Source organism: Schistocerca serialis, chromosome 1 (genome assembly GCF_023864345.2).
Source record: "Schistocerca serialis cubense isolate TAMUIC-IGC-003099 chromosome 1, iqSchSeri2.2, whole genome shotgun sequence".
Lineage (NCBI taxonomy): Eukaryota > Metazoa > Arthropoda > Insecta > Orthoptera > Acrididae > Schistocerca > Schistocerca serialis.
In genome coordinates this window covers 1,064,320,117-1,064,464,295 of record NC_064638.1, presented here as the reverse complement: position 1 = coordinate 1,064,464,295, position 144,179 = coordinate 1,064,320,117, and the positions used below count along the sequence as shown (strand labels likewise).

Genomic DNA, 144,179 nt, shown 5'->3' with positions numbered 1-144,179 from the left:
ATACCGACTGTGTAATAGAAACGGATTTATAATGCCTCTGTATTTCGCACTGCGTTGGTTTCCTGCTTTCCTGAGTACACTGGTCAATTGTATTATTTCACCATACGTCTCCAGACCTTCAGGTGAAAATGTTACTGTTGTTGAGGGTTTTAGGAAAATGGTGTTCAGTAGATCTGGTGTTCTTTGAAATTCCCTATCGACTGTCTATATTGGTTTTTCTTTTAAACTTACAGGCTGCATGCCCAACACGTATTTTTTTCATCACTGGCACCAAATGTTTTGTCTATCCTAGCGTCACTGTAATTGTTGATGAACCCGGAAATAGCACTACCGTCCTCGTTTGCGCAAGTTTGCTGAAAGTTCATCGAGAGATTCTGTAACTAGTCTAACGATTTATTTCAGTGTCTTCCCTTGATCCACATGTCCTCACCTCAGCAGTCATAACTTCTGTCAAACAGCCTTCCATGCAGTGATGACCTTATGCTTAGCCAACATCGTGTTATATACTATGCGGAGTCCTTCACGGGCTGCACTTTATACACATTTCACTCAACCTTTAAGGATAAGTCGTGTACTTTCTTTTCAGTTCATCAACCTTTACAGCATAGTTGTGTACTTTCTTTCTGAGAATGCTCCAGATGTACATCTCTAGTTCCTTAACCCTAGCATTTAATTCGTTGATCAGGCTCAGAAGGGTCTGGGCATCTGTCTCTAGCTCCTTAACTTCACTTCTGAGAGACTGAAATATTCTATCTATGAACACCTGTCTCTCGGGCTGAATGCCTGACATACATGCGACCTTGTCCACAGTGCAATGAATAATAACATACTCATCACTTTTTTCGTAGATATACGTAAAGAAACTCTTGGAAGTTTCATCTGTACCTCTCGTCATTCAGTTTTCTTGATTTATTAATAACGAGAACCCCATACTGTTTGTGATTACAGCAATCGGTGCATATCTTTACAAAATCACTGAATAACATTCAGATCCTACATGCACCTGGCAAATGTGTTTAAAATTCAAATTGTCTTATTTGAAAGTTACAAAGAGATTTGCATTATCCCTCAACTGTTTTGAGATTCTGGAATACGTCTGACTCAAATAAAATACAAAACCCATATCTTGACCAAAACAAAAATATAGTAGAATTTGATTCTGGTTATCCACAGCAACATTGTAAAATATGAACACTGTGTTTGGCTTTACTTTTTGATGAGGATTTGACTATTTTGACTGACTGTCGCATATGTTACACCATCTACAGCTTGCAGTTTCTTTTGCATTAGCTGGTACTTGGGTTGAAAAAGCGTTTTTGAAAAAAACATGTACACACTCAAAGCGGACTCCATCTAGGTGTGTTAGTAGTGACATGAGGACATTTGTCTTGCCACAGTTGGATGGACCTACAATGATTGCACATATATTGTGGGTAGGAGTATCCCATTCTTCTTCTTCTTCCGGTCATCTTCTGCATCATCACAGGACCAAACTCGTACAACAAAGTTCGGATACTTCACCCACCCTGCAATGAAACCGATTACATCAGGTTTTGGGGTGCAACGGACTTTAATAGAGAAATGAACACTTGTAATAAAAATAATAATAGATGTAGCCACTATAGCGCAATAATCTTACTGACTGAGCTACCATGGCTATGTAATAATGAGAGGGTCATGAAGTCAAAAATAACACACAGAATTTACAATGATGTATGTATTTTACCTACATTTCAACAATGATACATAGGCTGTATTACACGAACTACAGAAATCACTGGTTCATTTTTTACAGTATTTCCCGAATAACCGTTTCTTGTACATACTGAACTATGTTTGTATCTCTCTCAAACTGCGGTTTTCCTTTAGTTTCTTCTTTTGACATCGTATTGATACACTGTCCTAAATCGTCTGTATGCACACTATACGTAAAGAGATAGTTCACAATATCTTTACACGTAGTTTGAACACATGGCAGCCCAATGTTCAGTCTTTCCAAGACACTGGATTGCACCATCCATAGGCCGAACAAGTTTGTCATGGTGGACTGCTGCAGCCATTTAGCTGCAGCAGTCCACCATGACAAACTTGTTCGGCCTATGGATGGTGCAATCCAGTGTCTTGGAAAGACTGAACATTGGGCTGCCATGTGTTCAAACTACGTGTAAAGATATTGTGAACTATCTCTTTACGTATAGTGTGCATACAGACGATTTAGGACAGTGTATCAATACGATGTCAAAAGAAGAAACTAAAGGAAAACCGCAGTTTGAGAGAGATACAAACATAGTTCAGTATGTACAAGAAACGGTTATTCGGGAAATACTGTAAAAAATGAACCAGTGATACACTGTCCTAAATCGTCTGTATGCACACTATACGTAAAGAGATAGTTCACAATATCTTTACACGTAGTTTGAACACATGGCAGCCCAATGTTCAGTCTTTCCAAGACACTGGATTGCACCATCCATAGGCCGAACAAGTTTGTCATGGTGGACTGCTGCAGCTAAATGGATCGACTCTAACAATGAGTGTCACACCGTCATACAGTGATTTATAGTTAGTGTCTGGCCAAATGTCAGGAGATGGAGGATACTCGGTGGTCATCTGTTGCTTGATGTTGGATTCTGCATGACACAGTTCATCCCATTCCATCTCTGTAAATTGAACTTTAATACTCCATTATGCATCTTCAATCTCTAACACAACACGCCAGTCAGTGTCCACTGATGCTTCTGTACCAATATTTAAGTGCTTTGAACCGCTAGCTGTTAAATTAAAAGCTGAAGTGAAAAGCAGCAGAGCACTGGGTGATATCGTGAGCGCCTCATCCACCATATCAACACTCCACCCTTTCAGCAACACTGGAATGGTCTGGGATGGTGCATATTTTGGAGACGAGTACTGACCTGTACCATGTGGTATAGGGCCTCCAGCACAGTTCTTCTGAGAGTCAGGGATTCGCTATATGTCTTCATTACACAAATCAATGAGTGAGATGGATAACAGCAGCTCGTTGTCCTGCTCCAACATGCTGGTTAGGTGCACTACAGGATCCCATGGCGCTGGTGCCACTGCTGGCCCCCACACGCCAGAGGTTGCTGCGGGTCTCGACGAGCCGATGGTGGCTGCTGCTGGTCCAGACACCCTGGAGGTTTCTACCAGTCCAGACACGCAGAAAGCCGCTGAACAAAGGATAAGAAACAAGAAGCATCCACAGACAAAGACATGGAGCTGAACAAAGAAATGGAACTTGTCAGAGAACGACATACATTAATGAGTACCTATTTTTATGATTCTGCAACACACAGGCAGATGAGGATCATGGCTGCTGTTACGCTTCATGGTTATTTCACTGACTGACTGCGACTGAGAGCACATGACTGGATGTAGTGTTCCTACATTCCTGTTGGCTCCCACCAATTTTCATGTGAGTATTGTGGTTCTATTTGTTCCTGAGGGAAGTGATGAGGGAGGAAAAAACCCGTTTCAAATGCCCTCTGTGGCAGATTTATGAATGAGCTCAGTCGAGGCCCATACATCGAGATGAGCATCTGTGGTTATTCTATATGGGGTAGTGTAATAGGACGAAGCTGTCTCCTGCACTGTGGATCAGCTCTGTACACGGGCCTCTCTCCTGACCTGCACGTGTAAGAATACGTGAAGTAGCTGGTGCGGCTGTAGCTCCCAGGATCTGTGCCCCGTGGTCGGTGTGAAGACGTGACTGGGAAGTTTTTAACAGTGTAATTATGTGTGGTGAGTTATTTTGACGTCGATTTATGACAGTATTCCTTATTCGATTGGAAAAATGCGATCTATTTATGCATTTAATTACTTCTTTTCGTTGCATTATACAACGTCTGTATCTTCCAAACCAGCAACGAGTGGTGAGCTTTTCCCACCAAGTAAAGAGATCCAAGCCCCGCAAAATGAATTTTAAAAATCGGCACTATATTCTTATGCCCTCCGTATTGTAGTTAAATTTCCTGTTGTGGAATCCTTCCACTCTACCAGCTCAACGATTTTTTCCGCCAATTTTTCTCTGGGAAGGGGGGTGGTGGCATTGTGTACTAGCTCTGTCGATCCCTGTATGTCAAGGAGAGCACACACACGAAAATTTTTCAACAAGACAACACCTCCAATCTGCACCAGTGTAATTATGTAATTAGCATATGTAGTTGCTGGGCAATGTAGTACTTGCACCTTCCAATCCAATAGTCCAGCAAAGACTGAGCATTTCCTGCAAATTTCCAGGTGAGGGACGGGAGGGGGTGGGGGAAGGGAGGGGCTGAGATTTTCCCTCTTCCAATGGCGTAGCACCCAAAATAAAGAAAGTAAACTACCCTATGTCCTTCTTTTCCAGCAGCTCAGCACAGACCGAGTCCTTTTGCCACCAGTTTCCAAATGTGGAGGGGAGGGGTGTGGTGGAAAGAAGGTGTGAGGGGGAGTGTAGAGGCGAGATTTCCCAGAGGGGAGGGAGTAATTAATTGAACAATTAAATTAATTAGTCAATTAATTTGGAATCAAAAGTGTGCTTATATTGGTGAGGGGGAGGGGGAGGGTTGGGGATTTCCTAGAGGGGTAGGGGGAGAAGGGGAAGGGGGAGGGGAGAATCATCACTCAGAAGGATGGATTACCCCGAGGGGCTCATAAATCCACTCCCAGGGGTCATAAATCTATTAGCATAACAATCGGTTTGCCCCTGCATGTATACTTGCCCCTGAATATATGCAACTTGTACTAACGAAACGCCTTAGAACAAAATTTTTACCCTTAGTTTTGACCAGCTTCATTTCTTTGTAATGGTTCTTCTTCTACTTTGTTTAACAGCTGAGGTGACCTCCAGCTTGTCAGGACCTGTAGCAATCTCCAGCTTGTTGGGAACTATAGCAGCAGCTGGCACATGGGATCCTGTAGCACACCTGGTCGGTATACTGGAGCAGAACAATGAGGCGCTGTTGTCTGTGGTACTCATCGTTGAAGACACCCAGCCTGTCCTCAACTTGCTCCTGCAGCATGGCGCAGGTCAGTACTGGACTCTGACGTGTGCACCATCCACCGAATCATGGAACATTCCAGTGATACTGAAAGGACAGAGTGTGGGTGTGGTGGATGAGAAATACCAGTTGCTCCCTGTGCACTACTGCTATTCACCTCCACATATAATTTTACTGATAAAGGATCAACGCATTTCAATATAGGCATAGAAGCAACAGACAGTAAATGGTGTGTGTGGTCATGGAGATCGAAAATGAAACGAACAGTGTTAAAGTGCAGTTCACTGAGATCGAATGAGAAGAACTATGTCATATAATACCCTACATCAATGCTCGGATGACTATGGGGTACTACTCATCTCTGTCTACCCCAGACATTTGCTGTGCTGGCCTAACGCTCTCTATTACATCAATGTATGACGACAAAGCCCTCAGTGTGAAATCTGGAGACTGATCAATTTATTTACAGTATTCCACTGTGGGAACTAAGGCTTGTGATATCTCTTGTGTTAGAGAGTTTGGAGCCATGGCTACCGTGTATTTGAGTGTATATAATGATACTGTGTACATGTAGATGATCTAGAACAGTGCCTTAGTTCATATATCAATAAAGAGCCAAAGTCAACTCCAATAGTTATGGAGTCCATCCATGCTAAATTTACAGACGTGATACCAAAGTTTTGTGATGTTCCTATCGTTTCAGGGGAAATACATGCAGAATTCAGTGCATACAAGAAACAGTAAACCGGGAAATACTTTGAAAAATGAATCAATGTATTTTTTCCTTGATGTAATGCGTCCTAAGTACCACTCCTGAAGTGCAAATTTTATATACATAAAAGAATTACAAATAATCTCAAGCTTTGAGCTCAGCTGATAAGGTGATCTCACTATAATGGCTACATATATTATTCTTATCACAAATGTTTTTTCTATAAAAACCCCACACATGCCAATTCCTAATATAATCGTTTTCATAGCTGGACAGGTGGTGCATCCTCATCATCACAGGGATTTTTTGCAGGTGACTAGTATCGTGACAGTGGAAAAGAGGACGAAGAAGAATGGGATACTGCATGGGGGCTTGATTAATGTGCAATAATTTTAGTAGCTGTGTGTCTGGTTTGGCCCTGACTAGTATTAGTACGCAATCTGACTGCATAAAAGAACAAAAAAGAATGAAAGGAAATTTCCGTTAACACAATTGATTAATTAAGTCCCCTGCAACTATAAAAGCTACGGAACAACAAAGCACAAGTGTAACTGTTCTGTGTGTGGAAGTGTGATTCAACGTACATGTATCTGGCACGGTTCTTCCTCAATACTACAAGATACACTCCTGGAAATGGAAAAAAGAACACATTGACACCGGTGTGTCAGACCCACCATACTTGCTCCGGACACTGCGAGAGGGCTGTACAAGCAATGATCACACGCACGGCACAGCGGACACACCAGGAACCGCGGTGTTGGCCGTCGAATGGCGCTAGCTGCGCAGCATTTGTGCACCGCCGCTGTCAGTGTCAGCCAGTTTGCCGGGCATACGGAGCTCCATCGCAGTCTTTAACACTGGTAGCATGCCGCGACAGTGTGGACGTGAACCGTATGTGCAGTTGACGGACTTTGAGCGAGGGCGTATAGTGGGCATGCGGGAGGCCGGGTGGACGTACCGCCGAATTGCTCAACACGTGGGGCGTGAGGTCTCCACAGTACATCGATGTTGTCGCCAGTGGTCGGCGGAAGGTGCACGTGCCCGTCGACCTGGGACCGGACCGCAGCGACGCACGGATGCACGCCAAGACCGTAGGATCCTACACAGTGCCATAGGGGACCGCACCGCCACTTCCCAGCAAATTAGGGACACTGTTGCTCCTGGGGTATCGGCGAGGACCATTCGCAACCGTCTCCATGAAGCTGGGCTACGGTCCCGCACACCGTTAGGCCGTCTTCCGCTCACGCCCCAACATCGTGCAGCCCGCCTCCAGTGGTGTCGCGACAGGCGTGAATGGAGGGACGAATGGAGACGTGTCGTCTTCAGCGATGAGAGTCGCTTCTGCCTTGGTGCCAATGATGGTCGTATGGGTGTTTGGCGCCGTCCAGGTGAGCGCCACAATCAGGACTGCATACGACCGAGGCACACAGGGCCAACACCCGGCATCATGGTGTGGGGAGCGATCTCCTACACTGGCCGTACACCACTGGTGATCGTCGAGGGGACACTGAATAGTGCACGGTACATCCAAACCGTCATCGAACCCATCGTTCTACCATTCCTAGACCGGCAAGGGAACTTGCTGTTCCAACAGGACAATGCACGTCCGCATGTATCCCGTGCCACCCAACGTGCTCTAGAAGGTGTAAGTCAACTACCCTGGCCAGCAAGATCTCCGGATCTGTCCCCCACTGAGCATGTTTGGGACTGGATGAAGCGTCGTCTCACGCGGTCTGCACGTCCAGCACGAACGCTGGTCCAACTGAGGCGCCAGGTGGAAATGGCATGGCAAGCCGTTCCACAGGACTACATCCAGCATCTCTACGATCGTCTCCATGGGAGAATAGCAGCCTGCATTGCTGCGAAAGGTGGATATACACTGTACTAGTGCCGACATTGTGCATGCTCTGTTGTCTGTGTCTATGTGCCTGTGGTTCTGTCAGTGTGATCATGTGATGTATCTGACCCCAGGAATGTGTCAATAAAGTTTCCCCTTCCTGGGACAATGAATTCACGGTGTTCTTATTTCAATTTCCAGGAGTGTATTTTAAACACCATTTACAATGAACTAATTGAAAAACCAGAAATACTATAATTGCACATAGAAACAAGAATTACAAGTCTAATACATGAACACGAGCCAGATGCTTTGTTGACTGAACCTGTGACCAAGAGGCATTGTCATTAACGAAAGTGAAATAATTTTTTTTTTTGTTACCTCCATATATATTGACGAAAAATACACTGTGATCATTGCAACATCTTCCATCTATACATTACACCAACCGAACAGCATCTATTCTCTCGCCCAACAGAACAACAACTGCACACGACATCCTCTGAACTAGTACTGCTCTCGACATCCTCTCAACAAGCACTGCCCATGGCAACCTCTGAACTACTACTGCACCAGTGGAGGCGGCGGTATAATAATCTTTGGCGCAATCTCTGGCTCTGTGACTCAGTGTAGCCACCTTTCAATACTTCGTCCCGATAATACACAAGCAGGTATGTGTGTTCTTAAAGACACCATTTCAACCCAAGTGCCAACTATTACAGGAGACATTGCTAGGTGTCGATGGTGTGATGTACATAACATTCACTGAAAGCAGTGATATCCCCTCACCAGAAAAGCCAAACATCATGTTCATATTTGATGATGTTGCTGTAAAAAATTACAATCAAATTCGAAAATATATATTTCTGTTTCGGTCGTCATAGGGGGTGTTGTATTTTATCTGAGTCAAATATATACTAGAATCTCAAAACAGTTGGTGAGGGATAATAGAAACCTCATTACAGCCTTCAAATAAGACAATTTGAATTTACAACATATTTACCAAGCATATGTAGAAACTGATATGTCATTCACTGAATTTGTAAGGATATGTGAAGATTGCTGGAATCACAGAAATAGCGCTAATTGGCTGAATAAGTGCGTAAGAGCTAGATTCAAATGGTTTTTAATCAACATACATCATCATTCCTTGAAGGGTGCCTGTTAGTTGGCTCATTCACTTCCTCAGAATATATTTTACTTTCTTCGTGTTTTGAAATATTTATTTTAGTTCTACCTTTGGGACCTTGCACTGATCAGTTGTCATTTATATCGATTCGGGTACTTCAGCAAACTCTTTGATAAACCACTGCGTTGGTGGTGTCTTTGATAAGACGGATGGTCATCACCCATGGTGCTGGAAGGTTTCTTGGGGAATGTCAGTCCATTCTTCACAGAGTCCTGCACTGAGGAGAGTATCGATGTCAGTTGGTGAGGCCTGGCACAAAGACATCATTCCAAAAATCCCAAAGGTATTCTATAGGATTCAGGTCAGGACTCTGTGCAGGCCATTCCATTACAGGGACGTTATTGTCGTGTAACCACTCCGCCACAGGCTGTGCATTATGATCAGGTGCTCGATCGTGTTGAAAGATGCAATCGCCATCCCGGAATTGCTCTTCAACAGTGGGAAGCAAGAAGGTGCTTAATCGATATAGACCTGTGCTATGATAGTGCCAAGCAAAATAACAAGGGATGCAAGCCGCCTCCATGCAAAACACAACCACTACTGCCTCCGAATTTTACTGTTGGTACTACACACACTGGCAGATGATGTTCACCGGGAATTCGCCATGCCCACACCCTGCCATCGGATCGCCACATTGTGTACCATGATTCGTCACTCCACACAACGTTTTTCCACTGTTGAATCGTCAAATGTTTATGCTTTTTACACCAAGCGAGGCGTCGTTTGGCATTTACCAGTGTGATGTGTGGCATATGAGCAACCGCTCAACTGTGAAATCCAAGTACTCTCACCTCCCACCTAACGGCCATAGTACTTGCAGTGAATCCTGATTCAGTTTTGGAATTCCTGTATGATGGTCTGGATAGATGTCTGCCTATTACACATTATGACCCTCTTCAACTGTCAGCAGTCTCTGTCAGTCAACATACGAGGTCGGCCTGTACGTTTTGTGCTGTACGTATTCCTTCACGTTTTCACTTCATGTACGACCCAAGTGACACCCAATCACCTGACCACATTCGAAGTCCATGAGTTCCACAGAGCGCCCCATTCTGTTCTCTCATGATGTCTAATGACTACTGAGGTCACTGATATGGATTACCTGGCTATAGGTGGCAACACAATGCACCTAATATGAAAAACGTATATTTTTGATCACATAGTGTATCTAACCCCGATAAAACGTTCAGGCGTCACCCCAACCTACTACAAAAGAAAAAAATTAAATATAGACGAAATAACTTGTTAATGATTCGTGAGGAGGCGCAACACATCTCGATGTAACGTCTCAGAAGATAAAAGGTTCTTGAAAACACTGTATGAACAATTCAGAAAACAATCAGCACTCGCGTACCTGATCGAAATGGCAAGTAAACTTTCCAACAATATAATATTATAACAATCCCACAGATCTTTTTGAGTTAAGCTCATAAATAATTGTAGAGATCAACAACATAGCACAAACATGAGTGCCATAAAAATATTGACACCACATAACTTGTTACCCAGATAATAACAATGTTGTAATTGATTTTAAATTATTTAGTTAATTAATCCTTCTTCACAATTACAGCAATTACATATTCCAAAATGTGTAAAACGTTCTGCAGTTAATTAGTTTTGTAAAGAAGTTGTCGACTATGGCCAAAGATGTATTGATTACTAAGGAAATAAACAACATTTATGTTCATCTTCTTACTAGCAATACCTCTACTAACAAAGTTTAAATATAGTATCTTGCACTAGATCAGAGTTCTTTCATAAGTAAATCTTTGGTTTGTAATTGTCAGTATTTTTTAACTCTAACTCCAGTGTTACCTTTCGACACATTACATAAATAGTAAACTTTGATGAAATACTTCTCTGCTTTCTGTTTAAAGACTTGTCATTCATTTATTTATATTATATCGCTGACTTGAGTGTGCTTGCACTTGTTATACATCAGATCATTAAAATTTCAACCTTTAATTATTTTTTTCTTTTCAAAGTTCGAAATTGGATTTCACTTTAGAGTAGTGGGTAAAATGATAATATGAGGACTTGGTCCTAATTTTAGCGAATTAGAGTTTATTTAAAATGAATCAGATCCTTATATCGGCAAATGTTGATGTGAATGAGTGACCACAAATCTAATTATTTAATCCCCACACTGAACGAGACAGATTTTTTTTAACAAAAGCACAATGTAAAACCTACACGCCACCACCACTTCTTAAGCTCATTTTAAAATCAGATTTTCAGAAGTCAACCACTTCAGTTATTGGCTTCTCACATACCCACTACAAATCTAATTGAATGTCACTCGTTACTCATTACTAGCATATGGTAGCAGTTGGGTTTTCTGTCTTCAAATGGGTTAGCCCGTACAATGCATATGGGCTAAATAGTCTGGTAATCACAATTCACTTTCGATCCGTTTGTCCTTGTATGTGATCCTACGATCAAGAAAAACTTGAGAACGACGCTCCATTATTAAATAATTCCACAGTATACAACTAGTTACTACCTTGTAGTAACACTGTCCTCCACAAATCTGCACAAATAGATAACACTTAACTTAGAACATGCTTATCCCAAAATCTTCAAACTATATGCAACATCCAAATCCTTTGGCATGTGGAACCAACTCTTACAGGCAACAAAACTGGACCTCATTATACACAATGGCGGGCATTAAAACTTTCATTTACAGTCGTATTTACGGCACACAAGTAGCAGTCTTCAACCTAACACAGCATCAGCATACCAACGACGCTACACTAAGCCCCTCACTCAAAGATCACTTGACCACAGGTCAAGTACAAAACAAAAATACGAGGAGGTACATTCCAATAAAATTCATCAAACAGTTCCGCTGACTGTGCCCTAGTATCATTACTGCATCACCTAACCTTGTATTTAAAAATCTAAATCCACTCATTACAAGCTTACGAAATCTTTCCAACATAATTAAGGGAAAATCTCCAACTGTCTTGATGGTCTATTCGGAATTCTCTTAGCAAAGTATCAATAGCGATATACCGGATGATCGAAAAGTCAGTATAAATTTGAAAACTGAATAAATCACAGAATAATGTAGATAGAGAGGTACAAATTGACACACATGCTTGGAATGCCATGGGGTTTTATTAGAACCAAAAAATACAAACGTTCAAAAAATGCTCGACAAATGGCGCTTCATCTTATCAGAATAGCAATAATTAGCATAACAAAGTAAGACAAAGCAAACATGATGTTCTTTACAGGAAATGCTGAACATGTCCATCATCGTTCCTCAACAATAGCTGTAGTCGAGGAATAACGGTGTGAACAGCACTGTAAAGCATGTCGAGAGTTATGGTGAGGCATTGGCGTCGGATGTTGTCTTTCAGCATCCCTAGAGATGTCGGTCGATCATGATACACTTGCAACTTCAGGTAACCTCAAAGCCAATAATCGCAAAGACTGAGGTCTGGGGACCTTGGAGGCCAAGCATGACGAAAGTGGCGGCTGAGTACATGATCATCACCAAACGACGCGCTCAAGAGATCTTTCACGCGTCTAATAAAACCCCATGTCATTCCAAGCATGTGTGTCAATTTTTACCTCTCTCTCTACATTATTCCGTGGTTTATTGAGTTTTCAAATTTATACTGACTTTTTGATCACCTGACACATAATTGTCTCTCGACCCACATGCAGTAACAAAACAGTAGTCTATTTATTTTTTTATTTTTTAATTATCAGTCCTGTAGATCATACAATTTGTACAGCAAAGCACATCATGATATAGGAAAAGTCATTTTGAAAATACTGATAAGATGGGGTATGATGAGACATGACGGTAGTGGTGGATAGCTTACATAGCAGGATATATATAGGATATATCGATAAAATATAAAAAATGTGGTGACAGATGACAGTGGTGGTACATACTGCACTTAGCAGAATACATACAAAAGATACAGACAGAATATGAATAACATACAATAATTAAATTATCTTACTAAGTAGAAATACCTACAAGTGAATAGACAGCTTCTTACAAGTAATTAAAATTTTATAGTACATACTTCACATAGCAGAATACATATATGTGATACAGACAGAATATAAATAAGACACAATAATTAAACTTTCTTACTAAGTAGAAATATCTACAAATGAATAAACAGCTAATTATAAGTAATTAAAATTTTGTTTCAAGAAATTCCTTTAACTTAATTCTCATTATTTTTGGGTTTTTGCTTGTTTTTATGTCTGTTGGGAGGTGGTTGTATATTTTAACACCCATGCACTTAACCCCATTCACATATAATTTTGTGTTGTGAGCTATAATTTGTAATTGCGTTTTGTTTCTGGTGTCATGTGTGTGACAGTCTGCATTTCTGTGTAGGGATTCCAAGTGCTGTACAGTAAAACAAGCTAGTTCCATTACGTAGAGGCATAGCAGTGACAGGATTTTTAACTGTTGAAACAGTGGTTTACAGTGTGCAGTTTTCTTTTCACATTTCATTATTCTTACCACTTGTTTTTGTAACTGGAAAATTATGAGAGAATCAGAGCTATTTCCCCAGAAGATTAGGCAGCAGCTCAAGACAGACTCAAACAGGGCATGGTACACTAACTTCAAGGTATCTACACTGGCTGTGTCTTCTAATGATCTTAATAGATAACAGGTTTTATTAAGCTTTTGTGGCAGTGCCTCAATATGTGGTTTCCAATTTAGAGTGTTACTGATGGTAAGTCCAAGAAATATGGTGTCCTGCCTATTTGTAATGTCATATTTGCCAATAACTACAACTAAATTGAAGGGGGTAAGATTTTGTCTAGTGTGGATGTTTATACTTACAGTTTTTGAGTATTTATGAGTAGTTTATTTGCTTCAAACCAAGATTGTAATTCACAAGTAGTTTCAATTGACTGCATCGTGCAATGTGTCACCTCTACTGGTTATCGAGATATTTGAGTCGCTGGTATACAGAATGGAGTTAGCATTTGGTATGTGTTCTGGGAGATCATTTATGAAAAATATGAAAATAACAGGGCCTAGAACAGATCCCCGAGGGACGTCATTTGTTGTATGTATTGTATCTCACCTGCAGTGCTTGGATGTCTTTGATTTTCTTATTTCTACACATTGCTTTCTTTCACTAAGGTAGCTACAGAACCAATTGTGGGCTACACTTCTAATCCTATACTTCTGGGGTTTCATAAGCAGCAGCTTGTGGTAAAACATGTCAGATGTCTTGGACTAATCAAGAAATATACCAACAGCTAGTTTTTATGGTCAACGAAACTTGAGCTCTTTTCTAGAAATGCATACAAAGCGTGTGTGGTGGACCTATTTTTCCGAAATCTATATTGGGAAGATGTGATTATGTTGTTAGAATTTAAAAATATTTCTAACCTAATTGACATACAGTATTCAAATATTTTTGAGAAGGCAGATAGTATAGCAATCGAACTATAGTTTGCTATGTCCGTTTTCTTTCCCTTCTTGTAGATTTTCTCTGCCTCGTGATGACTGGGTGTTGTGTGATATCCTTACGTTAGTTGGTTTAAGTAGTTCTAAGTTCTAGGGGACTAATGACCATAGATGTTAAGTCCCATAGTGCTCAGAGCCATTTGAACCTTCTTGTAAAGGTATAATTTTAGCAAGTTTTAGCTGGTTTGGATATGTTCCCTCTAGAAATGAGATATTTATGATATTTGACAGGGGTCCACTGATGTAATTTGAACACTTATAAAGTAAGAAGCAGGGTATCATATCATGCCCTGCAGAATATTGTAACTCTTTTTTAACAATATCTTCAATTTCATACGGCGTTGTAGGAGACAGGAAAAAGGAGTTCTGATGAGTATTGTTTTTGAGACGAGTGTGTACAGTGTTTGGAGAATTAGTCATGAGATTTGTGGGAAGAGTGTACAGTATTTGAAGAGTTGGTTAGGAGATTTGTGGAAATTTCTGAAAAATAGCTGTAGAATTTATTGGAAATTTTATGTGCATTTTCAGTCTTTTATCCTTCTATATTTAGTGCGATTTTATTCTCTATCCTTAACTTTCTCCCAGTCTGTTCATTTACATTTGTTGGAAGAGCACCTAATTGTTTTATCATTCTGACCTTTTTTAGCCCATTTGATAAGTCTCCTGTATGTGGTTTTGTAATATTTATTGTATGCCTTAAACTCTTTGGATTTGCCACTGTCCAGTTCGCTAAGTCTGTGCAGCAGCCTCATCTTTTCTGATGAAGTTTTAATACCTTTTGTGACCCAAGCATTCGGTTTTTGGTTAGTGATAGGCTTTGTTTTCTCTGGGAAATGGCTATTAAAGTAATATTCAAATATCTACAGAAAATTCTCATATTTTTTATTTGTAGTTGAACAAGTAAATGTACTTTGCCAGTCTTCTTTCTTTAAGCTAAGTACAAAGTTATTTATATTACTGTCACTATAACTTCTACGCTTAATAGCTGTTTTTCCTGTTGTGAGTACATTGAGTGGTGGATCAAAATGTATTGTTAGTGCACTGTGATCTGAAAAACAAACATCTGTAATTTTTACAGTGCAATCAGTGTTAGTAGCAACTTGATCAAGACAGCTGGTTTATCTCTTTGGACATATAACTTTCACATTTAAGTTAAATGAAACCATTAAATTTACTAATTGCGACTTTCGAGCTGATTCTTCAAGGAAATCAATGTTGAGATCACCATATATTATTATATATTTTGAGTTATAGTGCAAAGTTTCTGAGGAAGACAGAAACGTTACCACTAGATGATCTATATACACACATTAAATACATATTCAGGTTGTGAAGTACTACCCCAGATATTTCAATGTCTTTGTCTAAGCAATGCACTTCACAGGGATGGAAAGGTTCACAGCTAATGCTATTTGTTATGTAGCTACAAGTTCCACCACCTTTGTAATTTTTTCTAGAATAGTGGTGAACTAATCTGAAGTTTTGAATATATTGGTAAGGTAATTCTGACTCTTTTAGCCAGTGTTCACTAATACACAGTAAGTGCATGTTTGACAAAACATTAGTATCACTCGTAAGAACTTAAAGTTCAATTACCTTTATTCCTCAATCCTTGTACATTGTGACAGTATATGTTAAGGTTGTCACCTTCTTCTATGTGAGGAAAATTTATGTCTGCTGTGTCCTCTTGCGAAAGAGGTGACTTTACCATAAAAAATCTTCGTTATTAGCTGACACTTTTTTTATTTTTCTTGACGATCTTTTCAGAGATATTGAGATCTCGCTGCTTGAAACTGTACTCCCAACTGTACTCTACAAAGATGAATTTGATGCAGTAGAAATATGTTATGATCACGTAGACTTTTCTTGTTGAGCTGTTGTTTGAATAGCGGTATCCAAATATTGCATGTGTAATAATTCCTCACAATTTTCTTGTGTTTTTATAGGTGAAGTTTTCCTATCTGCTTCTTCACTAATTGCAAGTGCTTTTTTTTTACACAGTTTTTTCTTTTTCTTCTAATACCGGTAGTACAGTTTCATTAGGCACAGGTGCTTATAGTGCGATTGATGGCATGGTGTTTATGAATAGTTTGTACATTTCTGTTAATAATGCGTTAGCAAGTATATGTTTTCTTCGGCGGTTTCTGTGCATTCCATGGCGAGTAAAGTAGCTTCTTTCTTCGGAGCTAACGTCTAAGAACTCGATATGTTTGAATGCTTTACAGATTTTTCCAAACCTTCATGTGTGTGCAACTTATTACGGGATTTACACATGAACTTTTTATTAAGTCTTGTCTGTATGGAATGCTAATGACGATCTTTTTTGTTGCGAAATTCTTTCCAACGTTTGTTGCAATGACCTGACTGAATTTTTGACTCATTTTTATATACATCATTAGCTCCAGAAATAACTACATAGACATCATTTGGGTGTGGGTTGCAGTCTTCAACGATTTCCTGGAGGGGAGCCCCGGGTCTTACAGTTCCTGTAACTAAAAATTCCGATTGCTTATTCATATAAGAATAGTGGCCAAATCTCGACCATGGCTATCAGAGAAAATGCAAATTTTTGGTTTAGTTGCCTCTTCTCTCAGTAACTTGTTTTATCTTTCTAGCCGTAAATCGAGTTTTAAGCCATTTATTTCTAACTCCTTTAGAGTTGCTCTGTATACTATTTGTTTGCTTATGTTTTGAATCTTTCGGTGGACGCCAACATCACTAAAAATACTTGACTTGTTTGCGATTTGTCTTCTTTTGTGCATGTTTCTCGTGTGCAAGGAGTTGAAATGTGTTTCTCGTATTTGTAGCATATATTGAAGCACTTTGTCTAGCTGAAACCGTTTCCGTACAGGTTGTAAATAGCACTTCGTTCGTTTCTCATACACAAGGAACTTATGTCGACACTCAGTGTATTCATTAGTGATTCAATACCTTTAATATACCTTTTACCCATTAAGAGTTCTTCTTGCAGTGCATCTGAGACGAATTGTTGAGTACTGGCGCTATACTGCTTGATTGCACTAACTCGTCCATTACACTGAACAAAGTCACATTCAAAACGCAGGTTTACCACTTGTAAATTCTTCATGCATAATTTGTGGATTCATAGATGTGTGAAAGGGCATTTGACAGTTTATGCACGTTAAATTGTATACAACTGGCTTTTCTACAGAACACTTTACTGTTATTTGCGTACACGACACCATCTTGTCCCATGTCCTACGACTCAAGCTCACGTACTGCTTCTTTTCACAGACATAAATCTAGACAAACATAGGGCGCTACCATTATTCTTTAACAATCAATCTATAATTTCTTGTGGTTGTCGTTTTGTTGTATAGCTGATAGCTCGCCCAGGATCTTCGCTGCTTCTGAGTGAATTCTTGTATAGATGGTTACACTACTTGCTTTTCTAGAAAATTTAGAAATACACACTGACTTTAGTCACATGAAATAAAACATTTTTGCTTTACGACATTTTGCTGCCGTCAAAATAGACTGAAACGACCACGTTATTTACGTAACGACACGAAACTGTTTAAAATTAAATTTTGAGACGTTACAGGGGAAGTGCCAATTAGTGCAGAACCACATTCTTCCTCGACACTGTCATTACGAGCTCTGGTCCGTGGACGAGTCACTTGAATTACCGAAGGATATAATTGTACTTTCAATATTACTCACTACATTCACCTACCTTTTCCATGCTTGTTTAACTTCGTGATGTACAACATTACTGCACTTCCGTGGCGCTATTTGTGCCACTGCTTACTCTAACCGATTTTGAATTTCTGGCACAGTGCAGCTTTTGTTATTTGTTGCCGCTTAATGTTTAATATGCACCCAAACCATTTCGATGGCTCTTAAAGTTTTAGAGGTATGCTGGAAGCCTAAGAATCCTATGCCCACATTCTTTAGTTACCTCGTCCACACATGCTCTTGAAACTGCGATTTATTGTTTTCACTATTTCTATGAGTTCCGCCTTCCAGAATTTTCACATTATGGCGTTTCAACCATTCAACAATGTCGGGTGTTTTCGTTGCCATTGTTGGAGCTTTAACATTAATAACTGAAGCGTACAGAGCATTATCCATTACGGTGACATACGGCCGATATAAGTTTTCCAATAGTAGCCCCTTGAACCACTTCAGAAAACTATCGCGGTCCATCTCCTTGTGGTAGTCACTTGTTTTCCTCGATTTGTAAACGAGAAGACAATTATGTACGAAACCAGATGCAATTCCAGCATACAAGGCAATTATTCTTGCGCCCTTTCACACGGGAACAGCAGAACTTCCACGTATAGTATCATCTGTTCAGTCTTTTCTGACGGAATGACCGATATTTATACAGGTTTCGACGAGCCGCATAATGTCTTCAAACGGGGCTTTAACGATATTTCTTAGGAATCGGCTACGCTACCCTGCTATATCACCTCTCTTCCAATATAATTTTCTGTCCCTTAATTTTTTTGTGCCAAAAACCGAGGACTCTGACATCAATTGGCTGCCACTGAATAACTCTGCTTCGAGAAGAGTAACACACAGCTTTTTTTATCGCTGGATGTCCTTTTCCCTAGTAACATCCATGTATGTGGCGATAAATAGCATCTTGTTGAAAAAGAATCCAAGTTTGTTACACTTGGTGCTGTCCCTCTTTTTATACAGGGTGTCCGCAATTTGGATTAACCTGGCTCTTCCCCTTCAGCACAGTATTTCTTATTACAGATTTTGACGACAATATTTTCTTGTATCTTCGAAGCTGCAGTTTTTTCGACTATCTTCGTTAGAGGCGACAGAGCTGCACCATTCTCAAAATATTCCCGCACTTAGGACAAAAACTCACGTGTCTAACCAGGCGAAACATGGACAGATCGCCGAATTTTCTGTTTAGGAGGAGGATATTAGTGTTTAACGTCCCGTCGACAACGAGGTCATTAGAGACGGAGCGCAAGCTCGTGTTAGGGAAGGATGGGGAAGGAAATCGGCCGTGCCCTTTCAAAGGAACCATCCCGGCATTTGCCTGAAGCGATTTAGGAAAATCACGGAAAACCTAAATCAGGATGCCCGGACACGGGATTGAACCGTCGTCCTCCCGAATGCGAGTCCAGTGTGCTAACCACTGCGCCACCTCGCTCGGTTTTTCTGTTTAGCAGCCACGCTTTTATGCACACTTTCAGTACAAGCTTCAGACATTCTGTAGCGCAAAATAAACTCGCCACACAAAGAAACAAAACACAACAACGAAACGGACCACAACGATAACTGCTTACGTTATCGACCATGAGCGTCGTCTGCAACTGGCTACAGTAGCCGCCACCCGCAGTGGCAAAAAGATTTGACAACTAAACGGAAGAGGAAGCGCGGCCAAGAGCGTTCTCTGATTGGCTGTTGCTGTGGTAGCAGCCTTAAACAGCTAGACGTTAATCACTTTGTTATTTAGATGTGGGTATGGGATTTGCTGGTAGTCAGCAAGCCATGTGGGTTCTTTGTTTGAAGATGGTCAGCCATTACATTTCTTGATCAGTTACATTCCTGTGCAGTATTTTGGAGTATTAAGAAGTGTTTGATTTGGGGCCTATATTTGAGGATGCATGCTGTTTTAAGGAAATCATTTTTGTCTGATGTAGAGCCATCTTGCTGAACAGTCTGGAAAATGTCTCGTAAGAATATTCTACTTCATACTCTGTCTTGAAGTAGAATTTACAATGTGGGGTTAGCAGATTTTTTATTAGTACTGCTCTGCACACTGGTATCCTTCCACATGCTTAAGTGCAGTGGAAGAGGTTTGTAGAAATTGGAGTTTATCAAGTCCTTAGGGCTTAGACGCTGGTTACTGCATTATTTATAACTTTATTTCACTCCAGAGTGAAAGGTTTCTTTCGCTTGGATATTTCTGGATTGTCTTGGTGTGTTAGGAGAAGAGTGTGCTGGATTATCACCATAAAGTTGTGAACTGTGTGATTTGTTCTTAATGGATAACGCATTAGTATTGAAATAAAGCGTCGCAAATTGATTTGCCAGAAACACATTTTTGTGCACATCCTGTATTTAAATGTGCTACAGTAGCAATCCATTTCCTTTGTTACAGTGATATTCAATTATGTCATTCTTATTCAGCTTCAACAACCAATATTCAAATGCACAGTGGGTGCTGATTGCATTGGTCCTGAGGTTTGACAATTAAGTGATGTTCTTTATTAATTTATCACCCCTGAACATGAAAATACCAATTTTCCCATCACCCTCAGTTTTTTCTACCCCTCCCAATCAATGGCAGTCTATTTACTACTTGCTGCAAAATCTATGATATGTAGTGTAATTTACAAAAATGTGCAACACTTCTTGTTTGCAGGATGTTGAAGTACAGGGGGATGATGATGATGATGATGACGATGATGATTGGTTTGTGGGGCGCTCAATTACGAGGTTATCAGCGCCCGTACTAAGACCCAATTTTTACACAGTCCAATTTTGTCCACAGTCCAATCTAGACACTGTCACGAATGATGATGATGATGATGTTGAAATGATAGGGACAACACAAACATCCAGTCCCTGGGCAAAGGAAATCCCCAACCCGACCGGGAATCAAACACGGACCCGATAATCCAGAGGCAGCAACACTAGCCTGTAAGACCACGAGCTGTGGACAAGTACAGGGGGAGAACGAACTTCAAAGTTGATGTTCCATTATCGCCACAGAAATTAACAGTTCAGTGAGTGCAAGAGCTAGAAGGAGGTACTTAAATATGCTGTTGTGAGTGGTGTTACTTCATTGAAGCTGTGTTCAAAATGCCACAAAGGCTGTGTGTGAATAGTGCAGAGACACTTTGTGACGTATGCGGAATGTATGTGATAATTAAAAGAGATCAATATATAACAAAATTTGTGCAGAAAACATATTTTGCTTATTTTGGCATGAAGCTTGGAGGTCATAGCAAGTCATTTGCTCCATACACTGCATATTATACATGCGTGGACCAATTAAGAAAGTGGTGTGAAAATAAAATGAAGTTTTTGAACTTGGCTGTTCCCACGGATGGCGGAAACAGTAAGATCATGTCAATGATTGTTACTTCTGTATGATTAAAGTAGCAGGATACAACAAAAGAAACATGAAAAAAGGTCTATCTGTTCTTAGATTTGGTGATTAGACCTGTCCGTCATGGTCTAGGGCTGCTGATCCCCTTTCCACCAATATCAATGAATGCATTTGACTTTTCTGAACTGAATGTAAGTCATGAAGGTAGTGATATCATTAGTCCGAGTGTAGTGCTGACAGTAACCCAAATCCTCTTACTCAAACACAACTTCCCAACTTGATGAAAGATTTGGGGCTCTCAAAAGATACGGCACAACTTCGGAAATTATGTCTCAGTGAAAACAGTTTACTTGCATACGGTACAACATATTCAATGTAAAGAAATCGTCTTATGGCTTTAGGAATTCTTTGTTGAACACTGGTTAATGATATTCTGCAAAAAAATCATCAGATTAGTGATTGAAGTTGAAAAGTATGACAGAGAGCAATTGGAGCTATTTATCGATTCCTCAAAGCAAAGTTTAAAAGCAGTATTGCTACATACTGGAAATGAACAAGCACCAATTCCAGTGTACTTAAAAGAGACATATAGAACCATGAAAGTACGTCTTTAAAAATGTGAAATATGAAGAACACCAATGGCTCGTATATGGTGACTTCAAAGTGATTGACATTCTTCTCGGCCAGCAAGAAGGATACACCAAGATGCCTTGCTATGTGTGTGAATGAGACAGTAGAACATAGCCCTTCATGAGCACTGTGGCCTATAAGGAAAAACCTGTGATTGAAGAACTTCATGGATGAGCATTTGGTTAATCCAAGGCACATTTTGCCTCCACTGTACATCATATTGGTGTTGAGGTTGAGAGAGAATTAAGATAGGCTGTTTTGGCCATGAGCCCAGATCATGAAAATATCGTCAATGAACCTTAACCAGACTAAGGGTTTGGCATTTTGGGAGGCTAGGAAGGTCTCCTCTAAATGGCTCATAAACAGGTTGACGTAGGAGGGGTGCCATGTGGGTGCCCATAGCTGTGCTGCAGATTTGTTTGTATACCTTCCCTTCAAAGGAGAAGTAGTTGTGGCTTAGGATAACATTAGTAATGCCTCTGAGGAATGAATTAGTGGGTTAGGAGGGTGAAGAATGTTGGGAAGGTTAGTGTTCAGTAGCGGTAAGACCATGGTCATTAGGGGTGTTGGTGCATAGGTAGATGGTGTCAACAGTGATAAGTAATCCAGGAGGTGAAGGGGTCCCTACTCATCACTGTTGATGCCAGCTACCTATACACCAATATCCATATCTGATGCTCTTACCACTATTGAACACTACCTTACCCATTCAGACTCCAAACCCACTACTTCATTCCTTATATGCCTTACTAACCTTATACTAACCTACAACTACTTCTCCTTTGAAGATAAGATATACAAACAAATCTGCAGCACAGCCATGGGCACCGACATGGCACGCTGCTATGCCAACCAGTTTATAGGACATCTACGGGAGACCTTCCTAGCCTCCCAAAATGCCAAACCCTTAGTCTGGTTAAGATCCATTGATGATATCTTTATGATCTGGACTCAGGGCCAAAGCAGCATACCTTCATTCCTTAACAATCTCAACATTTTCTGTCCCATCCCCTTCATGCCTCCTTCCTAGAAGTTGACCTCCTCCTCTCTGATGGCTCCATCCACACCTTTGACCACTATAAACCCACCAAACACTTATCTACATTTCGAGAGCTGTCATCCCTTCACACCCAAAAAATCCCCCCCAGACAGCCTGGCCACAAAGTGACAAGATCTCTCTTGCTCCGTGTGCTTAGGGTCTCACCACAGCCTTCACAGACAGGCACTATCCTCCATACCTAGCCTGCAAACAGATCTCCCATGCCATTTCCCCTCACACCCCGAATCCCCCCACCAGCCACATGGGAGTGTCCCCTTCGTCACCCAGAACCAGCCCAGACTAGAACAACTGAATCACATCCTTTGCCAGGGCTTTGATTATCTATCATCATGCCCTCAAATGAGGGCCATTATACCGAAGATACCCACCCCTCTCAAAAGCGGTGTTCTGTCGCCCACCCAACCTCCACAACATCCTAGTCCATTCCTATGCCAATCCCAATCCCTTGCCACAAGGATCATATCCCTTTGGAAGACCCAGGTGCAAGAACTACCCAATCCACTCATCCAGCACTTCCTGTTCCATTCCTGTCACAGGTTTATCCTACCTCATCAGGGGTCAGGCCAACTGTGAAAGCAACCATGTCATTTACCAACTCTGCTGCAATCATTGCACAGCTTTTCATATTGGTATGACTACCAACCAACTGTTCACCAAGATGAATGGCCACTGCCAAACTGTGGCCAAGAGCAAAGTAGACCACCCAGTGACACAACATGCAGCTGAGCACAATGTGCTTGATTTCAATGGCTGCTTTAGTACCCAAGTCATCTGGGCCTTACCAGATGGGAGTTGCCCTTACAATACATTTTCCACTCCCATAATTATTCTGCCCTCCATCTATCACACACTGTCACCACCCCCTTCGTCCAACAGTTTCCACACCCTCTGTCCTATCATCTCTTAATCATGTGTTCCAGACTATTCTTTCACTGGCCTCTGCCAATGCAACAGCCCATTTTTCCCTGTTTCTCTCTTTTCTGCTCCTTTTTTCCCCACCTCCCTGCCCCATAACCTTCTGAGACTGTGCCTGTCAGCAATCTAGTCCCTGCACACTCCACCAGACAGCATTTCTCTGCCCTTCACCCATAAACTACTATCCTTTCCCCGTCCCCCAAACTCCCCTCCCCTCCCTCCCAGTTTGCTGCTACCATTGCATGTGATGGTTTAGTTGCATTCCAGCCTTTGCTTCTGGAGTTGGTGATCATGTGTGCGTGAGGTGTGCTTGCTTGCCTGCATGCACGCATGCCTCTGTGTGTGTGTGTGTGTGTGTTTCTCTTTTGCAGTGAGGGCTATGGCCGAAAGCTTTGTGTAACTGTCTTAATTGCGCCTGGCTGCAACTTAACGTGTCTTCTTTATGGTAAGTATCAGTCCACCTTTTCCTACATTGTTAAAAACTAAAACTTCTATCTCTAAATTTGAGCGAGTTATGACATGTTGAATACAGGGCTATTACAAATGATTGAAGCGATTTCATAAATTCACTGTAGCTCCATTCATTGATATATGGTCACGACACACTACAGATACGTAGAAAACCTCATAAAGTTTTGTTCGGCTGAAGCCGCACTTCAGGTTTCTGCCGCCAGAGCCCTCGAGAGCGCAGTGAGACAAAATGGCGACAGGAGCCGAGAAAGCGTATGTCGTGCTTGCAATGCACTCATGTCAGTCAGTCATAACAGTGCAACGACACTTCAGGACGAAGTTCAACAAAGATCCACCAACTGCTAACTCCATTCGGCGATGGTATGCGCAGTTTAAAGCTTCTGGATGCCTCTGTAAGGGGAAATCAACGGGTCGGCCTGCAGTGAGCGAAGAAACGGTTGAACGCGTGCGGGCAAGTTTCACGCATAGTGATGTGAAAGATTCAGTGTTTAAACCTCCTCTACCAAGAAACGTGCCAGAACTGCGAGCTCGCGTCAACAATGCTTTCGAACTCATTGATGGGGACATGCTGCGCCGAGTGTGGGAGGAACTTAATTATCGGCTTGATGTCTGCCGAATCACTAAAGTGGCACATATCGAACATTTGTGAATGCCTAAAAAAACTAAAAGTTTTTGTATGTGTGTGCAAAGCATTGTGAAAATATCTCAAATAATAAAGTTATTGTAGAGCTGTGAAATCGCTTCAATCATTTGTAATGACCCTGTATTTGAGATGGGAAAGAGGTGTTTTTCTCAAAACTTCTTTCATGATTCTTAAACCAATTGCTAGTGCCGATTGTCGTTATGCTACCCATAGCAGCTCACCCACTGTGCTTTTTTCTTATTTATTATTATACCTACTCCTGCTTTACCTCAATCTGATTTTGTATTTTTAACCCTTTACTCACCTGACCAGGAGCCTTGTTCCTCCATGCTCCTACCAACTATGATATGTAGTGTAATATACAAACTACCAACCGCCAGCAATACCTCCACTTCGATAGCTGCTACCAATTCCATACCAAAAAGTCCTTTCCATACACACAGACCCGTGACCATCGCATCTGTAGTGATGAGCAGTTCCTCTCGAAATATACCGAGGGCCTCACTGAGGCCTTCACAGAGTGTAATTACACTCCTAGTCTTGTACAAAAACAGATCTTTCATGCCTTATCTTTCCAGTCACCCACCATCTCCCAAAGTCCCACCATCTCCCAAAGTCCCACCATCCGGCCACAGAGGAGCACCCCTCATGACTCAGTGCCACTCAGAACTAGAGCAACTGAATCACATTCTCCGCCAGAGTTTCAGCTATCTCTCGTCATGCCCTGAAACGAGGAATGTCTTACCCACTATCCTTCCTACCCCTCCCACAGTGGTATTCTGCTGCCCACCAAACCTACTTAATTTCTTTGCCCATTTCGACACAAACATTGCTCCCAACCCCTTTCCTCATGGCTCATACCCCTGTAATAGATGTATGTGCAAGACCTGTTCCATACACCCTCCCATCAGCACCATCTACTCCAGTCCGGTCATAAGTATCACCTATCCTGTCAAAGGCAGGGCTACACGTGAAACCAGTCATGTGATCTACAAGCTAAACTGCAACCACTGCACTGCTTTCAATGTGGGCATGACAATCAACAAACTGTCTGCCCACATGAGTGGACAAGAAAACTATGATCACAAAACACCTGGACCACCCTGTTACTCACCATGCTGCCCAACACAACATTCTTCATTTCAATGACTGTGTCACAGCCTGTGCCACTAGGATCCTTCCCACCAATAGGCGTCCATTTCTGATGAAGGCCTTGTTGGACAAAAGCTCACTTTCTGAGTAGCAACTATTCTTTTCAAAATATTGTCGCATTCTATCCTAGATTTTCCATAGAGGGATGAAGATTAGTAATGCTTCATTTAAACCATTAACTTATGAGTACAAGTGTGTGGAACAATGAATTAATGGTTAGATGTCTTGTTGAAAGGACAGAGACTGAGTCACATACAGGAACAATGAAAAAGAATATTAGAAATATTCCAGCTTTCGGACAACTCCTTCACAAGTACAGAACACAGACATTCACCCAAGCACAGCTCACAAAAACATGGACACTGTCTCTGGGTGCTAAGGCCCTATGTAGTGGTAGCAATCTATCCCTTCCATATTACTGTTAGTCCATGCTGGGCTTACCCCCATTGGATGCGTTGCTATCTACTGAGTACCATCTAAATGTAAGGTAGAAATAACTTCTGATACAGACACATTACAGTTAATAAAGAATTTAAGAAAGAGACTGGAGATTAGTATGACTGGAATGATACAGAAAATCTGGTGTGGAATAATTTAGATGAAGTAGCCTAATTGTACAATTTTTTACTAATCAAATTTATTTTAACAGACTGATGCTGGAGCACAGAAACATACAACAGGAAAACAACATTCACACTAGCTTTCAAGTCCTAGCTTTTTTTTTTTTTTTTTATTCCAAAAGTATACATTCACTTACAAAACCACACAGACACCGCAATTTACACTCCTGTGGCCATGTCAATACGGGTTATTAATTATTAAAAGCAGTTGCCTGAGCTCATGGAGTTGGGGAAGGGGGGGGGGGGGGGAGGGGGTGTAGGGAGGACACACAGATGGGGTAGAAGGAAAGAGGCAGGGCTTTAGACAGGTAACTCCACAACCACACAAGCTTCTCCTTCCCTTCATTTACACTTTCTTCCATTTCCCTCTTCCTGTATCTCTTTCTGACCTACGCTCTAATCCATCTTGTGAGGGGTATAGTCATCTGTTCAAAGACCTGTGTCCTACCCTGCCCCCCTTCCCACCGCCATCAATTCAGGCAATTGTTTTCAATTATCAATCTTCCCATGGTGACAGGAGTGTTCGTTTGGATGTCCATGTATTTTTGCTAGAGAAAGCAAGAGCCTAAAAGCTAGTGTGAATGCTGCTTCCTGTTGTGCATTTCTGTGCTCTGTGCATCAGTCTAACAAAGGTGAGTGGTTGCCTTTCCCTTATTTTACACATTGCTCCATCCAGGAATATCCATTATTGTTATTCAACATTATTTTAACACATTCATGCTGACACTGAGAATTCTCTCTCAAACTGTGGGAAGGTACAGGAATTCATGATTCCGTTCATCTGGCAGTGATGTTTTTCCTGTTTCTCACAGTGGTCATATTCAAAGGCTCTAGGCTGCTATTTCAATACAATGATCTTTTGTTTTGAAAATGGTGTAAGTCCATTCTTTTAAAACAATAACGGATAACAAAAATAATTTTTCTACTAAATGAACTACAAATTGTGATTTTTTTCCTCAGAAAACTGTCTTGTTGAAAGGTCACACAATTGTATCCACAACTGTTCGTTGCACCTGGTTGTTAAGTAATACCTCATAAGTTAGTGTTATGCTGGTAGCATAATTGGTACATTCAAGTGAGAGGCACACTGCACCTGATGGAAGGGTCTAGCATCAGCCACTGGTGGTACACACTAGTGTGAATCAGTTAACACATGTATTTTGAGGCCATGTTTCAGAGTTTGTTGCCTTTTGATTTCATCTTCTGAAGATTTTTTTGTTGGACACCCTCAAAAACTAGGACCAATCTGGGGAAATCAAGACATATTCCAGCCCTAGTTGTGGGTGCAAAGGTGAGCGCAAGGATATATGAATAAGAAAGAAACCTTGCCTCATTTTAGCGACAGTTTGTATCCCATCATACAGGCAATGTGCGATGATGTCCACAAATGAAAAATCATTAGAATATTCAGCCATTTATTTGTGTGGAAAGTAAGTATTTTGTACAGAAAACTACATCACCAGTTACATTCATACGTAGTGTCATAGCTACTAAAAATTCACAAGCACAAATTTCCAGGACTATCAGTATGGCATTAGAAATCTGTTTGTTGCTACAAGGTATTAATTTTTATCAGTTTGTTTTAAAACCGTGTAAATTTTTTCTGTTTAAATTGTTATTTTCTGTGTTAGTATTGTGTGTGTGAATTTTTTCAGTTGATTTCAAACATCTTTATGATGTTACAGCAGGATATGTAACAAACTTCAGGCTTATTTCAATTTCTCTTCAGATGAGTCAACCAATATATTGCTTCCTCATAGGCATATCTCGCAAGAAGACCGTGAATGTAGAAATTAGAGAGAATATATCTGACAGGGGAGCTTAGCAGCAATTGTTCTTAAGTGCACAACATTCATGACTGCAACAAGGAAACAGGGTCACACACCAGACAAGAAAGCGAGTTGATATTGCATTGTCATCCAGTTCTGAGTTAAGTTTAAAGTTTCAAGTCTCCAGTTTATCAGGAAATTAGTTACAAATCAGTTTCAAAATTTGTACAAAAAACCAACCGAATAAAAATGCATTAAAAACTGATTGTTCATTTACATATACACACATTTACAGTGTGGCACAAGCTATTAAAATTTAAAACCAATCAAAAATTGATATTTACTGCCACAAGTATGAAAATTCATCTCAGTAAGTATATACATTTTGAATGTGGATTATTTTTAAAAATATACTTTATACATGTCTGCTTGAAATAAGATACCGTACATTGTCTCCAAGAAAGTTGTCAACCCTAGCCATGTTTCGTGTATAACCGAAAAGGCTGAGTATGTAAATAAAATCACGCAAACCCACTGAGGAAGTGAAAACATTCATAAATGGTGAGAGAGTGAAAACATTAATATAGTGACATGGCTGCTGATACTAGTTTCATTTGAACAAAGTAATAGTCAACTGACCCATCACTAGGCATGAGTACCCCCAGTGAACTGTGATAGGACCACTATTATTTTGTGTGTACATCAGTGATCTAGTGGACTGGATGGGCAGTAAACCACAGTTGTTTCCAAAAGTTGAGTGACTGTGGGACGACACAAGGTGACTTGGACAACATTTCTCGGTCTGATGTATGGCAGTGACTCTAGATAATGAAAAATTTAAGTTAATGCAGATGAGAAAGGTAAATAATAAAAAAAAAAAAAAAAAAATCACATGATGTACGAATAGAGCATTAGTAATTTACTGACACAGTCACATCAATTAAATATGTAGGCACAACACTGCAAAGTTATATGAAATGGAACAAGCATGTAAGAACAGTAGTACAGAAGGCGAATGCTCTACATCGATTTATTGGGAGAATTTTAGGAAAGTATGGTTCATCTGTAAAGGAGACCATTTACGGAATGCCAGTGCAATCCATTCTTGAGTATGGCTAGTGTTTGGGATCCTCACCACAATGGATTAAAGAAATACAACAAAGTGGGCTGCTAGATATGTTACCAGTAGGTTCCATTGACAAGTGAGTATTACCGAGATGGTTCGTGAACTCAAGTAAGAATCCTCTTGGGTAGATGTTCTTTTCATGGAAAACTGCTGAGAAAACATAGAACCAGCATTTCAATCTGACTGCAGAATGACTGTCAATGCCAATGTACGTATCACTTAAGGACCACAAAGATCAGAGAAACTAGGCTCGTAAAGATGCATATACACAGTTTCTTTTCCCCCACTATGTCTGCAGGTGGGACAGGAAAGAAAATGACAGCAGTACAATGTACCCTCCACCACACACACCATATGGTGCCTTGCAGAGTATATAGGTGGATATAAATAGCAATACCGAGGGTGCAACCACAATGGAGAGGTATTGTGGAGAGGACAGACAAGCAACAGTCTTGTCTGGACGATTGATCTGGCCTTGCAACATCTGCCGACAAGGACTTACTGTGCTCGTATTGTGAACAGGTAAAAGCAAGGGGGAAACTACAACAGATAATTTTTTTCTCCGAGGGTATGCAGCCCGGCTCTGATTTAATGATGGGGCATCCTCATGAGCAAAATATTCTGGAGATAAGATAGTCCCATTCAGCTCTCTACACAGGGACTATTTAGTAGGCCATCAGGAAAAACCAAAATGTGTTATGCATCTACACTCTGCAAACCACTGAAATGCATGGCAGACTATGTGCCACTGTACCAGTTATGTCTTTCCCTGTATCAGTTGCCTTTTTCCCCGTTTCACTGAAGTTTGGAGCATGGCACAAACGATTGCTTAAATGTGTCTGTGTGCACTGTAATTAATCTTGTCATTATCCCTGCGGAAATGATATCTAGGGGGTTGTAATAACGGCTTAGATTCAACACGAAGATGGTAGTACCAGTGTTCACAGTAGGTTTGAGGGGTAGTTTGGGTTTATCTGCAAGTGTGCCAGTTCAGTTCTTTCAGCACCTTCACGAGACTCTCCCTTGGGTCAAACCTGTTGTCGATTTCTGCTGCCCTCTGTATCCATTCAATATCCCAGTAGTACTATTCAGTACAGGTTCTGCTCACTTGAGCAATATTATAGCATGGAAAACAGTTTTGTATGCAGTCTTTTAGACTGCTCGCATTTCCCTAGTGTTCTACTGATGAACCCCTGTCCAAAACCTGCTTTACCTATGCCAGCCTACAAACTTATGAGAAAAAAGGTTGCTACTCACCATGTAGTGGAGATGCTGGGTCGCAGATAGACACAACAAAAAGACTCACTCACGCGGACGCACACAGCAAGCGTATTACTGAAGGCCTTAATGGCCGAAACCTTTAACTGTGAGAGTCTTCTGTTGTGTCTATCTGCAACTCAGCATCTCCGCCATACGGTGAGTAGCAACTGTCTATCATAATACTGTTACATTCCATCCCGGATTTTCCATTGTTTGACTCCAGCCTACAAACTGTCACACAAAGGTACTGTATTTGTACAGATCAGTGTGGAATGTCTTATCCCTTAATAGGGTAAATAAGTGAGTTTGAGCAACAAAATAATATACTTTCCTTTTACTTTGGCCATCAGCAGAGTTTTAACATCCTATTGGCAATGCAGTCATTAGCACAAGCTCTTATTACAAAAGGATGGGGAAGGAAATCAGTTGTGCCCTTTTCAAAAGGAGCTTCCTTGCATTTGCCTGGAGTGAATCAGGGCAATCAAACCAAAATCTGGATGGCAGAAAGGAATAAGAATCTTAGTCATGCTGGACATGGGTCCAGTGTACCACTGCCGAAGTAGAGGCGATGTAAAATGCAAACCAGCAATAGCATGAACAGCATTTCTAAAAGAGGAATTTGTTAACATCTAATATCAATTTAAGTGTAAAGAAGTCTGCTGAAGAGTATAGGCTTGTATTTACATGACTCTTTGACAATAAGCAGTTTAGACAGAAAACAGAGGCTACACTGATGAAACAGCCATAATAAGTCATACACAACATTCCTAAAATACATGTATCACTCATCAGATGCAAGCCTCTTCAGAAATGTAGTCGCCAAAGGCCAAACTTTAAATATATCTGGCTGTGGATAGCACAACTGTCAGATGTATTTGAGGCGCCAGGAACAAATATTTCCCCTTTGTTTTGAGGAACAAAAAAGAAATTTTTAGACCCATGATTTCTTCATCACTGATAACAATACGAACGACAAGTATTATTTAATTGGATAGATAAAAATCTATTCACCAGGTTGAAGGGGAAGGAAGAAGGGTGAAGGAAAAGAACTGGAGAGGCCTAGGAAAAGGGGTAGATTTTGGGGAAAGTCACCCAACTGCGGGGTACAGGATGAGAAGGAAAGATAGATTGTTGGGGACCCCTTCGGACAAGATCTGAAAACCTGAGAGCTTAAAGGTTGAAGACAAGGTAATATGCAAGACAGATTACTACTTAAACATCGTGCACAACTTAATAAGAGTGAGAAGTTGAGTGTGTTGTACATAACAGAGGTGGGAGGGAGTGCTGAAAAATAGAAGCAAAAGGCCATGAAAGATGTAGAAAACTAAAATGGAGTGAAGCAAAGAGTAGTTACAGTGAAGAAAAGCTGAGACTGAAGATATTGATGTAAATTAAGGCCAGATGGATGGCGAGAACCTAGGGCATGTTTTTAGTGCTGGTTCCCACCTGTGGAGTTCTGAGGAACATGTCTGGGGGAAGAATCCAGATGGTGCGTGTGATGGAACAGGCACTGAAGTGAACAAATGTCATGTTGTAGAGCATGTTCTGTAACAGGATATTGCGAGTTGCCAGTATATACCCTCTGCCTATGCCCATTCATCCTAATTGATAATTTGATGGTAGTCATACTGATGTAGAAGGCTAAACAGTGTTTATATAAGTTACGCAGAGGACAGGTTAGGGTCATGTTACAGGGACCTGAGGAAGGGTTGTGACAAAATGCTGGACGTGAGGAATTATGTGAAGGCTTGTAAGGCATGATTTTCAGGCAGTGGTGGTTTATCAAGTTCCAGTTGTGATCTGAACTGTTCAAGGCAGGGTTCAATGTCAGGTTTGTTGTTGGAAAGGTTTTGGGGTTGGGTTACAAAGTGATACTTCCGACAGATATTAAACGTGAAGGAAATTAGGTCCTTCATCAAAGCACCATGATCAAACACAGGTTTAGAGCTGAAAGCGAGGTCCTCAGATAATACAGGAGAGCAGAGTGCTTTAGATGAGATGTTAAGGACACTACAGTTGTGACTGGTTCTTGTGATTATCAGTCATTCTTGGTCTGGGAGGCAGTGGTGAAGGCAGTGGAATGTTGAGGTTGTCCAAGCTCTGTAGGACAGGAGTGGTGGTTGATGGTGTCGCTGTTTTGGGAGCTGCAGGGGGACAGGAAGGGAAATACCACTGTTCAGGTAGTTCAGGGGAAGGTGGGATAGCTTTTTGAGGTGAAGTCTGGCACGTTGTTGCAGTTTGAAGTCACTTTGGCAGGGGTAGATAAGTCTGGTGGAGTGGAAATTTGCTGATGAGGCATATAAGTCACAGATTAGCCAGGTGGAAGCAAGAGATTGCTGTATTTGCAACTGTAAAAGAGCCTGGTGTAGGGTAGAATTGCATCCAGAAACAGGGACTTTCAATGTTAGGCCTTTTGGAGTAACTCCAAGACACAAGCAGGTTTCAAGAAACAAGAAATTGGACTTTAGTTTTGACAGTGCAAAGGCACGTTTTCAAAAGGAAAGGATGTAATATGAGATGGGATTCATCATGGCAACAGGGGCCAATTTGCAGAGTTAAAAACTGTGCGAGGGGGGGGGGGGGGGGGAGCAGACCATGGGGAAGAGAGAAATGGAAGGAAAGCACAAAAAGAGTTGTAAAAATTAGATAAATTCATACCAAAATCTTTAATAATCTATATTGATATGAAAAATGGTGAAAGGAAAAATCAATCGGGGAAAGTCGTCAAAAAAGACAATTTTAGAACTAGGTAAACAGAAAGTGAAAGTTATGGGAGAAAATGTAAACTACTTAGCTTGGCAATTAAAAGTGATGTAAGAGACAGCAATTGATCCGAATGATTTGCCAAAAAATAAACGCACAAAAACATGAAAGAATTATGTATAAACAAGAGAAGTGGATGGTGGGGAAAAAACCAGCTGTCCAATTTGTGAAAAAATTGGCAATAGACAATCAGAAAAATGCAATGCAGTGTAATGAATTATTTATGCAAATTGGTAAACAATGGAATTATTATAATCTAATAAAAATGAAAGTGGAACTGTCTACGAGCAGAGAAATCAGTACACAAAGTGTTGATTGACATAAATAAACGAATGGATTAGCACATAAGGTAAGAAACCTATGACAGTTTGAACAAGACCGATGACAACAAAGAATGACGAGAGGGTTAAATAAGAAGAAATGATGGCCACATGGGCTAATAAAACAACGAAACCATCAACAACTGATAAAATTATTTAGTTTGATCTACTCGCTAAGCGGCAGCAGAACACACACATAACAGACTGTTATGATTGGCAAGCTTACAGAGCTAGTGGTTCCTCCTTTAGGCACAAGGGTTGAAGGGGAAGGAAGAAGGGTGAAGGAAAAAGACTTTAGAGGTCTAGGAAAAGGGGTGGATTTTGGAACAATCTCACAGAACTGTGGGTCAGGGGAGACTTACCGTACGGACTGAGAAGGCAAGTGCTTGTTGGGGAAAGCATCGGATGAGACTTAAAAACTTGAGAGCTTAAAGGTGTTGTATAGCATAACCTCTAACATGGCATTTGTTACCTCGGCACCTGTTTCACCACACGTGCCATCTGGATTCTTCCCCAGACACCAGTTTCTCAGAACTCCGCAGGTGGGAACTAGCACTGCAACACGTGCTTGGTTCTCGCCACCCACCTGGCCTTAATATACATTAATATCTCCTTTCTCAGCTTTTCTTCACTGTAACTACTCTTTGCTTCGTTTCAGTTTTCTGCATCTTTCATGCCCCTCCACCTCTGTTACATACAATGCACTTAATATGAGTGGGAAGCTAAGTCATGCACGATGTTTTAGTAGTAATCTCTGTCTTGCATATTACCCTGTCTTCCACCTTTAAGACCTTAGGTTTTCGAATCTCTTCCGATGCAGCCTCCAACAATCAGCCTTTCCTTCTCATCCCGTACGGTAAGCCTCCCCTGACCCGCGGTTCTGGGTGACTTTCCCAAAATCTAGGAAAAGGTGTTTTTCTAGACCTCTAGTCCTTTTCCTTCCGCTTCAACTCTTGCCTGAAGGAGCCACTGGCTCCAAAAGCTTGCCAATCACAACAGTCTTATGTGTGTGTTCTGCTGCTGCTGCTGCTTGGTGAGGAGACTATCTATACAGTTAAATAATTGTCAATAACCGATTGTTTTCATTGTCATAAATACAAGTATTGTATGTTTGTCATCCAACCCTACTTCTGGCTACAAATATCTGTAAGGGGGCAGTCAAATGAAAAAGACATGGGGGAAAAAAGTAAAGTGTCTTATTTCAAAATTGCATCAAATGCACTAATTTGAAAAAAAAAAAAAAAAAAAAAAAAAAAAAGAAAAAATACATCTTACATCATTGATTTTGAAATTTGTTTTGGCCTTGGGAAATTTAACAGCATTGTTTATTAATTTACTGATTAGGAGAGTCAAGGAGATGTATCACATAGTGCCCACTTTGGTTACGCTTGTTAGACCATGTCTTCATAACTGTTGCCCGAGGGTGTCTTAACAATATTGGACTACCTCAGAAATCATGGTACGTTTGTTTTACATTTACTGTCTCTTCAGGAACTATATTCATGGGAATAGAACATGCTGTTACAGACAAAGGATTTGTTTTTAGTGCATCTTGCCAGAAACTGATTATAGATCTGGGGAAGATACGGTCATGGAAATCAAAATGCATCCTTGTGACCACTGTACCAAAGGTTAGAGATACTTTTATCACCAGGTAGGGTCTCTCACACACACACACACACACACACACACACACACACACACACACACACACACACAGTAAAAATATTAATTACAAAGGTTAGAGATACTTTTATCACCAGGTAGGGTCTCTCACACACACACACACACACACACACACACACACACACACACACACACACAGTAAAAATATTAATTACAACCTCAGAAAGATTAATTAGTTTCTGTCTGCAGCTACTTATCTGCAGTCTTGGTACAGCCAAATTCCCATGCCACAGTAACAGCATGTCGCTTGAATAGCCAAAACAAAATGACAGCTCATCTGGCTCCTATCAGTGACATGGGGAATTATATGTGTACCAGAACACACATTAATCTACAAACAAACTTTGAGGCAATAATTTTATAAATTTGTAATGACCTCTCATACGACTGCTGAGCATTCACTCCACAATTAAGCCACACATAATTATTAGTGTGATTATTTTATTCTAATTTGACAAGTCATTTTCAGTAGGGTTTCCTTTAGATCCAAATTTTATACACCCGACCTTTTATTCGGTGTTACAGTTTTGAGCTGTCAACAGGCTTATTAGATATATAGTATATATAGTTATTTATTGTATTCTTTGATTTATTTTTAGATTTTATATTTCTCAGGAAGTTTAATGAAGAAAATGAACATCGGCTACAAGAACTACTACAAGTAGTTTTAGATAACTGTTCAAATGCTAGTTCCTGTGACTCCAAGAGCGAAGAAGAGAAAGTTTCTCAAGGAAGTGAAGAAAGTGATTTGGTGCAAGAGTATTTTTTAGGATTCAGAAGAGCCAAAATCTGCTGTAGCAGCTCCTACACAGTCATCTGAGGTACGTGCAATTTTTTGTGTGTCCAAAGATGGTACAAAATGGGTGAAAGATTGTCCTAGGCAAAGTGTTTGTATTCGTTCAGAAATTATTATTACCAATTCTCCAGGTGTAAAAGGTATTACAAGATAATATCATTATGTTAATTAAAAGAAAGTGTAATTTTGTTCGAATTTTGTATGAAAAACTGCTAAACTTCGGAAAATTATACTTTTTCTGAGAAAATATAAACACTGCATTATTTCATTCAAAAGAAAGTTTTATATCTCAAACATAGTATTTTACTTACTCTTCTTGTTTAATAGACACCATTGTTACAATCCCAAGTAAAAAATTACTTCATACACGATTATAGTATCAAAAATTCATTATCAGAGTTTCAGGTAGATCATACCCACCAACACAGCTGGTATAACAATTTCTCACCTCATTCACGACAGGTTAATGTTCATAATATTTTCAACAATACACCTTAACATTTCAGAAGAGAATCAACTCACTTATTCAGAACCTAAGAGCTTCTTTCAGTTCTGAAACAACACACCAAATATTTCTTGTTTTCCATTTAACTGCTCCCTAAAAAGACAACTTTCCGCTTCATCAAAAGTGTTAGTTCAACAAACAAACATCATTGCCCATTTGACATTTCTTCTATGCTCAACTAAATAAATACAATGATGCAGTGGAGAAAGAATATTACGAAGGTAAAATAAAATAATTCACATCAAGATACAAATATTTAAGGTGCACATAGTACCAGCTATATTGCTGTAAATTTAGCAAATTTCTGTGCAAGCAACTCATTCTCTCCTCTCTCTCCCCCCCCCCCCCCCCCCCCCCCCAAAGACATATGTACTTCACCCAAAAGAAGCAACTCAATGTGTTGCCGGCATGGATAACAATATGCCTTACAACTTGCCGTAAGAATTAAAGTATACCGTATTTATTCATGATAGGCACCACCAGAACGAAAGGTTACCCACATTACAGTCATTGCCGGTACATTCTTGTTACTGCCATGTCACTGTTAAATGAGACTTCAAGAGTAATCCTTTATGTAAGGGTCATGAGGCAGAACCGATGCAACTTCAAATGCAGATATAACCTTAGTTGTCATTTGCTGTCTTTCTGAGCAGAATTCAGTGTCCTCCCAAATTTCACCACCACATACTGATTAGTTTGCCTCAGTGGAAGAGATATTAATGTAACAATGGGCCAACTATTTGCACAAAACAGTGATTAAATAAGAGATGTATTATTTTTCTAAGAATTGAACAAAATACAGAAGCTTCACCAACTATACTTACTACTTAGATGATAAACTGCCACTCACCATACACTTTTTTCAATGAAGAACACTGCTATATGTGTAAGCTTTCAGCCAGAAGGCCTTCCAAAACAGAAAAAACACATGCTCATGCACAAACGACCACAAGCCCTTTGGCTTAAAGCCTTTTCTTTGTGCTGAACTGCCACTCAGCATCTCCCCTAAATGGTGAGTAGGAATCTTTTCTTTTCATAATACTGTTATTGCATCCATGACTTCCCATTTGATGAACAGTACTTACTATCACATCAAATATTATTTGATTTTTCACCAACCTGGAATCAGTTTCTTCTTTTTGTGGATAACAGTATGCGAAAATAAATCCAACAGATAATTATGCTGAACAATGTTTCTCTCAAACTGAAAAATTGCTATTTCAATCAAGCACGGGATCTCCAAACATTCAGGAAACAACTGGGTACTAAAGAAAGAACCAAATGTGCTTTACATTTTCTTTATTCGAGATTCCGTAGTTATCAGAAAATTGAGTTACGAATGAAATGGCAGGACTTTTATTAACACTGATAAAATAACTATTTCTGACAGCTAAAATGCTTAGAAAAATATATAAGTACTTTAATTTCAAGAATTTTAATAATTTACATTCCCGCAATGCTTCTTTAAAATAAAGTGTTCAAAAAAAATAGTGCTCTATGTAAATATCAAATTACCTCTGGCTACTTCCCTTTCTTTACACATTACTGTAAATGCTCACAAAAAATATTCAATGTGCAACACCAAATCTATGTTAGTACAAACCACATGTTAAATCAATAAACTTATTTCTTGAAATCTAAAATTTGAATGCATTATATAATAAGCAGATTTACAGCTTGGACCTTCTGGTACATGCAAAATAACTAAAATATGCACAATGAGTAACAACTGATGTTTTAAATTCATACATTTTAAAAAACTTCTCCATTTATTCTCTTTTCAACAGGAACAAGGCAAATAGTTTATAGATAATTTTGTTTCCAGCTATCAGGACAAGACACTCTTCCTACAGGCTCTAGATACTTTTTAACTTCCAAGCCTGTTTCAGAGTAAATACAAAGGAAGCATTGTATGGGTAACAGTGGAAATTATCTGGATGCACCAGTCAGGATACTTCCTATATTTACAAGATTATTTCAGTTTTAAGCACCAATAATCATCACTATTGGTTACAAAAGAGGTAACATGAGTTATGGATGAAGACAGAAATATCGCTACATTGCAGCTAAGTTTCACTGCAATGAATGCAGTTATTTTGATAATGAAAAGGGGTATTCGTTATGTAACTGGAGTCCACAAATGCACCCTATAAATACTGGAAGAAGATGGGACTTTTTAAATGGAATGCTCACTTAAGTCCTCTGAATATATTTACTGAGTATATATATTACAAAACCCTCAACTATATACTACTGTTCAATTTTGATCTCTCCAGTTCCTTCTTACAAAGAATTAATATTCCGAACAATTCACATTTTTTATTGCTTGCTTAATTTTCCACTTTTGTACACAAATGTAGTCAAGGGTTATTTACTGGAATGATTCTTTATATAAAATATCTTGTAATATCAAGAACAATAATTGCTGAACTGCTTTTAACCTCTCAAAATAGTCTTCATTTGCAGAGGAAGCAAATATTGCATTTTACTTCATATATAAATATAAAAAATTATGAAAAATATAGGGCAATTGTCTTACGTTCTGGTATTCAGAATACGGCCACTTTAACAATACTGTACAATTATTTGAAGTGAAATTGAAACCTTGAAAAGGAAAGTGAAATTAGAAAATATTTTACGACAACTTTTTCTTACTCTAGCAAATGAAGTGTTATTTTATGCCCTATACCTTTCTTAACAATTTTTATCACTAATATACCTTTCACACAGTCTTAACATCTTCACTAGAGAAAGAACTATAACATTAAACTTACCAAAGGCCACAATTTAATTGTTATCATATATGTATGTCCTGTTCCTCTGAAACAATAATGCACCGAACCATGCCACATTTCTCAAGCCATATGAAAATGTACTGTTTGCTAGGGTGAAACAGTCTATAGCACAACAGACCAAGTCCAAATTCAAAATATTTGCGCCTGTACGAATTACTGTACCAAGAAACAGCACATTAATATTTATCAGCCCTCAACAACCCTCTCAGAGCAATGCAGTTGTTACACAAGGCTTAATCAATGGACATACAAAACGTTACATTTACATATTTTCAAACTGATCAACACGGCGCTTTGTATTGCCCTTACGAATTTCACGAAGAGTCTTGTATTTGTCACGGCCTTGGCGGACATTTTCTCTGTGTATCTTATCCAAAGCAGTTTCCTTAGTCTCATCACGTGACTGTGCAAGATCCTGTTTCAAAGCCTGTAACAAGAGCAAATGATACATTTACTTTTCATCAGAGACAACTTCTTTATCATCTAATGCCCAGAGCTACTCACATATGCACACATCCCTCATGTAAACATTAGACACCCCATCACTATTCCAAGAACACAGTCATTTTATTGACTTCACAGAAGAAGCAACCTGTGTGAGGGAGTAATTCAAGCATACCTTCAACTGATCGTGGAGGCGTTCATTTCGTTCTGCCAATGTCCGTCGCTCCTCAACAGGGTCAACAATATTGTCATCCGTTGCAAGATCTCTGCTAACATCCCCATTTTCTGTTTCATCATCTTCATCATTTTCATTTTCTACAACATGATGGTGTTGAGGTGTAGTTGTAGCTGCCATCAAGGCCTGTTTAACTTCCTCTTGTTTTCTGCGTGCCTCTTCTACCTCTTCCTGCGAAACAAAAATTTTACAGAACACATACTAGTGAAAGGCAATTAAAAAATAAATAAAAAGGTACTTTGCGTAACAGTTTAACCCAATGACTGCTCACACTTTCACATAACACAGAACTTTTAATATATTGAATTGTTTAGAAAAATCATTTTTTAGAATTTCCATGACCTTCACACTAAACAAAAATGATCTACATAAACATAGAATTTATGGGCAAAAATAAAATTAGTGGTGAAAAATGTGAAAAACACTAGAACCTACAGTACACTATTCATCACCTAGATGTTATACACTGCAAGTTTTAGAACTCCTAAGTCAGTCATGTGGCCAGTTAGGCATGCAAACAGCAAAAATAAAAACATATTTTGCAAAAGTAGCACAGTTTGTGTAAGCACAAAACATGCAATTCAGTTCCATACATGCTGCTTAAACTCATAACCAGAGCCCTTATCTCCAACTGCCTGGAGATATCCATTCGGTGAGTCTTCATGTAAGAACTATTACTCAAATTGTTTTACTGAATGAACCAAATAACTTAATGGCAAGGAACACTGGAAACTAAGATTCTCAAACAAACTGAAGTATTCCAGCACAATGATTCTCATTATCGAAGTACTCTGATGTAGTATAGAAAGGAACTGTAGCAGCACTTGTGCGAGTAATTGTGTGTTTTAGTGATTCTAATTATGCACAGCTGCTTTTGCCAGAAAGAAAGGTGTGTAATTGTTAAGACAGCACAATTAATAATGAACATCCGAATGCGGAGAACACTAGAGTTTAATTAAAGATGGAGCAAATGGAAATTAAACTGTATAAGCTCATGCTGGTTTTCTTTAATAAGCAAATGAATTAGTAAATAATTATCACTGATCATCCATCAGCATCCTGAAGCAACTATTAATTAAAAACCTGGTATTCCATGTTTGTGATTCTGTAATACAGAACACTGCATAATATCTGCATGTCTGAAATTTTGCACTTTCCATAAATGTTGACATATCATATCAAATCAAATGATTAATAGAAAAAGAGTGAACAACTGCTGGACTTACAACAAGCTGTGAATGCTGCAGTCTATGGACAACAGGAATTACATGCAATGCAAGGTAATTTACTTTCACTGGAACCATCTTAAACCACTATCTTATTTGATTATGATATCCATATACTGTACAACCCAGCACTCACATTCCTAGAATTAATGCTTATCCGTCCTTCATTCCTATAACCCTTGAACTCAACCTCTCATAGTTCCTGTGTCTTACCTACCTATCCTTATCTGCTCCCACTCCAGCACTGCAAATACCTTCTGTCTGTCCAACCAACAGATCATCTAGTCTTTCCTACCCCCCCCCCCCCCCCCCCCAGGCAGAATTTGCTTACACTGCAAACAGCAACCCTATCAAGTTTCCAATTTCAGAAGGACTTTGTCCGAAAGCTTAATTAATTTTAGCAGTCTCATCATGCCTGTCTATGACAGAATGCCCCCTGTATGTGGTGAGTGGCAATCTATCCCTTCCATATTATTGTCAATCCATACTAGACTTTCAACTGTGACACTTCCCAGCAATGCCTCTACGATGTGCTGAATCAACAAACTACAAATGCCTTTCTCTACATAAGGAAAGGCAAGAGGTACTTTATCAGCAGTTAATGAATGAAGTATAGCAAAACTCTTGAAAGTTTAATAGTATTATCAGTAATGTTACAAAAAATAAAACAATGGGAAAAGAGGGTACCCTACATGAATATGGATAGATAATACCGATTTTTTTTAACATCTCAATTTAAAAAAAAAATCACTGCCTGAAACATCTGCTAAGTACTTCAATGTCACACTGTTCCATTAACATTTCCTCTTTCAACAGGATTGTCATCCACTGCTAGATAAAGGCCTCTTCCATACTTCTCCAGGCGCGACAGTCTTCAGCCACACATATCCATGTTGCTCTTCACATTTTCTGACATTCACCTAACTTAGATTATCAGGATTTTTCTTAGCTCTTTAAATGCACACTATGCATTAGCCTACCACACTGTGTCATAATTATGTTAAATAGAGCACTAATTACAATTGCCACCGCAATCAATTCCCAAGTTCTATCTCAACTCTTATCGTGCATTACCAACATTTCCTTTGAAGCACTTTAGAACTACTCCAATGGTTTCATCATTTGAAGGCCACATCTCACTGCCATTAGCAGAAAAAGCTAATGCACAATGACTGAAGTTTACCTGACATGGTTTACAAAAACCACTCTAGGGCACTAACTGACCGAGATACCAATCGTGTTAACTGGTTTTAGGACTTAGTTTGGTCTTAATGTTTGGGCCTACTTTCAAACTTGCTCAATTCACTGCTAGTCTGCACTAGAGGCAAACAATAAATGCCATCAGTAAAATAAAGATTGCTCAGAGGTAATCTATAAACACGCTTCTATTGTCACTCCCTCACATTAAATAAGGAAACTCTTAGGTCTGCTGAGAACTGAATTTCTCAATTGGTAATTAGAATTGAGATCAGAATTTAAAAGAGCTTTGGAAGACTTAAGATCAGTAAGGCAGAGGGGTAGACATAATTTCACAGAACTTTCTAAAATCACTGGGGTAAGTGACAACAGAGTGACTTCACGTAGATGCACAAAATTTATGACACTAGCGATATACCACCAGACTTTCGGTCAAGCATCACCCACACAATTCCAAATATTGCAAGAGTCAACAAGTGTAAGACCTATCAAACAATCTGCTTAACAGCTCATCCATAGAAGCTGCTAACAAGAATAATGTATTGAAGAAGGTAAAATAAAATTGAGGAACTGTTAAATTAGGTTTTAGGAAAGTTAAGGGCACCTGAGAGGCAGTTCTGATGTTGCAGACTATAACAGAATCAAAACTGAAGTAAAATCTAAACACTTTCGTAAGATTTGTTGATCTGGAAAAAGCATTCGATATTGTCAAATGGTGCAACATGTTTGAAATTCTGCAGAAATAGGGGAAGAAAGGTCGTATATAATATATACATGAACAGAGAGGGAACAATGAGAATGGGAGACCAAGAACAACGTGCTTGGATTATAAAGTGTGTAAGACAGGGAACAGGGATTTAGTCTTTCACTCTGTTATACATAAGGGGCATTCAAAAAGAAACGAGCCGGAGTCTGGAATGCACAAACCGGTGGCACGAGGGTAATATCGTGGCATGTGTAACGAGGCGTTGTTTTGACCAGAGTGTTGAAGTTCACAGCCTGTTGCTAGAGGCCACACATGCACGTTACGGAGCTAGCAGCAGTACGCATCAATCATCCAATGCTGCCAGTTGCATTGCAAACAGTGACATGGAGTAGTCAACAGAAGAGCAAAGAGGCGTTGTTAGTTTCCTAAAAATGGAAGGAGGAGGAGGAACGGACATTCATTGACGAATGTCACAAGTGTACGGCAAACACTGCCTGTCCCTTGCAAGGGTCAAGGTATGGCACAAGGGCTTCAGGGAGGGATTAGCATCGTTAGCCAATAAGGCACAGTCTGGAGCACCACACTGCATTACCAATGACATTGTCTAGAGCACAGCACTATGTGGTAGTGAAACAAGGGCTGTAGGGAAAATTGGAACAGAAGAGAATCTAAGCATCTGAAATATGGTACTACACAAGAATGCTGAGAATCAGGTAGACTGTTATGGTACGAAATGAGGATATTCTCCTCAGAATCAGAGGAAAGGACTATCTGGACAACACTGACAAGAAAAAAAATAATTAAAAAAATGGGACAGGATGATACGACATCTGTTGAGACATCAGGGAATAACTTCCTTCGTACTACAGGTAATGGTAGACCACAAAAATTCTTTACTAGATTGATATGGGCTAAATCAGTGCCGATTTATGAACTGTTAGTAAGATTTCATTGAAATTTAATCAGAAGTGTCTCAGAATCTATGGAGCCCTGGGTAAATTCATTGTGTGTGAATTATGCCCTAAATCCATTCATAGCTTTCAAATGGTTAAATGAACTACATTCAATTCTAAGCCAGGCTTTTTTTTGCAAATTAAAATCCAACTCTGTCAATTTCATTAATTTTCAGTGAATAAAGAGACAGCATCGTACCACAATTAGATTGATGAAATTTTACTACTAAGATGTATGTGGTGTTTATGACAAAAGAATTTAGCAGTGCTATTACTGTCCAAGCATCTTTATCTTGGTTCATCCGTTTTGCAGTCAATACACTGAAAAAATTACTTAACGATTTACCCAAGTAAAAAAGTTACAGTTATTAATTAAACCAGTTTTAAGGGAAACCAATTGCAGATTTGCTTTTTATAGGTGTGGCACACATTTTAACACCAAAGACAAACTTTTCTGCTAGATTAAGTTCACAATTATTAAGTCAGTCATATAATATTTTTAGAACTGATTTGCTTGATTCATCATAGGGGGCAGAGTACAACCATGCATTAACTTGTGATTGCAGCCAAAAACTGAGGATAAGGCAAACTGTAAATGCTATCTGTCAGCATTAGATAAAGGATTGCTGAACACTAGTGAAGGAGATGCTCTAGGAACCTCATTACATACTGCACGGCATTATGGGCCCACTTCACTTCATAAACTGCAGATTACAGAGACTGCAATCGGAGAAAGAATTCTCAGCAGTTCGGCCATCCACTGTACTCACCACAGACTGTGTCTTATTTCCTTCTGTATCCTGAAAGTAAGAAACATTTCCAAAGCACTATGTAATAAGATTATGAGGAAGTGACCATGTTAAAAAGCGTGTGAACAATTTCCTTTATATAGATAACCATGAACAACAGTTGATAACTTCAAGATGCTTTTGTCACGCTGTGTTCTGGAAAGTTTTAGTTATCTAAGTTGATAACACCTAAATACTATGAGGTGCACTGAAGTTCTAAGGTTTCCCATTGTCTTCTTCAAAAATAGGAGCAAAGAAAAACTTATGCAGTATGTTCACATGGCACACCCAAAAATGTATTCTGTAAACCAATTTCTGAATACTACTTCTGGTTGGTCCTGTAAACACACTGACATCTGTTTTGGAAATAAGGTTCCAGCTGCCAGATTTCCACTTCCACCACCAATTTTTGCTCCCATATAAACAATGATTTTTAAAAATCACGTCTGGGTTGTCATGTTACATCCACTTAAAATTTTTTGGCTAATTTGGATGAAATTACTTTATGCAGTGAGGAAGCACTAACAGTAGACTGAGCATGAACACGCTACCTCTAACATTCAACTGAAAGAAACAGCCATTATGCTGTCACTGTCTAACTCAGGAACCGTAGCTGCCAATTTTCAGACTGCTGTATTTAAAATGGTCTAGCAAAACATTTTCAGAGCTTAGCAAGTGAACACAACAGTAAACAACAGTTCACAAAATTCAGTTTTTGTCTTCTGGAAGTTCTGTCGCATGTAAACTTAGTCATGGTTTGACTCAAAATATGTGAGCAGACTGTGTACATGCAACAGATTAGAGCACTGTGTGGCTTAGATGTGAGCAACTACAGCAAGATTGGAGAGTCATTTTGAAACTACAAATGGCAAACATTTTACTACATAAAAAACATCAAGTGAATATTAGGTTTTTGTATTTGTCTGAGGTGACATGAGTGCAATAGTTCAAAGGACAACAAGCATTGTGCTAACTGATCTGGCAACACTGTCCTACTAGAAGAGACAGTTGTTTTGGAAGATCGCTGATTGAGTATGGAAGGTACTGCATACTTTGAGATTTGTGCACAGAATCGTGCAGGACAACCTGAAAATTTAGAAAGTGTCCTCCATTTGGGTGCAACGAATGATTGATTCTCTCTGCTATCACTATGGCAGTCTGCTAGGAAATGTTTACACAGGGTGATGGCATGAATGGGACACTCTTTGACAACTATTAGAATGGGTGAGACTGAGGCACCTCTCAATCCCAAATCAATGCATCAGTCTGCTCAGTGGAATGGCATACTAAAATGTAAGAACAACAACATAATTATTAAGGATCAGTGTTGAGTTGTGTATGATGACCATGTTTTGGGACAGCAATGCTGTCATCTTTACTTATTGTTCCAAGGGGCATTATGGTGACCAGAGTTAGCTATCAGAACATGTGAAGACCAGTTTCACCGGCCAGGGTGGCCGAGCAGTTCTAGGCGCTTGTCTGGAACCTGGCGACCACTACGGTTGCAGGTTCGAATCCTGCCTCAGGCATGGATGTGTGTGATGTCCTTAGGATAGTTAGGTTTAAGTAGTTCTAAGTTCTAGGGGACTGATAACCACAGATGTTAAGTCCCATAGTGCTCAGAGCCATTTGAACCAAGACCAAGTTCCTCTATGCATCGTTAGAAAAACTCATGAAAACGCTGTTCAAGTGATGTTCCACCAATCTTTGTGGTTTCTCACGTATGTTAATAGACCTTAATCCTGGTGATTTTTCGCTATTTCAAATGATGAAACACAGATTCAGAATTATTTGCACTGGCCATGAAATCGTCGTGTCTGCAGTGTGAGAGCTGTGTAGAGCTGCATGGAGATTACGTTAAGAAATGACACATTCCAAATATTTTGTGGGACTATTTCATGAAAAAGAAAATCTGAGACTTTAGAACTGTAACACCTCATACATTTCATTTTCATTGTATGCTGAAAATAGGGTCTACAGATATGTGATCCGATTTCAACAGCAAATGAGGAAGTTTCACTAACAACCACACTGGCACAATTTTACTAATACTTACTCTCTCTCTCTCTCTCTCTCTCTCTCTCTCTCTCTCTCTCTCTCCCTCTCTCCCTCTCCCAATGATTCTACTGATAACTTCTTAATTACAAACAGTCACTGCAAGAGGATGAATGTAGACTTACATTCTACTGCAGTTGAATTTTGAGTAATACACAAAGAGAAAAAACTTGAAGTGACGAATCATCATTTTACAAACTAACATCTATTCCCTGTTATTAGCCATGTTGTCAAACTCAACATGCTGTATGTATCTTCATGGTTTGATGTTACCAACTAGTATTTAACAATTAGTAAAAGTAACTAGGATGCCTCAGTACATACAGGGTGTGACAAAAAGGTATGGCCAAACTTTCAGGAAACATTCCTCACACACAAAGAAAAGATGTTATGTGGACATGTGTCCGGAAACAATTTCCATGTTAGAGCTCATTTTAGTTTCATCAGTATGTACTGTACTTCCTCGATTCACCGACAGTTGGCCCAATTGAAGGAAGGTAATGTTGACTTCAGTGCTTGTGTTGACATGCGACTCATTGCTTTGGCATTGTTGGTGATGTCTTGATTGGGCCCCATGTTCGTCCACCTATGCTCAATGGAGCAGGTTATGATTTCATACGGGATACTCTACCTGTGCTGCTAGAACATGTGCCTTTACAAGTACGACAACATGGTGGTTCATGCACGATGGAGCTCCTGCACATTTCAGTCTAAGAGTTCCTACGCATCTCAACAACATATTCGGTCACTGATTGCTTGGTAGAGGCGGACCAATTCCATGGCCTCCACGCTCTCCTGACCTCAATCCTCTTGACTTTCATTTATGGGGGCATTTGAAAGCTGTTGTCTACGCAACCCCGGTACCAAATGTAGAGACTCTTCGTGCTCGTATTGTGGACGGCTGTGATACAATACACCATTCTCCAGGACTGCATCAGCACATCAGGGATTCAGGGATTCCATGTGACAGAGGGTGGATGCATGTATCCTTGCTAACGGAGGACATTTTGAACATTTCCTGTAACAAAGTGTTTGAAGTCACGCTGGTACGTTCTGTTGCTGTGTGTTTCCATTCCATGATTAATGTGATTTGAAGAGAAGTAACAAAATGAGCCGTAACATGGAAAGTAATTGTTTCCGGACACATGTCCACATAACATATTTTCTTTCTTTGTGTGCGAGGAATGTTTCCTGAAAGTTTGGCCGTACCTTTTTGTAACACCCTGTATAAACCACAGTAACTTTCTTCCAAATGCACTGTCATCAAATATGTTAAGGTGGTTCAAAATTTTAACACAAAATTTCACTTCCAAGGCAAACCTCACCTTATTAGATGCAGATGATGTATGTACTGTACATATACAGACATGACAATCACAACTGCATGAATATCTGCCTCCTTTCGTATTATTCTCTGGACTGTGACATTACAAAGTTTGTACCAGCAATAACAGAAGTAAAATTAGGGTGAACAATAAAGGAATAGCTTTAGCAAGGATCAGTAAAGGAATAAGGTGTGTGTGCACTTTTGTGCTGGACAACAAGGAATGGCCAAATCTGAGATATGCCCAGACAAAATTACATCCAGTATGAAACTAACAAGAGAAAACCTCCATCGCACCCCTCATATTTAGTGGTAAGATGCCCGCCGCCCCCCCCCCCCCCCCCCCCACCCAAAATATCCTTTCGGTCTGTGACTTACATTCTCTGTATTCAAATTTTTGTCTGTGTCATGGTGTAATGTCTGTCTGCAACAGTGAAGTTTCAGGAAGGAATCTCCTGACATACTTATCTCCTATTCGTTTCACGCAAGTACTGCATGTTATGATTCTTGCCTTCCATTTTGGAAGTTTTGACTCTTGAATCCCTTTTTGTAACAGTTGACATCCTTTTTTCTGCTTTCATTTCTGTGAGAGTTCTATATGGTATTTGACCTGCTCTCACTATTCACCAGATTTACTTCCAATGGTAATATATTTTTATCATAAGACTCCTATAGCCAATGTATAGTGTGTGTGTGTGTGTGGGGGGGGGGGGGGGGGGGGCGGCAGGGGGGGGGGGGTAGAGCTGGAGGTCGGGAGGACAAAAGAGCAGAAGGGGGATTTTAACATAAATCTCCTACTTTGCAGCCCAACAACATTACTATACGCCACGACACTGTAGTTCTTGCAATTCCCTCTATGTTGCAGAGCTTGAGCTTTGACCATTCACAGTGACTATTTTCCTTCTTTTATCGCAGTTCAGTACACCTTCCCATTTTCATGCTTTGTGTGTGTTCAGTTTTTACAGGCTATCCACTGGGCCATCTTACCACTAAATCTGAGTGGGGTACAATGGGGAGGTTCCCTCATAAGAATGGTTAGCTAAGGCAGTAGGAAGTTAAAAGAGTGACTATGTGAAGGCAGAGAAGAATATGGCCTTGTGTTTGAACTGTGTTATAATCAAATGTCTTTAATAGAGCTCCTTTTTAAAAAACGAAGCTCAACTTCTATTTCATAAATTTAATCACAACAGCATCCAAGGGCACTGCCAGAGATTTAATAAATCTTATGAAAGGCACTTCACAGTGTAAAAACGGAGGTCAAATACTAGTATATACACTGGAAAACAACAAATCATCAACTGCCATAGCAGCAGCTGAACATGAACTATTAAGTTGTTTATCATCCAAAATCTGTATTTTTTGTGTAAATTCTATTCCAATCCCAATAATAGTTCAGATACTAAGGGCTGATTTTGTGGAAAACCAAATTCAATAATAGATCACTACGCAAAATGGTATACCTTTTCTTTATTCAGGGGCCCTGGCAACCTGACTTTTCTTTTTAACCTTCACCCTATCGATATGAGGAAAGAATTAAGTTTCAAAACTTAAGATAGTGTGTTGTACTACGTAACAGTATATCAGTAGTACTAATATTTTGCCCCATGAAGCTACATTACAGGCCACCAATTCTGTCTCCTAACTTTTTCAAAAATTGATTTCCTGTAACATACTTCCATTGTATTTCACATTTATCAAATACATTTACCCAATAACTATCTTCTGCACCTGGAACTAGCATTTGCAATTTTTGAGTCTTTAGTTGAAACAAACCTACATCATTATTATGGGATTGAACATTAACAAAGTTTAAATTACTATCACTAGGGATACCAATGCTTTCATTAACTTATAGAAGAAATCTTCCACTAGGAATGCAGTTACCTGGAGGCGCCTTGTTTCTTCATCCTTAGCCTCAACTTCATTTTGAATCCTCCTGACTTCTTCCTGTTTCGATGCAATTTCTTCTTCAAGTTTGGCTCTTTCTGCAGCTTCCATATTTTTGCTTTCTTCTAGTCTTTCCATCATTAACTGAAAATGACAATTTAATAGAGTGCCTGGAGAAGAGCTGACAATTACTGATCTCACCGTAAGTACCAATTACTGCCCACAATTGTCAAACATTTTTTAAGACCTGAGGCTTACTTAATGACACATTAACTTCCATATTAAGACATTTTAATTAATACACATTGAAGTATTATTTCAATTAATCTTTACACAGCAATCTCTTGACATTCTAATAGACAGCAGCAGCAGTATTCAGAATGCTGGATACCTGTGCTGCCTGGAAGGTTTTGATGAGCCACCTATTACTACGATACTTCTTAATGGACATATTGAGGCATTAAGAAATCAAAATTTTCAATATCTTGCAGAAGTGTTTGGAAATTTAATATTTAATGGTTTGTAAACCTTTCAATAACTTTAAAATAGTGAGGAACGGAAATTACACAGTTCATGAAAAAGTAAATTGGGAGTTCTGAGGTGCTGTGTGTTGTTGCAATGCAATGGCAAATGTTAGAGCAATCAGTAAATAGAATTTTATTTAGTTTATACAAATGTGTTCCATCAGTATACTTCAAATTTGATGACTACTGCCAACGAAAGACATTTCCTGCAAAAATATATTTCTATCTCACCAAGGAATAGACACTGGCCAATCCCCTCTGAAGTACTTTGCAAGTAGTGTAAATAAAAATGTTTTTATTACCACCCACTTCAGCATAGTACAACAATGTATAGATGTGAATGAACGCAATATAATTTATCTTGGAAATGAAGAAAGCAAGTATAACTTAAAAATTGAACGTACTTGTAATTCATTCTGTCTCATTTCTAGATCTTCCTTAGCTTTCTGTAGCTGCTTCAATTGCTCCTCCAGACGCCGAATCATATCTTGTGCGGCTTCCAAATCTTGCTGCCTTTTTGCCATTTCTTCTTGCATTGTACGCAAACGTTCCTCATACTCTTGCTGTTTTTTCTCAGCCCTCTCTCTTGCTGCTATTTCCATCTGGAGCTTTTCCCTGGAGGATAAACAATCAGATATATGAAAGGGAGAAAAATTCAATTATCATTAACTGATTCTGGTAATGGTAATAACCTTTGTTGCTGTTTGGCCAATTTTTCTTCACGAGCCTGAGACTTCATCTGCTGAACATCTATGGTATCTGGTTTTCTCCTCCTCATATACAATTCATGATTACCCATGCATAATGCTAAGATACGTTTGTTAATACGCACACGTGGAGCAAAGAAGACAAAATCGGGTGCTTTTTTGTCGATTGGTTTTATTATAAATTTCCTGTCATTGAAAGAAATGTTGCGTATTTCTGACCATGGAAAACCTATTTTTGGAGTCAACCTGCAAAAATGAGGAAAGTACAGTAATGTTTTAATTTGTATTGTGATAGTGGCACTGTAAATTATATTTGTTTTATTGTTGATCACATTTATTTTAAAAAAATTTTTTAACATGTCACCTTAAAAGAAGGCAGATTGAGGCTACAATTTTTTTTACAGCATTAGAGGAAATGGTAATTTACAACTAACAGCAACAGACAACATGGTTGGCAAAATGAAGATCTCATTTCAACAACCATTTTTACTATTTTATCAATAAGTATTCCCCAAAATTTGTAAGTGTTGTAAAACTTCAAACTTTATAATGTACATGCACACAGTTTGTAAGTTAAAAATACTGTATGCAACAAACAACCTGATATGAAAGAATAAAAATTATACCAGATGTGTGTCATACTTGCAACACCAACAACACAAAACTTATTTTTCCTCTTTTCATCACAAATCAGCAAAAGCCAAAGGAACAAATTCACATAGTGAAAGCACCACAGAAACACATACTTATCATCCTGTTCATAAATATTCAGTCCAAGTGCATCAACTCCCAGCCAAAGGTCAGTACCCTTTTTGTTTCGAATCTCAAAGTAATTGACACCATACATTTCTAGATCCTGAGCAATCTTCAGATACTCCATCATGGCATCTTCCCTATAGAAAAGAAATTTTTATCACACTTCGTTTTAACATCCGCATTATATTGCACTGAATTAAGATTTGTGTTACAACATGAACAGAAAGTTAATTCTTAAAGAATTGACATTTTGATATTTTCAGTATCAAAAAGGTGAAATAATTGTAATATCAATCTGAACAAAATTCAATGTGTTGATTAATAAATTCAGTGAAGTGTTATGCTGAGTTTCAAATTAAACAGAAAATCTTTAACTATGGGGTAAAAACAACATAAGTAATTATTTTTACAAAATTATTACAGTATTTCCTACTTCAGTAAAGTCCTGTACTCACGTAAGCATTCCTTTATGTTCATTCCACCAAGTTGTGACACTCTGCTCCCATTCCTCTTTAGTCATCTTGTGTTGATCCATTACACTAAATTAAAAATAATCACTCATGAACTCTTGCAGTGGAACTCAACACATTCACTATTAAGTTTATGTATAACAAGCAAAGCACTTACCGTTGTGGCAACAGTCGGTCATTTGCCAGAAATCCTGGTGTATGAATTGCTTTATTGTAGTCACCATGCCTTGCCTGAACTGCATAAGAAGCCAGTAACACTGAAGTTTCTGGAGGACAATATATCTCATCTGATAATATAGCATTTTTCACCTGCCAAAGAAAAATTTACCCTTTTGAACATGTGGATTTTACAGGATTGTTAACAAATATCTTTAACAGCTACGGTTTGAAGATTTCTGTAAATGTTGGAAATATGGACAAGAATAATATGCAGTATAAGCAATAAAACAGAAGACAAGCTATCTTAATCATATGACATGTTATGTAAAACATGCCACACAAAACTAACTGCATGGTTTATCAATAGCAGCAGATGCACTAGCAGGTCCAGAGAACGACCACACTGTCTCCGACAGCATTAACAACTTTTAGACGATGACATCATGAAGAGAGATGTTCTCAAATTTGGTAATACTGGCAGTGTTGCCTTTAACCACATGAAGCACAGCAGTAGTAACCCAATTTTGACTGTCATAAATAATGTTTGTCAATTCACAACCAAATGTTTGACAGACAGAAGGACCATGAAACAATTGCTGTGATGTAGCAGGAGGGGTACCAGTGTTATACTTCTACATCACTTTTACATGGTAGGGGACACAAACGCACACGACTGTACACAATAATGGTGAAGGAGTAGGTTGGAAGTTTAACTTGTCACTGTAGTTCAACATATACTGGGTGTAACAGAAATGTTGCAACAAACTCTTTGGGGAGTTGGAGTACGTCATACGGATCGATAATTGAGAAGCAACCCATGGCCATAAACATCAGAGGTAAGTGGTAGCAGAGGTCAAATATGAGAAAGAAAACAAGCATGCTTCATCTGAAACATTTAGTGGACATAATGAGTACATATTGTGTACAAAATTAATACAATTTTTTTCTTACAACAGATGCTTTACATTTGCAAGATCAGATGCCACATGTACGACTCCACAGGTTTGACTGCCGGCTTGAACATACCACAGTTTCTCTGATTGTTGCAGCCATGCAGGGATGTTTGGCATCTGACTGTGCAACTTCATGCATCTGCTGTCACATCAGAGCTGTCCTGATGCCTTACACCATGTGTACTAGTTATGTCCAATAAATGTTTCAACTATGTGCTCTATCTCAAGGAACCTAAACGTAGAAACCAGGAAGATTTATAAAAGAATTTTGTCGTAAGTGTGACCTTGCACTGCTCAGAAACATGGGTTACAGGTGCATGTGACACGAGATGTTTGAGGCACTTAAAATGTGGTGCTTGGGGAAGATAGGCAGCAAACCTGAAATAATGAAATTCGTAGAGAAAAGAATTTTTATGAACACTATGGAAAAGAAAAATTTATTGGCTACATCCATCAACAATAGTTTTCTACTTAATTTATTAAGGCGTTATTCATAGGAGGAGGAGGAGGAGGAGGAGGAGGAGGAGGAGACCTAAGCTGCAATACTCCAGACTGATCAGATACGGTTTGTAATAATGTAAGGAAGTTAAGGTACTAAGAGGTAAGAGAGGAGTGGAAAAATATCTTGACCAAATGCACAAAGCAGTTCCGAATTATGTTTCATAGACTGTCCAAGACAGATCTCACATTGAAACAGTAAAATAAAGGAAAAAAGGGAACATAAAGGGAGGATAACATAGTTCAAATTAATGCTTATGTATGGCAATCTTTGGCATAATTTGTCTAATTTTTTGCTGATAATGGGACATTCAACAGAATGTCATTAGAAACCACGCAATGATACATCAAATAGAACATGTTTATGAAAATTCAACAAACCACAATAATAATGCTTAGGAAGTCAAATTATAAAGAAGCAACATAACAAGCAACTTCAAGGAGCAACAGGAAAGTACATTTTACCACACTTTGAAATGATCATAAATGCGATTTCACTTGGGTAGAAGCTGACAAGGTGTACTTTCTGGGTGGCTAATGCAACAAACAGCACAAAACTAATTCGAAGGCCATGGGTTCTAATGCCTGTGTGTCAATTATTTTTATTTTCAATTTTTACATTACACTGAAAATAAATTGAAACATTGCTCAGTATACTGCTTTTATTAATATTTTTATAAAAACCATGAAAAGAAAAGGCAAGACAAAATTTGGGACTGTTTTAAGGCATACTCTAACTTTGTATATAAAATTAGAGGATTTTATTATTTTATGGTTTATTTAAATGGATAATACCGTAAGAAAGGGGAAGCAACAATTTTCTGAACATCCTGCACATGTTATAAATGTCGCATTATTACAACTACATGGTTGTTTTGAAGTTTCTATACAAAACAAACTTAATTTACATTTATAAGTGATTCTTAATTATCCCACAGTTCAGCAGTAAACCATGCATGAACATTATTTCAACAAATATTGGTAAAGGGTAACTTGTTATTTACTATGAGTTTATTTTGATGTAGTCTTAAGTGCATATTTAAGCTTTTTTATCAAATTCTTTAGCTAACAATACAAAAAGGAAGCACAACAGGATTCACATTAATACTGCATGAGAGCAATCTTCATCTTTGAAAATGTCATTGTGTAATTGTGGATTTGCTCTCCTCCTCCTCCTGCTTTCCTCCTCCTCCTCCTCAAGAGTCAATAAACAGAAGATATTTCTTCTGCTGCACACAGGATTTCATCACATCAAATGCAATATATTGAGCATTGTCTATTTGTAATGTACGTAACTTAAAAATTGAAAAATAATATTTTCCAAACAGAGATTCAATCCCATCATCCACATATTACCATTCTGGACTATTCCCACCGTGCCAATCACTGCCTGGAAATTGTGCTAACTAATGTCTCATGCCTCGCCTGTCCCACATCAAAACTTATCTTTTCTAAACACTGACATCTGGAGCTCCCCTTCTGTCACTCACTCCTCACCATTCATTCATGCATACACCAAACATTTGGAGGAAACCTGTGATGACAAACAGGTGTGGTCCCCGTGTGACAAAAAGAACAGCAAGTTAAGTGTAATGAAATTCATATCCCAAGATCACAGCCAAATTATAGACTCCATTCTGATCAGAAAATGAGTATTTTTTCTTTAGAACGTAGCATACAGGAAGTCTTATGCCACAAATACTGCACACTGGCAGGTTCTATACAATGTCCAGGCAGTAGTTTCACTGATCTCCGATTCTAGTTCCTTGCATCCTGCCACCAATCCTCACAATGTGTAAACTTCACCCTCTTTATACACATAAATGAGATGTGATCAAGAAGTAGCTTGAATTTTTTTCTTGAAGTGTCTTTAGTCATCAACATCAAATTTGTCCCCTTCAAAGTAGACCCCATAGGCTGTAGTAACTTGTCACAGTGCTTTTTCCAATCTTGGAAGCACTTCTAGAACTCACTTTTCTTTAAGATGTTCAGCTCTTTCAGCAATTCTGTTTTGATGTCCTCAATTGTGGCAAAACAGAGTCCACACATGGTTCTCTTCAGTCTCGGGAACAAAAAGAAGTCTCAGGGTGCCATGGCCAGCACATACAGTGAGTGAAGCAACATAATGGTTTTGTCTTTCGCTGAAAAATACCTAACTAGCATTGAGACGTGTGTGGGACCATCTTCATGACAATTTCCAAGAGTGGTTTTGCCACAATTCTGATTGTTTTCTTTTGAGTGCTTTATGCGAACAGTGCATAACTTAGTCCATTTTTCAAGCCAAATTTAATGCGAATTCTTTGATCCATCTTTTTAGTAAGTGAAAATTCACTGAGCACTCAAAAACACATCACCTTTTCGACTGTCAACAATAAACTATAATATTCGAAACAGCTGAAAATGCAAACATATCAGGAACAAGTGTAACATAAAAAGTTTTGAAAATCTGATGTACAACACCCAGGAAGGGCAACTTCATTCTCGGTCACCGTTTGGCAGTGGCCATTCATTCTGGTGGCCAGCCAATTGTCACACTAACATCACAAATTGGGAAATGAGTGGCAGCTTTCACAGGTGGCCCTGCCTCTGATGGCGTTGGATAAACCTTTTACAGGACTGGAGTAGGAAGCACTGGGTGGGTGGATTTGGCAAGTCCTGCAGATGTTCAAATGTGTGTGAATTCCTATGGGACCAAACTGCTGAGGTCATCGGTCCCTAGACTTACACACTACTTAAACTAACTTATGCTAAGAACACCACCACACACACACACACACACACACACACACACACACACACACACACACACACACACACACACACACACACACACCCATGCCCAAGGGAGGACTAACCTCCGGCAGGAGGGGCCGCACAATCCGTGACATGGTGCCTCAAACCGAGCGGCCACTCCATGCAGCCACAAGTCTTGCACCTGGGTCATCCACAGGGGTATGATCCCTTTGAATAAGATTGGTAGTAGCATTAGAATGGACCAGAATGTAGTGTAGATTAGGTGGGCAAAGGAATACCCCTTTAGAAGTGGTGGGAAGGATCTTGGGTTCCCAATTTCTGAGCATTGTGATAGATTCTAAGTTCTGGCGAAGGATGCAGTTCAATCAGTCCAGAGTGATACCGGTTGAAGATAAGGGGGGTGGAGCGCTCCTCTGTAGCTGGTTCTTGGTGATGGTGATGCTGAGAGGATTAGTCCGGACTAGGTTTGGGGAGTTTTGCCTGTCCGAAGGACCTCCTGAGAGCTTCGGCATACTGGGCAAGGGCATTCTAACAACTTCAGGTACACTGCGTGTGGCCATGCTGTAATGGAGGTAACTTTTTTGTGTGTGGAATGGATGACGGCTGTCAGCATGCAGGTACTGTTGGTGTTTATGGGGTTTAATACAGACAGAGGTGTGGATAGAGGCATCACAGGTGGAAGTCAACATCTAGGAAGGGGCACATTGGGTTTATGAGGACCAGATGAAGTAGATAGGTGAGAAGGTGTTGGAGTTGTGAAGGAATGGGGATTGAGTACCTTTGCCATAAGTACAGGTCATAAAGATATCGTCAATGAACCTGAACCAGGCAAGGGATTTAGGGTTTTGGCAGGCTAGAAAGTTTTCCTCTAGATGGTCCATAAAATGATTGGCACAGGATGTCATGTGGGTATCCACAGCTGTACTGTAAATCTGTTTATATACTTTCCTTTCAAAGGAAAAGTTGTGTGTCAATATAGTTGGTAAGGTGTATGAAGTGCAAGACCTATCTCCACTCACCCAGCACTTCCTACTTCAGTCCAGTCCTATCAAAGGCAATGTCATCTATTAAAGCAGCCACGTCATGTACCAATTCTACTGCAATCACTGCACGCTTTTTATATCAGTATGAATTACTGACCAGCTGTTCATAAGGGAGTGGTAAAAGTTGGTACCCCAGTGGCACAACACAAGCTGAGCACGACATGCTCAATTTCAATGGCTACTTAATATGGATCCTCTGCACCACCAGATTTCCTGAACTACACAGATGGAAATGATCTTGCAATACATCCTGCATTCCCATAATCCTCCTGGGCTCAATCTTTGTTAAACCACTGTCCACACACACACACACGCGCACGCACACACACACACACACACACACACACACACACACACACACACACACACACAGTTACTCCTTTCTGTCATCACTCCCAACGTCTCATTACCATCACACGCAGCATCCCACAAGGCTCTGGTATCTGCTGCCTCCCTCCAAGCCACTAACTACCTGCCCCCCAACATCTCAACCTGCCTCCTGACAAACAACTTCATCCCAGTCCACCTTCCACAATGCAATTGCAGCACTGAGTCCAGTCACCTCTACGCCCACAGAAGTGGGTGCACACACTCATTCCTCAACTAAACTTCCTACGTATGAATATTTGAAATATACATGTAAGACATACTTAAGAAAACCTTTTATTTTTGTTGTTATCACACCTAAAAAGTTTATTATTCATGTTACAATGCATCCATAATCCAGTGAGGAAGCAGTTTTTATATATATATATATATATATATATAATCAGTATTATGTCAAAAAAGCATTGCAATTCATGTTATGCTCTCTCTCATTGTCATAAAAAACAATATCATTTAAAAAAATTAAAGCAATGTGATTTTTGTAAGCTTCCTCTCAATGGCAGCAACACAACTGACAATTCTTCGCCGAGATGTGTAGACACATTTAGACATCTCAACGATAACCTATTTGATGAAGATTATTTCAATACATTTAATTAAGAATGTAAAATGCCAATGTTTCTCTTACCTGCAGGTAAAACAACCTCAATGTAATATCCTGTATCAACTCTTCAGCAACATCTTCTGGATAGAATTTGGCTCGGAATTTGAACTGCAGAGGATTTTCCTTCTTCACATCTTGGCTCATCACCTGAATGAAAACGAATATTTAGGGTCAGCTCTAAATTGGCAATTTTGAACTTCAGAAAAACTATTTTTTTAATCATCACATAACTTACCCATGACTTCATCAGGTTTTGCTGTTCTCCAAAATAAATGCATGCATTTAAATAAGAAAGCAAAATTTGTTAAAGCAAAAATCTCAATATTGAAAGAGGCAGTAAATAAAGCTTTTATTCTAATATAGCACATGAACAATACAAAAATTATGTAACTGTTCAAGGCAAGACATAATACATGAAGCTCTGTGAATGAACAGTAGTAACAGTAATATAAAAATTACACAAAAAATTAGATAAACCAGATATCTCAGCAGCGAAGTCCGTAAATATGAATTTCCAGTACTCTGGGATGAAGAGCATTGCCACATACATGAAAACCGGTTTAGGGAAGAAGAGAAAGATGTTCATTTTAACAGTATTTTTCAAACAAGTAGTAAAAAGTAGTTTAATAGTTGCTCATATAGGACACATATAGAACAAATAAAGCAAAAAAGTTGAGATTATGATAAACTTAAACAGAAGCAAACTGACCTCCTACACAGGCACCTGAGAACAGCTCAACCAGTACTGTGAGTATTCTGTTTGCATCCAGGCAAAATCACACACCGCAGCTTGAGAGCCTACTGGAAGGACACACCAAGTGCAAGCTATCTTTGTTGTCTACCCCTATCATTCTTTTTCTGTTCCAGCAATCAATGATTCACACGGAAATGAATTGGTAAGTTCCGTATTTTCCTACCATAGCCATTTCCCAACATTTGTGGGAGAAAATAATATGCTGCTTCACTCTTTCTAGAACATACACTATTATAATTTTAACAGTAAACCTCTCCATGATGCACAACACTTCTAATCCTGTCATTGTAGCTGGTCAGGTGACTGCATGATACTCTCACGGTTACTAAATGAACACACTACAAAATGTGTCGCTCTTCTTTGTATCTTCTCCATCCCCCGCAGGTTTCTTATCTTTTTGATATGATCAATACTCAAGAATTGATTGAACAAGATTTTTTTTTAGCAGCCCTTTCATGGGCAATTGACATTTTTTTAGGGTTTGCTCAGTGAATCACAGTGTGGTGTCTGCTTTCTCTAAAACTACTTTCATGCTCTTGGCTAATGAGCTCCACATTCACATTTGCAGGTATTTTATGGTTGCTATCATTCACAATATGAGTGCCAATTTAATAACAATCGTCTTGTCTGCCTATTTATGCTCAATGCGACTTCTCTCTATGGTGAATTCAGTGCTAGTTCATGCACCACGTCTTCCTGTGCTTCAAGACAATTTTCTGGCATTTCAGCTTATCCACATACAACAGCGTTATCCACGACAGACTCATTGATATTAGCTCATCCATTAGGTCAGTTATATGTAGTACTCTTTCAGGGTAGACCCGACTTACTTTAAATATTTTGCTCCATTTAAGAATGGCATGTTGGGTTCTATACTGAAGTCAGTCATGAATTCAATAGCAAAACTGATCTGACATCTGTACATACATTCTGTTCACTAGGCAAAAACTGAACTGTCAAATGCATTCTTGAGAGCCAGAACAGGGCACCTAACTGGGAACCATTACCATGTAGTTATGGAACTCTCGAGCAAAGTGAGCTACGCAAGTTTAATAATATCACTACTTGCAAAACCCATATTCATTACAAGAGGATTTAGTTTTCATCTAAAGCCATAGTACACAAGCATAAAACATTTCATAATTCTACAGCAGACTCACGTCAGCAATACAAGTACAGGGTGAATCAGAAAGGACTTTACAACTTTGGAACGGTATAGAAATTTATTCAGGTAACTTACAGAATCTGTAGATGAATTTTTAGCATATTGCAGCCCCATCAGCAACTGTGATAAGGCCAATATTTTGATGAATGAGCCTCAGTTGCACAAATTTTCTGGTCTTTACCAGATATCGGCTAAATTAATCTAGCCTGATTCTGAAGAAGGCTAGATTAATTTAACTGAAACCTAGTGAAGACCAGAAAATTTGTGCAACTGAGACTGATTCTTCAAAACACTAATCTGTAGATGTGTTATTTTGTATCAAATAACCTCAAGTTTGATTCAAGTAGTCCATCAGTACCCCATTCCTCCACCAGGAGCACCAGCATACTGCACAGTTACAATAGCTACTCTCACTGGTGCACAGTGTGCTTTGGTTTCATAAAACAAACAAGCTGTTTGGTATACATTTCACACTGAATACACTAAAGAACCTCCAAGCAGGCCTGCAATTTACTCCTGGCACAAGAACTTTGTTGAGACAGGTTGTTCACTATGACACGATAAATCATCAGGTCCCCATGAGCTTTGTCTAACAGTTTAGGGAGAGCTTTTGTCCACAGTCCACTAAAATCAAAGCAATTTGCATCTCTAATGACGGCTTCCACATGAGACTGTTTGGCAAGTACTGTGTAGATATTTACACTTTAAATATAGATTCACAATGGCACAGTACGTTACTGATGCACGTAAGGTTGCTTGCAGAGAATTCTGTGCTTCAAATAGACAATGTTGGGACATTCCTAAACACAGTAATTTTCAATGATGAGTCAACACAATAAAAGTGGTGTGGTGAACATCCGCAAGTGCAGAATATGGGGTGACGAAAATCCACATGCAATCCTGGAGCACATTTGTGAAAGCCCCGAAGTTAATATGTTTTACACCCTTAGCAAATTTTAAGTGTATGGCCCTTTCTCCCTTTGTTCTTCATGCAGAAAAATGTCACTGGTATTGTGAAGCTGGATATGCTTGAAAACTAATTCCACAGATCGATGTAGATGACAGATGGGATGGTTTGCTTCAGTAAGACTATGCCACCTTATTTCCTCCCGGAAGTTTGAGGTTTCCTCAATAATCTCTTGCCAGGTCAGTGGAGTGACTGCCACCTCACTCCCCAGACATGACAACATTGGATTTTTTCCTCTGGTGTTTCATTAAAGACCATGTTCATGTTCCTCTCCTACCAAACAATTCAGCCGATCTGAAAAAACCTGCCATTGCTCAAGTTATGCCCAATTTTCTGCAACAAGTGCGGCAGGAAATTGATTATTGGTGTGATGTTTGCCACATCACAAATGGTGTAGGCACAGCGAACTAAAATGACACTTGACACTTGTGTGTGTTTGCCACGAAGTGACATATACCGGTTCTGTAAATTACCTGAATAAATTTCTGTATCATTCCAAAGTTGTGAAGTCCTCTTTGACTCAACCTGTATAGTTATATGCATCTGTCCAAAAACCCTTCTTTAAAACCCTTTTCCAACTGGTTGAAATGCTTTATTATTGTCACAACCAACAGACGTCTATGAGGGGAGTAAGCTCCTACACATGATCTACATACAATCTTACAGGCATCTCATCAAATCAAGTTGCCTTTCCTCTGATGAGCAATGTTACTTTCTTTTGAATTTCACAGTCACTTCTCAATATTTGTCAGTCCGGTGTCCATGCAATGACAAAGGACGGAATTCATTGCAAAATTCCCAAATGAAACAAATTCTGTAATTTACCTCATCATGGTTTTGTGTTCATGTTCAAAATTCTCAGAAAAATTTATATAAGCAGTAGGGAAAGAGGGGTAACATACAATAGGTATAAGAACGAAGCAGGAACCGAACAATTTAGGACCAAGGATGAAACACTAGGATTAAAAAAGGATGTAAAACTGGCATGCAGTCTTTCTCCCCAGCCGTTCAATCTATACTTCAAAGCAGTAAAGACAGAAATAAAAGGTTAACAATTGGGCAAACTCAGGGTGAAAGGATAGCAACAATAAGTATCACTTACAACATCACTGTCCTCAGTGAAAGTGCAAAACAATTACAGGACATACTGAATGGAATTAACAGTATAGTTAGCACAGCAAATGGACTGGGACTAAGCCAAAGAAAAACTGCAATAACAAGGAGTAGTAGAATGAGATTAGGAATAAACTTACCAAAAATGGTGATCAAGAAGTAGATCAGAAGTAAAATAACAGATGAAGCAAGGACAACACAAAAACCAGATTAGTGACAGCAAAGAAGACATTCTCTGACAACAGAAGTTTACTATTATTATCTGTCATCAGCCATTAATTTGAAGAAAAAAATTGAGGAGACATATTCCAAATACAGCATTGTACTGTTTGGTTCAAAATGGCTCTGAGCACTATGGGACTCAACTGCTGAGGTCATTAGTCTGTACTGTTTGGCAATGATAAATTTTTTATTTGCGTAGTGGCTGTTGGGAATGCCAGGAAGTGTGCCATGCTCCCACCCCATTAGCACTGTCAAGGGGAGAGCAGTGAGGGGGCGGCCAGCGTCAGCTTTGTGTGTACAGTAACACTATAGCCAGAGGCAGCTCAACACTGGCAGCACTGAGACAAGTGAATCAACTAGAGCTAATTTTCTCTTTGTTTGATGAACATATGGGAAAAACAGACAAGAAGTGCCAGGATGATAGGAAATGTGTTAAGATACCAGAGAATAACCTTAAGGAGCAGTAGAGGATAAAACTGTACGGGAAGAATGAGTTTGGAATACGTCCAACAGTAACTGAGGATGTCTGACAAGCACCACCAAGATGAAGAGAGTGGCACAGGATAGGAATCTATGACAGGCCACATCAAACCTGCTAGAAAATGGAGCATTTATGACCAGTACGACTACCAACATACCCTTCATCCTTTACTGTGTTTTCACAATCCTGTGCCTTCATATCATGTAATGCATTTAGTTTTTGGCCCTGATACGAGGTGGAATCCAAAATTTTCAGGACTGGTGCTGCCATCTGGAAAGTAGGAGTAGTAGATCTTTGCACCGCTAGCTGGCGAGAGCTATATATCTGATGAGTCAGTGTGCAAAATGGCATTCAGCTGGTAGGATGTGTTGCATATCCACAGTGATTTCCGTAATACTCTGTGTTTGGTGTGTGGCGATATTATAATGGATCCGCGAACAGAACAGCACGTGTGTATCAAATTCTGTAAGAATCTCTGAAAAAGTGTTATGGAGACCCTTTCAATCATTCAACAAGTGTGAGTGGCATGCTCAGTTCAAGGCTGCCATACAGACATCTAAGATAATGTTCACACTGGAATGCCCGTTAGCTGCACTACATCAGACATTGTTGCTAAACTTTAACAATTGGTTCGTGCGGATTGATATCTAACCATTCAAGACCTTGCAGATGAAGTGGGTATTGGTTATGGGACATGTCAACGAATGTTGACTGATGAATTGGGCATGCATCGTGTCGCCGCAAAATTTGAGCCAGGAATCTTGACTGCCGTTCAGAAGGCACAGCGTGTTGAAGCGTGCACATACCTTCGTCAGAACGCATCTGATGATGCGACCATCTTGCCATGGGTCATCACCAACAACGAGAGCTGGATTTACAGTTATGACCCAGAGATAAAGCAACAATTGTCCCAGTGGAAGAGTCCGTCCTCTCCAAGACCAAAAAACCAAGACAGGTAAAGAGCAAATTGAAGAGCATGATCATTTTTTTTCTTTGATACCAAGGGAATTGCGCACAAAGAATTCGTCCCACCCAACCAAACAGTGAATTCCACATACTACTGTGATGTTTTGCGACAGCTCTGTGAAAACATGCAGTGATGACAGCCCGAACTTTGGCGTCAAGGGAACTGGCTGCTGCATCACGACAATGCACCCTGTCACATGACCTTGCTCACCAGAACCCTTTGGCAAAAAATATGGCAGTTGTAGCCCAACCACCGTACTCGTCAGATTTGGCACTTTGCGACTTCGTGCTATTCCCAAAACTGAAATAAGTTGAAAGGCCGTTGGTTCGACACTAGAGAGGAGTCAAGATTTCCAGAAAACATTTGACCAGTGGCAGATGCGCTGGGACCGGTGTGTACTTTGAGGGTGATGGTGACCATTAGTCCAAAGGTAAGGTTTTTCAACAGATGGCAGCACCAGTTCTGAAAACTTGATAGCACCTCGTGTATGACAATGCGAAGGCATTAATAAACTGAGTACACGGTCTGAAGTTTTGATAAAATTGGAACCCACATCCCTGTTTCACATATTTTGTGCCACCCACATTTTGATCGACTCCATTCTGCTCCACTAGCTTTTAGCCTGTGCCAAAATATAGGTCTGGTCTTACTCTACCTCATGATTGTGTCTCCAATAGTTTACAGCAACTCCTGGTTTTGCTGTTTCAGTTTAGTGTGTTGCTGATGTTCCTTGTCTCTCTTCTCCACTGTTTTTATCTGCCCATCCACATCTGCATTGCTAAATTTGTATAGAATGTCATACACCATGTTTCTTGAGGGCTCTGCCTGTAATACGACAAACCAACTATCTTACATTTGTTAGTGGGAATGAAGTATTTCCATGAGACTTTACCGATATTTGGCCAATGTTTCTCAGCATGAGAAATCTTACGTTTTCATTGTTACTTTCTACATGTCCACTAGCACCAATTTTGGGCAATACTGTTAGCTTCATCTGACTATCCACTTCTTTGAAATACTATTCAGAAGTGTGTGATCTTCGGTGAGACCTTCCTTGTTTGACAGTGTAAGTTCCATGGACCAGACAAAGACAGCTCTGTTAATGGATTTTCTGCACTCACTGGTCAAGAAATCTTTAAATTCCTGGCTCATTTTGAACTGAAGAAAGGTAGGTGTCCGACTATGACATACATTACAATGTAAGGATTAACATAGTAACTAGAAATCTAGTTTTTTCAGGTTCATTTAACCACATCTTACTGTCAGAGTAAGAGCATGAATATGATGGGCTATGGCGAGTAGTCAATGGCCTCTTGTGGTTAACCTCCACATCGAGGAACAGAGGAAAATACTCTGCAATCTGCTTATTTCCAACCAACTGAACTAGTAAGGTATCACCCTGTTAGGCACGCATTCGTTTGAAACAGTCATATAATGTGTGTAGGCTGAGAGTGGACGGGGATGAATATATATCCATCCTGGATATTACCCTCAAAAGTTTCAACAATTTTCCTCACAAGGTGCACAAAACAAATGAAAGCAAACAAGAAACTTCAAGAGAAAACAGAACCGTAAGTTTCATTCAGTAGCATGGATGATATCAGTGCTACCTATGATTTACACTATGGAGCTGCTGTCTATGTGGATATGATTAAATTATTTGAAATTAAGGTCATTGAGGATATTCTCCTTCTGTTGGGCAGCATGGTTCCCTTCTCAGTGTACAGATTCACCTTACATACAAGCAGAATTGCCAGTAAGTGGTTAACTGTTTACGCATTTTGCAGAATAATATCTTTAAGCATTACTTTAAGTGTGTAAATTTTAGACTTTATCAGTAAATTGTGAAGTACATGCAACTATTAATCTCGACATACTGGGGAGTCTCTGCTTACAAATACTGTAATTTATTGAAACTGCCCATTACTAATAAATACATCCACACACTTACAGTAAATAGAGGGGCACTCCAAGGCAGTGGACATTTAAGACCAGGTTGTTTGCATCTTAAGATCTAGAGAGAGAGAGAGAGAGAGAGAGAGAGAGAGAGAGAGAGAGAGAGAGAGAGAGAGAGAGAGAGAAACAACACATTACCAACCAAGAAAGGTAATGTTTACTGACCAACAGTGTCTAGGCTGTCTGAAAATTAATTTTAATCTGGAAAGGAACACAAAACCTCAAGTTTAGCTGTTGTTCAGTGAGATCTTTTTCTGGAGGTAGATGTAAACTTTCTCTATACCTCTGTCTCAAATATATGAAAACCAAGTACATAAAATTAATTGCAAATCAACAAAATTTTTATTACAGAGACTAGAAATGCATTCTGTAAGAATTCCCAATACTATCACCAGAAAACACACTAACACATCACCAGAACTGAAAAAACTTTTACCAGTGCACTGTTGTGGGACAGAAACCCAGGCAGTGTGCACAACAGCAGGATGTCAATAGGATGTTAACACTGTAGATGACAAAAGTAACATTGTAACAATTTTTCCTCATTCTTGTATTAATATATCAAGTATCTGAGTGTCATTTTTCAAGTTTATACCAGTTTACAATGCCAAATTAACTTTTTACAATTTCAGAGATCCATATTTAGATGAGCCACCCAATATTAAATCTTAGGACTTTCAGACATTCCCTTTAAGGGCTCTACAGTTCTGAGTGTGTCTGAACTTCTTTCAACCATTTGAATGGGCTCAACCACCAGATCTAAAAAAAAGTGAGTCCTCAAACTTACAGACCAATGATAACCGATCAGATCAACACATCTCCATATATTTCGAAGAGCCTGACAAGAAAACTCAAGTTTGATATTTGTGCAGGCATGTCCGTAACTTATTGTTTACAATATAGATTAGTAAACACTTATTTCTAAAAATATAATCAGATCTGGAAACAATTATTAAAACTGTGCATGATATATCTTTGTTGCAATTTAATATCTTGACAGGTAAGTTAGGGCAGGGAAAACAAACGAAAAACTTTCAAGCATCAACTAGTTATCTGAGATAAAACCAGTAATTAGGTAACATTTAAACGAGAACAATGAATTTTAAATTTGGTGTGCCAAATAACTAGCGCGACTACAGTTGCGCTTATTTACTCGTGCTGATAAAATTAAATTGTAACTGCCAACAACTGCTAAACTCTCTCCATGTACACTTGTTCTCGCTACTTAAATTTTCAATTCAGAACGAAATTTATTTCGAAACCAGTAAGACAGTTAAGAAAGATTAAATGTACGATGATGTCCGATTTCAGCGAACTTCTTGATCTGCCATCAAAATTATCTGGTTGCCCTTTACGTTTTAATGTCTTATTTTATTTAGACGATTACCGTACCGCGTTTACTTCTGATAAACCATCTAGCGATATTTTTTATGTACGAGAATCGAAACGAGGGGCTCGCTGTTCACATGATGTAAATACTAGAGGGGCGGTTATAAGGATTCCAGGAGGCGTCCCCTTCTCTCTACTAATTCCTAACATTTGGCTCAGTCTTTATTTCAGCGTTTCTAAAGGCAGTTATGTCGTTCCTAGTATTTAGTGTTTCCTTAATAAAAGCAAAGACGTGCTTAACTACTACGAATACTGTGCCGTGCTTCTCTAAACAGTACAGTAACTTTCACTTATCTCAAGTTTAGTATCTATTACATGCTTCAACGAAAACGATTGTTGCCCTACGCGTAGTATTAGTTCTACCAACAATGAATATCTCTTCATTCGTAAGAGGCTAATGAGTTTTACACTCATTATCACAAAAACATGACGATTAAATTATACGGTAAAGTGTAAAAGTCCCAAGTAGTGTAATGAATAGAAAAGCCATTATAATAAAAAGCGCGTTGACTGGAAATTAGAGCTACAATCAGCGTCCAACAATGGCCTGCCACAAATGCCGTAAAATGCTGATTGATTAATGGAAAACATCACACTAGATTCATATATTTTTAAAAATCCGACTTTTATACTGACAATCCAAATCCAGTTTAATTCTGTCAGAACAACAATGCAACAGCATTTTGCATGTGCACTCAAAATTAAAGTTGCTTATATACAAATTAATTAGAAACAGTCAACTGCATCTAAGATTCATGGTGCAATCCAGTTTGGATTGCTCTGAACATAAGGTTTAGCCAATTAATGGTGAAAGACTATGTGCCAAAAATTTCACTAAAAGTTTTATATGAATTTGCCAATGTAAATTTTTTATCAAGAAACTGGTCTCACACTACATTATCTGAACAAGGATACACAATACAGTAGTGAAACTAGCCGAAGTTTTCAAGTGCAAGCAAATGTTTCCTCAGCAACAGTTTACAGCGTCGAAACAGTTTTCGGGTGACCACAGTTCCGTATCACTGCTGCAGCTTTTTTGTCCGATTTGGCAGATGTTTCATTCATAAATGGCGACAATGTGTGTGGACCCAATTGAGGCCCGTGGTAAATGCAAATCTCACGGCAGTACATTTTCCATCCGCAGAACTACTCACGAGGAAAGCACACATTACGTCTGCATGCAGTCCCCACAACCGGTTTTCGTAAACAATTCTCATTTCTGTTTCTGGTCGGTCAGGTAAGCACCTCAAAATATATTTTGGAAATGCGATTGCAACTGCCAGATTTTCCATGACAATCGAAATTCGTTCCCTTATTAGGATCATTATGTTCCTTCTTAATTTTAAGAAGTTCGGTTAATCCAGAATAGGTGTCAACTGTGCAGCGCCTGAGAATAAAATTTTTTTAAACTGCGCAAGAAGTTATCCACCTACCAACTGAAGAGAAACAACGGTCTTGCTGACTATTCCGGAAAACGAACATCCGATTTTCCGATGCCATTCGAGTAAAATTAAGATCGGTACACTAGTACTAAACCACGCTAGCAAAGTCCATTCATTCATGTAATCCCGTCAGCAAAAATCAGTTTCTGACATTAGATTTTCGTCTTCCGCAACGTAACTACCATAGTGACTTGATATACTCATCTTTCGCATTGGGATAGAAGAAACTTACCCGAAACTTAAAAGTAGTAATTCTTCAACTACTACTAGTTTAACGATTGCGTATCTCTTACATTATTTCCAACCGAATTCATGATACCTCATCTAACTCAATTAACGCAGTTAGCGATCACAGCAGTAGCTTTACCTCCTTAAATAGAAATGTCAAGGTATGACAATTTTTTCCGTCAGTACCGTAATGTATCAGTACACCCTAAGGCATTGCATTTTCCGAAGTCGTTACAGTGCTGCGATGTGTTAACTATTTCCTATTACCGCAGGGTTCAGAAGAAGCGCGTTAACGGGATGTGTAAAAATTTGTATACACTCACGAATTTGAAATTTTAGCAGGAGACATACTGTACTAGTTAAACAACTTTACATTTGCCAGAAATATATGGATAACAACTTTTCAGTTAGTGGCTTGGATCGCGAACCTTGAGAAAGCCACTACCAGTCTGGCACTTGGTAAGCAAATTAAGATACTTTAATGGCACTACCTTGAAAACTTCAGTATGTATGGAAGAAAAAACTGATGAGAAAACAGACAGAAAATAAGACGCAGACATTTTTATGGAATAATACCGTGGGTTGTTCACCAATTCCAAGTTCACAGGAAGTAAAGGGCATAATTGCCTCCAACAGGGCCAGGACTAGTATCTCAATGCGAGGTTTATGTCAAGCATGAGATAAAGTCACTATTGTGGGAGTAATTCTTTCGTCCACAACGCCAAGCAGTTCAGAATGGCATGGACGAGATGTTCTTCCTGTACGAAGCCATGAGAAATCAAGACCTAAGTTCACGGTAGACATACTGTTGTGCTAGATGACTATGTAAGCCCACAACTGCCTATAGTACAGGGTGTCCATAAAATCCGAGAACACTTATTTATTGCACAAGAACCAAACATTGCACAGGTATCATACATATGTCATTTTGAAGAGAAACCTGGAAGTTTCTTTTCCCATGTATACCGATACAGCGCAGTTCGGTAATTTGCCGATAATAAGCGGTAGTCGCAAATGTAGCGAGTTCAGGTATGGACTGATTTTATGTGTTGGAGTTCGACAAAAACGAGTGTGGTACAGCTGTTCAACGGATGTTGAAAACTAAGTAAGGTAAGAAGCCACCAACAAGGAAGGCCATTTACCACTGGACAACAAATTCGTTACAACGGGTTGCTTGTGCCCAGCAAAGAGAAGCAGACGACGACAATGCCATGATGGGACGGGTATGGCAAGATTCGATTACCGTATTGACGTCTGCCGGGTCACTCTTGGTTTGCATATCGAATGTTTGTAAAAAACTTTCAGGGTTTCTCTTCAAAATGCAATACGTATGACATCTGTACAATGTTTAGTTCTTGTGCAATAAATAATTGAAAGTATTCCCGGACTTTATGTACACCCTGTATTATTGTGCTATGTCAATAGAGCTAACAACTTCTAAAGCTTTGAAGTCTTCTCCGTGGATCATTCTGAGCATTGTGAAAACGGGCATGCGCCAAATCATCAGTGGATAAAAGGAAACCCGGAGTACTCTGAGCCGTTATGTCGGCAGCAGTTCAAGGAATGTGTGCCGGGCACGCTGCAGTGTCGCCTACTGCTAGCTTTCACGTCTTCTCTCCCATTTGAGCCAGTGCTGCGCTACATATGCAACTCCAATCTCCAGTCTTAAAGTGAAATATTAATTACCGGTAGTAGTATCACATGAAGACATGACAGCGCTGTGTACGTTCATAAGAAACGTGAAACACACAGATGAGATGAAACACCTAACCTTCACATGTTGTACAGGAAAGAACTACAGTAGGCTGCAATGAAAGTTTTCGCCTCCAGCGACGAAAGAATCACTAGAAGGAACCTCAGTTCATACAGAAACTTATTCTATCCGAACTTCCGAACCCACGGAAGACCTCTGTTATTTTAGTATCTAAGAATCTGTCCCGTTTTCCCAAAATTCTGCCTTACGATTACCGCGTTTTATCTGGAGTACCATAAGTCAGGACAACTCACTTGCCTAGTCGGGTGCATCTTTGGAATACCCCCGAGCGTCATTAGCGGTCGCTCCTGCAACCCCCCCCCCCCCCCCCCAAAGATACGTAAAATTCTCAAACCCTGCTGTCCAGAAATTTTGGGACTCAGCTGTTAACATACGCTACTGCAGTCTTCGCCAACGAAGAGTTTCACAATTATACTAGCCTTAAAAAGGTCATCAATCCGACTACTGTTTATAACAGTGGTTTGACCTCAGAAGTGAATGACCCAGCTAGTTACTGGGGGACCTGCAGTTTAACGTGGATTCCAAACCATAACGGTTAAATTAAGACGAGCAGTTGGGAACTCATGTTTACCTTAGTTTCAAAGAGCTGAAACATTTAGTCACTGTACAGTTTACGTCAAAAAACGATGACATCTAATAACACAAAGCGTATTATTATGCAATTTAACTTTACAGCACAGAGTGTAAGGAACCTCTACGGAATTTTAATTTTCGAACAAAATGCTGTCTAAATTTGCATATGGTGTTTAGTGACGCTACCACTTAAAGAATCGATAAACAAACTGATTTCGTGCGTACTAATTCGCCGGGAATCTAAGGAAGCAACCCTACTGCTGGTTAAAACATGCTAACACCCACTCCCGAAGACTCGTGCTCACAAAGATGAGCAAGAAGGAAAATCAGCCGGAACACGTCACCAACGCCGACGACTGTGTGACTGAACCGCGCTCAAAGGATGGCATATTTACGAGACTTTCATTACGACACTGCCAGCACAACCACCGACTGCAAGATGATTCTGTCCGCATGCGTGCAAACTCTAAAATAGAGGTGACGATACGCACAGCATTGCGTCACGGAGGTTCCTCACACGTTACCAACGGATTAACGTAGCATTAGCACACTTTTGCACGGTCAGTGGAAGGCGAAAAAATTCACAACTTCGACAAATTCTGTAACTTGTCACCAGCCAATATGATGGCATTTCCATGTTTCTAAATTTTCTGTTTCTTGAAATACTCTAGTTTCGCACGCATAATATACTGGAAAATATCTGTCACTGACAGACTTTAATGTTCGGGATATTTATTATGCTACTATGGGTACAAAGTCATTGCTGAAATAAACCACACGTCTACAAACAGCACCGCTTACGTCTGGAAGGCTTTGCTTCTATGTGCAAAATTACAGCTACAGCTACGGAAACAGGGTTTATTACGTGCACTGAAATACAGCAGCATCTGTATCTTTGGGTTAACACACATTAGGACAGCTATACCTAAACAGTTACAGCTCTAAGGAGCGGCAACCTAGCAACTTACGCATTATCACAGTCTAAAATGCGCTCGGAAAGACTATTATATGACTCCTGGAGATTAGTAACGTGTACCATCATTTTATATGTTCAAGTACCCGCAGAAATTACTTTAAAAGTGCGTGTCCTGTGAGTTTACAGAAGTATTTGCTAAATGTATTTTGTTCTCATCGCCGAGTACCAGCGCAACTGAAACCACAAGTTTCCCGGTATTACGACATTTCCTTCATTCGATGTTTCCCGCCAGAATGTCTATCCGTTTGTAACATTCCCTATCGCAATGCGGCCAAAAAATTTGTATGAAACTATTCGCATATATAGTGCGTTAACCAAGTAATTCAATTTGGAAAATATTTGTGTATTGCAATAAGACAGCCAAAAATACGTATGTAAGAGCTCCACATCGTGCCACCAAAGTCAGTAACAATGCAAAATAAAGTACAACTACGTCATTTATTTACCCTGACCCACAAATGTATGAATGTGTTTGGAACACTGCCAGTGGAACCGCTAGAGGAGTGGTTACTAGCTGACCTTGCTTCCAACAGGTAAGTGGGTTTACAGTAAGTTCTCTCAACATAAGCAAAGATTTGAGGAAGAGGACACTACTGATCTAATAATCTTACTACAATTTGCAATTTCTTACCAAATCGGGATCATCGTCATAAGAATCTCTCCTCGTCAGCTTACGAAACATCCTGGAGAGCATGTTCTCAGGCTAGCATGCGTCAAATTTAAAGAGTGACCATTATTAACAGCTCCATTAAATTCTAAATTACATTAATTACTTCTAAGCTACATCTCTTAAAAGGCCACTCTCACATTTAACTCCTACACTAGAACGGTCGCAGACGACTAATCAGCAGATGCTCCGGTGCGAACGCGTGAGAGCAATTACTGTAATGCTTTAAGGGAGAACTAGCACTTTAGCTGTGTGCTGCCGGCGCCAGGAGCGAATAAGCGTGGATAACTTAGGCCCAAGGCAAACAAATAATACGGATCATAGTGTTTCCCCAATTGTGAATAGCAAATTTTCTCCGGGTTTGTAATCTAAAGATTACGCGCTATCGAGTAATACCTTGTAAATATTTCTCGCAAATTTCTTGGTACGGTTAGAGTAGGCACTTTGACGAATCAAAGTTATGGAATGCTAACGGTAATATAGCGCCACGAAAACCGAACTAAAGTGCCTTAAGAATGTTTCTATATGTCAGTTATTCGCTTAGGGATGGAAGACTAGGACAGGCAAGTTTTCGTCTCAAACCAATCATCAGAATTTCGTCATCGCACATGCACACGGTGAACAGGGTTCGAAAGCCTACGTAACAAAGTGAACATCGCACTGTTCCAGCATCATGACCAATCCACACTAATACATACCGTACTGGCCACAATCGTGATGTAGTTCCAAATACACTCTGCAGTACTTTCCGCCCCGTACCGCCGAATAAGAAATGGAAAGTAAACGTCAGAAGGTATGCTGGCTGATTTAAAAGTAGTCTTTAAACTTGTTCAAGTGAGAACAGACTTGTCACTTGTGCGAGGCTTTAGCTGCAATAAAATGCCTTGCCTTATCAATTTATGCGGCAGGGCGTGTTTTTGTAGAGGTTACCTAACTTAGTTAATTCAAAATTTTGCTTTCAATCTGAGTATAGCGTTAATAGAGTGAGGTATTTTGCGCCACTTAGTTTTGAAAGTTGCGCTGAAAGTCTACGCACACAATCGAAATGAAGTGCCGGCTTAATTCAAAGACGTGCTAAACAAGGCGGCGGAGCGTCGTGGCGGCTGGCGCCAGCCCAGGCGGCGTTGCCGGCGGCAGGTGTTTGCTCGCCGAGCAGACACGCCAGCCCGTGCGCCACGGGGCCAAGGACTGCTCGCACGTTCGAGCCGCAGATAAGGAGACGTGGCGGTTTATCTTGGCGCCGCATCGGCCTCCCTAGCGTCCCCGGCAAGGCATTTGGAAGATACTTCACGTTTTACGCCAACCTAACAACGGCTCAAATGGTGCCTAATGCCCATGTTCCTTTTGTGAAATTTGTTATCTGGAATTCCGGCAGATGCTCGACTGACTGCGATCGAAATGAAAATTTCACTATCCGAGCGAAGAATGCGTTACTATCCATCAGATATCGCCTTATCCTCGAGGCAGATAGCCGGCGACTATTACAGATCGCCGTCAGTCAGCTTCACGAGCGTATGACGGTACTGGGTACAATCAGGAAGGTCATGTATCAACACGTTTGATGGCTCCTGTAAAAACGAGAATGCATCTGAACATGCACCTCTAAGACACAGAAACAATCGGAGTCAACTAAAAGTGCTTTTTCCAACCTAATCAGCCAGCCGTCGTTATAGCAAGTTAAGAAGGATGCGGAAAAATCTTAGTTCTGATTTAACACCTATCAACAGCAACAGAGCCGCAGCCCTACGTCTGATCAGTTTCCAGAGACAGCTGACAAACATTTATTTCCTGAATACATTATCACTATGCAGAAGAATGCGCGCTGATTTGGAACTTCCTGGCAGATTAAAACTGTGTCAGACCAGGACTCTGACTTCTGCCTTCCTCTGGTAAATGCTCTACTGACTGAGCTATCCGAGTTTAACTCACGGCCTGCCTTCAAAACTATCCTACCTCCGTCAGTACCTCCCAAGCTGCAAAAAAGTTCCCCATATAGTGTGTCATTTCTCTACAATATACTTACTTTATGGAGTACAAATCCCGCAAGTTGTGTGTGTGAACTCGTATGAAATTTTAAACGTAAGGCATATGTACAGGCCGAAGTAGAGCTGAGAGGGAGAGTGGAGCAGTTTCCCGTCAAAGACAAAGGCAATGGACCCAGGTTGGAATCCCTGTCCAGCACAGTTTTAATCCGCCAGGAAGTTTCAGACTAGAGATCTTTCACGTGGCAATCCCAGAAGCATTTACAATGCCTTTGTATATTTAAATTATTGCTACGTAATATAAGTTGTGTGTCACCAATATGCCTATGAATGACTCCCTAACCCACCCATTTGCTATAAATGCTTGTTTAAAGAGCTTTTAAATTTCTTTAGAAGTTTCGGTAAATCACACCACATTCAGGATTGTAATTACAAAATCTTCAGAAGTAGATATTTTTTGGCGAATATAGACCTACTATTGCCTTCAATATTGTTGACAACGGAATTTAAACCGCCTGCAGCATGCGTATGATTCTTTATATCGATAATTACTTCACATAATATACTGATGTGTTTTTTATTTCTTCTTTGTATCTACTGACGGACGGTCTGAAGATGACCAGACTGGTCGAAACCGATTTAAAAAACGGTATATTGAAATGCTCAAGTGACTATCTCAAAAATATTAAAAACAATCGGTCCCACACTTTTTCTCCAAAAGTGTCAGCTTTTACCCAGAGACAGGAGCGTATCAGCTGCCAGAGTGCGAGCACTACTTAAACGTCTAGGGGCGCCAAAGTTAGACTGACTAGCTAATACAGCTCTAGTATTCGTAAATTTATAGAACTAATTTTGGTTTAGGATTGCCGGAAACAAAAGTAGCGGCAGCATTGTTACCAGTCCTATGTTTCGGCTGTCTCGTCCCTAAACGGCGCTTCCTGCCCTCCCTGGACAAAACTGCATGCGGTGTCCAGTACAGATGGGTATTTCCAGCATTATTACTTAGAGAAGCCAGTTAATGTGAGTCGAGTCTTTAGAAGACTGTCACTTATGTTTATGCGTAAAATAAAGTTATGCAGTAGTTTTCAGCAGAAATTAAGTGGCTTACTCATCGATTGTGCACTCAGGCTTCGGCCAGTGCACTCCTTGCATTCCCAGACAGGGACATCTCTTGACACACACTGCAACCTTCCGCTGCTGGGTTACATCTTTTCTGTCTCCTATAAGGCTTTGACCTGATCTTCCGAGCGCCGACTTGGCACTCCCTGGGGTGAATTCTTGAGTTTTCACGCCCAGGCGATTTTGACCGCCTTTGTGCTTCCTGACAATATATGCATTGCAGGTGCCAACAACGATCTTTCTTGACACACTGGCACGTGGTTATGCTTCCTATCTCTCTGCAATGATGCGTCGCTCCAGTTTACACTAGCCCGAAAATTCAGTGAAGGTTTTACTTAATTTTTGTCAAGCTTTCTAAGGAGCCAGTACACTTTGGTAGCAGCAAAATAAATTCGAAATTCTTCAGTTATTTTCCACGCATCACAATATGGTACAAAAGATTCGTTAAGTATGTTGCTTGTTATGTTATTAATAGAAAGGATTTTTTTCTGTTCAAATTCTGATAAACAACCGATACACAAAATTATTCGTACCCAACTGCACGGTTCCATGCTTACCAGCAGCGGCAGTGCACATCAAACAATCTTCCTTGGTTGTCTGTGGAAACACTGACAGGATACAGACTCAACTTTTATGACAAAACCATTTCATTTCACTAATTTACTCTGTAAAGCCTGACATTCAAAACACTAAAATTTCACAGTAATAACTGACAAGACGCATATTTGTTTCATACTGCACTCTTCAATCTATAGAGGACGTTCAGGGCATTTGTAACTGGAAATTTGGCGCACTGGTTTCTGATGAAGTAATTTCGACCGACATATAAATTGCCTCTTTTTGTTACTATCTGTTTGAACCACAGACAAAGCAACATATGTTACGTACTCAATCTTATGAAAAATACCACCCTTTCATACGACTTTAAAATAATATTGTTAATTTAAATTACTCCAAGTCAGTGTCAAGATTCGATCTCGTCAAAAATAGTGGGATAAAACAACTGTCCCAATTTACATATTTTGGGAGATTGGATCTATTTCCTGTTTTCTATATTTTCACGTAACTAGGCTATAATAGTTCCAAATTTGAACTATATAACTTATGCAAACCCACAAAATTCCGATTCATCCTTATTTATTTTAATGGTAAAAAGATTAAAAAGCGGTCTAACATTCATTTTCCAGGCAATCACAATATTCTGATTATGTGACTACTGTGTGCAATCTACAGGACGAAACCGCGTCGTCCTATACTCTATTAGAATTAAACCACGGGCGTCTTACATGGACAGCGAATGCCACTGCCAACAATGCATTTAATCTCAAAAATGTATCCAGTCAACGAAATTTGTGTGTTTTAAGACTAACGACACAACATAGTGGTTTGCTCTTTTTGTCTTTCTAACAGAATCGTTAGTTATCTATGTCTTTCTTTGCGCAGCCTTGAGCTCTTATCTATCCTCAATGTGATGAAGAACCTCTACTTCTGGCATGGCGCGTCATGGAGAAATGTTTGGACTTGAGCAAGTTCCGGCGTGAGACTGACGTCACAGCCACACGCCCAGTGTATTTCTGTAACATCCCGTTGCCCGATTTATAATTTTATATCCACGGCGGTGTTACGTCCTGACAGCTAAACACTGCCAGTTTACTGTAGAATTTTGCTGCACAAGCCAACGGACAAGCTAAGTCTCAACCAACGGAAGTACACATTGAATTTTCCGTCACCGTGGCTTTAATAGCGTTTATCATTTATTAACATTACTACTGCGTGCAAGATGTGTATTTTATTAAAGCGGCATTCATTTACTTTGCGCTCCAGATCTACTATATTTGACTTCCACCACTAAAACACTCAAACACTCAAAACCTTTTCTCAATAAGCCTTCGCAGTTGGTGAAGGGAACCACACTAATGCAGTTTAGCAGAGTCAACAGCATAGTTCACAGCTTTTGGAAACGTATGCTCTATCACTGTAATATGGACTAAGCACTTCAAAACCGGTATACTAAGCTACTACCGTATTAAACTGAAAAATGGGTCTGTAATTTAACGTGGCGGAAATATCTGAATTCATTACATGTATCAAGGTAATTAAGTGTACTAACTATACTACAACTTGAAACATCCACACCGATATCTTAAGCATAAATTCACCGTCCCCAAAGGCTAATTTGGCATGGAAACTTAGGCCGGTTGTTCACATGGTCGTGCACTGAAAGAAGTACAGAAAACATCTGATCTTTATATGGAAAACCCCAACCAGATAAATTTGAAAATTATTCAATCTCGAGAAGCAGTTGAAGCATTCAAGATGAAAAGCGGTTGTGAATTTAATCTATAACACCTTTGGCCGAGGAGTTCTTCTATCTCCAGCCTCAGTATGATAGCAACACCAATCCAGGTGGAGAAGCAAGTTTAAGATCCTACGACGAGTTCATTACCCAAACCGAAGGATTAAATTAGCATCGTAACACATTTTCGAAGGAAATTATTAAAACGGCGGTTTAGACAGAATTATTAGTATTAACTCAAATTTACCTACTGGACCTAGTTGGAACCTTACTCCATCACACGGAAGTTTTGTAGAGTTCCTGATGTTGACTGGCGTAACCATGAGTGGAGGACATTATCTCAATAGCAAGTCGGACGGACATCATGTCGATTGACAGTGTGTAACATGAAGCTACAAAAATAAAAGTGTGGCTGAAATTTACGGCATGTACTCATTCTTCAACAGCTGAGCAAAGATGGACAGGAACAAAATAAAGTACCGGAAAGTATTTTATAGTCACGAACGATGGCGGTCAATTTAGGCTTGTTCTGTTCATCAACGTCACGCATTCTCAGACTGCCAATGGGCGATCAGTAGTTTCTTGGGCGCTCTGCTGCGAATGTCGTTGGCAATGTGAGCATTAAACGAGATCGTAGCGAGTAATTCAAGGAATTTTTATTCCATCTGTTGCGAGTTATCGTTAATGGTGGTGGTAAGCGACAAATTATATGAGGCATGGGCAACCTTGGTGATCCGGGGGCCTGATTATATACTTCCTTCAGCTCGTGAGCCACATCGTCATGACGTGACAGCAACACTCCTGGTGCGTTAGTCAACACTTTAGCATCCGTAGCTTTAATGTTTATGTGGAAATGTAATCTTTTGAATAGCACCCCTTTCCAGAGACCCCACCCCAACAATTGCGTCAGAAATCTTGTTTTTGAGAAAAATGTTCATTTTTAGTACGGGCGGAGGCAAGGAACGAATCGTGGGCGGGGGCACCAGTGACGGTCTATGGACTCGAGAAATGCTAACCCAACCTGTCGACCTTGCAGGTGCGGAGTCACCCGGTGACCGCATATGAGTCACGAATGACTACACGCACAGTATTGAGAAATCTTGGAGTGGCGATCACTGAAGCTTTTACGTTCTCTCAACGCAAAGGTGACAAAGTTGATCACGAAAAGGTTATCGAACGGCTGTATTTATCTAAGTATATTGTGTGAAGACTAAACTTGCACTCTAGTTCTGCAACACGCTTACGCTCCTAAGATAGGCACAGTAACATAGGTTCCGCACAAGCTGCAAATAAGTGTTGAATTTCCTTTGATCCAACTTGAGGCCGAAAATGCCTTCATCGGGAAGTAATTTTGTACGTCCTACATCTTCACAATGAATATGACTAGGCGCGTCAATGAAAAATACCGAGTTTACAGTATGACTTACTCCACGCTAATGTTAACTTTATTAATAAACAACTGTTAGTCGATGCTTAGATTCGATGAAGATCGTACCGTCTACAGAAAGATCTAGCCTAGTAAAGCACTACTGTTCTCGAATCAGCCTTTACTTTTAATTCGTCTGACATTCAGACTAAAATTAGAGATTTTTGGATACGAGTTAAAAACTCCGGGAATAACTTCCATGGTACTAGGGGAGCCGTGGATGGCAAAAGCTGTAGGGCACAACAATGTTTGGAATATTATGTTTTTGCTAGTGGTGGTGGTCATTCCGAAGACAGGTTACATGCAGCTCACCACGCAAGTATCTTGGGCAAGCCTCTTCACTTCCAAATAACTGCTGCAAACTACAGCCTTCTGAATCTGCTTACTGTATTCATCTTCTGATATCACTCTACGATTTTACCTCCTGACAAATGTAAGGATGTAGAGGCCTATCTCACTAGGGGTAAGATAGATACCGCCTACAGGAAAATTAAAGAGACCTTTGGAGATAAGAGAACGACTTGTATGAATATCAAGAGCTCAGATGGAAACCCAGTTCTAAGCAAAGAAGGGAAAGCAGAAAGGTGGAAGGAGTATATAGAGGGTCTATACAAGGGTGATGTACTTGAGGACAATATTATGGAAATGGAAGAGGATGTAGATGAAGATGAAATGGGAGATACGATACTGCGTGAAGAGTTTGACAGAGCACTGAAAGACCTAAGACGAAACAAGGCCGCCGGAGTAGACAATATTCCATTGGAAATAATGACGGCCATGGGAGAGCCAGTCCTGACAAAACTCTACCATCTGGTGAGCAAGATGTATGAAACAGGCGAAATACCCTCAGACTTCAAGAAGAATATAATAATTCCAATCCCAAAGAAAGCAGGTGTTGACAGATGTGAAAATTACCGAACTATCAGCTTAATAAGTCACAGCTGCAAAATATTAACACGAATTATTTACAGACGAATGGAAAAACTAGTAGAAGCCAACCTCGGGGAAGATCAGTTTGGATTCCGTAGAAACACTGGAACACGTGAGGCAATACTGACCTTACGACTTATCTTCGAAGAAAGATTAAGGAAAGGCAAACCTACGTTTCTAGCATTTGTAGACTTAGAGAAAGCTTTTGACAATGTTGACTGGAATACTCTCTTTCAAATTCTAAAGGTGGCAGGGGTAAAATACAGGGAGCGAAAGGCTATTTACAATTTGTACAGAAACCAGATGGCAGTTATAAGAGTCGAGGGACATGAAAGGGAAGCAGTGGTTGGGAAGGGAGTAAGACAGGGTTGTAGCCTCTCCCCGATGTTGTTCAATCTGTATATTGAGCAAGCAGTAAAGGAAACAAAAGAAAAATTCGGAGTAGGTATTAAAATTCATGGAGAAGAAATAAAAACTTTGAGGTTCGCCGATGACATTGTAATTCTGTCAGAGACAGCAAAGGACTTGGAAGAGCAGTTGAATGGAATGGACAGTGTCTTGAAAGGAGGATATAAGATGAACATCAACAAAAGCAAAACAAGGATAATGGAATGTAGTCTAATTAAGTCGGGTGATGCTGAGGGAATTAGATTAGGAAATGAGGCACTTAAAGTAGTAAAGGAGTTTTGCTATTTGGGGAGCAAAATAACTGATGATGGTCGAAGTAGAGAGGATATAAAATGTAGGCTGGCAATGGCAAGGAAAGCGTTTCTGAAGAAGAGAAATTTGTTAACATCCAGTATTGATTTAAGTGTCAGGAAGTCATTTCTGAAAGTATTCGTATGGAGTGTAGCCATGTATGGAAGTGAAACATGGACGATAAATAGTTTGGACAAGAAGAGAATAGAAGCTTTCCAAATGTGGTGCTACAGAAGAATGCTGAAGATTAGATGGGTAGATCACATAACTAATGAGGAAGTATTGAATAGGATTGGGGAGAAGTTTGTGGCACAACTTGACCAGAAGAAGGGATCGGTTGGTAGGACATGTTCTGAGGCATCAAGGGATCACCAATTTAGTATTGGAGGGCAGCGTGGAGGGTAAAAATCGTAGAGGGAGACCAAGAGATGAATACACTAAGCAGATTCAGAAGGATGTAGGTTGCAGTAGGTACTGGGAGATGAAAAAGCTTGCACAGGATAGAGTAGCATGGAGAGCTGCATCAAACCAGTCTCAGGACTGAAGACCACAACAACAACGTCCCTGCAATACAAAACTGGTGATCCCTTGATCTCAAATGTATCCTATCAACCGATACCTTCTTTTAGTCAAGTTGTGCCACAAACTTATTTTCTTCTGAATTATATTCAGTACAACCTCATTAATAACGCGATCTGTCTGTCTTCACTATTCGCCCGTAGCACATTTCAAGGCTTCTATTCTCTTCTTGTCTGGACTACTTATCGTCCACTTTTCACTTTCATACAAGGCTACACTCTAGACAAATGCCTTCCGAAAAAGACTTCATAACAAATTTACATTCGTTGTTATCAAATCTTTTTAAGAAACGCTTTTCTTGCCATTGCTAATCTGTATTTTATATCTTCTACTGTGGCCACCAGTTATGCTACTAACCAAATAGCAAAACTCACCTATTGCTTTTAGTGTCATTTCCTAGTGTAATTCTCTCAGCATCATGTGATTGAATTCAGCAAAATTATATTGTACTTTCTGCTTTTTTTATTGTTTGGGCTCTTAAGGATTACATGAAATAATTTGTCTTCTTTCTCTCTTTCCAGTAGTTTTGCATTCTCCCATTCTGTCCATACTGCACCTGTCTTCCTTTGTTTTCTCCAGGAAGCCCTTTGAACCTTTCACCTGAACTTTTGCTTTGAACTTTCAAATATTTCTTCCTCTATTATTTCCATTTGTTCAGGTCTGCTTTAACTTCTATTCCACACCAGTAATGATTTTGGGTTACTGTCAAAAAGTTGACAATTTGTTATTCTTTTTCATCTGCCCTTTTTATTTGTCCATGGAGTACATTTCTCTTCTTCATGGAGTCTAATATTGGTTCTACTTTTTTATAAACTACTTTATTTCCATTTTCAGTAATTTTTGGTATCAAGATTTTCCTTTTCTTTACTATTTACTTAATTGTTTAGCTATAAGTCTTAATGAATGGCATTCTGAAGCTGTAGGGCATCCTGGTGTAACAGTGTGTCTACATATATCTCCACGTAAACAACCTTTCGTGATTCTTAAACCACAAGTTAGTGATTAAAATCGTGTTCTGTGCAAAATTCTACCAGGCAGTTTCCTCTTTCATTCCTTCCCCAGTCCATATTCATCTATTTTTCCTACTCTTCCTTTTCCACTACCCCCCCCCCCCCCCCAAAAAAAAAAATCTGATTTTCTTCTGTTAACTATCTGAACAATTTCTCTCATCTTAATTTCTTGAATCTGTTAATCTTCTGCAGAGCTAGCTGACATACAAACTTATTGTTGCGGATGTTAAAATAACTTACCTGCCTTCCAATTTTCTTATTGATTATTTGACATTCTTGCATTACTACTATTATTTTGCGTTTAGAATCCTTTACTCACCTGACGAAGTACTGTTGTTCCTGCTAACAATCTTCACCAATTCCCACAATATCTGGTCTCAGCCTAATCATTTAACTTTGAAAATTTAAAAACTACTTATTCAACTGAGGGATGTAACATCTCATCTGTAATACACCAGTCTTTCTGATGAATATACCCAACTAATCACAATAGCCAACAAAATTTTTCTTTTTCTGTTACTGGTGTAGGAACAGCTATTTTTCAGATGTGCTGATAAAAGTACTAATAAAAAATGCAAGATTAGCTCATGAATTTTTGATAACGTGACACTGCCTATATAAGCTTATACATGTATGTACCTTTGTGTCATCCTCAGAGGAAGATCACTGAAGGTGCAACCACTTCACCTGGGATTTGTAGTTTTCTGCTGGTGACTCCCTGATTAGTGTCCAGCATAAATCAGCTGGTATCTCATTTCAATGTCCGAAATTTTCTGGTGGAAGCATTCTCCAGTTGTCAGGAAACAAATCTAAGTGGGAATTTAGGAAATTTAAGGACATCTTGCATCTTAGTCTACTGTAGCACTGCAGAAGAGTTGCCACAAGATCCTTTGTTTTCTACCCTCATCTTTCCTAGAAAATGTGTTGACAATTGAACAAAGGCATCCCAAGCTAACTTTTCATCAACGTCAGGATGGTGTAGAAATGCTCATTTTTGTACAGCTTGCATATTTGGGGACCCAAAGAAGACTATTTCCACCTCACTACTTAATGGAAATTTCTTGTGCAAACAGAGAAATGCTTCTCCACTTTTGTCAATGGAGTTTAAGTTTTTTATTAGGACAAACTTTATATTAAGAGCAGGGAGAATTATTTTCTTAGATTTGACAAGTGCTTTGAGCGTCCCAATTCCAGTGATTTGAAACTTTGGCCACTCTTTTTACAATGAAGTGCTTTGGGCAGCTATACCAGAGGCTCACAAAGCCATAGCATTTTGTGTAGCTGTGTAGTGGCTCAGGTAATGTGTCTTATACTATCAGATGCCTGGAAATTAACCATTTACACTTTGAACAGTTCAACTGCAACAGCAACTGTTTCATGTTATTACATTTCTTTCACGAAAGGACCCAATCAGACTCAAAGGTAACACTCTGCCATTACACAGTAGCACACGTCTGAGACACACGTTGGACATGTCTATGAATATCTTACACTATTCACTTTTACTCTGTCAATGCGCACCACTGACAGTCCCTGGACATCACCAGAAAATACAGAGTTCTTTCTGCTTTTAAAAAAGGGAGTAATCTCATAAGGCAGTCACATTTACCATTTTACCAAGACAATGCCACTGTTGTACTCTTTTTGCCAACAAATCAGCTTTACCTTTTGGCAATTCCAGATCTCTCACTAGGTTATCAAGTTCACACATTTCTGAAGCTCTGCACATTCATCATTAAAGAAAATCAGGATTTTTCAAAAATCTGGGTTTTGAAGGTGATGCTGCAGCACTAATTTCACTACCACCCTCATCACTATCACAATCAGGTGGGACAGGAGCAGGCAGTCTGTACCCATTAAGCACTGGTATCATGGTACATTAGGATATGTCAAGGAAAACTACTTGTAAATGCCATGTGTTAATGGTGTTATACAAAAGTTACAATCATTCACACAGTTTGATTGTTCTTGCCAGATTATGAGTATAGCAAAAACAATGGAAAATCTTTCACGATTCAGCCACAAATAAGGCCTCAAGATATGCAACATATGTGAGGAGCCCAGGGCTTGTCCTGGGCCCCAGTTTCACAGCCAAAGTCCTCCTGTCCTCTTCCCCTTGTTGCTACGAGCCAGGCTAAAAATGACAAAATACACATAGCTATTATTGACAAACCTCATTCTGTCTGTCAGTAGTATTTTGAAATCCATAAGAGAATGGGCTGACAATGCATGTTAATAAAATATAATTAAATGTAACCCCCTTTAAATTAGGAACGAGAGCCAATTCAAGAATTTCATTGCTTTCGTTATCAGCATGGCTGACAAACACTTATTTCAGCCCTGTTACATTTTCACTGTTGACTCGTAATCAAGGGCACAGATTAAGAGGTTAGTACAGGTGCGGAAATTGGCGGGTCCCATCAAAGACGCCAACACACTATAAAAATGATTATGAAGAAGATATTCGAAACTCCGGTGTTCGAATCGGGTCATTCTAACAATGGGCTATGAACCCAAGGGTAATGTTCATGTGAGTTAAGTTGCTATGGAAGCCTACGTTACATTACACGCAACTACAACCTGGATCCAGAGCAAACGTTATTACACTAGCTACCTATTGCCCTAAGTGATGATAGTGCGACGAGCGACCTCGCTCATGCCTCTCAGTCTAAGTCCAAGCATTGTTATTTCAACTTGGTCGCAACGCTCGCAATGTAGCAACAATCCAGTACAAGGCAAGGTGGTGAGACCCGCCCCAGCCACAAAAAAAGGAGAAACAGATGTGCGGCTGAGCGCCTAGCGCGTAACGGGCGCGCTTACTTTCCTCCGCAGCTTTACTGCGGTGACGTCATGCTAACTACTCCCACGCTCACGTGACTCAACGGCTCCGGCTGCCGATACAGGGCGCTGCCAAGTGCTTCTCTTCAGACGACGCTGACATCACCGACGGACAGGCGGAGCTCTTTCGCGCCGAAACGTCAGCCCCACAGGAAACCAGGGTGTGCTCTGCTGTTACCGTCTGCCGGACGCCATTTGACAAGCGAGTCATGTGGCGTATTTCTACCAGGCGATATAACCAGCTGCAACTAAGCACTGTTATTCTTATGAACTATCAAGCACGGCAACTGCTTGTTCAAGAACACCTCCCGATGGAGACAGTATTTTAGTACTCTCATTCAAATTAATTTCCAGCTGTAGTAACATCGTTGTATCATCTCGGTAAAGATAACCAAATGGTATTTTACTGCAGACTAACACTATCGAAAGGTTATCTTGTTGGTCGGTACGAAGGCCTCTTTCGATGAAACAGTGATAAGTTACTATCAAACGAAGCATCGACTGGTTGCTGGCACTTCTAAAGACGATGACACGCACTTTAATTGTTAAAAGACTACTGTATTTTCCATAATTTTCTGTGATTTCTTTTACAATCAGATCCAATGTTGTGAGATTAATAAGAAGCGGGTTCCTAAGTTCTGTACAACAATATGTGAGTCACTTGTTCGTGATGCCGTTGTAACTATCACTGCACCAGTGGGAATATTGATTACACACATGCTACATGACATTCAATGTGTTATTCTACACTGAACGCAGGCTAGGTGACTTTTAGAGACACTTATCGATTCGTTAATACCCTCCTTAAATGAAGGCATCTATGGAAGAACGTGCTAACAGGAGGCAGACGAGTGACATTCATTGCAAGTTATATGTTGGTAGAATTCAAATACATGAACAGGAAGCATTTAAAACAAAATTTATACAGCAGACGGTTTTTTTTAGAGGTTCAAATGGAACCACTTGTAATCAGCATCTGCTGCACTCGAAAGGAGAACGTGATCATTAACTTTTCCGCAACTGAGGGTTAGCACATTTTCTTCCGACGACTCTTTCAAACAGATGCTGCCACTTTCATTCTCTCCAAAACTTAAACCACGCTGCCATTGGGTCAGCGATGAATACGGATCGGTCTCATTCATCAGTGTGGTGCGCCGAGCATAGTTGGATACAATGCAATTACCCCACGCACTTGTCAATTTGGCAAGATTTCAGATTAACTCATTCAGCTTCAACCGTTCTGCGGACTATGTTTGCTCCAACGTGGGCGCTGTAAAACGAGCGTGAGTCACTGCCCACACAAGCAAGCGCAAACGAATGAAGTTACTTCACACTGCCATCGGCTTCTCCCTGCAGCTCAAAGGAAACGACGTTATTAGACAGCTAAGACGTTACTCTCAAACTTTCAGTGTACCACGTATGGTGAGTCGCTGCGTCAGGTCGAAAAGAACTACAGAACGATAGCCTTCTGAGGAACCACTGGGCTTCTGCTCTGACGACGCTGGGCAATGACACACGTGTATGTGGAAACAGTTTTCTTATGCAAACAGTTCGAAAGTACCAGTACACAATATCGATTTATGGATCAAAGTCCAACAGATGGCTACCATGACAGTAGACGGGGCTGAGTATTCCACGTTCACCGATATTTACAAAATCGATGTTTCAAGAGCGACAGTCTGGCCTTTGAATCGTTAGTGGAAACAAAATATCGAGCTCCGATATCGGAAGAACTGAGGTTTGGCTACTTGTAAGAATATCAATAATTCTTTCGTCATTAATCTTTCACTGAATACTTTTCATAACGACACCAGCACGTCTTGTCAAACACTGACATGGCGATGAGATGGGGTCGGGGTAGGGATTGGGGTGGAGGCGAGGGGGAGAGTATTTTTGAACGAACTGGCTACTGTAGCAAAGCTTGGACTAACGCCTTTCATATATCATTTATTTCGTGCTTTCTAGGTATGAAGTAACGAGCGTAATTCGTTGGTAGTCGAAAGAAAAACTAAATTTGATTCAAGAAGAAAATATGCGAACTAACAGAAAGATCTATTACTGCTCAGTTGTGTGAAAGATCGCCTTCTAAGTCCGTTAAAAGTATGGAACACACCGGTAAAGAAAGAAGTCGCAGTTGCTACATCGTCAGATTCTGGAAGAAATAAAAGGGATTTGGTGTTAGCAACAAACAGACTAAAGAGAAAACCTCTCAAAAATATTTTACAGCCCGTAGAGAAAGCTGTGCGACATGTAATGTTTATTGCTGTTATAGGTTTAACAAATGTGATACTGATGCGTTTTTATGTTCCTTTTCACGCCATTTTACAAATTCGTCATTTAACATGGAAGTTTTGTGGTAGACATCATCTAACATCAGTATAGGGCTTTGATTATGAAACCTACATCGGCATCCCTGGTTAGTCAAAATCTTTACAAGCAGCGACCTTGAAGACACGAGTCTTAAGAGACATTCAGTCATTACTGCTGATGGTCCATAGTTATCGCGCCCTCGAAGCAGTGAACTTTAAACAGCGCAATTATCGGATGAGATAAGACTTACAGAAGGAATCGATGGAATTCTTAGAGAACGCATTCCCAGCATCACTAAAACTGTAGAAGCGTACTTAGCAATGCAATCAAACTATTATCTCAGCGTAGCAATTCCCAAATTAAGTAGCATACTATAATTTGCGATAATATTAAAAAGAATATGCAAACGAAATTTCCATTTCTTACCTGAGTTTTACTGAAACTTTGAATAAATTGTTGAATAAGGTAAACAAGTCAGCTTATTAGATAGTAAAAGGTACTTCAACTTTATTGAGGGATCACAGCTGTAGCAAATTTTCGCAGACACCATGTTTTACATGTACCACAATCTGGTAATTCTGCAGATTTTTCCAAATTTCTACAGCTGCTGTATCAAGTTCGCTCCTGATATGAGCGTCCTCTTATGAGTAAACTGAGTTACGGAGACGAAATATTTGGTTGCACTTTCAGAGAAAACTGGATATTTCCCAAACCAAAGTTTAATGTCAGAATGAAGTGGTTACACGACTAAAAAATTCCCGAGTTAACAGTGACAAAGCAGTAATTACCCTCTAATAACACTATATCGGGCGTACTGTATTTACAAGGTATACCCAGCTGCCTTAAAATATTTGTGGAAATTGTCTCCGAAGTATTACACCGCTGTTGTCTATCTTCCAAATTATCCGTGACAAGTTTTGAAAAATCTTTAGGTCAGTACGTTTATGACAGTTTTACATTAGTAACCTAGAGACGAATACGGAACGTTTCCAGTTAGATAAGATTCATCATGCAGTATATGAAACATGCATGGCAATTCCCATTTTATGACTACATACAACGCCAAAACTATTATTTCACTGTTCCAATAGGAACAGGCTACGTCCGAAGGACACATGCGAAATTTATTTTTGAGAACACCTTACCTTCTTGTACAATTTTATCCACGTCAGGTCCCCCTTGCTGTCAGTGTACTGTAGTCCGAAGAACCAGACTTCACGCAGACCAATCGTTTTAACAACTTGGTCAAACAGCTGTTTCCCAGTCGTCGTGTGCTGGATGGAGAACTCCAGCTCCGCGTCCATCGTCGTCACGCGGACGTTCATCTGAAATACAGCAACGGATCAGCTTAAAACATGTTTCAAGTACTTTTACCTCCAATGGTAGTTCCAAATTTACTTGGGCTATTATATGTAGTCCTCACTCTCACCTTACGACATTAATCTGCTTCAGCACTTAGTCTACAACAACTGAAGTGAATGGCAGAGGGTAGTTCCCACTGTACCAGTTACTTGGGGCTCATTCCACTCCCTTCAGGAAGGGGGGGGGGGGCGATAAGAATAATTACACCACGCACAGTTTTCGAGTGCGCTTACCTTGTTCCCAATATTTCTTGTAATTATGAAAGCAGGTTTTGTTGGGATCGTTTGCTCCTATCAACAAGCGACCGGTTGGTTTTTCAGGATCTCCGTAAAAGTTTCTCAGGGTCGAGCAAATCTATATGCAGCCTTCTCATTTCTAGACTGATTGCATTTTCCTAGTATCCTATCAATTAACCAACGTCTGCCACCTGTTTTACCTACGACTGAGCCTATCTGATCGTTCCATTATACAGGGTGTACATGAAATCAAGGAACACTTTCAATTATTTATTGCACAAGAACTAAACATTGTACAGATGTCATACATGTTGAATTTTGAAGAGAAACTCAAAGTTTTTTTACGAACATTCGATATGCGAACCATGAGTGAACTGGCAGACGTCAATACGGTAATCGAATTCTTGCCATATCCGTCCCAGCATGGCATCGTCGACTGTAGCAGTCGCCTCCCGTATTCTCTCCCGGAGATCTGCTACATTACGTGGTAGAGGCGGTACACACACCATATCTTTAATGTGTCCCCACAGAAAAGAGTCACACGGAGGGAGATCTGGTGATCGGGGAGGCCATTTCATGAAACGGCTGTCCCCCTCAGTAGCACGACCAATCCATCAATGCAGCAAATCCGTGTTCAGGTATCCACGAACTTCACGATGAAAATGGGGTGGAGCCCCAACCTGCTGAAAGATGAACGGAGAGTCGGACAGCATTTGAGGCATCAGCCATTGCTGCAACATGTCCAAGTAGGAATATCCAGTGAGTGTTCGCTCCATACCTGAACTCGCCATGTTTGCGACTAGCGCTGACTATCGGCAAATTACCAAACTACGCTGTGGCTATAAACTTTCAGGGCTTCCCTTCAAAGTGACATATGTATGATATCTGTACAATGTATGGTTCTTGTGCAGTATATAACTGAAAGTGTCCCCGGACTTCACGTAAACCTTGTATATCCCTACAAATTCCGACATTCAGGTAGAAACCAATTGATAAGTCTAATGCCCTTAAGCTGCAAAGTTTGTGTCGAAACCCATTTTAAATGATCTGGCAACTGCCTTTAATATTTCGTTGCAAGATACACTTCAGGATTTTTAGGGACGAGTTGCTATGAGTTTCTGTAGCTTGGCATGTTCCAAACCAGCCGCCCTGATAAAAGTATCGACGCAACACGACAGAACCGCCCTAAGTACACTGTTAAGACTTTCTTGAAAAGTGTGTGTGTGTGTGTGTGTGTGTGTGTGTGTGTGTGTGTGTGTGTGTGTGTGTCGGTGGCACACGCCCACTAGCACCTATCACCATCAGTGACCGAGATAATTACGCCCATGCTTGCTCTATCAATTGGGTCACCCGGGAACGCCTGACGAACGATTCAACGCGCTGCCTATGAATGGAATGTTACTCATTTGAGTTCGTGTCGTCGTCCAGTTTATTTTTTTTGGTTTACCTAATCATCTACACCGCTAGGAAGTTCTCAAAAACACTCATCACTTAACCAACAGTTATTTCTGGCGCAATTTTGATTAACATTGAGAAATTCCTCCCCTCTTAACGTTTATTGGTTTCGAAGCACATATGTTTGTTTAATTTACTGTGCTCTTTAGAAATCTAACCCATGTAACGTAAAACAACAAAAATATTAAGCTGCAGTCAGGATGGAACAGTCTTACTGAGCGTTTGTACTTTAAGTAGTGCGCATCTGCTTTCTTTACATCTTAGAACTATTTACTAATTGATGTCTAATTCATGTTCCTGTCTAACGACAATATGCATCTCTTATTCCCATCCACATTACGTTAATCATAATAAAATCTGAAAAACGAGTTTCGGATTGTAAAGGTTTCTGTTTATCTTAGCACTGGCTTTTTGGTCCCGTAACGATAGCTAGGAGATTTCAATAAAAATTAGTCTTTTGCACCAAATTAATTTGAAAGAAAGGAAGATTTTATGACTTCCACAAGAGACACTCGAACCCACACTGAAAATATGCCTTAGGATGCAGTGCAAATGACGTTTTAGAGGCCAGTTAAAACCTGGGCCTTAGGTGTAGGATCCAACTACAAACTGCTGGTACCAGCATTAGGGCGCAATACATAGTCTGACATCAGTCGGCATGCTAGCATCGCTATCAGACCACGAGGTAATGAATTCAGTTCAATGCATTCTTTTGGAATTTGAATAATTTTACAACTGGAATTCACAACAGATACCAAACATATCTCCTGATTACCGCGGCCATATAAACAGTTGCATGCTGCATCACCCGAAGAAAGAAGGGGTCAACCATTGCTAAAACTACCCAACATACGAGCAACCTTAGCACGTGTCTTTACTATTTTACAAGCCAGGTGAACTGCCCAGCTGAGCTAAAGTCGATCGCTCACTTAACACGTGAAACAGCTGCTTACATGGAAGCAGCAACAAAGTAAATTTAGAGAAACCTTTCCAAATTTCTTCTACGGTAGGTATTTCTTTATTCGTCGTATCAGTTCATCGGCTTTAGTCTGCGGTTTACTACTAAGGTACTGTATATTTAGGATTACATGTTTACTTACAGCAGCATAAGCAATATTAGCTCCTCAGGGTAACTTCAATAGGTCTCAACTTTAGGTTTTTGCTAAACGCTGCCAGGGTGTATTGACCGTTCCCTGGAACGCACCACCGTCGCCTATGAACCCCGTTTTGTGTCATGGGGATAGTAGAAATCAGTACCACGAAGGGCAACCCTTGTCAAGAAGAACCTAATGAGTTCTTCGACAGTTGGTGACACGGAATATTTTTTTGGAAACTACGGTCCATCCATGGCCTTCACGATGCTAGGACAAGACCAACAAATTGTGAGCCTTCTGAGGTCAGACAAATGACAGACCAGGGTACAAAGATTTCTTAAACAAGATCAGACTATATCAGCTTGTAGACCACAGTTCAGAAACACAAATTTGGCAGCATGTTCTTTCACATCCATTACACATCGAAGTATGGATACTTCTATCTCCTAGTTACACTTACAAATAAAACTACTGGGTATCTTCCTCAACAACAGTCACAGCTCAATTAAGAACCATTCATTCTATTTGGGATGAATAAATCCATCAATGGTTCATCTTGACGGTTAAAGAAAATCTAAAATTTTCTGGAGACCAGGTTGTCATTCCGACCAATGAGCCCCACTGCGAATGCTGTTCTCTAATACGGGATGAGTTGGCTGGCGTTCGTAAGCCACTGGAAGTCGCCCTGACTACTAACTATTGGTAGCTGCTGCGAATCGGCGTGTTGGAAGAACTCTAGTGCCGCGTACCCGTTTTACTGATAGAGGTACCTCCAGTACCACCTGCTCCTGTGGATCCTGTCTCCTCTGCAGACAGTACACGCTCTGTCATTACCTGTCCACTTGACTGCGAGTGTCATGTAAATGGTAGATCTAGGCGTCCTGTACAGGGTGGGCGTGGACCAGGGAGGGCTCAGGGTGTTGTACTGATCACCCTATCCAACAAATCTGAGGTACTGCCTTTTACTGAAACAACCTGAGCCAGTGGGACTCACCTCACCTTTTCTGGGGAAACCTGTTTTGTTCGGTGTCAAGACGGCAGTTCGAAAGTATGGCGCATGATGGTACCCCTTAGAGCAATAGCAGCAAGGCACAGCAAAGGGCACCAGATGTCCTCAGTGTGTATGCCTGTGAGCCTCATTCAGCATGTTTAAAGAGGCTATTCCAGCACCCAGTGAGAGACCAGGGAATAACCAACAGTGTATTGTGCCGCACGTTTGAACAAATGCTACCTGTCGTCTGGGCTCTGAGGTCCTAACTGGGCCATTCCAGTGACTGGCAGAAAATACTGAGAATTGGCATGGGGTTTCGAAGAAGCTCAGAAGTTGCATCTCTGTCCACAGAACTCACCGTAGCCCTTTGGTTCTGAGTCGAGTGGATGGACTGAACCAGAAACTTCAAAGGTTCTGTGACAAGCTAGGCTGCGACTTCCTGAACTTGCGCATTAGGGTTACGAATGTAGCGCTCGATACACAAGGTTTTTTTATCGATTAGGTGATTCTCCATCCAATACATATGACAGCTGTAGAAAACGCAGAACTATCAGTGTAAGAAAAAAAGAAATGCCTCACAGAAGTGACTTAACATCCTCACTGCTGACTGCCGAAGCATTACCAACGAAGTGCCCGAGTTTGAAGCACTTTGGAAAAGCAGTGGAGCTCATAATACTAGGTACAGACAACTGGTTAAAACCTGAAGTTGATAGCAATGACAGAGTGTGTGTGTGTCAAATGGACAGGCCACAGGTATATAGAGGATGTATTTGTTGCAGTAGACAAGACACTCAAGTCTTGAGACAGAGAAATCGAACCCGCTCGTGAGATTTTTTGGGTAAGACTCATTTTAAGTAGTGAGCATAAAATGACAACTGGGTCCTTCTATCGCCCGCCTATCTCCAAGTGTAACCGGAAACTTGCCAGAAAACCTCAGTTCACCTGTACGTAAGTTCGCCAATCATACTGTAATCATCGATTGAGGCTTTAATCGTCCAATAAATTGCGAAAATTAATTTCCTTAATGCTGGGCGTAACAAGACATCCTGTGAAAAATTACTAAATGTCTTCTTTGAACCATATTTAGGAAGTCCACTCATGATGGAAATATATTGGATCTAATGGCAACAAACAGACCTGACCACCTTGAGGATGTAGAAACCGGAACTGGTGTCAGTGACCATGAGGTGGATATGGCAACCATGGTTACCAAAGCACAAACGAGAACTACAAGAAGCAGAAAGACGTGTTACATGTTCAGTAAAGTAGATAAAAATTAGTGGTGTCATATCTCAATGAGGAACTTTTAAACTCTGAGCACAGGGCAGGAGCATGTAGGGGACCTAAGACTCAAGATTACAAGAAAAATTGCCCGTACACTGGATAGATTTGTATCCAGAAGAACGTTCATAATGGGAGGGAACCTCAATAGTAAACAGTCATTGTCAAGAAACGTCTAAGAAACAGATTACTGCATAAAAAGTGTAAATGCGTGAAGCCTCCAATGACTACCGTAGCAGAATAGTGTCAAAAGATCTTTCACAAAACCCAAATAAATTCTGGTCGTATGTAAAGACTGGAAGTGGCATCAAAGTCAATGTCCAGTCCCTAACGAATGGGACAGGAACAAATTGAAGGTAGCAAAGCAAAAGCTGAAATGCTTAACCCTGTTTTCAAATGGTCCTTTACAAACGAAACCCCCAAGAGAATTGGCCATAGTTTAATCCTCGTACCTCTGAAAATATGAAGTGTTAGTGTCAGTGGTGTTGAGAAACAGCTGAAATCGTCCAAACTGAACAAAGCTCCAGGGCAAGATTGAATACCGGTCAGTTTCCATACTGAATTTGCAGCTGAGTTAGTTCCTCTTCTACCAATAATCTTAGATCCTCTAAAAAAACAAAAAACGTGCCCAGTTCTTGGAAAAAGCGTAGGTCACAACCGTCTACAAAAAATGGTAGTAAAAGTGATCCACGAAACTACCGGCCGGTAACCTTGACATCGATTTGTTGAATCTCTAACCATATCCTGCGCTCAAACATAATGAGGTATCTAACAGAAGACCACCTCAATGCCGACCAGCATGGACCACCTCAATGCCGACCAGCATGGATTCCAAAAACATCGACTCTGTGAAACAACTCACTTCTCACAGAACGTACTGAAAGCTTTGAATCAAGGTAGTCATGTAGATGCAGTATCTTTAAATGCAGAAAAGCATTTGACTCGGTACCACACCTACGCTTATTTTCGGAAGTCCTATCATATGGGCATCATGTGAAGTTTGTGACTGAGGACTTTTTGGTATGGAGGACGCACCATGTTATCTTGGATGGAGAGTTGTCAGCTGTAGAAGTAACTACGAGTGTGCTCCAGGGAAGCGTGTCTAGACACTGTTCATGTTCTATAGTAATGACCATGCAGACAATAGTAACCTCAGACATTTTGCAAATGATATATGTAATGAAATACTATCCGAAAGAAGCTGCAAAAATACTGTCAGATCTTGAAATGGTGCAACGACTGGTAACTAGCTTTAGATGTTCAGAAATGTAAAATTGTGCACTTCACAAAACGAAAAAAAGGTATCCTATGACTAATATCAATGAGTCACTGTTGGAATCGACAAAAGGGCAGCACGAATGGTCAGAGGATTGTTTAATCTATGGGAGTGTCAGAGATACTGAAGGAACTGAGCAGGAAGACTAAGATATATGTAAACTATACCGAGAAAGTCAAGAACCAGCTTTAAATGAGGACTGTAGGAATGTAACAACCCCTACTATCGCTAACATAGGGAACGTGAGGATAAGATCAGAATAATTACAGCACGCACAGAGGCATTCAAATAATTATTTCTTCCGCGCACCATACGTGAATACAACGGGAAGAAATCCTAATAACTGGCACAACAGGACATACACTCTGCCATGAGTTTAACGATGTCTTGCAGAATGTAGATGTAGACTAAAGGCATTTGGAGACGCCAATATTTCTAATGCCTGAATTACAGCCACAAAAATCTTACTCCCGTTCTGTATGCAACAATTAGATACAGAAACTTATCATTCAGTTCTTACTCCGGTGTCAAAACAGCCTTACAAAAAGTTAGAAATACACTGAAGCGCCAAGAAACTGGTACAGCCATGCGTATTTAAATAAGAGATATGTAAGTAAACAGGCAGAATACAGTGCTGCGGTCGGAAACGGCCTATACACGACAAGTGTCTGGCGCAGCTGTTACATCGGTTACTGCTGCTACAATGGCAGTTTATCAACATTTAAGTGAATTGGGACGTGGTCTTATAGACAGCGCACGAGCTATGGGACACACAATCTCCGCGGTACCGACGATGTGGGGATTTGGGGATTTTTCCGTACGGCCATTTCACGAGTTTACCGTGAATATCAGGAATCTGGCAAAACATCAAATCTACGACATCGCTGCGGCCGGAAAAAGATCCTGCAAGAACGGGACGAACGACGACTCAAGAGAATCGTTCAACGTGACAGAAGTGCAACCCCTCTGCAAATTGCTGCAAATTTCAATGTTGGGTCATCAACAAATGTCAGCCTGCGAACCATTCGACGAAACATCGATAAGGGCTTTCGGAGCCGAAGGCCAACTCGTGTACCCTTGATGACTGCACGACACAAAGCTTTACGCCTCGACTGGGCCGTCAACACCGACATTGGGCTGTTGGTGACTGGAAACATGTCTGGTCGTATGAGTCTCGTTTCAAATTGTATGGGGCGGATGGACGTGTACGGGTATTGAGATAACCTCATGAATCCTTTGACTCTGCATGTCAGCAGGGGACTGTTCAATCTGGTGGAGGCTCTGTAATGGTGTGGGGCGTGTGCAGTTGGAGTGATATGAGACCCCCGTTTCGTCCAGATACTACTCTGACAAGTGACACGTACGTAAGCATCCTGTGATCACCTACATCCATTCCAGTCCATTGTGCATTCCGACGGACTTGGACAATTCCAGCAGAACAATGCGACAACCTACACGTCCAGAATTGCTACAGAGCGGCTCCAGGAACACTCTTCAGAGTTTAAACACTTCCGCTGGCCACCAAACTCCCCAGAATTTAACATTGAGCATATCTGGGATGCCTTGCAACATGCTGTTCAGAAGAGATAGGAGATCTCCGCCCCCGCGTACTTTTATGGATTTTTGGACAGCCTTACAGAATTCATTTGTCAGTTCCCTCTAGCACTACTTCAGACATTAGTCCAGTTCATGGCATGTTGTGTTGCGGAACTTTCTCGTGCTCGTTGGCTCTTCACTGTAATACCGGAACTAACGCCCTTAAAATAGTAACAATATCTACACTGTACTAGGGACAAAGCTGGCTGAAACCAGTAGTAAATAGTAACAAAATTTGAATTCATATTGGAACGTATATCGCAAATAGCTTGAGAACTGGTGGCAGAGGCAAGTTTATAGCCACCAAAAACATTAACTCGGCTAGTGAAATCGGTACAGATTTTGAATTCGAAATAATTTTGGTTAAGACAAGTGTTAAAGGTGCACCAAACATTCATATCGGAAGCTTTTATAGACCCCTGCCTCAGAAGCAATAGTGGCGTAAATTTCCTTGTCTAGTCATACTTCTAGGTGGAAATTTCTACTACCAGCTATAGAAGTGGCGGACTCAAATGATTAGTAGTAGGGGGCACGAAACCTTGTGAAATTGTTTAAAGTATATTACCTGAAAATTACCTTCAGCAGATAATCAAAGAAGCGACTCGTGAAGATGACATCTTAGACTTGCTAGTGATAAAAGACCCAAACTTTTCGCCTCAGTTGACAAAGAATACAGAATAACTGATTACAAGGCCGTTACAGCAACAATAAATACGGCTGAAAATAAGGTGGTGGTGGTTGTTGGGATGTTTAAGGTGGACTAAACAGCTAAGGTCATCAGTCCCCCATTCCAAAAAAAACAGGCGAGACAAAGCCGCGGAGCAGATAAAACCCCAAAGGGAAGGAGAATCCCCCCCCCCCCCCCCCCAGGCGCTAAAGAACACAAATTAGGCAACGAACACTACAGAAAAGAAGAGTACAGACGAACACCAGACAGAAAGAAATAGAAGAAAAGAAGATGGCCGGAGACTGGTAGACTGACCACAAGAACAAAAAAAGGGAAAGAGTCAACCATCCAACGACACACCAAAACAGCAACAAATATGGAGAGACGCGAGGAGAAAAGACACAGAAAGGGAAAGGTGCAGGACCCCCCTAAATGGATCCATAAAAAGGACTAGCACGGATAAAATGTAAAACATTGTTAGCCAGGGAGGCATCGTCGCATAAAATCAAAGGCAAGGTGCCCGGGAGATTAAAAGACTTCCGGAGGGTGCGCAGTCGGGGACACTCCAATAAAATGTGGGCGACCGTCAGCCGGGACCCACACCGACACAGGGGGGGATCCTCCTGACGCAAAAGATGGCCGTGCGTCAGGTATGTATGGCCGATGCGGAGCCGACACAGGATAACAGAGTCCCTGCGAGAAGACCGCAGGGAGGAGCGCCATACATCGGTCGTCTCCTTGACAGCCCGCAGTTTATTAGGCGCTGTCATGCCTCGCCACTCAGCAGAGCACATCCCAAGCACCTTACGGCGCAACACCAGCTGCTGATCGTGAGCCGTGAGGCCGATCTCCAAAGCTGGGGTGTCGATCGCCCCTTTGGCCAGCCTGTCAACACGTTCGTTCCCCGGGATGCCAACATGACCTGGCGTCCAAACCAAGACCACCGAACGACCAGAACGGGCAATGGCGGAAACAGACTCCTGAATATACTCCACCAGAGGAGAAAGAGGGATAGCAGCGGTCGATGGCCTGAAAGCTGCTCATCAGGGAGTCACTGCAGATGACGATGGACCTACCTGAGCAGAAACGCATATGCTCAAGAGCGCGCAATATCGCCACCAGCTCTGCAGTAAAAATACTGCAGCCAGCCGGCAAGGAGCGCTGCTCAACATGGGCAGCGTGAGCAAAAGCGAAGGCAGTGCGACCATCAACCAGGGAACCATCAGTGTAGACAGTCTCACAGTCCGAAAAAGAGGCGAGGAGCGCAAGAAAACGGCGACGGAGGGCCACAGGCGGAACCGGGTCCTTGGGTCCCTGTGCCAAATCCAGACGGACGGACGGCCGGGACAAACACCAGGGAGGCGTAGGTGCACGGACCCGGAAGGGAGGCAGAAGAGGGAATGACCCCAGTTCCGACAGCAGGGACTGGACGCGGACAGCTACGGAAAGCCCAGACCTAGGTCGCCGTTCGGGCAGATGGAGGACCATGGCAGGGAAAAGCAGGCGACGATTGGGATGGCCTGGCGAGCAATGCACGTGGACAGCATAGTCGGCGAGCAGTCGATGGCGGCGAATCCGCAGCGGGGGAACCCCGGCCTCCACCAGTAGACTATCCACGGGGCTGGTACGAAAAGCGCCAGTAGCAAGCCGAACCCCACAGTGGTGTATGGGGTCTAACAACTTCAACACTGAGGGTGACGCAGACCCATAGGCCAGGCTCCCATAATCACGCCGGGACTGCACAAAGGCTCTGTACAATCGCAGCAGCGTGCAGCGATCTGCACCCCAAGACTTGTGGCTAAGGCAGCGGAGGGCGTTGAGGTGCCGCCAGCATTTTTGCTTCAGCTGAGTAATATGAGGAACCCATGTGAGCCGGGCATCAAACACGAGTCCCAAGAAGCGGCAAGTGTCCACCACTTCAAGCAGGTGGCCGTCGAGGTCAAGTTCAGGATGAGGGTGGACCGTCCAACGCCTGCAGAAGTGCATAACTCGAGTCTTGGCTGCAGAGAACTGAAAACCATGAGTCAGAGCCCATGATGCTGCCGCCTTGCGAACGGCGACTTGAAGCCTGCGTTCGGCGACTCCCGCAGTCGTGGAGCTAAATGAGATGCAGAAGTCGTCAGCATACAAAGGAGACACCGACGACCCCACGGCTGCAGCCAGACCATTAATGGCCACTAGAAATAAGGAGACTCTCAACACCGAGCCCTGCGGGACCCCATTTTCCTGTTTATAAGATGAACTAGAGGCGGCACCGACTTGCACCCGGAAAGAGCGGCGCAATATAAATGTTTGAAGAAAAGCCGGGAGCCGACCACGAAGACCCCACTCATACAACGTGGCGAGGATGTGATGCCTCCATGTGGTGTCATACGCCTTCCGCAGATCGAAAAATACAGCAACGAGATGCTGACGTCGGGCAAAAGCCATACGGATAGCAGATTCCAGCCACACCAAATTGTCCGTGGCAGACCGGCCCCGACGGAAGCCACCCTGGGATGGAGCGAGGAGACCGCGCGACTCAAGGGCCCAACACAAACGCCGCCCCACCATACGTTCGAGCAATTTGCACAAAACATTGGTGAGGGTAATGGGACGATAGCTGTCCACCACCAGTGGGTCCGCACCGGGCTTCAAGATGGGGACAATAAGACCCTCTCGCCATTGCGACGGGAACACGCCCTCGCTCCAGATGCGGTTAAAGATGGTTAGGATGTGTCTCTGGCAGTCCCTGAAGAGATGCAGTCCGGTCCTGGTGCTGTATCAGGGCAATCGGCGAGGGCAGCGAGGAATTCCCTCTCGCTGAAAGGAGCATTGTATTTTTCAGAACGACGCGTGCGGAACGATAACTGCGTCTGCTCGGCTCGCTCCTTGAGAGAGTGAAAGGCGGGGGGATAAGTTGCAGTCGCAGAGCTCTTAGCAAAGTGCGCAGCAAGGTGTTCAGCAATGGCGGCAGCGTCCGTGCAGACAGCGCCGTCCAAGGAGATCCCAGGGACACCCATAGGGGTCTGGTGTCCATAAATCCGCCGTATCCGGGACCACACGAGCGAGGGGGAGACACGGGAGCCCAAGGATGAGACATACCGCTCCCGGCACTCCTGCTTACGCCTTGTAATAAGACGACGGGCGAAGGCACGGAGCCTCTTAAAGGCGATGAGGGTCTCGAGAGACGGGTGCCGCCTATGACGCTGGAGGGCCCGCCTACGGCCGCGAATAGCCTCAGCAATCTCCAGCGACCACCAGGGTACAGCCTTCCTCCGAGGGAGTCCAGAAGAGCGGGGGATGGCAGCCTCGGCCACCGAAATGATTGACGTGGTTAACACACGGACCACCTCGTCAATGTCACCCTGTGGGTGAGACTCAATGGTTGCCGCAGAAGTAAAACCCGGCCAGTCAGCCCTGTGGAGAGCCCAGCGGGGCAGGCGCCCAGAAGAATGACACTGGGGCAGTGACAAATAGATGGGAAAATGGTCACTACCACACAGGTCAGGATGCACTCTCCAGTGGAGGGATGGGACAAGTCCGGGGCTGCAAAGAGAGAGATCGATGGCCGAGAACGAGCCATGGGCTACACTGAAATGCGTGGGAGCGCCGGTGTTCAAGAGGCTAAGGTCGAGCTGAGCCAACAAATGCTCCACAGCACGACCGCAGTCATCGGAGACAGTCCCACCCCACAGAGGGTTGTGGGCATTGAAATCGCCCAGCAACAAGAAAGGTGGCGGCAGTTGGGCTATCAGAGCAGCCAGGACATGCTGCGCGACAGCACCATCCGGTGGAAGGTAAATACTGCAGACGGTAATAGCCTGTGGCGTCCACACCCGAACAGCGACAGCCTCTAAAGCTGTTTGTAGAGGTACAAACTCGCTGTGAAGAGAGTGAAGGACATATATGCAGACGCCACCAGACACCCTTTCATAAGCTGCCCGGTTCTTAAAATAACCCCGATAACCACGGAGGGCGGGGGTTCGCGTTGCTGGAAACCAAGTTTCCTGCAGAGCAATGCAAAGGAAAGGATGAAGGCTGATAAGTTGGCGGAGCTCAGCTAGATGGTGGAAGAAACCGCTGCAGTTCCACTGGAGGATGGTATTAGCCATGGATGGGAAAGGCGTGAAGGGACTGGGGAGGCAGATTACGCCTCCGGGGCCCCTGCTGCTACTGAGTCACCACCTGGGCAACAGCCATCTATTGCGTCCGAGGGACTGGCGAGATCCAGGTGCGGATGCCAGAATCTCCACCTCATCTTCAGACGCAGAGGGAGAAGGTTGCGGTCGGACAGGTGCCACCGCAATTTCAGGATGCTTGGGAGCCTTTTTCTTCGACTGCTTTGCGCGCTGTGCCTTAGGTGGGTCTGGCTGGGAGGACCTCACTCGGTCAGTCTCAGGGACTGAAGACGACTGTGACGCCCTACGATCAGCGACCGGTGGTTGTTTGACAAACTTGCGGGTGTCCGCTTTGGCACTGGGCAAAGCCTGGGATGGGAGGGCCCCAAGGGACCCCTTCCGGGCGACGAGAGGAGCCGAAGAAGGCTCACGCTTCTCCGGCTGTGAAAGGGGAACAGATGTCACTGGTGGTTGGGGTGGTGTTGCTCCTGAAGTAGATGGAGCAGGAGAAACAGGGAGTGAAGTGCCCCCTGCAACCAAGGGGGTCGGTGAATTCTGGCAGAGCTGAGAGCGAACTGGTGTTGCAGCAGCGGCATAGGGAGACGTCATGGGCACTGGATGTAGCCGCTTATATTTCCGCCTTGCCTCGGTATAGGTCAGGCGGTCCAGGGTCTTTTATTCCATTATCTTCCTTTCCTTCTGGAAGATACGACAGTCCGGTGAGCAGGGGGAATGGTGTTCTCCACAGTTAACACAGATGGGAGGCGGAGCACATGGAGTATCAGGATGCGAAGGACGTCCACAATCCCGACACGTGATGCTGAAAGTACAGCGAGATGACATGTGCCCGAACTTCCAGCATTTAAAACACCGCATCGGAGGAGGGATATATGGTTTCACATCAGAACGGTAAACCATCACCTTAACCTTTTCGGGTAAGACATCACCCTCAAAGGCCAAGATGAAGGCACCGGTGGCCACCTGATTATCCCTCGGACCCCGATGGACGCGCCGGACGAAGTGAACACCTCGTCGTTCGCGGTTGGCGCGTAATTCATCGTCGGACTGCAGAAGAAGATCCCTGTGGAATATAATACCCTGGACCATGTTGAGACTTATGCGGCGTGATGCTAACTGAAACATCCCCCAACTTGTCACAATGGAGCAACCTCCGTGACTGGGCAGAGGACGCCGTTTTGATGAGCACAGAACCAGAGCGCATCTTGGACAAGCCCTCCACCTCCCCAAACTTGTCCTCTAAATGCTCCACAAAAAACTGGGGCTTGGTCGACATGAACGATTCTCCATCAACCCGCGTACACACGAGGTACCGGGGTGAATATTCTCCACTGCCTTCTTTAGCAAGACGTTCCTCCCATGGAATAGCTAGGGAGGGAAACGATCTCTGATCAAATTTCTTCCCGTTGAGGTTAGACCTCGATCGCTTAGAGACTGCTGGTGGAGGCCCACCAGCGATAGATGATGTACCACGCTTCATTGCGGGTCAGCCGCCCTGATGCCACCTACTCCGACCAAGGGCCCTCCCCACGGGCGCCACCCAGCCACAGCAATAGCCACCTGGCAGGATGGCCATTGCCGGGAGTCCTGATGCCCCAGGGAGATGGGCAGCTACTCCTTGGCATACGTGGGGAGTGAACGGCGCAGGCATCAGTAGAGCGATCCCTGTGTTGTCAGGGGGCTACAACCAAGAGGGTACATGGCGGCCCCACCACAACGGACAGGCTACCGTGCTGGATCTTAGGTGCAAAAAATTCCAAGTTCGTCGTCGCAGTTAAAAGCAACACTGCAGAGTGCAGTGTGGTAATCGCACCCAGTGACGTATCCCCGCCCAAGAGACGGAAAACGAGCGGGACACCATTGCAACGACGAAAAAGCCGGCTGAAGGTCTCAATGCACGGCGGATACAGTGCACCATGTAAGGCGCCCTTCCCCAATTGGCTCGCTCTTCGGAATAATTTAGAAAGATGGAGGTCAAACCCGAGAGGGGACCATCACACAAGGCCGAAACATGTGAGACTCCTTTTAGTCGCCTCTTACGACAGGCAGGAATACCGCGGGCCTATTCTAACCCCCGAACCCGCAGGGGGTTGAAAATAAGGATACCAACGAAGCCAGAAACATCTTTCTGCTTAGCATGAGCGGTAAGAAAAGTTTCAGATTGCATGAGCAGTCGGCACGAAAATTTCATCGATCATTAACAATGCTGAATATCAATTTAAGTTCAAAATTATACAATGTTCTTTCGACAGATTGGTGTCAAACTTTTAAGGGATAGGAAACACCCGCCATGGTTCGACAGGCATCTAAGGAAACTGCTACAAAAGCAAATAAATAGCTTCACTGCTAATTTAAACGTAGTCAAAGTCTCACAGGCAGAGGTTATACGAAACCAAAATTAGCGTTGGGAGAGCCACGTGCTAAGTGTTAGGCGATTTCGAAAGCCAAATTCTGTCCACGTACTTCACAGAAAATCCTACGAAGTCTGTTAAATCAGTGAACGGATCGAAGTCATCTATCCAGACCTTCTGATTAAAATGGCAGTGAAATGGACGGTAACAAAGAAGAGGCTGAAATTACTAAGCGTCCTTTTTTCACAGGGGAATATCGCCCTGTAGAGCCTCTTAAATCGTTGCACAAATGACAAAAGGGCTGACATCGGAAAGTGATCAAAGGGTGGAAAAGCAACTGAAATCGCTCCACGGAGGGGAGACCAATGGGACCTGACGGGGTATCAATAAGATTCTACATAGAGTATGCTAAAGAACTTGTCCCTTTTCTAGCCGCAGTGTATCTTATGTCTTTGGAGGAGCGACGTGTACCTGATGATTCGAAAAAATAAAAAAGCATAGGTATTTCTCGTTTTCACGAAGGGTCGTCGAACAGACCACATAACTATAGGCCTATATCCCTGACGTAGGTCAGTTTTAGAATTCTGGGAGATGTTGACCGAAAATTTCTGTAGGAACCAACATAGGTTCCGAAAACGATCTTGTTAAACCTAACTCATTCTGTTCGCCCACGAGACCCAGAAAGCAGTAAATATAAGCGCCCAGGTAGACCCCGAGTTCCTTCACTTCCAGGACGTATTAAATGCAGTTCCGCACTGCCGCCTAATTAACAAAATACAGGCGTAAGAAATGTCTGACAAATTGTGAGACTGGATTGAACAGTTTCTAGCAAACAGAACGAAGCGTGTCATTCTGAACAGAAAGAAGTCTTCAGATGTAAAAGTAACTTCTATGTTACAGGACCATCACTTTTCAAAAAATGTATAACCTAGTAGATAACCTCTGAAGTTCCATGAGGCTTTTGTGGGCGGTGGTGTTATACACACTGAAGTCCCCACGCTAGGAAATTGTAGCGAACTGCAATAAGTACTGCAGAAGATCGACGCTTAGTGCAAGGAGCGCCGATTGACCCTCAACATAAGTGTAACGTACTGCTAATACATAGAAAGACCCGTGGTTGTGCGAGTGTGTGTACACGGGTCAACTTCAAATGGAACGACCACATAAAATTAATCGCAAGTAAGGCATATGCCAGAGATTCATTCGAAGAATCCTCAGGAAATGTAATCCAACAACTAAGGAGACAGCCTACAGAATACTCGTTCGTCCAATGCTTTAATATTGCTTCTCAGTCAGGGATCCAAACCAGCCAAGACTGATAGAGAAAATGGAGAAGGTTCAACGAAGGGCGGCGCGTTTCGTTGCAGGTTAATTTTAAGCACCAAAGCGTCACAGATCCAGAAACACCAGTGAAAGGAGCTGGAAGAGAGGCCTTCTGCATCACGGTTGTGTTTATTGTTGAACTTCAGTGAGCGTACGTTCCTTGAAGAGTCAACAAATGTATTACTTCCTCCAAAGTATATCTCGCGAAAAGATCAAGCTAAAATCAAGAGATTCTAACCAGACTAACGTTCCACCTATTGTGGAAGAATAAATGAAACTAGGAAGTAATGAAGACATTTCGAGAATATCTCAATTCCCAGTCTCTGTAACCGTCTTTATTATCATGTGACAATAACTTGTTGGGGTGGGGGGTGGGGGGGGCGAGATAGTAACTTGCAGAACTAAATTTTACTACTGTGCGACGACATTTGGTGATCTGTCTCCATGATCCTGGGATACTTAGGTGCACCATGATTTGCACTGTTCGAATAGCAGTTGGCTCAGCAATGGACATCGCATTAATATCAGCTCTTCACGTCTCGGAGTGGAAATCAAGAACATTATACAAACTGATCATGTTTGTAGTTAACATCCACGTTTTTAGTCTTCAGACCTTTACGTTGTTTACATTTACGGACTTACAATTCTCTATGACATCCTTTAAGAGTTCAGTGTCTTCAGTCCAAAAACTGGTTTGATGCAGCTCTCAATGCTACTCTATCCTGTGCAAGCTTCATCGCCGAGTACAATCTACATCCTTCTGAATCTGCTTACTGTATTCATTTGTCTCATTCTCCAAATTTCACACTCCACGCTTCACTCGATTAGTACATTGGTGATCCCTTGATGTCTTAGAATGTGTCCTACCAACCGATCCCTCCTAGTTAAGTTGTGCCACAAATTCCTCTTCTCCCCAATTCTATTCAGTACCACCTTAGTTACGTGATCTACCCATCTAATCACCGAGTGATGTGGAGCAGTGGTTAGCGCAATGGACTCGCATTCGGGAGGACGACAGTTCAAACCGGCATGCGGTCATCCTGATTTAGATTTTCCTTGATTTCCTTAAGTCGCTTCAGGCAAATGTCGGGATGGTTCCTTTGAAATGGCAGGGCCGATTTTCTTCGCTCATCTGATGGGACCAATGACCTCGCTGTTTGGTCGATCTATACTCTATATTAAATTTCTCTTCTTCAGAAATGCTTTTCTTGCAATCGACAGTCTACATTTTATATTCTTTCCACTTCGACCATTATCAGTTATTTTGCTGCCCAAATAGCGAAACTCACCTACTACTTTAAGTGTCATTTCCTAATCTGATTCCCTCGGCATCACCTGATTTAATTCTACCACATTCCATTATCCTCGTTTCGCTTTTCTTGATGTTCATCTTATAGCCCCCTTTCAAGACACTGTCCAGTCCGTTCAAATTCTCTTGACGGAATTACAGTTGCATCGGAAAACCTTAAAGTTTTCATTTCTTCTCCCTGGACTAATTCCTACTCCAAATTTTTCTATTTTTTTTTTTTAATGCTTGCTCAATATACAGACTGAATAACTTCGAGGATAGGCTACAACCCTATCTCACTCCCTTCTCAACAACTGCTTCCCTTTCGTGCCCCTCAATTCTTATAACTGCCATCTGGTTTATCTACAAATTGTAAGTAGCCTTTCGCTCCCTGTATTTTACCCCTGCCACAACTAGAATTTGAAAGTATTCCAGTCAACACTGTCAAAAGCTTTCTGTAAGTCTATAAATGCTATAAATATAGGTTTACCTTTCCATAACCTACCTTGTATGAGAAGTCTTAGGATCAGTATTGCCTCGAGTGTTCCTACATTTCTCCAGAATCCAAACTGATCTTTTCCAGGATCGGCTTCTACCAGTTTTTCCATTCTTCTGTAAAGAATTCTTATTAGTATTTTGCAAGCGTGATATATTAAACTGATACTTCAGTAATTTTCACATCTGTCAGCACATGCTTTCTTTGAAACTGGCATTACTATCTTATTCTTGAAGCCTTAGGGTATTTCACTTCACCTCTTGCTCAGCAGATAGAGGAGTTTTGTCACTGCTGGCTCTCCCAAGGCTGTCAGTTCTAACAGAATGTTATATATTCTTGGAGCCTTGTTTCGACTTAGATCCTTCAGTGCTGTCAAATTCTTCACGCATTATCACATCTCCCATTTCATCTGCATCTACGTCCTCTTCCATGTTCATAATGCTGCCCTCGAGTACATCTCCCTTGTATAGACCCTCTATGTACTCCTTACACCTTTCTGCCATCCCTTCTTTGCTTAGGACTGGTTTTCCATCTGCGCTCTTGACATTCATAAGGCTGGTTTCTTCAAAGATCTCTAATTTTCTTGTAGGTGGCATCTACCTTACCCCTAGTGTTATATGCTTCTAAATCCTTACATTTGTCCTCTAGCCATTCCTGCTTAGCCATTTTGCACTTGCTGTCTCATTTTTGAGACATTTGTATTCCCTTTTGCATGATTCATTTACTGCATTTTTATATTCAATGTATCTTGTGTCTACAAAGGATGTCTATTGGACCCAGTCTTTTTACCTACTTTACCATCTGCTGCCTTCACTATTATATCAAAGCTACTCATTCTTCTTCTACTGTGTTCGTTTCCCCTGTTGTCACTCATTCCCTAATGCTCCTTCTGAAACTCTACAACCTCTGGTTCTTTTGCTTTATCCAAATACCATCTCCTTAAATTCTTTGATTTCTGCAGTTTTGTCAGTTTCAATCTGCAATTCATAAACCAATAAATTGTGGTCAGAGTCCACATTTGCCCCTGGTTATGTCTTACAATTTAAAACCTGGTTTTTAAATCTGTGTTACCATTATATAATCAACCTGAATCCTTCCGGTGACCAGGTCTCTTCCACGTACACAACCTTCCTTTCATAATTCTTGAATGAAGTGTTAGCTATAATTAAATTATGCTCTGTGCAAAATTCTAGCAGGCAGCTCCCTCCTGCATTCTTTTCCTTCACAGTCCATCTCCCATTTCCCACTATGGAGTTCCAATCACCATGAAAAACTTTCGTCTCCCTTAACTATCTGAATAATTTCTTTTATAGCATCATACATTTCTTCAATCTTTTCTTCTGCAGAGCTAGTTGGCATATAAACTTTTACCACTGTGGTAGGTGTGGCCTTTGCGTCTATCTTGGCTACAATAATTCTTTCACTATGCTGTTCGTAGTAGATTATCTGCGTTCCTATTTTTTATGCATGATTAATCCTACTCCTGCATTACCCCTATCTGATTTTGCATTTATAATCTTGTATTCACCTGACCAGAGGTCCTGTTCCTTCTGCCACCCAACTTCAGTAATTCCCACTGTAACTGTCCCTTCTTAAATTTTCTGGCCTACATGTCTGATTAAGGAATCAGAAATTCCACGCTCGATCCGTAGAACGCCAGTTTTGTTTCTCCTGATTACAGCGTCGTTCTTAGCAACACCGCCCGGAGATCCGAATGGGGAACTTTTTTACCTCCGGAATATTTTACCCATCATTAAACCACACAGTAGAGCTGCATGCCCTCGGGAAAAATTACGGCTGTAGTTTCCCGTTGTTTTCATCCGTTCGCAATACCAGCACAGCTAGGCCGTTTTGGTTGATGTTACAAGGCCAGATCAGTCAATTACCCAGACTGTTGTCCCTGCAACTACTGAAAAGGCTGCTGCTCTTCTGCAGGAACCATGCGTATGTCTGGCCTCTCAACAGATACCCCTCCGTCGTGATTGCACCTACGGTACGGCTATCTGTATCGCTGACGCACGCAAGCCTTCCCACCAACAGCAAGGTCCATGGGGGGGAGGGTGGGGCATGTATAGAGCAGGGTAAGGTAATATTGCAGTATAGGTAATTTTGCAGCATTTTGTTATAAATTAGCTGCGATGTTCCCATTTAATGCAGTGTTTCATGATTTTGCCAACAGATGGGATGATAATGTATTCTCGACTAACACTACAGCTGCGCTCCCCCGAAGTCGCAAGTACGCGCCGACGAAACGTGTTTCTAACTGTCGTGTGGCACATTTCACGGTGGATGTTCCCTTTATAGTTGTGAATCCATTTTAGGTGTGGAATAAGCAAGCAATGTACATTTTATTTGTACACAATAGGTACTGTGAGATCTATACTGCTACATAAATAATTTTTTTGTGAAATATGACGACAGGGATCTTAGGAAGTCAACGCATAGCGTCATGACACTGACTTACCTCATTTTACTCATTTGGACTACTGTCAACGTTGCTCTTATGTCAGTTCCACACCTTTCTGCAAGATATTTATAGCAAATATTATTGGAACACAGTACTTCACACAGAACTGATGCGAAGAAAAAAGCAGGTTCACTAAGGACAATGTTGTTCTTGCTTTATTCCTTACCACAACAGCTGCCAAAAACAACCTAAGGAAGCTGTTTACGTTGTTGACTTGTTAACGTTCTTAAGATGACTGATGCAGTACGGTGAATGAACTGACCACTACTGCAAAATAGCCTTACCTGTTTCAAAATTACCTTCCGATTTATGCTTAAAAAAATGGCTCTGAGCACTATGGGACTTAGCAGCTGTTGTCATCAGTCCCCTAGAACTTAGAACTACTTAAACCTAACTAACCTAAGGACATCACACACATCCATGCCCGAGGCAGGATTCGAACCTACGACCGTAGCAGTCGCACGGTTCCGGACTGCGCGCCTAGAACCGCGAGACCACCGAGGCCGGCATTTATGCTTCAAGGTTATGTACAACTATGAACAGTAGCAATAATAAGAAGAGTTATATTTACACAATGTGACTCGTATGTAGTTAATAAAAATGGCTGCAACATTGTTATTTTGCTTTAATAAAACCATGTTTGCTTGAAAATGCTGCCAAATTATCTTAACATACCCTACCCTACATGATTCAGGACCAAAGGCCTTGCGATCTGTTCTTACCTCGCTCTAATTTAATAGCTTTCGCATCTTATTTCCAGCATATCGTCTGTGTTCCCGGGCTATACTACAGACATCCGTGATACTGCAAAGCTATGGTAGATAGTTAATCTGAACTTTCAGGGGATAATAGGTATACTGTTTAAACTGTGTACGTTCATAAACTTCGTCGCAGTAGCAAGGTTTCAAGGCACTGAAAGTGCGACATCTTTTGAAGATGCAACTAGGTAGAATGGAATTTTGAAATTCGATTCTGCAATACACTTTCAGCATTCCTGTAACAGTGTTCACAGGTTCGTCGGCATTCCTCATCTCTTAGATATAGCGTGTTGAGGACTAATCTGTGACGTAACTGAACACTGCCAGGAGATAAAGGCTTCAAAGATTTATGACTAATAAATTCCTGAAGGCCTACGCTTCAGTACACCACTTGCGCGATACAAATAACTCACACCACAGTCCAAACCTTAAGCTGCTAACGCTTGATACATCGTGGACAGACTCGTACGTTACATGTTGCCGCAACTGCCAGATGGTTGCTTCGCTCATCAACCTCAAGTTTGGTCTAATGCCGTTTTTTATTCATATCGCTCGATGTCTCATTTTCAACGTAACAGTTTTACTCCAAATCATCGAATATCTGCGTCATACATTTACCTAGCCCTGCTGCTGCAATTCTTTTCTTCCCCCCACCCCTTCAACTACTTTTCAGCAACGACTCCAAACTATTTTCCCTATTTCATGAAGTTCTTTGTTAGTAATTGTTTCTCGAAGGAAGCCCCCATTTCTTACTCCATCAAAGACTTTTACCTAGTCTTTTAACATCACTTTTTAAAGATTTGAAATATCTCTTGTTCTGGACGTTAGCAAATGTATCTTTAAAAACCTCCTGCTTCTCACAATTATTGCGATTACGTCATTCTTACATTTTCCTTCCTCGTTATACTTCCTAGGTAGGAACATTCATCCACCTTATCAACAGTCTTGTTCACATTTAGCCTTCAGTCATCCATGATGTCAATCTGTTGCGCACATTATCTTGCGTGTATATCGTTAACTTTCAGCAGACAGTTACTCGTTCTCATTAAACACCCGACTCGATGTCCGCTCACTTCCGGTGACTGCGTATTGCATGTCACCAGCGATTCGTGACAATCTATTCCCACTTTCCTCACTCAGTGCCTCTATTCCGTGCCAATGTGGCATGCCTAGCTTGAGGGATACTTACGACCAAGATAACTAGCTGTCGCCAAATATTGCCTTGACTATACTCATCGAATGAAATACCGGGATAGTTTCGAAGTTCAAACGCCAAAATTCTGCGGCAGTGTAGGGTACATCGAAATTATGACATCGCAAACCCAAATAAAGGTAGGACGTTTCAATCTGACCAAAGCTCGGGATCCGGCACTAAGTTTATTAAGATCTCGTCAGCCATCTCATTCACCAGAACTGGAAAACGCTGAGAGAATGTGTTTCACCTAATAACACCTGCTATAGCGGTGCGACACCAACAGTACTTCAGCCTTATATAGGCCTAGTATCAACTTCCGCATTTTGTTGGGGGCGACCTGTATTTTGCGAAAGCCAAGACGGCTTGATTTTAAGACTTATTCCAATTACTAGTTTCGACAAAATCGTGCTGTTATCTTCAGCTTGGCGTAACGCTTCGCGTTAATGTTCACATACCTGTGTCGACATTGAGAATGAAGTATGGAGTGTAATGTACGAAGGTTGGAACTTTAGTAGTGGCAACTATTTATTTACAGCTCGTACAAAATAGATACACGTTTCAAAATTCTACTGACCTTCAAAGTAGTCACCAGAATTGTGTATAGCCCGTTGCCAACGATGTAGACGTCTTAGGATACTCTTAGCAGTGCCAGTTGCGTAGACAGTTCGAGCGGCGCGGTCTACTGCCCGACGAATTTATAGTGGTTCTGAAGCGAATACCGTGAAGTATTTACTTCAGTTTAGAAATCGAGTTGAAGTCACGAGCGTTTACGTCAGGGGAGTGCAGTAGGTGGTTCAGCACTTAGCAGCCCCATCAGTCCAACACATCAGTAACAGCTTGCACAATACGTGCTTTAGCATGACGGTCAGGTCCTGCAGAAAGTACCTTCACTTCTGTCTCTAAGCTGGTCATAGGTTGTGTTCCAAAAATGAACAGCACAGAAACAGAAGTGATGACACTTCGTGCAGAACCTGACCATTTTTCAGGACAATGATCAAGCACGTACAGTGCAAGCTGTTACTGATTTGTTGGACTGATGGGGCTGCTAAGTGCTATACCACCTACTGCAATCCCCTGACGTAAGCCCTCATGTGTTCAACTCTATTTCCAAACGGAAGGAAACACTTCACGGCATTCGCTTCAGAACTGCTGCAAATTCGTCGGGCAATAGACCGCGCCGCTCGAACTGTCTACGCAACTGGCACTACTAAGAGTATCCTACGACTTCCACATCGCAGGCAACGGGATATACACAATTCTGTTGACTACTCGGAATATCAGTAAAATTTAGAAACACGTATCTATTTCGTGTGTTGTGGTCTACAGTCCTGAGACTGGTTTGATGCAGCTCTCCATGCTAATCTATCCTGTGCAAGCTCCATCTCCCAGTACCTACTGCAACCTACATCCTTCTGAATCTGCTTAGTGTATTCATCTCTTGGTCTCCCTCTACGATTTTTACCCTCCATGCTGCCCTGCAATGCTAAATTTGTGATCCCTTGATGCCTCAGGATATGTCCTACCAACCGATCCCTTCTAGTCAATTTGTGCCACTAACTTCTCTTCTCCCCAATCCTATTCAATACCTCATTAGTTACGTGATCTACCCACCTAATCTTCAACATTCTTCTGTAGCACCACATTTCGAAAGCTTCTACTATCTTCTTGTCCAAACTATTTATAGTCCACGTTACACTTCCATACATGGCTACAATCCATACAAATACTTTCAGAAATGACTTCCTGACACGTAAATCTATACTCGATGTTAAATTTCTGTTCTTCAGAAACGCTTTCCTTGCCATTGCCAGTCTACATTTTATATCCTCTCTACTTCGACCATCATCAGCTATTTTGCTCCCGAAGTAGCAAAACTTCTTTACTACTTTAAGTGTCATTTCCTAATCTAATTCCCTCAGCATCACTCGACCTAATTCGACTACATTCCATTATCCTTGTTTTGCTTTTGTTGATGTTCATCTTATATCCTCCTTTCAAGACACTGTCCATTCCGTTCAACTTCTCTTCCAAGTCCTTCCAAGTCCAAGAATTACAATGTCATCGGCGAACCTCAAAGTTTTTATTTCTTCTCCATGGATTTTAATACCTACTCCGAACTTTTCTTTGTTTCCTTTACTGCTTGCTCAATATACAGATTGAATAACATCGGGGAGAGGCTACAACCCTGTCTCACTCCTTTCCCAACCACTGCTTCCCTTTCATGCCCCTCGACTCTTATAACTGCCATCTGGTTTCTGTGCAAGTTGTAAATAGCCTTTCGCTCCCTGTATTTTACCCCTGCCACCTTTAGAATTTGAAAGAGAGTATTCCAGTCAACATTGTCAAATGCTTTCTCTAAGTCTACAAATGCTAGAAACGTAGGTTTACCTTTCCTTAATCTTTCTTCTAAGATAAGTCGTAAGGTCGTATTGCCTCACGTGTTCCAATATTTCTACGGAATCCAAACTGATCTTCGCAGAGGTCGGCTTCTACCAGTTTTTCCATTCGTCTGTAAATAATTCGTGTTAGTATTTTGCAGCTGTGGCTTATTAAACTGATAGTTCAGTAATATCCACATCTGTCGACACCTGCTTTCTTTGGGATTGGAATTATTATATTCTTCTTGAAGTCTGAGGGTATTTCGCCTGTCTCGTACATCTTGCTCACCAGATGGTAGAGTTTTGTCAGGACTGGCTCTCCCAAGGCCGTCAGTAGTTCTAATGGAATGTTGTCTACTCCAGGGGCCTTGTTTCGACTCAGGTTTTTCAGTGCTCTGTCAAACTCTTCACGCAGTATCGTATCTCCCATTTCATCTTCATCTACATCCTCTTCCATTTCCATAATATTGTCCTCAAGTACATCGCCCTTGTATACACCCTCTATATACTCCTTCCACCTTTCTGCTTTCCCCTCTTTGCTTACAACTGGGTTTCCATCTGAGCTCTTGATATTCATACAAGTGGCTCTCTTTTCTCGAAAGGTCTCTAATTTTCCTGTAGGCTTTATCTTACCCCTAGTGAGAGAAGCCTCTACATCCTTACATTTGTCCTCTAGCCATCCCTGCTTAGCCATTTTGCACTTCCTGTCGATCTCGTTTTTGAGACGTTTGTATTCCTTTTTGCCTGCTTCATTTACTGCATTTTTATGTTTTCTCCTTTCATCAATTAAACTCAATATTTCTTCTGTTACCCAATAGTTTCTACTAGCCTTCGTCTTTTTACCTACTTGATCCTCTGCTGCCTTCACTACTTCATCCCTCAAAGCTACCCATTCTTCTTCTACTGTATTTCTTTCCCCCATTCATGTCAATTGTTCCCTTATGCTGTCCCTGAAACTCTGTACAACCTCTGGTTTAGTCCGTTTGTCCAGGTACCATCTCCTTAAATTCCCACCTTTTTGCAATTTCTTCAGTTTTAATCTACAGTTCATAACCAATAGATCGTGGTCAGAGTCCACATCTGCTCCTGGAAATGTCTTACAATTTAAAACCTGGTCCCTAAACCTCTGTCTTACCATTATATAATCTGATACCTTGTATCTCCAGGATTCTTCCATGTATACAACCTTCTTTTATGATTCTTGAACCAAGTGTTAGCTATGATTAAGTTATGCTCTGTGCAAAATTCTAACAGACGGCTTCCTCTTTCATTTCTTAGCCCCAATCCATATTCACCTACTAAGTTTCCTTCTCTCCATTTTCCTACTGTCGAATTCCAGTCACCCATGACTATTAAATTTTCGTCTCCCTTCAATACCTGAATAATTTCTTTTATCTCATCATACATTTCTTCAATTTCTTCGTCATCTGCAGAGCTAGTTGGCATATAAACTTGTACTACTGTAGTAGGCGTGGGCTTCGTATCTATCTTGGCCACAATAATGCGTTCACTATGCTGTTTGTAGTAGCTTACCCGCATTCCTATTTTCCTATTCATTATTAAACCTACTCCTGCATTACCCCTATTTGATTTTGTGTTTATAACCCTGTATTCACCTGACCAGAAGTCTTGTTCCTCCTGCCACCGAACTTCACTAATTCCCACTATATCTAACTTCAACCTATCCATTTCCCTTTTTAAATTTTCTAACCTACCTGCCCGATTAAGGGATCTGACATTCCACGCTCCGATCCGTAGAATGCCAGTTTTATTTCTCCTGATAACGACGTCCTCTTGAGTAGTCCCCGCCCGGAGATCCGAATGGGGGACTATTTTACCTCCGGAATATTTTACCCAAGAGGACGCCATCATCATTTAACCATACAGTAAAGCTGCATGCCCTCGGGAAAAATTACGGCTGTAGTTTCCCCTTTGCTTTCAGCCGTTCGCAGTACCACAACAGCAAGGCTGTTTTGGTTAATGTTAAAAGGCCAGATCAGTCAATCATCCAGACTGTTGCCCCTGCAACTACTGAAAAGGCTGCTGCCCCTCTTCAGGAACCACACGTTTGTCTGGCCTCTCAACAGATACCCCTCCGTTGTGGTTGCACCTACGGTACGGCTATCTGTATCGTTGAGGCACGCAAGCCTCCCCACCAACGGCAAGGTCCATGGTTCATGGGGGGAGGATCTAGTTCGTACGAGCTGTAAATAGTTGCCACTATTGACGTTCCAATCCTCGTATTTACACTGGTCTCAAATTGTCAACGAAACTAGTAATTGCAATAAAGGTCTTAAATCAAGCGGTTTTGGCTTTCACAAAAAATATATAAAAACTTTATTCTTGCTGGAGTCCTTGAACACGGTACAGAACAGAATTATATGAAGACACCCGGAGGCGCACAATTAATCGCTGCATTTTTTCTAGCACTGCCTTTTCTCAGTGATCCCTGAGCACCATCTTCATCTTCATACCTTTTTTCTTAGAATTAGCTCCGTGGCATTATTATTAGTTAGGAAGACGGTGGTTAAAACGACCGCTTTCGAAAACTGCTTTCGCCGCACGGCAAGACTAGAGAGTTTACTCGGTTCAGAGTCAAAGCAGCCTGACTAAGGACGTTGAGGATCTCTTTCGACACTGGGGAATTATCCACACCGTCGAAGCTATGTTCTTACGCAAGCTGCTTAAGGACGTCAGGCGGAAGCAGTCATACGACGCACGGACAAACAGTAAGGCGGCTCCAGCTTTGGTCCATGAATTAACTCCAGCTCAAAGGCATTTTATGACGTGACTGGTAGCTTCGTTTGCCCTTTTGCTGACAACAACATCCGAATTTATGACAGACGGCTAGTCCGAACTGCTGCAGATAAGAGACATCTGTATATCGTACGGAACTGATTTGGCAGCTGTTTCAATGCACGACAATCGGCACTAACATTTTCACCTGCGACGAGAAGTACAAACGTTTTGTTAAGACTAGTATATTAAGTGGCTGTTTAACTCATCCGAATGCGGCACAGATGGATGCCTTCTAGCCGTCGGCCTTCACTTGACAACGTGGAGAAAAACATGCGAAATGCCCTTCCAAGAATTCTCATCTTCGCAGGATACCTTCATTTTTCCTTTGTGTTTCGCTCAGCCAAGGCTGTTTGGGACAAACTAGCACCGCAGAAGACAGTATGTTAGTAACAATACAGTTCCTGAAGAAACAGTTAACGAAACGACTTTCTCCCTTTGCAATCGTTTATGTTAATATTAACTGGTCGCAGCTTTTCGGCGCAGTCCAATACTTGGAAGCAATAAGGAAACTTGCTTTAAATACAGCTGGGTATCACACATACTAAACCAACTGTACCCTTCTAGAGCTTGCAAAGAGTTCTTAATCATGTACATTTGATGGGATATTCCATACTACTACTACTACTACTACTACCTACTACAGTCTTACTAAGGAGAGGTCTGCGGTGGTAGGATCGACTTGAAACCTTCTATATGATTATGTAGGTTAGGATACCACGTATTGCACACTGCACCCGTTCACCCTGGTGGCCCTAGTTTCCGAGTAATTGACGAAAAAATTCGGAATTTTGCGTGATTCTCAACAACATTAAAAAGTTAGGCTATACAGTCTGGCTCCGTGGTGTAATGGATAGGATAATTGCTTCACATGTAGGTCATGCGATCGAGTGATCAGGTGCAGTAAACTATTTTATTTTTAAGTGATCATTTTATTAAAAAAATTGATTGAAATGAAATAATTTATTTCCATTTCTATGTCACAAATTTAATAGTAATACCAACTTCATTTGCTTTCTTTTTTTTGCTATGTTTCTACTTGAAATCTTTGTTCGTACGTTTTTAATTAATTTTGCATATCAATTACGAAGTAAGTTTGTTTTATCACTGTTCTTTCGTCCACGTTATTGCGTTCATTATACGTATTTCTCATTTTGCTCGAATTTCGTTTTACTTATAAACCATTCTTTCATTTGTATCTTCATCCGAGTTATTTTGCCCATTGTATAATAGGTTTTTCGGTTGTCTTAAATATTTTTACAACAATTACCATGTACAAAATTGAACATCTGGTAATGAAAGGTCTACAGATTATTTTGTCTTGTAATTGATAGATCGGAATTTTCAAATAATGTAATATTACAATAGATAAATATGGCTACATTCATATTCACAAAAATTCTGACTGGAAAAAGAGCGGTAAAAAAATTTAAACAAATGAAGTTCATAGGGCGATTAAAATAATGTGACAAAGGAATATAAATAAATTACATTTAAACCAATTAACTGAATAAAAATAATGGTGAAAGTAATTTTGATAAAGATTTAAAATGAAAAATCTTGCTGGCCCTGACGAGATTCGAAACGACAAGTCCTGCATGTGACGCTATTATCATATACACTATAGGAACCAGACTGTTTAACGTTACCATGCAGCACGTAAGATTCCTAAACTGTTGTTCAATTACTCGTAAACGAGGGCCCACCAGTGTGACCGGCTGCGATACCTGAGATCTTAACCTACATGACCATATATTTTGTTTCAGAAAGTCTAGACCATCGCTGTGAATCTCTTCTTTACATACTGGCTGCATGTGGAATCGTCAGAATCTACTTACTGCAGTCAAGCCTTTGCTCCTTTACAGTGTCTATAATTTTGTTGTCTTGGTTTTCAGTCCACAGTGTTTTACTGAACTCTCCAAGATGGTATATTCTGTGTAAAGCATCTTAATCTTTGATTAATTACGCTCTCTTCATCCATCTGAACTTGTTGAGTATTCATGTCTAGGTGCATCTTTATAATTTTTACGTTCCACACTTTCGTTACCAAACAGACAATTCCGTGTTGCCTCAGCATGTGATCTTTTAACCAATCCTTCATTTAGTGAAGTTGTTCCATAAATTTCGTGTCGTCTTGGTTCGATTCAGTCTTACCTCATCTGTTATCCAATCTACTCGTCTGATCTTTCAGCATACACTATATTTCGAAAATCAGATTACTGTTATAATACTACGTACACTTTTGTTATACTCCGAAATCCCAGTCTTCTCGGAACAGTCACGTTGCAATTAAAGAGAAACTAGTGAATAAGTTGGCACACTTCTGATCCGTGAGGGTCTTGTTTTTATGACTGGCATTAAATTTGCCGTTTCCCTTCCAGTGTAGAGGATTGTACTTCATTCTGTCCACGTCAGTTAATGGGTCTCACGTCAATGGAAACACTGCGCACTGCAACCACCAGGTTCAAATTCCCACCAATATCCAGAACAGTGCTCCACTCCAAGGCTATTTACCCCTATTTAAAAGAGTGCCACCAAGCCGAAAACGATAGCGCTGAAGTAGTGCACTGAAGTTCAGTAACGTGTAAGTTTAATTATGCAGCAATACCACAAAAATTAAGTCTCTCAGAACCACTTGCAAAGTGAAGCCCACCAATCGAGATTGTGATCATGACCTACATCAGGATTAGGTTCAAATAAGAAACAACTGAAACAGTAATATTTTGACACGAATTGAATAACGTCCCTTAAAATTTTATTCTCTGGTAACGCAACAAGCGGCTCCAGCCATCACCTGGCAACAGCTGGAATTCTTCGGATCACGTCGAGTTTCTTTGTGCTCCTCTCGTAGCTCGCCGTTCCTAATGACGTCATGTGTCGCGCCTGAACCTAGACCTCGTTACCTCATACGACGACCTCGACCACGTTTTACGTAAGATGAATAATGCTTTGAATCCTGAAGTATTACTCAACCACATGACTTTACCAATGAATGACGGTTAACGTTAGTTTTACGCCTATAATGGCACACCCCACACGCGATCTGCCCCTATTTTTAACATGTCAACCTCGTTCGTCTGGGAAAGTATGTTTTCGAAAAAAGTATACAGCAAGGAATCTAGCGGGAAGTTTCTGTTCTTTTCCTATGACGTTACGAGATTTAAAGTGCCATGCATTCCCTGAAATGAGCTCCCAAGAAACTTTGAAAATAACGCTGCAAAGGTTTATCGGAATAACTTCTTCTCAGCAAGCAGAACTGTATGTTTAAACAGAATTAATGCTCTAGACAGACTTCCACAACCCCAGTAAACAGTAACCTTTCAAGAACTATGTCCTAATCAGAACACAGTAACTGATGTGTTTCCTACAGTTAATCAAAATTTTAAAGCTCTGTTTTCGATGTCTGGTATTGAAGAGCGACACATGACAAGTTCTGAAAAGAAAATTACAACATTTGACACCAACGTATCCCCAAGTCTGACCTACATAATTGGTGCACGATGATGTGGGCAACATCTCCATTGCGTATTTAACAATGGAAGCTTACAACAAAACTTAAGTCTAAATTCTTCGTCCAGGTAACGGACCTGGAAAATTAAAAGGCTGTCAGTAAATTTTTACTGCGGAAATAGGATGCGAGCCCAGAAAATTGATTACTGTGGAACTCCCACGTACTGTGTGCAACATGGTTACACAGCTAAAGAGCGTTCATAACGCATACAGTAGTCTGGAGAAGGCTTCGCGCTATCTGGTAGTAGATGCCTAATGACTGATGACAATGAAAGTAGGAGAAATTATTTTGTACTATTTAAGGTGTTCTTCGCAACTCAAGTCTAACTAGGAAAACCAACGACGTTGTTAATTGTTCGGCAAAAACTTGAGATGCCCCGCCCCCTTTTCCCCTACACACACACACACACACACACACACACACACAAACAAGAGAGAGAGAGAGAGAGAGAGAGAGAGAGAGAGAGAATGAACTTTCTGCAAACATGGCTTACCACTTTTCCGCCGGCAACCATGTTTTTCTAGAACTCAGACGTGCACACAGAAGACAAGCTCGGCCAGAACTGAGCAAGAGTTCCACCCGAACATCAACCGGGTGCACAGGCGCGGGAAGAGACTGACCTTGCTTCGTCCGCTCCACCAATAGAAAACTGCCCCAGCGACGTTGGCCAATAGCGACACAGCTGTGGCGTGACTTCATCGTTTTTGAAGCGCGACAACCACCTGTTACGCCTGCCTCGAAGCCCTCGCTCCAAAAAATGCGAGGGGGGGAGTCCTATGCTGTACATTTGGCAGCAACGAACCAATTTTTTACCCTATAACTGAAATGGATTCTTGATCCGATACCAGAAATAACTTTAAGGCACTTCAAATGTACGTACAAATGAAACTGCAAAATGTTCGTAGTTACAGGAAACGAGACCGCAACAGGAATGGTAAATGAAGGTAACATACCGAGATTCATACATAGTAAGAACGAGTGAAGTATTCTGCCTCTTTCACGTACTGAGTCCCGGACGTCTTTCCATAATTGTTTACGTATGTTTCAGGCATGTATATGTCACTGACAAGAGATCTGTTTTTCTTTAACTCTACAATTCACTGACTAAAAATCAAAAACCGTCTGCTTCACTTGGTATTCACAGTATGTTCAACCACACTGAAGTGTTAATGAACGTTTCTTACAGAAAAATCTTTAGCAGCAGTGCCCTTGTTACGAAGTTTAAATTCAAAATTCGACAACTTTGAACACTGCATTCAACATTTTGCTGCTGCAGAATTTCAGTATTTACCTGCTGGAAAAACTTTCAGCACAAGCTCTCACAAAGTAGTTTGATTTCCGTATTCTGTTTCCAACTTCTACTTGTCCTATAATCCGAAGATTTCCTTAGATAACTTTTGAAAATACATTTACATTGTACTATTAGAAATAATGAGGGTAACTCCAAAATAGGACAATATTACGTAGTATTGTCATCTTGGTCTTTAGTTCAAGAACTTTTATTCAACTCTCCAAGTTGGTCTATCCTGTACAAGCACCTTTATCTCTGATTAATTACTGCGACCTGCATCCATTTGAATCTGATTACACTGATGTCAGGGTCTATCTTTACCTCCCACTCTTCCATTATCATATGGACTATTCCTTGATGCCTCTGCATGTTTTCTAAGTGATCCTCTGTTTTATTCAAATTGTACCATAAATCTGTTTTTCCCCCGAGATTAAATGCAGCACCAAGTCAATTATTAGCTCTATCCATCTAATCTTTTGCATTCTTCTATAACATTTCAAAAGAAGTATTCTATTCTTGTCTGAACTGTTTATCTTCCACAATTCTCGTCCCTAGAAGACTACTCCAGACAAATATCTTCAGAGAAGACTTCCTAGCACTTAAATTTATATTAGGCAAGCTGTGTTGCCCAGGTATTTATTCCAATTTTATTATCTCATTTGCCCCTCACCTTCTCTCCATGTCCTCCTTCCTGTTCTCTACCCTAATTATCCCACCCCCTCAGAAAGACTGTTGGTTCTTAGCTCCATAGTATTTATTTCCAGACTTAAGTAATTTCTACCGAGTTTGGCTAAAAGCTATCCAGGGGTTTAGGAGAAGTTTATCTGTGCAGTTTTCCCGCCTGTATCTCTAGCAAATTTTGCCCTGCAGTTTCATCTTTATGCAGCTCAATGTTTATAATGTTGCACTGCCAGAACTGTGTTTCATAAAATGATATTTAGCAGGTACATCCAGTAATATATGTGAATACTGTCTGCAAAGTGTGGTATGAATACAGTAGTAAATAAGTAACCAAAATCTATTTATGCAGCAGTTTTACTGCATGAATAGCAAAAATGTAGGTGATGAACTTCAATCCTTCCATCACTTTGTGGGAGTTGTCAGCCACACCAGTGTTGTGAATGTTTGAAATTGTGTGTAACATTACTTGCAAGTCCCTACGTACACTCATTCTCAAACACTGGATAAATAAAGTTTGGGTATTTGCACACTGTGGACACTCCTTTTCACCACACCCCTTTTACAGGTAGATACTTCTACTCCCACTGCATTTCTTTACAGACTAAGTGGTATGTGTACCAGGTTTACTTGAAATTTGTCCAAATCACACACACACACACACACACACACACACACACAGACAGACAGACAGACAGAGAGAGGTGTAAAGATGTAAAATTTCTTTCACCAATGCCATAGCCAGTATGCATTCTACACTAAGGTGGCAAAAGTCATGGGATAGCAATATGCACATATACAGATGCAGCAGTATCTAGTCAACAAGGTATGGAAGGGCAGTGCATTGATGAAGCTGTCATTTGTACTCAAGTGATTCATGTGAAAACATTTCTGACTATCAAGGCTGCACAATGGGAAGTAACAGACTTTGAACACTGAATGGTAGTTGGAATTAGACACTGGGGACATTCCATTTCAGAATGTGTTACACAATTCAACATTCCATGACTCAGTGTCATGAATGTGTCAAGAATTTCAAATTTCAGGCATTACCTCTCATTATGGACAATGCAGTTCCTGACACTTCACTGAATGACCGAGAGTAGCAGCATTTGCTTAGATTAGTCAATGCTAACACTGCACTACACAAAATAACCACATAAATCAATATGGGACATATGCCAAACATATCCATTAGGACACTGTAGTGAAATTTGGCATTAATGGGCAATGGCAGCAGACAACTGATAAGTGCCTTTGCTAACAGCTTGACATCACCTGCAGTGCCCTCTTAAGCTTGTGACCTTTATCAGTTGCACACTAAAAGACCAGAAAACTGTGGCCTGGTCAGGCAAGTCCTGTTTTCAGTCAGTAATAGCTGATGGTAGGGTTTGGGTTTGAGTGTGGTGCAGATCCCACAAAGCCATGGACCCATGTTGTCAATAAGGCACTATGCAAGGTGGTGTTTGCTCCATAATGGTGTGGGGCTTTGTTTACATGGAATGGACTGGGTCCTCTGCTTATGTTCAGCTACATTGAGACCATTTACAACCATTCATGGACTTCATGTTCCCAAACAATGTAATTTTTATGGATGACAAACCATCATACAACCAGCTAAAATTGCTCGTGACTGGTTTGAAGAACATCCTGCACAATTCGAGCAAATGTTTTAGCCACCCGCATTGCCAGACATGAATCCCATTAACTAATTATGGGACATAATCAAAAGGTCAGTTCATGGAAAAAAACCTGCACCACCAACACTAGATGTAGCATGGCTTGACTTGAGCCCATACCATGTCGAGCCGGTTTCTTACAACTGGCAAAAGGAGATCCAACAGGATATCCTGTGACTTGTCATGTTAGTGTATATCCTCCATCAGTTACTGTGCTGCCCAAATAGCTGCACTCTTAGTGCCTTGTTTCCTAATTCAATTCCCTGAACATCACCTGATACACATGTCAAAAGCCTGAATAGGCACAGCCCTCTGCAAGATGGGCAGGAAGAGCGTTAATAGTGCTCTGGAAGTTATCAACAGATTTTTGGAACCATGCTGAGCAATGGCCGACTGTACCATGTTTCTGAGTTGAGGATTTATGGCACAAATAACCCAACTGATATGGCTTTCAGAATTCTGACTGGATTTAAACCCAGTCAGCCAGGGAGTACAGTAAACTACTCATAGTGCTTTTTAACTACAAGCAGACACTGTGAGCAGTGTGGCATACTGCACTATCCCACTGGTAGATGCCATCATACCATGGAAAAATAAACTGCATATAGCAGCAAACAAGGTCCATAAGGATAGATGCCTACTTGTGTTGATCTGTCACACCTTCCACAATGAATGTCACACAGAGACGGCCATGAAAATGTTTCCCAGGTCATAATGCTCCATCTTCCAGCCCGGACCATTCTGACGATCGTTGCAGGGTGTTTGCTTTCAAACGTTTCACACCACACATACCCATGGCCATCTGTCCATTGGAGCATAAAACACGATTCATCTGAAAAGGCCACCTGTTGCCACTCAGTGGATATCCAGTTGCAGTATTAGTGTGCGAATTCCAGCCTTCGTCACCAATGAACAACAGTAAGTATGTGTGCATGAACCAGGCAACTGCTGTTAAGGCCCATATGCAGCAATGTTTGCTGAGTAGTCATTGAGGAGAGCCATTACTGGTAGCCCCCGTGGATTCATCTGCACCATCAGGTTACGTCTATTTGCTCATACACCTCTCTGAAACCGTCTTTCACACCTTTTGTCTATGGCCTGTGATGCATCACAGTTGCCTCAGCACTTGTTTTGCACAGCACCATTTTGTCATGCACAGTATACTTTAATCTTTTAGGCATGTGAATAGTTTACTAAGCCATTATAGAAATGCTTCTGTCTCCATCTGAAAACCAATGTTTCAGACACGAGATAAATTTATGTTTCCACATTATGACAATGCCTTCACTGTGCCCCCCCACATGCTTTATATATTCTCCATTGATAGTGCTGTCACCTGTTGTCTGAGTGGACATTGCATGTTGATGTCCAACACTGGCAGGCACATTTATGTGACTGGACCATGTAATTCCACTACACTTCATTGCCTTTGGTTGCTTTTGTCTTTGAAGACTTTCCATTCCATTCAACTACACTTACAAATCCTTTGCAGCCTGACAATTTCAATGCCATTCGCAAACCACAAATTTTTATCTCTTTTCCATCAAGTTTAACTCCCAGTTCAAATTTCTAGATGGTTTCCTTTAGTGTTGGCTGAATGTACAGACTGAATAAAATTGGTGATAGGCAAAACCCTGCCCCATTCACTTCAACCACTGCTGCTGTTTCAAGTTCAACTGTTGAGCAGTAGTCAGATTTATGTACAGGTTATAAAAAACCTTTCAATCCCTATATTAAAACCCTGTCTTCAAAATTTCAGTAAGAGTAGTCCCATCAAGAGTGTCAAAAGCTTTCTTTATCTACAAATTATGTTCATATCTGCCGTTTTCCACCGAGATTTCAAGGTAAGACATGTGGTCAAGTACTGCCTTAAGTGTTCCTACATTTCTCTGGGACCCAAAGCAGTCATCTCTCAGTAAATACTTTGAGTCAGTATCCTAAATTATCGGATGTATGTACTGAGAACAAACTGAATGACTTTTGCAGATGTGAAATTTCTAAGCTAACTTTTGTGTTGTGGGTAATATTGACATTTTCCTCTCCAAAATCTGAGAAGTTCCCATTCAGTAATGGATCTTGGTATCACAGTCTGAAAAAAAAAAATGAGTGGTGTGCAGAAGGGTGTAATAAGTTTTTTTTTTGTGTGTGTGTGTGTGTGTGTGTGTGTGTGTGTGTGTGTGTGTGTGTGTGTAAGAGCCAAAGTACAACAGTCTTTTCAATGTGCCTATCTGTAACTCAATGGGTCATCTTTAACAATGTGTAGCAATCTATCCTTCACCTATACTGTTGTCTACAGAGTTTGAAAATAGTAACATCCCTAAGTACAATACAAGAAGGGATAATGACTTACCACTGACAAGCTGTACTGTAAATGTAAAACTGTCTCTCTCCATCTCTTAACAAGGAAGCCACAATTTCAATCCACAGAACATGCTAATAACCAACCTACTTCAGCAATTAAAGATCCACATATCTGGACTGGTTGGCAACAATGTAACAGCATTCACCACCATAAATGAATGTGTCATTTAAAATACAGGCAGACCCTAGGGAAGTACTTCCATATACTTCAAATTCATTTGCTGTCTCTAAGCCAACACACTTTATTGCAAAATATTTACATTTTTCAGACTGATCTATGTGCAACATGACAGGCCTGACAGAACCTGTATTTTGCATGACAATATTAGAGAAATTATGTTATAACAATACAGACATCAGCGCCCTTATTCCCACAGAAAGACTAGTATTTTCCGTAAGAAACTCAGCATCAATTGTGGCTTAGCAACTGCTAAAAGAATAAGTGACAGCTGTTAAGGACATTCAAAATGTTATTTCATCTTGTTTTACCACTGAACTTCACTACTCTGGCTGGCCTGTAACAGTTTTAATAAGCGATGCCACCATGCACATAAGGCTAAACGCTACAAAACTGCACTCTTACAAAAAGCCTCACTTTTTAAAAATCAAACTCACCCTCCTCTGTGCAGCTGGATCACACAATGAAAAACTGAAGTTTAAATATCACAAAGGAAAGTCTTTCAGTATACACAATTGGAAACTTTCCCTGTTCAAACTTTTGCATGATGCATTTAATATCAATCATTCAGGTGTAACAAGAATCTCCAACCCATTACTTTAATCAAAGATCTCAAGGATAATCTTGTTTTATCCCACCCAGAAAAAAATCTTGGGAGGTACAACAAAGGATGGAGCACAGTGTACTGAAGTTACACCAGAAACAGGTGACCGATCTTTTATAAACGAACTTATTAATTACAGCCTGAACTAGCCACAAAATGCTGGTTCAAGCAATGGTTCAAATGGCTCTGAGCACTATGGGACTTAACATCTGTGGTCATCAGTCCCCTAGAACTTAGAGCTACTTAAACCTAACTAACCTAAGGACATCACACACATCCATGCCCGAGGCAGGATTCGAACCTGCGACCGTAGTAGTCCCGCTGTTCCGGACTGAGCACCTAGAACCGCTAGACCACCGCGGCCGGCTGGTTCAAGCAATAAAAATAATATTTTGTCAAAAGCAATACCTCCACCAGCTACTCTGCTAGATTACAGTGTTTAGTTTCAAGGCTTAAAATGAATCTTACACTATTCAGTAATCTCCCACATTATCTCAAGGCACCTTTCTTACCATTGTAACTGTTTGAATTGCCATGCAGTGCTTTACACAGTAGTTATGTAGATACCACCGTCATTTTCATGGTATAGTGATTAGGGTCTACACTCAATTTTTTTCTCCCCACATCTTTGCCTAGGTCTAACATTATTAGAAATGTTAAGAGTTTTTCATAACTCCCATACTTACCAAGTAATGTCAAAGCTGACAATCTTTGTCCTAGCAATAGTACTTGCTTACCTTCGCCCACTGCTGCCTACTAAAGTAGTAACCTTACCAATTATAGTAAGGATATAAATGTACGAAAGCAAATTATGCTCACACCCATACTTTAATGTTGCCTTTAATGTTTTAGCATATTTTTATTTTCCTACATAATCAGAAATGTTGTGCATAGGCTTCACACCAGGAGTATGAACTTTTTACCACCAATGTTTCGGGGTGTTTTGTGTATCCATTCAGATATGATTCAACCTTCTGTGACCGATTTGGCCACACCTGAAAGGCCAACATAATCATCTCCACATTTGGAGAAGTCCCAAAAAGTTTGATCAACACTGACAATGGCTGTAAAAGGCCTCCAGTCTTAATTTAGGTTTTTATTTGAACATACAAGTTCTCTGCCTTCACATGATGTGGCATCAAATGCTATGAACAGAGCAGAATTCCAAACCAGCAAACTATGTTCTACCAATGCGAATTTATAACCAAGCAAAAATTCAATAAGGGTTCACAGTTGCCGTGTTATTCAATAGAGGCCCATGCTTTATTGTTTGAGCTTGAGTGTGTAGTGAAAAAAAATTCTTAACAGCCACAACAGTTCACCCATGTACTACAGGATCCCAGAGAAATATTCTGAGCTTGTTTTGAGCACAACTGTGCTACAAATAAGGTCTAAATTTTAGCAGGCATTCACACAAAAACTGCACCACCTTCTGCAAGCAGCTATTTTCAGTCTTCTTTGAAAGTCTATCACTGTCATATGATGTTCATTGTAATTATCTTCTTGGTTACTTTTCCCTTCTAATTCATCAGGTTTTTAAACCTTCCCACACATTGTTTATTTCCTTGTCCCACCACATCTTTGCAGACCCAGGGGTTCCTCCAATCCTGAAATAAATACCTGTAGTCACCAATCAGATAACGGAACTAAGGATTCAAGGCTGGCATCAATTTTTCATTCAAATTGCCTGCTATGGAAAACCATTCTTTCTAGCTTTCACAATGGCTTTACATTTTTCACTAATTTAAGACATTCTATTCATATAACTTCTGCAGAAACCACACCAATCCACACAGCCTACCAACTGCAAAAGCAATAATGGTGAAGTCCATAAAAGTATGGTAGTGAAATCTCTGAACTGTCTACTGAGAAGCAAAGAGCAATGAAACATTTTGCCCTGAATGGAATTAGGAAAACTTGGATGCCCAAATCATAAGCTAGAAGATGCAAATAATGAAATAAATTACCGATTTAAATATATCTGCACAATCCACTTTCACACCTTATTGACTAAATTTCTCCTTATAGATGAGCTGAGAGTTTCAAATATTGTGTATGTCTTTTATTCACTGTTTTAGCCATCAGTACTTTGGTTCAAAGGCTTGTGTAGACACTTCCCATCCCATATATTACTAATTTATTGAGTACTCCAAGTCTGCAAGGCTGACTGCCACACATGGGGCCCAGGATCAATTCCTAGCCGAGTCATTTTATGCATTCGGACTAGGTGTGTCGTCATTGATGCACAAGTCACCGAAGTGGTGTCAAAATGACTTTCACATGACATTCAACCTGAGACATGGTCTCCCGGCCAATAATGCCCTACACTGTTTCATTTTAGTCTGTCTAAATCTGTGACTATTCTTTTCGTAATTAGGGACACCAAAGCAAAAACTTTCCTTGTAACCACATTTCACTGATTACTGTATGTGTCATTTCACCAGTTAGACAACTGGCAAAGGTCAGGGGCAAACAAATCACTGAAGCGCCTTCTAACTGAAGGAATTTCACAAGGCCATTGAGCCTCATAAAATTATTACCACTTTCTCTTAAATTCCAACTCGCTTTAAATGTATAGCGTACCATCTAACTGAGATTATACCCATATTTCGGGAGCATGCTGAACCACATTAACAACAATGTTTATACTTTTCATTTTAAATATCACAGGAAAATGCCAAGCCTCAAAACTACGTTAACATTAATTGCACGTAGCGTCCGTACTACTAAAAACTATAAAACTTCTTTGAGACTGGATGACTTTACAACTAGAAGTTATTACCTAGGTATTTATGTAACTGGATTTTTCTTGTTTCATACCCCGTTCACAAAATAAGCCCAGGATATCTCATCAGCATTTGCTGTTGCACAGTTCGCAGCACATTATAGCTTTCCATTTCAAATAATGCTGAATATTTAACAACTTAATAGGTACAAGAACTATAACCGAATTTAGAATTAATTTTCATTCTGCAGTGGCATGTGCACTGATCCACGTGGGACTATGTCTCAAATCTGGGATCTTTGCCTTTCACAGGCTATTCACGCACAACTGACCTTCAGAGCTTCAAGTCTGCCAGTACCTCATCTCCTACCTTCCAAAATCCACAGAATTTATCTTACACAACATGCCACACTAGTACGCTTAGAAGAAAGGACCACACAGTTTTAATCTGTCAGGAAGTTTCAATCTAACAGTTTTGTACGAGGTTGCACCATCATATGGAGCAACTTACTTTCCAGCAATGACAAAAAGAATTGTGAAAGTGACAACAGATTAGCATTTACCTAACAATGCTAATATTTATGCAACTGGGAAATACATTATCATATACATTTGTGCCCAACTTTCACAATTTTCACCTAATCACCACCAAAGTGCTGGAAAATATCTACCAACTACAATACAATCAGAAAAGATATAACTTACTGAATACTTTTGAGAACAAAGAGTAATATTAACAAGTTATGGATATCACAAATAACTACGTATGCTTTAGTCTTCAGCTCATTTACCTAAATCTGGTACAAACTACCCAATAACCCATACATTTACTGTCAAATTGATGTCCAGATTTTTATTGGCAGTATTCTTCTAATTATCTTTGTTTTCATATTTTTGTCGAACATGTTACCTGCCCACAAAACAGAGCAACTTTAGATTTACAGGACATGTCAAAATTTGACTTAATTCAAATATTACCTGACAAAAATCTGATCAGCAACTACAATTTCCACCCTTAGCAAAACTCTACAGAGAGTGGTATTACATTGAAATTGCACTGAATTTAAACCTTCTGGCACAGTAAAAGAGTGTGAGCAATTGTGTGACGTGTTGACAGGTGATAAACTTGCTTGAGAGTTGGAAAATCCAAGAAATATACAAGAGCTTACAATACTGTGCCACATGCAAGACACTTTCTCCATCATAAAAACAAACTGCAATGTAAAGACAGAAAACTTAATGGATATTGCATACATCAACTATTTTGGCAGACATTAAGAATGTAGGCCTATATCACATAAACTACAACAAATGTAAGACAGGCAACCAGCAAAGCTATAATACACAAACCGTGATAAGCTGAAACCAGCTTTGTGAAATAAAAGTGGTAAAAAAAGTCTTAAAAAACCCTTTAAAGTTCCACATCCTCTGGCAGGATTATGGTATTTTAGTTGGTAGATATTTTCCAGCACTTTGGTGGTGACTAGGTGAAAATTGTGAAAGTTGGGCACAAATGTATCTGATAATGTATTTCCCAGTTGCATAAATATTAGGATTGTTAGCTAAATGCTAATCTGTTGTGTACTACTCTCACAATTCTTTATTATGTTATTGCTTTCTAGAAGACTGCCAGAACAGTACTCCTCCCCACACAGCAATCAACATGCTACATAAGACTGACTGTGAGCCCCATGGTCTAACAACTTACTCGGGCAGGAAGCTCTTCTTTGCAATGGTTAGCCTAAGAAAGTTCAGCAACTGTGATGACTTGCTAGTCACCTTGCCAGAGATTGTGGAAGAATCAGTCCTTTTCATATCAATGCTACTCGCTTGGCATCCACTGCCATAAATGGTGAGAATTGTGTACTGGCCCAAACCCTTACAGTGTTCATACTTTATTCACAGTACATTATGCAGTCAGTCATATGTACAAGACTAGTTAACTGATTTGTCTTTTGTATGACTTTTCAAAAATTAGCCAACAGTTAAAAAAGTTAGGTAAATATTCAGGAGGTCTCTGGCTACACGAAACGCCCACAGAAGAATTTACATCTACATCCATACTCCGAAAGCCACCTGACTGTGTGCTGTACCTCAGTTTTTAACAGTGGATGTAGTTCTGTCATGTTAACTTCCAATGGTGCACAGCATTTTACAAAACTAGCCAATCCCAGTTCTGCCAACATGACTTAAAGAAGTAACAATATTTTTGTTCACAATTTAGAAATCATTTATCCCTAAGCCTTATCTTTCCCATTTCACTCCCCAAATGCTTTTAGTACAGTAAACCAAGCTGTTGGTGCTGGCATCTGATAAAATCAATAAGCATTACTCTAATGTGTCATTACCTAACTTACAACTAGACCAAAAGGATACATTTCCTTTATTAATTTTAAACGCCCAGAGCATGTTTTATGCAACTAGTGTGGCTACCTGCCTGCATCACTACTTATTGCTATGAAAATTTAACAGTCATGATGCCAAAATTATAGCTTTTAAAATGATGTCTCATGGGTTTTGGTTCTCTTGCTTCATGAGGCCACATTTTAAGTAGCATTATTGTAACCAACACTGGAATCTGATTAAAACATTTGGGAGTTGAGTGCCGAGTCAATGGCTTCTTTCCTCAAGACCTTTCATTCTGGAAGTGTAATACTTACTACCTATATTAAAATAACTTCGCATCCATATAATCCTTTAATATTTTTATTAAACATTACATCATGAAATAGTGCCATAATTCTTGTATCACATTACATTTCAAAAACGGTACTCACTGATTTCGGCATTTTTACTGGCTCGATGTGTCTGCAGGTGAAAGAAAGATCCTGTGGAAAAATGTTAATTCTCATTATACTTGACATACATTACATACTTCCCTATACCGTTAACAAAAATAAATGTCAAGGCACTGAAAAAGTGTCTCTTGGTGAATGCTTAAATAACTACAATTACGAAAACACACACAAACAAGAATTGTTGGTACTCTGCAACAACAACGTTAACGATTTATTCAACATCTCACAAAGTAAAATTCAGAGAGGAAAGGAAAAAAAAGTAGCGACGGAGCCTCTAATATTAAAGTGAAAGCACTATTCCAGGACAAATATTCGTGATGTTTGAAACATTTGGTGGTAAACAACATAAAAACTAAATAGCACCACCACTACATTTACATGCACATTTCTTTAGCGCTTTAAAAACTTGTCGGCAGACCTGTCATGTGACAGGGCTACTCTTAAAAGTTCCACGCTGTGATATTCTTGTCAGGGTTTTAGAAATTCATACCACCACCGTAACAAATCGCGATACCTGATGCCCTGCCTTCCATGCATGGCCTACCTTTCGCAAACTATTTATCACGTTAAAATTCCTTTCTGTGAATTCCTTGGTGCACAAAATTGACGGATATAACCTGCTAGTATAGTACAACAAAAAGACCTTCACCTTCGAAACAGTTTAACTATTTAAGAATGCAAACACACAACACTCACCACTAATCAACTGTCTTCCAACAGCGGTATCTTCACTCTACACCACTCCCTTTCACAACTTCAACTATCCGTATCACGTCACGTTGACTGACACCTCACACGTATAAAGATGGCGGTTCAAGGGTGTGGCGATCTTTGGTACGTCTCCGCTGCTTACTACCAAAGATTAGTATGGATGTGGTGTATAAAAGTATAGATATTCGGTATAATCAAACACAGCAAAATATCATAAATTAATTACGCTCGCTACATTGTCTTAATACGTTTTCATACATTAGGGAAGTAGTGGAAGGTCTGTTCAGTTACAACAATTTGAAGTGATGTAGACGTACTATTTGGCATCTCATGAAGTTCACTGACTTATATAGCATATTGTAGACGTATCATAAAATAAATACTCTTCTACGTAACCAAAAAATAGAGTTTTGCTCTTCGTTTACATCCAGTTCCTCATAGATGGAGCATTAGCTAAGCTGGACAAAGACACTTTAGGAAAACAGGTTTGACTTGTTGACACTAAATTGGCATGGGGCTGATGTGATTCAAAGGAACTATGGAACGTCTAAACCAGAATACGCGAATGGGGATTTACAACCTGCTTCTTCTGAACACAATACCAGTCCTTTAAAAATTGTACAATTTCACTCGGTTTCTATGAAAGTTAAAATGAAGCACAAATTTCAGAATGTTGTTGCCCATATGCAACGATCTGTCTGCGCAAATGTCTAAATCGCTTCAAATATGGTGTCTTAACACGAAACAAGTTTCAATCTATTGCTCGCCCGCCATCTGTTAGCCTAGAAAAGAAACTTCATCGGCAAACGACTAGGTTGTCAGAACATCAAATTTCATTTCATTTGTTCAGAAACTCTGGTCATGGGGAAACACCATTACGTCTGTGTTCGCTGCCTGTGTTGAAAAAAGTGCAGGAAACAGAAAGATAGATCAAAATGGTGTGTGGCAGCATAAGTGTAGACAGTTTTCGCATATAAATTTACTTCGCGAGTTTGAGGGCAAAACCAACGACTCAGATGGTTCAAACGGCTCTAAGCACTATGTGACTTAACATCTGAGGTCATCAGTCCCCTAGACTTAGAACTACTCAAACCTAACTAACCTAAAGACATCACACACATCCATGGCCGAGGCAGGATTCGAACCTGCGACCGTAGCAGAAGGGTGGTTCTGGACTGAAGCGCCTAGAACCGCTCGATCACAGCGGCCGGCAAACCAAGGACTGTCGTAGTTGTTTGCGGATGGATTTGGAAACATACGAAGGACATTTCATAAATAATGCACAGCTTGGTGTTACTGTGAACTGTCTGAAGTAACTACAATGAAAATTTCGTCGGACAGGCACTATGTGATCAGAAGTACCTGGACATCCCCAAAAACATACGTTTTTCATATTAGGTGCATTTTACTGCCACCTACTGCTTAGGTACTCCATATCAGCGACCTCAGTAGTCATTCGACATCGTGAGAGAGCAGAATGGGGTGCTCTGCGGAACTCACGGAATTTGGACGTGGTCAGGTGATTGAGTGTCATTTGTATCATACGTACGTCTGCGAGATTTCCACACTCCTAAACATCCCTAGGTCAACTGTTTCCTATGTGGTGGTGAAGTGGAAACGTGAAGGGACACTTACAGCACAAAAGCGTACAGGCCGACCTTGTCTGTTGACTGGCAGAGTCTGCCGACAGTTGAAGAGGGTCGTAATGTGTGATAGGCAGGCATCTATCCAGACCATCACACAGGAATTCCAAACTGCATCGGGATTCACTGTAAGTACTGTAACAGTTAGGTGGGAGGTGAGGAAATTTGGATTTCATGGTAGAGAGGCTGCTCATAAGCCACACATCACGCCAGTAAATGCCGAACGACGCTTCGCTTGGTGTAAGGAGCGTAAACATTGGTCTATTGAACAGTGGGAAAGCGTTGTATGGAGTGACGAATCACGGTACACAATGTGGCGATGCGATGCCAGGATGTGGGTATGACGAATGATTGGAGAACATCATCCGCCAGTGTGCATAGCGCCAACAGTAAAAATAAAATTCGGAGGTGGTGGTGTTACGGTGTGGTCGTGTTTTTCATGGAGGGGGCTTGCACCCCTTGTTGTTTTGTGTGACACTATCACAGCACAGGCCTACATTGATGTTTTAAGCACCCTCTTGCTTCCCACTGTTGAAGAGCAATTAGGGGGTGGCGATTGCATCTTTCAGCACGATCGAGCACCTGTTCATAATGCACGGCCGGTGGCGGAGTGGTTATGCGACAATAACATCCGTGTAATGGACTGACCAGCACAGAGTCCTGACCTGAATCCTGTAGAACACGTTTGGGATGTTTTGGAACGCCAACTTCGTGCCTTGACTCACTGACTGACATCGATATCTCTCCTCAGTGCAGGACTCCGTGATACCAGATATAGACTGGGACACTCAGATGTTTAGGAAGGGTGGTAGGGACAGAGCATCGAGTGACATTATACTGAGTCCAGTATCCGAAAATTACCTCGAGCAATTAAACAGAGAACCGACTCGTGGAGATAAAATCTTGGACCTACTGATAACAAACATACCCGAACTTTTCGACTCTGTAAGTGCAGAACAGGGAATCAGTGATCATAAGGCCGTTGCAGCATCCCTGAATATGGAAGTAAATTGTAATATAAAAAAAGGGGGCAAGGTTTATCTGTTTAGCAAAAGTAATAGGAGGAAGATTTCAGACTACCTAACAGATCAGAACGAAAATTTCTGTTCCAACACTGGCAATGTTGAATGTTTATTCAAAAAGTTCAAGGCAATCATAAAATGCGTTTTAGACAGGTAAGTGCCGAGTAAAACTGTGAGGGACGGGAAAAACCCACCGTGGTTCAACAACAAAGTTAGCAAACTACTGCGAAAGCAAAGAGAGCTTCACTGCAGATTTAAACGCAGTCAAAACCTCTCAGACAAAAAGAAGCTAAACGATGTCAAAGTTAGCGTAAGGAGGGTTATGCGTGAAGCATTCAGTGAATTCGAAAGTAAAATCCTAGGAACTTCTGGTCTCATGTTAAATCAGTAAGTGGATCGAAACAGCATATCCAGACACTCTGGGATTATAATGGCATTGAAACAGAGGATAACACGCGTAAAGCTGAAATACTAAACACCTTTTTCCAAAGCTGTTTCACAGAGGAAGACTGCACTGCAGTTCCTTCTCTAAATCTTCGCACGAACTAAATAATGGCTGACATCGAAATAAGTGTCCAAGGAATAGAAAAGCAACTGAAATCACTCAACATAGGAAAGTCCACTGGACCTGACAGGATACCATATCGATTCTACACAGAGTACGCGAAAGAACTTGCCCCCCTTCTAACAGCCGTGTAACGCAAGTCTCTAGAGGAATGGAAGGTTCCAAATGATTGGAAAAGAGGATCGTGTGAGACTCAACTCGCTTTATTTGTTCATGAGACCCAGAAAATATTAGATACAGGCTCCCAGGTAGATGCCATTTTCCTTGACTTCTGGAAGGCGTTCGATACAATTCCGCACTGTCGCCTGATAAACAAAGTAACAGCCTACGGAATACCAGAACAGCTGGGTGGCTGGACTGAAGAGTTTTTAGCAAACAGAACACAGCATGTTGTTCTCAATGGAGAGACGTCTACAGACGCTAAAGTAACCTCTGGTGTACCACAGGGGAGTGTTATGGGACCATTGCTTTTCACAATATATATAAATGACCTAGTAGATAGTGTCGGAAGTTCCATGCGGCTTTTTGTGGATGATGCAGTAGTTTGCAGAGAAGTTGCAGCATTAGAAAATTGCAGTGAAATGCAGTAAGATCTGCAGTGGATAGGCACTTGGTGCAGGGAGTGGTAACTGACCCTTAACATAGACAAATGTAATGTATTACGAATATATAGAAAGAAGGATCCTTTATTGTATGATTATATGATAGCAGAATAAACACTGGTACCAGTTACTTCTGTAAAATATCTGGGAGTATGCATACGGAAGGATTTGAAGTGGAATGATCATATAAAATTAATTGTTGGTAAGGCGGGTGCCAGGTTGAAATTCATTGGAAGAGTCCCTAGAAAATGTATTCCATCAACAAAGGAGGTGGCTTACAAAACACTCGTTCGACCTATACTTGAGTATTGCTCATCAGTGTGGGATCCGTACCAGGTCGGGTTGTCAGAGGAGATAGAGAAGATCCAAAGAAGAGCGGCGCGTTTCGTCACAGGGTTATTTGGTAAGCGTGATAGCGTTACGGAGATGTTTAGCAAACTCAAGTGACAGACTCTGCAAGAGAGGCACTCTGTATTGCGGTGTAGCTCGAATATATTGCTTCCCCCTACTTATACCTCCTAAGGAGATCACGAATGTAAAATTAGAGAGATTCGACCGCGCACAGAGGCTTTCTGGCGGTAGTTCTTCCCACGAACCATACATGACTGGAACAGGAAAGGGAGGTAATGACAGTGGCACGTAAAGTGCCCTCCGCCACACACCACTGGGTGGCTTAGGGAGTACAAATAGAGATGTAGATGTAGAAGAATGGGCTACCATTCCCAAAGAAACCTTCCAGCACCTAATTGAAGGTATGCCTGCGAGAGTGGAAGCTGTCATCAAGGCTAAGGGTGGGCCAGTTCCATATTGAATTCCAGCATTATCGATGGAGGGCGCCACGAACTTTTACGTCATTTTCAGCCAGGTGTCCGTATACTTTTGATCACATAGTGTAGTTGGGAGCTTGAGGAAGAGGCAAATGTTTTTGTTTTTCGCTGTGTATTCTAACATAAAACTGGTGAAGGATAGAAATGGACCCTGCAGGGACGTCAGGAATTGTGACAGTTGGAGACCAGAGGATGTAAATGAAGATCGAAACTTTACATGGGAAAAACTCGATAGAAATCCACAGTGCGTTAAGTGAAGTTTGTGGTCAGTTTACAGTGGTCCATAGTATAGTTTCACGTTGGGCTAAACGTTTTCAGGATCATCAAGACCTGGAAAGCCGAAAACGTCAACAGATGAACGACGTGTGAAACATATGGCAGTTGCTCTTGAATAAGTTCGCAGTGTGACTTATGAGGAACTCTCTGAAGACACGAGGATTCCCCAACATCAGTACTCCTCGTTCTGACAAATGATTTGAATAAGAGAAACATTTCTGCAACATGGGTCCCATACTGTTTGACTGCTGAAGAGAAGCAGAAACACCTGGACATTGCAATATTGCTCGAACAACGATTCGGTTATGAAGTTCAAGGATTCTTGTGTCGAATTGTCACTGTTGGTGAAACATGGATTAGAGACTCTGAAGTAGAATTGAAATCACAGTCCAGTGAGTGGAGAGTTTCAGATTGTCTATGTCCAAAAAGATTTCTATTTGCTCAATCAAAGCTCAAGCAAATGATGGTTTTTGCTCGCTCGTATACCGGCAATGTTGTAGGCTAAAAACTGTGCGAATACATACAGGAAATGTTGCCACATCCTTCCTACAGCCCACACATTACCGGCAATGTTGTAGGCTAAAAACTGTGCGAATACATACAGGAAACGTTGCCACATCCTTCCTACAGCCCACACATCAGTCCACCAGACTTCGACTTGTTCTTGAAGTTGAAAATGATACACGTTGACGTCGTTATCCTTCTCTGGAAGAACTGTCTACCGTTATTACCCATTACCCTAGACAATCGACAGATCAATGGAGTGGTGTCCGGGATGGAATAATAGAGTTTCCAAGACAATGAGATTCAGTCATAGAGAAGCGGGAAGATTATACTGAAGGACTGTAAAGTGATGTTGAAAAAATAAACATCTTAGTAAAAAAATATTTAGCATTATTTATTAAATGTCCCTAACATAATTACAGTATCTTTTGATGCTCATAACACCTCGTATAACACGGAAAAATAGTTTTATCGGGAGGGCAATTTTTTCTTCATGAGCATTCTTCTCAACAGGAAGAGGTAACAAGGAGCTAGAATTTTCTACTATAATTTCGAAACAACCATTGAGTGAGGTCTTACCCAACAAATGTGATGCTATTTATGTTGTCCTGAAGGAGATTTCATGAAGATAAATAAAGCATCTCAATTCTGTAATATAGCAATTCTGACAAGTTATGGCTAATAATTTACAGTTTTAGACATGTGTTAGAAATAATAGGTGTGGCCACTGAGCTGTAGTTTAGTTTGCTTCTGAGCCGCGATTTTTAGTTCGCTGCTTGAATCAACCAATAACCTTTTACAGACTTTTGCGCCATTCTAAACTCTAGAATGGGATTTACTGTCTATCTCGAACATTTTACTTTAAGTACTGTGCCTACAGCGGCACTACTGTTTGGGTTAGGAAATGTCAATTTTAGTTCAATGTTTCTGAGCGCTCAAGTTACAGCCAGGAACAGGTCTGTTTACAGTGAGTTATGCTCACCAGCAGTTGCGAAGTAAAATAGAGGCCACAGGGGAGTAGAACCGCCGGAAAAAGTACACGCAGTGGTTTGCAGGGCGCAAGTCACATGCAAAACGGGACTACTGGCCAGCCTAAGTGTTATGAGTACATGGCGCAGAGTGGCGCGTTTAGCAAAACAGAGTCGCACAGTGGCATATAAATAGATACCGGTTCACTGAAAAAGCATTCAAGTGTGGCAGCTCTCCTGGACGGCGGGGCGTGTCACACCACCGACTACACACAGTGGCAGATAGAGTGCCAGCGTTCTAGTCCATGGCAGGTCGCTGGTTCGACCCTCTGAGGCCAACGAAGGGTCCACAGACAGCCAGCGGCAGGCCAAGCCATGGCTCGCTACCACGGCAGACTTATTGGCTTCCAACACACGCCAGAGGCATCCAGAAGCGAGGGCCGCAGATTCGGACGTCAGATCGCAGGCGCTTGTATTCGCCCATGATCTGAACCACGACAGCAAAGAAGCGTGCAGTGGGCTGCCTGTGGCTCCCAGAGAGTGGTGCTGACGTGGCAGGGGCAGAGACCACTGAATTGGCTGCCGGCAACTGCTGAAGTCGACGCAACTCTGCTCGCATACAAGGCCGACACACAGCAGGTCGCTGCACGGGTCGCTGAGGCAGCCATTCCGCGCTAAGCTATTTTGCAGACAGCAAAGTGGTGTCCTCAGCATTGCGGGATCCAATGATGCAGACCGAGGGGAATGTGGCACTATAGTTGGAAACAATAAATCACTTGGGAAGCTTAGATGCGTCTTAATATGGTGCCTTCTACCTCTTCCCACTACATGGCAGTGAATTCAACAATTCACACATAATTCACGTGTGTTACCAACTGTCATTTTAACAAGTAAAAGAATTGCAAGAATCCCTATGTCCCTGTAGACACTGCAGCAATATCCTCCATTATCAGCTTATTACAATTTTCTGGCTCCATTTGTCTTTGTTGGGTTGGTGCATAAGTTCGTAGTATTTTTGTTTTGCATGTTGTTACTCTGGTTGGGGGCTTCATTTATCGATTGTCATTTTTTATTTATAGTTTACTGTTGCTATTTGAGTTTACATATTGTCATTTTGTTAGCTGGAGATAGTGAGCGGAGCTATGGACGTTAGAAAATCGACTGCCAAGTGGGGAAATCAGAACATTTCCGTTATATTCTTTGCTCGAGTTCAGTAGAGGGATGACAGCAGCAGAGGTAATCAAAACATTAGCGCCGTATATGGGGATAATGTCACTGGACAAATTATAGCAAGAAAATGGTTTCCTCGTTTTAAGGAAGACTGTTTCGAAAATACTGACTCTCCATGTTCAGGACGACCTTCAGGGTTTGATAAAGGTCGTTTAAAAATATTAGTCCACAATCATCCACGTCATTGTAATCGAGAACTGGCAAATGTGATGAACTGTCATCACACCACCATCGTGCAGCATTTGCATGCAGTGAGGTAAGTTCAAAAATTGGTTATGTGAGTACCACATGCACTAAGTCAAAAATCACGAAATCAGCATCTCTGATTGCTTGTCATTTATTATCTCATGAACAACACTGACCATTCCTATCTTGTTTCGTTACTGGTGAACTGGTGACGAGTAGTGGTGTCTTTATCCTAACATAAGAAAAAGAAAGGAATGGCTGGGCGCAAACAAATCAGCAACTCCCGAAGCAAAGACATCCATGCTTTCATAAAAGATGCATCTGGTAGAACAACGATGGTGTGATGTACTATCAATTGCTTCCCCGTAGTATAGCCACCACTGCTGACATTAATTGTCAATGACTGAGATGTCTTGCAGATGCAGTCAAAGATCAATGAGCAGGAAGACTGCGTGAAGTGATGTTACTCCGTGAACACACACACCCGTATTCTGCTCGACTGATAAAAGACACTGTGGTATACAGGAGTTGGGTTGGGAAGTCATTCCATAACGCCTTATTCACCTGATCTTGCGTCCTCAGTTTTTCACTTTTCTCACTCTCTATCGAACAAATTTCAAGCTACTTCCTCTCCGGATCAAAATGAGTTCCGAACATGGCTCGAAGAGTTCTTCACCCTTCTGTCACACAAGATTGTAGAGTATCACTGAACAATGTAAAAGTATGCTAGCAATCCCTTTTGCAGGTCAGGATAATAATTGAGATTTCTAAGTGCAAAGCAAGGAGAACTGAGAATTTTGGTTAAGTTATCTGCATGGTAGTGCCACCTCAGTTCGATCAAATGATTTCTCTGTCAGCAGCAAATTTTGTTCAAACCTCCAACTACAACTTCCAGGTTTGCACATCTCATATCGGCGCAAATCTCCAGTTAACAATCTGTCTGCACAGATATTTGTGCAGACAGATCATTACATGTGGATGGGTCTTTAGATATATATCTAAATTAACCACAAAGAGTTTATAGTGTGTCGCTTCTATGTATTCTCTACGAAATTACGTAGACCACAGGACGTCAAGATGTTACACAAAAAAACCTCATTTCTTTTTTAATGCAATGTCATGAATTGTCAAAGAAATTATTTATAAACAGTAGTAATCATTCAAGGAGTAAACACTTGTATAGTGTTTATCACTTATTCCGCTCGAAAGAAGACACAAAAATATTTTGTGTGCAACTTATCCTGTTGGCGGCGACTCTCACTCACCCTCCCTCTCGCCCCCCTATCCTCACAGTTGAGAGGAGCTCTTGGAACGTATGAATACTTGTAGCATATTGTATGTTCCGGCCTGCTTTGGTGTGGGTTATTGTCCTTTCCAAACTCTCCTCCAGGGTTGATT

At 41.0% G+C, this 144,179-nt stretch overlaps 1 protein-coding gene across 2 annotated transcripts; it reads right to left on the bottom strand.

Annotated features, from left to right (window-relative positions):
• Positions 1-38,299: 38,299 nt before the first annotated feature.
• LOC126415727 (moesin/ezrin/radixin homolog 1) lies at positions 38,300-135,077 on the bottom strand. 2 transcript variants are annotated; one of them, XM_050083453.1, is made up of 12 exons: positions 134,944-135,077; positions 134,227-134,277; positions 90,440-90,619; positions 59,456-59,578; positions 53,191-53,342; positions 53,019-53,102; positions 52,554-52,700; positions 51,793-52,053; positions 51,505-51,715; positions 50,574-50,720; positions 40,381-40,611; positions 38,300-40,188 (listed from the first exon to the last, which is right to left on the bottom strand). In XM_050083453.1, exons 2-12 carry the CDS (start codon positions 134,236-134,238, stop codon positions 40,024-40,026), a joined length of 1,713 nt encoding a protein of 570 aa, XP_049939410.1. In that variant the 5' UTR covers positions 134,239-134,277; positions 134,944-135,077; the 3' UTR covers positions 38,300-40,023. The 2 variants fall into 2 exon arrangements, with proteins under 2 accessions (XP_049939410.1, XP_049939409.1); XM_050083452.1 differs by lacking the exons at positions 134,227-134,277; positions 134,944-135,077 and adding an exon at positions 122,427-122,549.
• Between the last annotated feature and the right edge of the window lie 9,102 nt (positions 135,078-144,179).

What these genes read in the sequence shown, in the direction of transcription:
- LOC126415727 (XM_050083452.1), bottom strand. Translation starts at nt 122,447, where the DNA reads ATGGTTGCCGGCGGAAAAGTG. An exon ending in TGGTTGCCGGCGGAAAAGTG is followed by an intron (nt 90,620 to 122,426) that starts GTAAGCCATGTT and finishes GCTGTATTTCAG; the next exon opens with ATGAACGTCCGCGTGACGAC. An exon ending in AAGAAACAAGGCGCCTCCAG is followed by an intron (nt 40,612 to 50,573) that starts GTAACTGCATTC and finishes TTTGTTTCGCAG; the next exon opens with GAAGAGGTAGAAGAGGCACG.